This window comes from Vombatus ursinus, unplaced genomic scaffold (genome assembly GCF_900497805.2).
Source record: "Vombatus ursinus unplaced genomic scaffold, bare-nosed wombat genome assembly UNPS02014772.1, whole genome shotgun sequence".
In the NCBI taxonomy this organism is placed as follows: domain Eukaryota; kingdom Metazoa; phylum Chordata; class Mammalia; order Diprotodontia; family Vombatidae; genus Vombatus; species Vombatus ursinus.
This window is the reverse complement of record NW_020954550.1, coordinates 6347209-6461499: the sequence shown is the minus strand read 5'-3', so window position 1 is coordinate 6461499 and position 114291 is coordinate 6347209. Positions and strand designations below refer to the sequence as shown.

The following is a 114291-nucleotide window of genomic DNA, read 5'->3' as shown; positions in this document are numbered from 1 at the left end:
TGTGTGTGTGTGTGTGTGTGTGTGTGTGTGTGTGTGTGTGTGTGTGTATGAGATGGACCCCTTTGGCAGTCTGGTAAAGTCTATGGACCCCCTTATCAGAATATTTTTATGTAATTGAAGGAAATGCTAAATTTCATTCAGAGGTTAGTCAAAATAAAGATTTAATTTTTCCCATCCAAGTTTACAGACACCCTTGAAATGTATCTACAGAACCTATAGATCCCAGAATAAGAACGCTTGCTTTAAGCTCTTAATCTCTGATTTTATGACGCTAAACTATTGACTAGAACAGAGTTGAAATGAGATAGAATTTTTTGATCCTTTTGCATGCCACACATTTCTGATAATGACTCACACAAGCCACTCTTCATTCCCTACCGCACAAATTTCACTTTATACTGGAACTTTTACATCTATATTGATGTTAACTTTTCATGATGTTATAACAAAAATATCCAGTTACCATACTTTACGGTTGAGGAAACTGAGGCTGATAACAGTTAAGTGACTTGCCCAGGATCATGTAGTAAGTGTCTGAGACTAGATTTGAGCTAACATCTTCCTGACTCCAGGCCCAATCCTCTATCCACTGCACCACCTGACCTTAAATTGCTTTCTAAAGAGACCATTGCAGTAGAACTTGAATATTGGCACTAGATATTTTTAGACGGTGGTTTTCATCCTAACTACATGTTTAAATCACTCCAGGCAGGTGAGAATCGGTGTACCTAGGACAGTAGTAAAGCATACTCATGGTTTCATGATTGATTGGAATATCTCATTCTCCTAAGGCCAGGAATGAGTATGAAAAATGTGTGGTATGAATTTTTTGTACTGCACCTGTTATTTCATTAATATAGGGAATCCCCAGTGATGAAACCAATGCAGATGGTCTCCAGCATTGGAATTTATGGTTTTAGAGAGTTGCCTAGCACACTGAGAGATCAACCAAATCTCTTGTCTGGGATCACACAGTCAGTAAATGTTATAGTGTTTTAGATAAGTTGACCTGACTCTGGAGCAATCTCTATCCACTATACCACATTGTTGCTCAGCTGTGGAATATATCTCTAAATTAGGACCCAAGACCCTTTACAAAGAGGGAACCCTTCCAGTAAAGTTCTCCAGGCTTTAGAGAACTCCATCATTAGAACCAAAACCTCTTTGCCTCATACAACAATTCTATTTTGCTGCCAAAGAGCTACTTTCAATTTCAAGGTGTATATGTGTGGATGTGTGGGGAGGAAAACCCTTCCTGCTTACTGACATAGTAATGTATAAACCTCTCCTATTTGTCACAAACAGAGGAATGTTAGAGGCTCTTCCTGAGCTGGAAAATGAATTAAGAAATAAACTAAGAGCAGATGTTCTCTGGACTAAATGGCAAGAGTATCATTCATAGGATGAGTACTCATGTTTCAACTAGTCCACTGCCCGGAAATACAGTTCTCAGTTTCTAGGTTAAGTATTATTGGGAAAACTTCAGAGGAGCTTCCATTATGTGTTTTTGTCCCATGTAGAGTGGACCCCAGGTCTGCCTTGGTGTTGAGCTTCAGCATACTGTAAGTGTTTGGCCATTAGGAGAAAAAAAAAAGAAGTATGATTTGAATTATACCAACTTTGAACATGTTATATGGATTAATAAATTTTTGAACCATAGGAAGCAAAAGAACCTGCTCTGATTAAAAAAAAGATTTATAAGATGATATTCCATACAATATACCTCCAAAAAATTGTATATCCTTGACTTTAGTACTCTAAGAATCTAATAGTGGAATGAAGGAGGAGGGGATAGGAGGGAGAGGGAGGGAGGGAGCAAAGGAAGCCAAAGCAGCCACTGAAGGTCAGGTTCAGATGTTGGTACCTGTTTCAAGAATACTACTCACAGATCTGCTGCAGAACCATAAGGTGATTCTTCAGATCTCCAGAGGCACGAGACAAATCCAAGTCCAACTCTGCTCTCTGCCCTTTATTGTTCAGTCATTTCAGTAGTGTCTGACTCTTCATGACCCCATTTTGAGGTTTCCTTGGATTGGAGTGGTTTGCCATTTCCTTCTTCAACTCATTTTACAGATGAGGAAACTGAGGCAAACAAGGTTAAGTGACTTGTTCAAGGTCACACAGCTAGTAAGTGTCTGAGGTCACATTCAAACTCAGGTCTTCCTGACTCCAGGCCCAGCTCTCTATCCATTGTGCCACCTAACTTCCCACCCACAACTATGCAAGACCTACCGGGACTAGAGAAGAATGATGGAAGGGGATTTAAACTCATTGCCTTTGATCCCAACCTGCCTAAAGATGTGAAAAAGTTCCTGGAGCAAGGAGAAGCTTCCTTCTCTGTTGCCAAAAGATCTTGAAATCTAAGCATCCAGTTATTAAGGGGCCTCAAGTTATTTTTCTGTCCCACACCACCCAAAGTGATATGTGTGTATAGGCATGTATCATTTCAAAGATCATTTCAAAAAAAAAGAATACGCCAATACCCAAAGAGCCCACCAACATAGTCAAGTTTGGCAGCTTTATTGTGGGACCTCATCATGAAGCTGCCCTTTCTCATGAGAGCAAAGAGGGAGACTGGGACATAGAGATGGCCTCTGTCATTGGAAAGAAAGGCTTCACAGAAAGAGCAAGCATATTAAGGCTATAGCCACCATGGGTTTTGTGGTTGGTTTCACTGTGACACATGATAGGAGTGCCTAACTGTCAGATGAAGCACAGTGGAGATCGTTAGCTACTTGGAAAAACCTCTGAAGCCTTCTTCCTTTTGTGACCTGCCTTGGTGACCACTGATTATGTTGTATACCCACAAAAATTGAAGACCCACTGTGGAGTAAATGGGGAGGTGCTCCAGAACAATAGCACTAGCCAAATGGTGTTTAATACAGATGACCTAATAGCTTGGGTTTCCTAGTTTTTCATCCTGTATTCAGAGGATGTCTTCTTGACTGGGACTCCACTGGGGTATTAGGAAATCCCCTGTCCAATGTGAGATTAAAAGATAAGGAACCATCAGAAACAAAGTATGATACCACTATTCTTGTGACCTACAAGCTTTGTTTCACAATCATTACTAATCAACCCCACACCTTCTCTTTCTACTTCTTCCTTGGCACAAAGACACCAAGATGTTCAGGTTGTAAAGAGGAGGAAAGTCATCTGTTCACCAATAGGGAATCCTGGGTATACTGGCCACCAGCATCCTCTCAACCAGGAAAGGATTCCAGGCTTGTCCCCTTAGTGCTGAAATGCATAGCATTAGTACCTGCCTGTTTGTTTTTCATTTGGCATTAGGTAGGTAACACCCTTTATCATCAATAAATTCCCTTTAATGAAATTTTTTAAAAAATTAACTAGGCTAAACTCATCACCCAGTTTTCCATCCTAGAGTCTTTAGTAGCTACTGAATTCCAAGTAGTTCTTAACCTATAGGCTTTCCCAAATGATAAAGAAAACTATTTTAGCATCTATTCTCAATGCTCACTTTTTCAGAAGCACTAAGATCCTATAACATCATTTTGTTTCCTCAAAGTAGAAATTCAATGGGAATCCCTGAAATGAATGGCTTAGTCTTATCATGAGAAGGTTCTCCTTTATTCGGGAATATGAGTTAGGAAGTAGATCCTCAGTGCCTAGCATAGCACCTAGCTATTAGAGGGTTTTTAATAAATGCTAATTGATTGCTTTTTTACTTTTCCACCAGGGTCATCAGCAACTGTCCTGAAATAAAAGGCTCATCAGGAAAGAAATGAGGACCTGCTGAAAGACACAGGAGCTTGGGAGAGGAGGGGCTGGGGTGGAGGGGGGGAATACAGGAGAATTTTCTGGGAAAGTTGAAGAGAGTAAAAATGTGGAGAAACAAAGAATGCAGTGGATCAACTCTTGGCTAAGTGTGATGTGTGGTCACTTGTCCAGCTGTTCTGGTACAGAGACTTCCATGAAGAAAGAACAGAACATTCTCCAACTCTATCCTCCACTGTCAAATTGGGTAGGTATTTCTGACAGGCATGAAGGCTGGGCCAGAAGTCGATCATCGACTCACAACAGGATTCTCTCTTCCTGGCTCTGCCACAAAACTCTCCCTCTGGCAAGATTCAGAGCACCCACTCTTGCTTGGGCCAGGACATAGCAGAGAAATGAAGTCTTCATGTCATGGGAGTCTCACAAGTACTTGGGAAGGTTACTTGGCCCAGTTCCTTGGGGCTGAAACAGTCTCCATGATTTCCCCTACTCTATCTACACCAAATAAGCTGGTCCTTCCTATCCAGACTTCTGATCTATCCCAGGCCATTTGGGAATCCAACTTACCCTTCAGTCAAAACCCAGAACCCTCTTGTGACCACAGCTCAGTTGTAGAAAGGTGATGCCATATTTAAATAAATGATGGAAAATTGGGGCATTTTGCTTACTCTTGAATAATTTAGCCATGTTAGGAAGGTTAATTTCTATATCCTGCCAAATTAGCCTAGGTAATGGACATCCTCCATGAAAATTCTTCTTTGATAGCTTGTTGTAACCTAGAAGTGACCCTGGGTTCACAGAGGCTATGTCAGGGGAGGACAAGCTATGGAAGTCCTACCATTTTGGAAAGACATCAAGTAGGAGCCCAGCCATTAGTGGTATTTCTGTGGTCTAAGGACTGGCCAAAGTAACTTTGGAGAGGTTCATCACAGAAAGGTGTTTGTTGGCCACAGGAGGTCATAAAGGCCATCTTTGTTATGATCCACATCAATAGAACAAGTAACTCCCTTGAATGAAATCAAGGATCCATGAAATATTGAATGAATAGGCTTACCTGCATGAATTCCACCAGCATTATCAAAAAAAGCAACACTGACTGAACTACTTCAAGATGGAAATTTCCTTTCACCCTACCCAAAAGGGGGTACACTGGGTGAAATACTGTCAGCGTAGTTTCTTTCTTTTTGTTTGCTTTGCTCAGTTTTGTAATTGATTTTTTATTTATTTTAACAATCTCTTTCAAATTTTGAGCTCCAAATTCTCTCTTTCCCTCCTACCCCTCCTCTACCCACTGAGAAGGCAAGCAAAATGATATCAATTATACATGTGAAACCTTGTAAAATTTATTTCCATATTAGCCATATAACAAAAAAAACAAAAGTAATGGAAGTGGGAAAATTATACTTCAATTTGCACTCAGAGTTCACCAGTTTTCTCTCTGAAGGTGGATAACATTTTTTTTATTATTTCTCCTTTGAAATTGTCTTGGATCTTTGTATTAAATAAACTAGCCAAGTCATTCACAGTTGATCATCATTACAACATTGCTGTTACTGTGAGCAATGATCTTATAGCTCTTCTCACTTCACTTCATATCAGTTCATACAGATATTGCCATGCTTTTTCTGAAACCACCCTCCTTGTCATTTTTTATAACATAATAATGCTCCATCACAATCATATGCCATAACTTCTTCAGCCATTCCCCAGTTGATGAGCACTCTTTCAACTTCCAATTCTTTGCCAGCACACACCAAAAGAACTGCTATAAGTATTTTTGCATATATAGGTCCTTTTCCTTTTTCTTTGATCTCTTTGGGGTATGACTTAGTAGTGGTATTTCTGGGTCAGAGGGTATGCATAGTGTTATAGCTCTTTGAGTATAGTTCCAAATTGTTCTGCAGAATGATTGGCCCAGTTCACAACTCCACAAAGAGTTTATTTGTCTACCTATTTTCTTTCATCTCCTCCAGCATTTGTCATTTCAGAGTTGTTTTAATTTGCATTTCTCTAATCAATAATGATTTAGAGCATTTTTTTCATATGAATTTTTCTGAAAACTGTCTGTTCATATCCTTCGATCATTTGTCAGTTGGGAAATGGCTCTTATTTTTATAAATTTGACTCAGTTCCCTATATATTTAAGAAATGAGGCCTTTAGCAGAGAAACTTGTAAAAAGTGTTTAATATTACTTCATTGTCTATGGTAACCTTTCAGCAAAATGTAGTTACCCTGCTTTTCTTTTAATTAGATCTGTTTTTGCTTTGTCTAGGATCATGATTGCTACTTCTGCCTTTTTTACTTCAGATGAAGCGTAATAGATTCTACTCTAGCCCTTTATTTTAACTCTGTATGGGTCTTTCTGTTTCAAGTATGCCTCTTGTAAACAATGTATTGTTGGATTCCAATTTTTGATCTACTCTGCTATCGACTTCTGTTCTATGGGAGAGCTCAATCCATTCACATTCAGTTATGATTAGTAATTTATATTTCCTTCCATCCTGTTTTCTCCTGTTTATCCTTTTCTCTCTTTCTCTGTCTGTCTCTCTCTCTTTATCCAATCCCTCTTCAAAGGTCTGTTTTGCTTCTGACTGTTGCCTCCCTTAATCTAATCTTATCTTAATCATATTAATTATTTAATCTAATCTAATCTTAGTCTTTTATCACTCCCCCCCAATTTATCTTCTCCCCTTTCCCTCCTAGTTCCCTATTAGGTAAGACAGATTTTTATACCCAACAAAGTATATGTATGTGTGATTCTTAGATATAGATATATAGAATATATATAGATGTGGAATATGTGTATATGCATACATACACATATACATGCATACATATGTTATATACATACACAGATGTATGTACGTATAGTCTTCTCTCTTTGAACCAAGTCCAATGAAAGTGAGGTTTAGTCATTACCCACCACTGCCATATTTTCCCTTCTGCTATAAAAGTTCTTCTTTGTATATCATTTATGTGAGATTTTCCCCATTTTACCTCTCCCTTTCCCTTCTCCCAGTACATCCCTCTTTTTCATCCCTTCATTTTTTTTAGAGATCATCCCAACATAATTGACTTATTCCAGTGCCCTCTAACTATGTAGACTCCACCTAACTGACCTACCAATCATAAAACTCTTAGGAGTTATATGTATCATCTTCCCATATAAGAATGTAAACAGTTTATTAGGTCCCTTAAGATTACTCTTTCACGTTTACCTTTCTGTGCTTCTCTTGAGCCATCTGTTTGAATGTCAAATTTTCTATTTAGCTTTGGTCTTTTCATCAGAAATGCTTCTAAGTCCTTTATTCAATTCAAAATGCATTTTCCCCCCTGAAGGATTGTACCTGTTTTGCTGGGTAGGTAGGTAGGTTGTAATCTTAGCTTTTTTGCCTTCTGGAATTTTATATTCCAAGCCCTCCATTCCTTTAATGTGGAAGCTGCTAAATTTGGTGTGATGCTGACTGTGGCTTCATGATATTTGAATTTTCTCCTCCACCTGAAAATTCTGGAATTTGGCTATAATATTCCTGAGAGTTTTCATTTTTGAGATCTTTTTCAGGAGATGATCAGTGAATTTTTTCCAATTCTATTTTACTCTCTGAATCTAAGATATCAGGGCAGTTTCCTTTGATAATTTCTTGAAATATGATGTCCAGGATCTTTTTTGATCATGTCTTTCATATAGACCAATAATTCTTAAATTCTCTCTTATACAATCTATTTTCCAGATCAATTGTTTTTCTGATGAGATATTTCATATTTTCTTCTATTTTTTCATTCTTTTGATTGATATTATTTCTTGATGTCTCATGGAGTCATCAGCTCACGCTTGCTCAATTCTAATTTTTAAGAAATTATTTTCTTCAACGAATTTTGTACCTCTTTTTCCATTTGGCCAATTCTGCTTTTTAAGTTCTTCAGTGAATTTTTTGTGCCTCTTTTACCATAAGGCCAATTCTGTTTTTTAAAGTGTTATATTTTCTTCAGTATTTTTTTGTGCTTTTTAATCAAGCCATTAACTCTCTTTTCATAACTTTCTTGCATCATTATCATTTCTTTTCCTGTTTTTTTCTCTCCCTCTCTTATCTGTTTCTTTAATTCTTCCAGAAATTCTTATTGGGCTTGGGTCCAAATCCCTAATGCTTTGCTCGTAGTTATTTTCACATTACTGTTTTCTCCTTAGTTTATGTCCTGGTCTTCCCTGCCACTGCTGTAGTTTTTAATATTCAAGTTTTTTTTGTTGTTGTTGTTGTTATTCTTTGTTCAATTTTCTAGCCTATTTCTTGACTTTAAATGTTATTTTGAAGTTGGAGTCTGCTCACTTAGGGGTGGGGAGGCACTGTCCCAAGCTTCAGACTTTTTTGTGCTGCTGTTTCCAGAGCTAGTTCTGTGGGTCTACAAGTTTTCAGTGCTTCCGAGGTGGTGTGATCCTGGTAGAAGTGGGGTCACTGCTCTCCTTGTCTGCACTCTGGTCTTTACACTGATGACCTTCAACCACAAGAGCTAGTGCTCTTCTCTGCCCTGAAACTGTAATCACTGCTCCCTTGTCACCAACCACAAATACTCTTCTCTGTCCTGGAACTGAGACCCAGAACTATTTATGAGCAATGAAGTTGCTGATTGGTCCCAGCTGCCCACAGCACCAGCACTGGCCCACCAAGAGCTCCCGAAGCTGCTACTGCTGCCACCAATCACACAGAAGCTTCCAAGACCCATAGCTGGTGCAGCTGCCAAGCTCTGGGTCAACACCCATCCCAGGCTTACAGACCTCTTTTGCTGACCTCCTAAGTAGTCTTAGGCTGGAAAAATGTCTCGCTTTGATCTTTTGTTGGCTCTGCCACTCCAAAATTTGATTTGAGGCATTATTTTAAAATTGTTTAGAGGGGAATGTTAGGAGAGCTCAGCTGGCTAGCAGTCACCATCTTGGATCTGCCCCAATGTGGTTTTTTTGTTTTTTTTGTTTCGTTTTGTTTTGTTTTACAAGAGACACAGGCTAGCTAGCTGGGACACAGGAGTAGTGGAAGGGATTCCTTTGTCCTTTAAGGATTTCTAATATGTTCTATGTCAGCTTAGTTTCTATTGTTATTCTATTGTTTATGAAACAAACTGGAATAGCGTCCTCTCTGAAGGCCATTTGACAATCTTAAGGTGACCAATGTTCAGGTCCAACTGATATAATTTGGAAAAGAAACACATAATAGATTTGTAGTTTCATATGTAATCATCTTTTTAAAAATTCTACTATGTCGTGGAAATGCTTTCATAAATTATAAAATATGACAGACTATTATGTACAAGGCACTGTGCTAGCTGAAAGTGATGTCTTCCTACAATATTCAGTAAAGTCATAGATAGTCAAGGACCAATAAGGTGGCTGTGGGCAGCTCAAAAACTACAATTCTAGGAAACAAAGTAATTGACCTGGACTTTCTCCAAGGTCTCTTCTACTTCTAATCTATGTTTCTATGCAATGAGGCAATTGGGTTGGAATTTTTCTAAAGTCTCTTCCTGGTTCCAAGTCCAATGTTTCTAAGCTTCTCTTTAGACACCAAAAGCCCATTCTTTCAAATTATGCTTTCCGTGGTGGCAAACTATTTTTCTTTAAGGGGAGAGAGAATTTTTGAAAATAGCTGAAAAGCCATTCTGGGTCTAATCTGGTAAATAGTATGGGTAGTCAAGATAGGTGGGGAGTATTATTTAGAATTCAGAACTTCATTGTTGTTTATTCCACATCATGAAGGAATGAGCTCAATTTTCATACCAGCTCTGAAGGCTATTGGGGAATTCAGAGGATACAAGTACATTTTGAGCAGTGGCAGCCCCTGTGGAACAAGGGGGTATCCCCCTAAATAATGACTTTGAAGGAAATAATCAAAAACATGCTTAAAGATCAGTCTCCCAGTATCCTAATTTTTGCAAATCTCTAAATAGTAATGATTTGGAGCATTTTTTAAATATAGCTATAACTTGAGTTTCTTGAGAACTGTCTGTTCAAATTCTTAGACCATTTATCAACTGGGGAATGGCTCAATTTCTTATAAATTTGAATCAGTTCCAAATGTATCTTGGAAATAAGACCTTCATCAAAGAAATTTCCTGTAAAAATTTTTTCTCAGTTAATTATTTCCCTTTTTATCTTAATTTTTATTAGATTTGTTTGTACAAAATCTTTTTAATTTTAAGAAATCAAAATTATCATGTTAGTTTCTGTGATTATCTCTATTCCTTATTTGGTCATGAACTTTTCTCCTCTCCGTAGATCTAATAAGCAATCTTTTCCATTTTTCTCTCATTTGTTTATGATGTGGCCTTTCATATATTGATTATATACTCATTGGAGCTTTTCTTAGTATAAGATGTGAGGTGTTGGTCTAAATTTAATTTTTTTCCTGACAGTTTTTTTCGACTAGTGAGTCTTTATTCCAATACCTGGTCTTTCCGTTTATTGAATGCTAGAGTTACTAGATACATTTGTTTCTGTATGTTATGTACCTAATCTTTTCCACTGATGGTTCTGTTTTTTAACCAGTACCAAATTATTTTAATAATCACTGCTTTGTACTAAAGTTTGAGATCTGGCACTGCTTTTGTTGTTGTTGGATCATTTCAATTGTGTCCAACTCTTCATGACTCCATTTGGGGTTTTCTTGGCAAAGATACTGGAGTGGTTTGTCATTTCATACTCCAGTTCATTGTACAGATGAGGAAACTGAAACAAACAGGGTTAAGTGACTTGCCCAGGGTAACACAGATAGTGTCTGAGGCTGGATTTGAACTCAGGGTCTTCCTGACTCCAGGCCTGGCACCCTAACCACTGTACTACCTACCTGCCCTTTCTGGCACTTTGAGGCACCCAGTATTCCCATTTCTTTTTATTATTTTTCTTGCAGTTATTGACTTTTATTTTCCTCCACATGAATTTTATTATTTTCTCTAATTCTATCATTTAGTAGTTTGATATGTCATTGACCAAATAAATTGAGGTAGTATTGTCATTTTTATTATATTGGCTCATCCTTCCCATAAGCAACTAGTATTGTCTCAATTATTTAGGATTGTCTTTATTTGTGTAAATAGTTGTTTATAGTCGAATTTATATAGTTAATACATTTAGTTATAAATTACATTTAAAGGGCTACTAAAAAGCATTAAAATCAACTGAAGACCAAATAACTTAATCCTAAAGAACTGTGGGGTCAAAGAACAAATTAAAGAAATGCTAGATAATTTCATTAAAGGTAATGACAATAATGAAATAACATTCTAAGACTTTTGAGATGCAGCCAAAGAAGTCCTTGGGGGAAAATTTATATCTCTAAACACTTTTATGAATAAAAACTAGAAAGAACAGAACAACAAATTGAGAATGTAACTAAAAAGACTAGCAACAAAATTTTTAAATCCCAATTAAACACTAAAATAGAAATCCTGAAAAATGAAAGAAGAAATTAACAAAACTGAAAAAAAGCCATTGAATTAATAAATAAAACTAGTAGCTAAGGCTTTAAAAAACAATAAAATAGATGAACCATTAACTGATTTGATTAAAAAGAAGAAAGAGGAAAGTATCAAGAATTTAAAAAGAAGAATGTTTTCAGTATTCTCCAGGAAAATCCAAGCTCCTAGCCTCCACCCACTTCCACCACTGAAACAACTGAACAACAACAACGAGATGAACCATGGATTTTATCCCCACCCCCCAATAGGCCACCAGAACAATGCCCCATTGCTCTCTGGGATAACACTGGGCCCAGATGGCTCTGGAGGAGAAAGTGAGACTGGTGACTGCCCAGCCCTCCCTCCCTCAACTCAAAGTCTACTGCAAGTCATGTCATCATCCTCATTGAGAGCGAAGGACAAACCACAGCCAACCATCTGAGTGTACTAGACAGGAGCACATCCAACTACGTTTAGCAAACATTTGTTAAGCTCCTATTGTGTGTCATGCTAGGACTGTGTTTGGTACCCACTCCACTCCTTACGTTATAGGATCTAAAGCAGGAAAAGAAGCTTGAGTTACTCTAGCCCAGCTCCCTCACTTACTTCTCACGTTGGAAATACACAGAAACAAGCCTCTTGCCTACGTGCTTGGTAATGCAACTCAAATGCCCAAAGGTTACTGAGTAACTCAACGTGCAGCCAGACTCAAACCGCAGTAGTCCCTCTAGTGACCTGAGGAAAAGGTGAAGAACCTCCTGCCTCCCCACCCCCAAGGGAACTAGCTTCAAAAAAAAAAAAAACAAAAAAAAAAACAAGGCAGAGTTCTGGATGCCTACACTGTTTGGCCTGGAGAAAATGAGGACAAGGCTGGGAAACAGAAAGAAGACTCATCCGAGAGAAAGGAGGTGGGCCAGTACAGAGAACAGAAAATTCACTGCATTTGAACTTTGAAGGCCTGAGTGCTGATCTGGGCTCTGCCTCTCAAAGCTCTCCTGTGACCCTGGCCAAATCATTTCTCCTCCTCTAAAATGAGGAGGGCAGGCTAGCTGATCTCTACTGGCCCTTCTAGCTTTAAACCCCATGATCCTCCCCAAGTAACCCCAGAGCACATTTGGATTCTTTTATCGCCCAGAATGGGGAAAGGAATTTGGGGCTGAGGAGAAGAATGTTAATAAGGGATGAAGTGATACTGCTTGTGAAAATTTTTGAGATATTTGGAACTTTAGCCTAACTATTTTGAAAACAAATTTTATAGTAATGCCTGCCTGCCTGTCTGAATAACTTTTCATCAATTCATCTTTCTGCATATAACAAGCTTAGCAATTTGTATTCCATTGGGTGATTGTTAATGAAACCATTCAGGTACAATATCTAGAACCCTCCAACATCTAGCCTTTATAGAGATCTAAGGGTTTTGATTAGCTGAGAGTTAATCCTTTAAAGGGGTGGCTAGGTGGCTTGCTTTTAATCAGGAAGACTTGTCCTCATGAATTCAAATTTGGACTCAGACACTTCCTAGCTGTGTGACCCTGGGTGAGTCACTCAGCCCTGTTTGCCTTGGTTTCCTCATATGTCATATGAGCTGGAGAAGGAAATGGCAAACCACTCCAGTATCTTTGTCAAGAAAAACCCAAATGGGGTCATAAAGAGTCAGAAATGACTCAACAACAAAAATCCTTCAAAGTTCTTACTTCAGTGATTTTTGATGGAAATCTTTCTAAAATATCATATATACTTCCTTGACTTCTCAAACAGAATAAACTCTAATGCATCATTTAAACTTAGTGCTAATATGCCACCTTCTTTAAGAAGGTTTTTCCAAGAATTGGAAATTGAGAGGTTGCCCATCAATTGGGAAATGGCTGAGCAATTGTGGTATATGAATGTGATGGAATACTATTGTGCTGTAAGAAATGATGAACAGGCTGACTTCAGAAAAACCTGGAAAGACTTGTATGGTCTGATACTGAGTGAAGTGAGCAGAACCAAGAGAACATTGTACACAATAACAGCCAAGTTGTGTGATGACTAATACTAATAAACTTAACCCTTCCTGGCAATACAAGGATGTAAGACATCTCCAGAGGCCTTATGATGGAAAATGCTATCCACATCCCAAGAAAGAACTATGGAAGTAGAATTACTATTTTTTTTTTCTTCTGTTGAGTTTTGTTTCCTCTTTCTGATAGTTCCTCCTATTGGTTTTAATTTTTACTTACAACATCACTAATGTGAAAATATGTTTAATATGAATGTAAATGTATAGCCTATATCAGATTGTGTGCCGTTTTGGGGAGGGCAGTGGGGAGGAAGTGGGAGAAAAATTTTAAACTCAAAAGCATATGGAAGTGATTATTGATAAATCAAAATAAATTAATAAAAAAATCCTAAAAAATAAAAAAGAAGGTTTTTCCAGTTCTCCTTAATTTCCCTTCCTTATGAGACTACTCCCAATTTATCCTTTAGGTATCTGACTTGTATATAGTTATTTTCATGTTGCATCTCCCATTGGACTGTGAGCTCATCCAGATCAGGGACTGTTTTTTGCCTTTTTTTGTATGCCTAATGCTTAACATAGCGCTTGGCACATAGTAGGTTCTTTATTAATGCTTGTTAACTGACTGAGTGGCTTATTGTACTAAGCTGTATATAATACAGGGATCGTCTGAATGTCCTGGATGTATAGGGATTAGTCTACTCTTTGTTGTTGTTGCTGTTCAGTTGTGTATGACTCTTCATCAGAATCATAGATACAAGGCAAAGATACAAGAGTGGTTTGCCATTCCTTTTCCACCTCACTTTACAGATGAGGAAACTGAGGCAAACAGGGTTAAGTAACTTGTTCAGGGTCACACAGTTAGTAAGAGTCTGAGACCAGATTTGAAGATGAGTCTTCCTGACTCCAGGCCCAGCCACTCTACCCACTGTGCCAGCTAGCTGCCCTTGTCTACTCCTCTCCTACAATAAATGACCTCAAAGAACTGAGCTCTTGTGTTTGTTTTCTATGACTTTTCTGTCCCCTGTTGAGTTCCTCATTACCCCTCTCCCCTAGCAGATTGTCAGGGGTCACTTCTTGTCAGTATGCTGATTTTAGTTGCCGTGACCCTACAAGTCTTTTAATTTTCTGCTTCTAATCTGCAATGATCTCAGAATGAGGTAACAAAGTTTGTTACAGTTGTGTGTCAAACAAAAGTAAGCACACTTCTGAGTGAGGTCTTGGCGACTTCTTCTATGATAAAGGCCATGCCTTTCCACAGGGTTTTTGCATCAGTTTCATTCACGATGCTTAGCTGTGTTACAGTCAGATGAGGTCCCTGGGTAGCTGAATTTTGGACAGATGGGGTACCACTGAATTCATGGCTATAAAATAATTATATTTGAGATCAACCAGCGGGCAATGAGCAAGAAAGGCTAGGGATGAGTGTATGCTTGGGAGGACTAAGGCAAAAGGGAAGAAAAGGAAAAAAAAAAGAAGGGGAAGAATAAAAAAGGTCAGGGTTAGTTTTAGTCTAGCATTGAAGGTTATTCACACTTGGGAGGACCTACCTTCCCAGCTTTATTTCACTTATTTCTTTCCATGAACTCCATATTCCATCCAAATGGCACCACCAGATGTTCCCTGATCTCATTTTGCCCTCTTCAATCTTCATGCACTTATTTATACAGTCTGACCCTCATGGAATCCTCCTCTTTTAAAACAGTTCTCCTCCTTGAGACTCAGCCCAGTGTTCCTCCTCCACCTAACCTTTCCTGCAGCTCCACCTGACTGTCATCTCTCCTTCTTGAAATTTTCATAGAGAACTTTGTCTGGGCCTCTCCTTTGCTTTTATTAGCTTAATCTTATATCATACTTCCATATTTATTTTTACTCATGTGCTCTCACCTAATAGGTTTTAAACTCTGTGAAGTCAGCAACTGTACTGTTTTTCATTTGTGCATCCTCTGACAACAAGCAATATCTTGCACACAGGAAGCATATAATAAATGTTTGTTGATTGGATTGGATTGAATCTCTAATTTGGTGATTTGTGACAGCTGGCTTCTATGCAACAACAATTGATTGTCTGGTGTGAGTGAACTCTCATAGAAGAAAGCCTTGGAGGGCTGGGAGTCTCAATATTCTAGAAAGCACATGGGACTGTCTCTACCTAGGATCTGAAGATGACTTTCTCTTTAATGTCATTGAGGTGCTACGGACCATACTGAGCTTAATTTCCCCCAAATTTAAATGTTACCTTACTGGCATGGAGTTATAATCTGGGTCCCAAATAGCTAAGCCAAAATTTTGGAAAGGGCCCTGTTATCCTTAAATAAAAGTTTAACAGGTAGACATTTCCATTGTATGGGACACTGGACCAGCTAAAACTAGTGGTTACTATTTGCAAACAAGGATTTTAGGAGCCATAGAATTCTGCCGATATTCAATCAAGCTTACTGTGTTTGGAATTATTGAAACTTAGAACCCTTCCCCTTCCTTATTCCCAATCCTCACCCAATTGCACATACAAACAAGCATATACAAATACACAGATAGTCTTCCTGGAACTCAGATCCTCTCTTCAGGAAAAAAAATACATACATACACATATACATATATATGTATATACACACACACACACACACACACATACTTGACTGGTTGAGAATTAAGAGAACACACATTTTAGAAAGGATCATAGAAGTTCATAAGATCATAGGTTTAGAGGAAAGGGGAAGTTAGAAAGCATTTAGCTGAGCCACCTCATTTTACAGATGAGAAAACTGAAGGCCAGAGAGGTAGAATAACATTTCCTAGATCATACAGGTTTTAAGAGAACAGGAATTTGAACCCAGATCCTCTGACTTTAAAGATCTCAGTCTTTGTTGGACTCAGGTGGGCCTGGGATGGATCCATATCAAGGCAATTTCTCTACAGGAAATTCAGATATTGTAGCTTAATCTTCTTAAACCCATCCTAGGCTCACCTGAGTCAGCCCTTACCAGCTGTCGGTTTTTTTCTTCTTTCTCTATGTGTAAAAAGCACTCAATTCAAAACTATTATCTTTGAATTACTGAGCTATCCAACAAAGGATAGAGGAGTTCTTTCCAAAAATTTGCTTGAAGGCTTGAAGGTTTAGAATCTAATTTTATATAATTGGACCGACATTTGTTTGGGAGAAAACTTCTCTGGACCAAAAGTGCTCAATTCCCAAACCTGAAACTTAAAAGGATCGGACCTCCTGAAATACAACCCCAAATTAGTTAGATTCATGCTTCTGTGTCTTCTGTGAGAATGGGCTCTACAGGTGCTAATTATTAGGAACAATTCCCTGGGCCCTCTGGGAATAAGTCCTCCTGGGGACAGGGAGTGTGGTCCAACTTGTTATCCCAGAGAGTATACAGAATTTATGGGTTACTGAAGTGTTAGGCAGGAGGCAGGACACAGGAACAGAATCTTAGTAGTGGTCTAAAATCAAAGGAGTCAGCCCAAGAGTAGGTTAAGGAAAAGATACAGTAAAAGAAAATCATTGCTTGTTTCAATTTCTCTGACCAAAGCAGTATTCGTTCAATTATACTGGTGGTCTGCTGAGTAGACCCTTCCTTGATTTATGTGAGCATTTTCATAGGTTCAGATACTTGTCTAGATCATATTGTGAATAATTTTCCTCTTCTCTCCCCCTCCACTCCCACACCCGTCTTTGCCTTTAGCCTTCTGATCTTATAGAGGGATCAAGCCTTGGCATCCTGCATCCACCCGGGTGATATCTGGCAGGAATCCACATACCCAATGGAGTACAAAGTCCACGACAAATCGCCAAGGTAGTATAAAATCCAGGACAAATGAGGATGAAACCCCAACCTTCCTGAGCCCAGGACATGAGCCTAGGTCACGTAGCATGTAGGAAAGGGGCTTATTAGTGAGAGCTGTTCACCTCCCCATCTACTTTGCTTTTCCTCAGTGAGGGGCCAGGGCTGCTTAATACACATCATCATTCCACAGACAAATAAGGTCGACTTCTCATCTTTATGAAACTCCTGGGAAGAATGTCAAAAGATTGTTTCTATAATTATCAGCAACAAAGACAATGTCTGCAGAAGACAGCCACCCACTGAAGTCATAATAATTAAGAAAACCAAAAGAAACTTAGTTGAAGATCAGTTTCTTTAAAAAAAAATTTTTCCCTAGAGCTCCTTTACCAACTACTCCCCCAAGAGAATCACGTGCAGCTTGGGATTCAAATCATCCAATAGGGTTCCCCCCTACACCTCTCACCCCATAAAAACCTCAAGGAAGCTCATCCTTCTCCCTTAGGAATGGAAAGAAAAGTTTGCTGATTACTATCTGCTGTAGTAGGTGTTGGCTAGACATATGAAAAAGAAAAAAATACAAATATAACAAGCATTTATTGTGTACATACTGTATGCAGAGGATTATGCTAGGTATGGGGGAAAGGCAAGGGTTAGATAAGGCCCCTGCCCTCAGGGAGCTTAGGGTCTGTCTAGAAAGAGATTAAGCCACCAATGTACATTGAGAGTTTGATAAAACTTGCTACATGCATTAGGACCATTGGACGGTAAAGAAAAGATAAATGTAATTATTTCTTGATAAATGTGCTCAGCACAGTGCTTGGCACCTAGTAGGCACTTGATAAATGTTTATTGACCAATAAATATCGATTAATTAGATATAATAATACTTGACAAATGCATTAGGATCATTGGATCACAGTAGATTTAGAGCTAAAAGGGACTTTAGAGATCCTCTTGCCTAACCCTTTCATTTTACAAATGAAGACCTGAGGCCCAGAGGAGTTAGGTCTTATCCAAACTCTTCCCAGTAGCAAGAGGCAGAGCCAGAATTTGCACCCAGACCCTCTAACTCCGAACACCACACCATACTTCATTAGAGTGATTATTTTTTCATTATTGTGACTGTAGCGTTCATTTCCTCACATTTCCCCCTCCTAATTGCCTTCTTCTAGAATCATACACAATGAGATTTAACACTTTTATCTCTCTGTATCCGATGCTTTCACTTTCTGCCCATAATCCACACAACAGCTCTGTTTCTAAGCCCTTGTTTCCATGGAAGCGAGGGCAGCATCACTCATGCAGGATGCTCCTATGAGTAATTGGGCATGGCAGTAGTCAGCGAAGGCAGGCTAATTGTCCCCTCCAGCTGTCATTTCAGTAGCCATTCTGATGTCAGAAATGAAAAGGCAACACAGGGTGTAGTTGTAACTGAAATACTACTGGCTGGTACAGAGAAGGAAGTGATTTATCATGGTCCTGTAACATAAGGTGTGGAGGAGCCTAGGTCCCAGCAAAGCAGAGGGGTCCTGAGTGTCTGGGTTGAGACAGGCTTTAGAGGTGGCTTTAGAACAGCACCCTATAGTACTTCTCCCCCTCGGGTGCACATGGCTGCCCCAGCTCAGCACGTGAATAAAGTAGGCAATGAAGAACCTCCTTCCTCTGGGTGGTATGAGTCAAGGAAAGACAATGACACACCTTCATTCTTGTAAACAAAGTCGACATGGAACTCCACAATGGCAAGTGAAACTAGGCAAGGAATTGCTATTGTCACTGAGTGGTAGCATCTGCCTTTCAAAAACAGAAAATGGGAGGGGGACAAACAGCTTCACCATGGGCATAATACAAAAGGAACCTGTTCCCCACAACCAGATGGAGATACCATCTCAAAACAAGCCCCTGCATCAGGGATGATGCCATTGATTTTCTGCGTGACCTTGAACAAGTCTCTGGGCCTCAATTTCCTCATCTGGAAAATTAGGGGGTTTGGGCTTGACCTAATCACTTAATTTTTTTTTTTCTGAAGTTGACTGTCTGGATGGCCTCTATTAAATGGTGTTTATCTGCGTATTGTTGTCTCCTTACATCCTAAAGGGCAGAGACTACGTCTGTGTGTTATTCTTTCATGCCATGGACACGCACAATTAGGCACTTAATAAATGTTTTCCAATGCTGACAGTGACAATTAAACCTTGGTTGTCATTCAAGAAATTCTCCCACATAGTTTTTATGCATATGAAGAACTCAGACAGACTAATTCCTTCACTGGGACCTGCCAAGGTATTAAAATGGCTAGAGGAAAGTCACCTTCACCACGTGTTGGGTGAGTCTTCTTTGGAGGATTCACAAAAAGATGGTAGTGGACCAGGGTGACACAGCCTTGGAAGGTGCAGAGAGGTGCTGGTCTGCGTGAGTGGAAGAAGCAACCACAGTAATGAGATCATACATCCATCAGAGATAAGAAGAGAGAAAGAGACACGATTTCAACTTGTGAGATGCAAGCCTAGACCATGACCGCAATGTCCTGAAATAGCCCATGTAGGTCTTTTTAGACTCCTCCTTTGCAGCTCACAGAGGAAATCAAGCCAGCATCTGAAAGCACACACCCGGGCAGAATAGCCAATAGCACCGGTCCTGGCACTTTATACTTACCAGAGGCTTGCATAGACTGGCTCCTTTGATCTTCACACTAAGCCCCAGAGCCCACAGGAAGTGAGCAGGGCTAGTTCTCTGTTAACAGAGGAAGGAATGGAGATCCAGAAAGGTTGAGAGACTTATCTAAACTCATACAGAAAATTAGCTGTAGAAGGCAGGACATCAAACTCCATGGTTAGTGATCTTTCCATGTTACCACATTTCTTGTCTGAAAGCACAGCAATCTTGTACTTCTTTTTCAAAATCTTGCCCTGCAATTGGCTGTTATGAATATAACAATTTCTTCCAAGAAATACAACTCCCAGGGTCTTTTATGAATTAGGACCCTTTTCAAGGTGACCAGCATAAGCCTTACCTGAAGAACTGTTACGTAAGAATGCACCACCCTCTTTTTTTTTTTTTTTTTTTTTTTTGCAGATGATGAGAGACCTGAGCTCTACATTATATGTTGGACTTAGGTGGTGTGTGTACTAATTTTGTTGAGCTGTTTTTTGTTTCTTCTTTTCTTGTTCTTATAATATTATGGGGGAGGGGTAAGGGAGAACTATGCTGGGAAATGTAGCTAGGATAAAAATAAAAGAAACCAATAATTGTTTTAAAAAATTGGAAAGAGAGGGGATATATAGGTTGAAAAGATTTCTTGACTTCTATCATCTGAATGAACTGAAAAGACCCATTCTCTTCTTAACAGGCAGATGCTGCTTAAATATTAGAATTTCTGTTGTAGTTCCTGGATAATTTACTCTAGTGAGTAAAAATCAATCAATCAGCATTTATTAAGCATATCCTCTGTGCCAGATGTTATGCCAGTGTCAGGCACTGGAGTTATAAATACAAAAATGAGAGAAGTCATGCCTTCAAGAACTTTACTTTCAAATAGGGAGATCATGTATATACATAGATTATACATGTATATGCACATATTATGATGTATATATGTATATATACACATGCATATGTCTATGTGTATTAGTGGAGAACTGAGTTTTGTTCCAGGCAAAGGAGTTTTGAATGGAGCCCCAAAGCAGCATAATGTTATGCTCTTTCCACTAGCAATGACAGTATTATTTGTGCAATTATTGTTCCCAGAGCAAGAGCAAGAGGTAGAATAGGGTGAGAGGACATGAACAGTGACACCAACACAAAGTAACTCACGATGAATGGCTGGACGGGAGGAGAAACTGGATTTCTTAATACCTTTATGAAATCCTTGCCTCCTCTGGTAGCACAAAAATCTGGAAGAACAAAATGAGTAGATATTGGGGAGTGGTAGGAAGCAATTATACATTAAAGTTCTACTTACTGAGGAAGGTGTAACTTACCTTCTTGCTTATATATTTTATATATTATATATATTATATTTTATAAATTATTTATTTATTTTCTTGCTTATAAAAGAAACAACTTTGGATTGGAGACAGTGCTGGCCTTGGGATCAGAAACTCATGTGTTCAGATCTCACTTTTGACATGAGTGGTCATGTGACCATGAACAACCTTTTACTAACCCCAGATCACATGATATGAGAAATAGGTACTTATCTACATAAAGAAAGTCCTCTACACCAAAAAAATCACAGATCTGATTCTATATACGTATATTTTGACCAAAACTGTGATTTAATTAGTTTGAGAAGCTCCTTCAGAAGCTGTGTTTGGAATTATTTAAGCTTAGAACCCTTCCCCTTCCTTATTCCCAATCCTCACCCAATTGCACATACAAACAAGGAAGTGACTTGTCAGGGTCATACAGCCAATATATGTCAAGGTGGGACTCTTCATGACTCTGAGTCCAACTTGTATCCACTTTACTACAATGTCAGATACTTTGGACAGTTGCTGTGGATGGTTAATGAATTGAATGAGGAAGAAAGAGGCCTAAATACCATTTGAGAATTCATAGAACTATTTTAGCATCCCCAGACTTCTCATTGAAAGTAAAATCCCATCTTTTTAATATTACAAGTGCTCATACTAACTTTTCACTGCTCCTAGCCAACACTCTAAGTCCATAAGATGTGAGAAACAGGTGCCATGGAATCCAATAAAGCCATGAAATACCACAATCTCCAAAGGATCGAAGTGATGGGTGACCCAGGGAGGAATGGAGAGATATATGGTGGTCATAAATAGTATATGGCATATTTAAATGGTGGATTTCCTACATGAAGTGTAAAAGATATCATCAATGAAATGTCTGAGGGAAAAAAAATGGGATGATCATGTAACGAGATCCAGGAACAGCTGGTATTGGTACCCATGGAATGTCAAGTAGTTAAGAAGAAGGCCTGGTTGGGCTTTGACTTACACCATGGGAGAGAGGAACCACGTTGATGAGACCAGAGATCCATTGAAACATTAAATAAGAACTTTTTTTTTTCAAAATTAAGATAGTGACTTTTCCCACTTATTTTTAGAAACCAGAACTTCTTACAAAAGGGACTTAGAGTCATGAGTTTGAATATAGTCCAACTGAGATGTGTTACTAGAGTTATGTATGTATATTTGAATTAATTAAATTAGTATCACACAGAAGGCCATGTAAAGATGTATGGTGGATATGGGTATAAGCAAGGAATTAAGGAGTTGAAGTATTTTAAAAGTCATCGTCCTTTATATATCTGAGCAAAAATAAGATAGCCTAGTCACAGAGTAACTTCAGATAATAGTCCATGTGCCCTACTGACTGCTGATAGTAAAAGAAACCAAGAAAGACTCCCAGCCAAGTGGGCATCCCCCTTCTGCAAGATTAATGGAATGTGGGGCGGTTAGGTGATACAGTGGATAAGCTCCAGCCTTGGAGTCAGGAGGACCTGAATTCAAATCCTGCCTCAGACACATGAAACTTACTAGCTGTGTGACCCTGGGCAAGTCACTTAACCCCTATTGCCTCATCAAAAAGGCAAAAAAAAAAAAAAAAGATTAATGGAATGATACAGAGAAGAGAAGCACATAATGAGAAAGGATGACTGTTCTGTGAGCTATCCCATAAGAAGCAGTGCCCACATATATGAGACCATGGGGCCATTTTAGTATTTGAGTACATTTTAGTTATCTTTCATATGGAATTTGGAGGGAGATAGAATTACATTGTGGAAAGAATGCTAGACAAGCAGTCAAGAAGCCTGTGTTCTTTTCCTCATTTTGCCATTCAGTATCTCTGTGCCTTTAGAAAATTACATTTCCCAAGCTAGATTTCAGCTTCCTCATTCATATAAAGTTGGATGAGATTACTCTTTCAAAATCTTGGGCAGGTCATTCAACTTCTCTGGTCTCATCTGGGAGTAGGATGAAAGGTGCGCTGAGGTATATTCCACCTCTCAATCTATGATCTCTTTTCTTTTCTCTAGGGCAAAGGGGCAGATGTGAAACAGTTGAATCCATGGAATCTCTCCCTCTTTTCTCCCAGCCCAACAGGATGACTTTTTTCCTTAGGTCCGCTTTCTAAAAGAGAAAAGTTTTGTTACTCTGTGAGAGCCTCCCCTAACTGAGCCCAAAGTAGGCTGCATAGCTATTTCTGCTCCCCAAGCGGACCTTGGAGTATTGGGGGACCCATGAAGGCACCCTATCACCAGTGTTAGAAGCACAGCCGTACAGATTTGAGCACCAAGGCATGGGAAGAAAGGGAGAGTTCTAGGAGCTGGGCCCCTTTTCCAAACATTGTTCTGGATGTGGGAGAGAGAATTTAAACTCATACCACAGGTAGGAAGTATTCGAGTAGGAGGAAGACAGTCTGAAAGACAAAAGGAACCCATAGGAAATAATTCTTCTCTGAGAGATTAGCATGACCCATCCTTCAACTTCTATGCTCTTTCTCCTTGAGGACAGTAATTACCAACAGGATCAAATTCTTGCTTTACCATTTTGCCTCAGGAAAATTCTTACAATGGTCCACACATACTCTACCAAGTGTTACTTCACCATTAAGTAATTCTCACTTTTTACTCACAATGAAAGGCTTAGGTAGGGCAGTTTAATCATGGTTTATTCCACACCTAGGGAAAGTAGATACATATATGACAGAGGGAGCAGCAAATTACTTCCTTCAATGTTGCAGCATGCCTTGTCTGCTTGTCCTAACTTTCAGAGGATTTGGGAGGCACGAATCCCTGAATCACTTACATTGAACACCAAAATCTGTAAACACCAAGCCATGAATTGAAAGCTTGGCAGCTAGGTGGCGCCATAGTGCACAGAACACCAGGCCCGGAGTCAGTACGACTCATCTTCCTAAGTTCAAATCTGGCCTCAGACACTAGCTCTGTGACCCTGGACAAGTCACTTAATCCCGTTTGCCTCAGTATCCTCATCCGTAAAATGAGGCAGAGAAGAAAATGGCAAACCTCTCCGTTATCTTTGCCAAGAAAATCCCAAAGGAGTTACAGAGAGTCAGATACAACTGAAATGACTGAACAACAAAAAATCTTGAACAAGGCTCTCTGGGCTTCAGTTTCCTTGTCTACACCTGAGGGGTTAGACTTGATAATTGATGAGGTTAAGCTGGAGAGCTGTGATCGTATTGTGCTAGATAGCTGCATCAGCGTAGCACATCAGCACAGCTGACCTACATGCTAAGTTGCCAGCCTCAGTAGAAGTTGGTCGGTGACTTGCAAAAGCCTTTCCAAAAGCCAGCCCCTTATATTCCTGCCAGCCTCCACTTCTCCAGATGCTCACACACATGGCAAATACACTTCATCTTAATTGTGTGGTTCATCCTCCTCCTTCATCTCTGAAAGCATCCAAGCACTTGCCCCCTCCTTTCAGACAGAAAACATCATAATGACCCCCCCCCCCCAGCCATTGGACAGCCACAGAGATAGTTTGTGGTCAGTGAATGAATCTTGGCTAGTTCATGATTATTTGAATTCCCAGGTCTACAAGACACATTTCCTCTCTCTTTTGTTTATTGTATTGTTGCCGCTGGGTCTTTGTCTCATTTTGGTTTTTATTTGTTTATGTTTTTTTTTAAAGCAACAGGAAATGACTATTGTCTGTTTTCAGTTTAGCTCCTCAGCCTGCTTTTTGTGAGGCCCTGATATTAATGGCACTTGGAATGCATTGTTTGTCTCTGTGTTCACTTAAATGTCATCTGTGCTTCCATCCCAGCTGCTCAGGTAAGTAGAATTTTCCACTTCCTCTAAATGTCAGCCCATCTTTTTCTACTAATTCAACTTTTCTCATCTTTGATTTGGAGGCAGAGGCATGGAGATAAAAATGGATGAGCCTGCCCTCCTTTCTTCTGAATCCGTAGTGGGCAATGTTTCTGAAAATTCCAGATACTAACAAGAACTGTGACGAAAGGCAGTCCCTTTCTAAAGCGCCTTTCTAAAGGTTGTTGAATCCTTTACCTCTTCTACCCTCCAGATAGGAGGAAAGGAACAAGTACTTACGAAGTGCCTACTATGTACCAAGCGGGAGTGAGGAGGCTCAGTGGATAGAGCTCTGGGCTTGGAGTCAGGAAGACCTGAGTTCAAATCTGGCCTCAGACACTTACTAGCTATGTGACCCTATGCAAGTCACTTAACCCTGTTTGCCTCAGTTTCCTCATCTGTAAAATGAGCTGGAGAAGGAAATGGCAAACTACTCCAGTATCTCTGCCAAGAAAATCCCAAATGGGGTCATGAAGAGTCAGACATGACTAAAACAACTGAACAACATATGCCAAGCGCCATGCCAAGTACTTGACAAATATTACCTCATTTATTCTCACAACATCTCTGGGAAGTAGATGCTTTTGTAATCCCCATTTTAAGTTGAGGAAACTGAGGCAGATAGAAGTTAAGTGGTTTGCTTAGGGTCACAGAGCTAAAGCATTTAAGGCCAGATTTGTATTCAGTTCTTTCTGGCTTTAGACCCAGCCCTCGAGATATCCATTGTGGCTCCTAAGTATCATCAAGGGGACCAAATATACAGCATCAGAAAATTTCAGAACTAGGAGGAATCTCAGTGGCTATGTTGCCCATCCCATGCCTCAGAAATGTAGTCTCTATAGCATGCCCAACGCTGGAAGAATAGGAGCCTGCTATTTTCCAAGGTGATCCATTGGAGACACTAGTGGTTAACAAGTTTTTTTAGGTGAATGAGGGTAAGATCTGGTAGTGTGGAGAACACTTGGTATAGAAACTCCTTCCATCCACTGAGGATGATACTAGTTCATGACTTAGTAAATGAGTCCTATAGAGTTGCTTGAGGCGCTAAGTTAAGTGACTTGCTCAGGATCACACAGCTAGTAACTATCAGAGGCAGGAGTTTAATCAAGGTCTTTCTGACTCCAAGCCCAGCATTCTATCCACTACCTATACTGTCCCTGCTTTTTCTTTATATCTAGTTTTGATTTACTTCTCCCAAACTTCTACCCATTACTCCCAGTTCTGTCCTCTAGGGCTAAAGAGAAGGAGATCACTTCCCCTTCCACATGACAGCATTTTATATATTTGAAGGCAACCATCTGAGCCCCTTGACAACTTTTCTCTACTCTTCGTATAATATCCTGAAACAATCCTTCTTAAGTCATGAACTTGAGCCCTTTCATCGGTCCCCCAATATTTTCCAGCTTGTAGATGTCATCCTTAAAATGGGCACCCCGAGATGAACATAATATTCCAGGTGTGGTCAGAATGGGGCAGGATACAATGGGACTATCATCTCCTTATACAAAAGCCTTATGATGGCAATTTTTTAATATACACAATTATATTAGAAAAAGATGAATAATTGACTTGTCAACCAATCAGCAAATATTTATGGAACACTTACTCTTGGCCCAGGTTTGTAGTGTATGCTAACAAGGAAAAGACTGGGAAACATAGTCCTGGAGTTGGGGAATAGCAACACATTCTATATGATGGAGATGGCCCCTACTGGCCAATCTCACTTCCATTACACATATGTGTGGCACATAAAAAGTGATGTTTGTTAAAGGGACTTCCTCATGGATCATTATTCTTTCCTGAGAGATTACCAAGGAAATTCCAGAGGGCGTTGATAAAGAACAAAAAAGTAGTTTCCATGCAACTGAAAGGTCAATTTCATCTGCTATTTTGTCTTGTATTGTCTTTGTCTGCTCTTTGCCTGCTATCCAAAGTCCTGTAGAAATCTCTGGGAGTTAATTCAATATTTCTCCACTGTTTTTTTCTGCTCTGTCTTAATACCTTGGCTGACACTAGTCTACATTCATCTCAATTCAAAAGCATCCATTAAATGCCTACTAAGTGCCAGGGAAACCAGGAAGCTGAGGGGAAGAAAGAAAGGGTTCCAGCCGTGGAATCTTCCCACGCATGGGGAAGGCGAAGAGTTCCAGGCATGCCCATCTCAATGCACAGATTCAGAAGACTGACTCCCATAGAATCCAGAATGTTAGAACAAAGAAGGAGCCTCAGAGATCACCTACCTACAGCATCTCAGCATTTAAGAGTTGGAAGGGACCTGAGAGGCCATTTGATTGATGGCAAACCATTGATGCAGAAAGGGACCCATAAATGAAAGTGGGTAATGATTGTTTTGTACTCAGCTCCTTGGCCCATACTCACGGTGCTCTCTCATATTCATTGTCATGATTTCCTTGTTAGTGTCAGGGGAATCAAGTACAGCTTCCTTGCTTGGAAAGTTTCCTTAGGAATTCAATTCACTCAGGGATCCAAAGTTCAGAATTTGCTTTTTAATGTAATTTTTCCACCAGGGAAAAGAAGAAAGGGAAGGGAATAAATATTTATATAGTGCCTACTACGTACCAGGCACTGTGCTAAGTACTTCACAAATATCTCATTTGATCCTCCCAACAACCCTAGGAGGTAGGTGCAGTTAACATACCAATTTTATAGTTGAGGAAACTAAAACAAACAGAGGTTAAGTGACTTGCTCAAGGTCAGACAGGGGGTAAGTGTCTGAGGTCAAATTTGAACTCAGATCTTCCTGACTACAGGCCCATTCCTCTACCCACTGAGCCCCCTAGCTGCCAATTTATGAGTTATCAGTACTTGAAGCACCTTCAGGATTTTCTGAACTCTTTATTTTCTTACTAGTGATTGCATCATGAAGTATATAATAGAAATGTGCAAACATATGATTACCAAGGACTGAATACCCCAAGGGAAAGTGTGACAAATCAATGTAGGGCTGATCTCCTAAATGTGTGTCTACAGAGTCTGAGTATATAAGAACTGTGGGGTCTAATGGTCTCCATTGGGAAGTTGTAGGCAGAGCACAAGGGTTTAAAGCCTGTCTCTCAGAAGTGCTTATTACTACTGGTTCAAGTCACTTAAAGTCTCTGGACCTCAGTTTCCTCATTTGGAAAATGAGACTTTCTGAATTGAAGATATCTAAGGAATCTTTTATTACTAAACCTATAAAGGAATTTAGCAGTAGGGCAGACAAATGGTCCTCCAGCCAGAAGTTGCCTCCCTGATGAGATGGCCAAGAGGGTATTTGATCCAAGGATTCAGTAGTTACTTTATCTTGGAGTACTTCTAGCAGCTTTCTTCACCCACTAGTAATGCATTATAGATGTCTCTCATTAATTCAGCCAAGCTTGTCTTGAATCTGTTTAGATTTCCAGCTTATCACTCTTGGGATAATGAGCTTGAGAAGCGCTGTATAGGAAGATTAGATTAGTTGCCTGGAGAAAAATAAAATGAGGGGAAGAAAAATCCAGCAGCCATCATATCATTGCAGGCCAGTTCAGAAGAATCCCTGAGCCCACCAACTCTACCCAGACTTTCCCACCTTCCTTTGCATGGTTGTATACCAGGCAGCAATGGGTTTCAGTGGCCAGACAATGTCCACGGAAACAGCTTGGTGTAATGGGATAATGTGTTTAGCATCAGGAGAGACCTGGGTTTGAATCCAGCATGGGAAACTTCTGAACTAAGTGCCCATGGGGAAATTTCTTATTCTCTCAGGGATTTAGTTTATTCATACACAAAATGGGTCTAATAATATGAACATTACCTAACTCTCAACCTTACTGTAAGGAAAGTGCCTTTCAAAACACTGTATAAATATGAGTTATTACTGGAGGCAGCATTTTCCATCTTAATTAAAACTTCTCACTTGCTATAGGTCTGTTTCCTTTGGCCCTTAGGCCTTGAGGCAGGTGCTAATAGTCATAGCTGGTGCATCCCAGTCTTCTTTCTGGAGAATCAGCAGCTGTTGACACCATCATCACCAAGGAATATGTATCAGATACCTGGGGAGAGCCTTCTGTTGGGTGCCATACTGGGTAAATTACAGAGGTGTGTCTCCAGCCCTGGGGGAATTTATACAGGCAAAATAGGCAGTACTAGACAGAAGACAAATAAAAACATACAACACTTAATGGAGACAAAATGATTATTCGCAGACATAAGTAAATTAAGAAGAGAGAGTTAAATATTTACAGTGGCTACAAGTGGTGACCTGCCCCTGTGGTGCCCTAACCTCCTGATTGCCATCAGCTCCAGGGCTGGGTGGGGATTCCGGGGGTGTCTGTTTAGGAAGGGAGCCCCACTAAAAGGGCATCCAGGGCTCAGCAGATCTTCAGGCTGAGAGGAACCATATTAGGAAGCAGCCTATAAGCGAGTTCAGAAGAGGAGACTAAGTGATCAGTCAACAGGCACGAGTGGCTAGGAGTGGGAGGCAGAGTGGCGTCATGTCAAGAGCACAGGACATGGTGTAATGTCATCTCCTCGAGGGGAGAGATTGCTCTTTGTTTTGTATCTTTATTTCCCTAGAGCTTAGCTCAGTACTTCTAACTTCATAGAATAGGAATACATTCAGAAGGAAGGAAAGAAGGAAGGAGAAAGGAAGAAAGAAAGAAGGAAGAAGGAAAGAAGGAAGAAGGAAGGAAGGAAGGGACAAGGAAGGAAGGAAGGAGGAAGGAAGGAAGGAAGGAAGGAAGGAAGGAAGGAAGGAAGGAAAGAATAAAGGAAGGAAGAAAAGAGTTGATGGCATCAGAGTAATGACTGGAAGAAATGACATTGGTTGCCAGGGCTGGTCTTACACATAGGCAGAGAAGGTTAAGATGAAGGTTAGCGTTAAGATCACTTTGTGACATTATAAAGAGGCTCTGGGGGAAGACATCTCCCTCTTCTTGCCCCTCTCCCGTCACAATCTCATGGAACTTGTGAGTTGGAAGGGACCTCAGAGTCAATCTTCTCCAACCTATACATGAAAGGCATTCCCACTATAACCTGCCTGACAGTCATCCAATTTCTGCTTTAAGACCTCCAAGAAGGGCAAATCACCACCTCTCAAGATAGTCCATTACACTTTTGGATGATTTTAACTATTAGAAAGTTGCTGTTTTTTTCTGACATCAAACCCAAATTTGCCTCTTTGTCACTTCTCCCATTCCTCCTAGTTCTGCTCCCTGAAGACAAACAGGACAGTTCTAATCCCTTCTCATGACAGCCCTTCAAATACTTGAAGGAAACCATCATCCTCCCCCCACCCCCATCCCACTACTCAACTTCTCTTTTGTTGGCTAAACATGCCCAGTTCCTTCAACTATTCCTTATATGACATTGACTCAAGGCCATTCACGATCTTTGTTGCTCTCCTCTAGATTATAAATATATCTCTTAAACTAAAGCACCCAAAATTGAGCTGAATACTCCAGATGAGATCTAACTTGGGCAAAGTATCAATAACTTTTTTTGTGAAAATTAGGGCAACAATTGTCCTTATCCATTCTTTATCTGGATAATTCTTAGGTTTGCTTACTAAACACAAAAATCTTGGACGGTCTTTAACTTTATACAGTCTCCAATAAAGACATTTCCTTAAAAAAATGCAATTGTCTTTCTCCTATCTTGTGGTACTTTTTAAAAATTTCCATGGTCTTTCAGTTATCACTGACAGTGGTTCAATAGTCACATCTTCCAATTACCTCAGTACCCAAAGTTGAAGTTCAAAAGCCCACTGACTTTTGAATTCACCAAAAGTAGCCTACTGTCTCCTTACTTATCTTGTTTATGAATTCCCTGTTCCTCATTTTAGCTTTGTCATTCTCATTGGGAAGGGCATTCTCCTTGAAAGAAATAAAAGAAGCAAAAAGAAAAATTGAGTAACTCTGCCTCTCTCTGTTATCAGTTATCATTTTCCTATCCATCCCAAATACAAATCCTATCTGTTCTTCAATCCACATTTTCCTCTTCCAATAGAGCATAAAATACTTTTTTTGTTGTCCTTAGCTTCCCTTGTCAGCTTTAGCCCATTGTAAGCTTTAGCATTCCTGACATTATTTTTAAAGGACTGCATCAACCCATCCCCTGTTATCTGGCCTAACTTGTATTTTCTGTACATTTCTTTTTAAAATCTAAGTTAGTTCTTAAATTCCTTGTGCCTCCCTACCTCTCGCTTTAGACAAATCTCATTTTCCCTCCTACTTGGAATTGTTTCTATTTATGTCTTTAGAATTTCATTCTGAGAATTTCATTCATTTTAGCATCAGCCCTCTCTGCTGAACTGACTTCCCCTGTAGCATTTTAGTCTATGCAGGGGTGGGGAACCTGAAACCCTTTGACTAAATCTGAACTTCACAGAACAGATTTCTTACTAAAAGGATTTGTTCTGTAAAACTTGTGCTCAGTTCAAAGGTTGCACCCGAAGACCTAGAAGGCCACATGTGACCTTGAGGCTGCAGGTTCCCCACCCCTGCTAGCATCCCATCCATCTTTCCTCTTTACCCTTGGAAATCCACTTTTCCAAAATCGAGGGTACAAATCAAACTAAGTCCGAGATTCCCCTCCTCTATCGTGAAGAAGAAAGATAACTTTCCCCCAGGATTCCCATAATTTCCACCCTAGCAACCAGCTCCTCCCTATTAGTAAGGTCAGATTCAGAATAGAATGTCCTCTTCCAATTCCTCTACCTTTTGAAGGATAATATTATCACAAAGGCAAGTGGAGACACTCTGCTTTGGGAAGAAAGAAAATTCCAGCAGCCTTCTGAAAAACTGAAGTTCCTTACCACTACCATAGCACATCTTTATGCCAGGCCTCTGATCAGCTTCCTAAACTCCTCATTTGTTTTTCCTTTCAGGCCAAGTAGTCTGAATCACATACTCCAATGACAGAATCTGTAATACAGTCCTCTGGCAAAATCACTTCTGTTTTTCTCTCCACTGATCCTTACCCAGGTACTCTCTATCATACTTCTTCCTCTTGCTCCTGGGACTCTTCACATGAATATACCTTCTTAATATACAATGCCTCCTCATTCCTTCTCTTACCTTTCCTGGTTCTTTTTAGCCCCAAGGTGGGGAACCTGCAGCCTTGAGGCCACACGTAGCCCTCTAGGTTCTCAAGTGTGGCTCTTAGACTGATCCCAAAATTGTATCGTCACAATAAGGCAAACAGAGTTAACAATTTTGGATTCAGTCAAACAGCCACACTTGAGAACCTAGAGGGCTACGTGTGGCCTCAAGGCTGCTGGTTCCCCACCCCTGAGCCAGAGCCAGGGCCCAGTCATATGTTTCATCCTATATCAGAGATACATAAAGTCAAATTTGCCTCCTTGAATTATAACCTCCAGTTTTTCATGTCTATTGCCTGAATTGGGGGCATGTGTGGGTAGACATTTGAGGCCATGGATTTTTATACTGATACCTTTCTTGGATTTTCTTTCCTGTAAACTTGTGGGTGTCTCAGCTGTTATTCTTCTTCCTTTCTTTCTAGCTACTCTCTAACCCAAAGAATATACATAGGCAGTCTTTTCCCTCCTCCATCTTTTTAAATATAAATCTCTTTTGATTAGATTTCCAAGACTCCTAACAAATATATTCGTGCCAGTCTTTGTTAGGTGAACTCCATCTCTGGCCAAGGATTTGCCAACTTTGTATTTTAAGCCCTATCCCTGAAGTCCATATCCTAATCTCAGATGCCACCTTTTTAGCCAGCTGCTCACTTTCCAAATTAAATTTTCTCTTCCGCGTCTGTTGTCTTCAGTGGTTAACAGTGAGGAAAACACAGTCTGCGACCCTATGGCCCTCGATATCTTGCATAAGACTACATAATCATCGAAAACATTGTTTTGGTTCCTTCTAGCAGTATTTGTGCCCATATGAATCACCAGAAGTAGGTGGCTGTCATCCATTTTGATAAGTCTTGTGAAGTAATCTGTTATGTTCTGGATAAATGCCCTAAACTAGATACAAGTAGGTAGTGAGATACGTAGAATGTTGGTTTTGATGTCAGAAAGACCTCAGTTCAAATCCAGCCTCAAACACTAGCTGTGTAACTCTGGGCAAGTCACTTAACCTCTGCCTCAGTTTCCTCCACTGTAAAATGGGGGTCATAATAGCACCCACCTCTCTGGGTTGTTGTGAGGATAAAATGAGATATTATTTATAAAGGGCACATAGTAAGTGCTTAATGAAGACCTGTTCCTTTCTCAGGAGGACAGTAGACCTGTCTATTATTGTTTATCAGGTCAACAAGTAGCTGTTTCAGTCCCCCTGAGCAGGGAATCACTAATGACGCCGGCTCTTTTCTTCTTCCGCTGACCTTAACCTGATGATTAGGCTCCTGCTAGCATTTGAGACTTTACTGTGTCATTCTTGGGAGGACAGCAGCAGCTCCTGCCTCGGAGTGTCTGGCTCCTTCTCTTCAGAAAGAACACCAAATCTGAATTAAAGCTGTAATTATGTAACTGTCCTTTCCCTTAAACTCGGTGTAACACTCTTCCATCGTCCAACAGTCTGACAAGGGTCAAGCCTCCTCCCCTCCACCCGAAATCTGTTTTTTTCCCATTGAAGCCTTACTTGTATCTCTTTTTTTTGATGGGAGAAGAAGGGGAAGGAAATCAGTTTTTATTAAGCATCCCCTATGTACCAGGCACTGTACTAAGTGCTTTGTAAATATTATCTTATTTTATCCTCACAACGACCCTAGAATATAAGTGCTATTAGGAAAATGTCCTTCTCCCTGGCAATGACCCCCCTTTGTTGTTGTTGTTGTTGTTCAGTCATGTCCAACTGTCCATGACCCCATCTGGGGTTTTCTTGGCGAAGATAGTACAGTGGTTTGCCATTTCCTTCCCCAGCTCATTTTTACAGATGAGGAAACTGAGGCAAACAGGGTGAAGTGACTTGCTCAGGGTCACACAGATAGTAAGTGTCTGAGGCCAGACTTCCTGACTTCAGGCCCAGCACTCTGTCCACTATGCCACCTAGCTGCCCTAAAACTTCCTAAAATGCTCCCTCACTTTACTTTGTCATAATGGAATTCTACCAAATTGCAGGTGCTTTTGGGCTTAGCAATTGGATTCTCTTAGAAACTGCAAATACCCCCAAGAGGAGTAATAGACTAGATTAGTCATTCACATTGTAGTTTGGGCTATTTGGATTAGATGGCTTTACTCCTGACTAGGGATCTATTTGTCTTTTGGGAACAGGAGTCTTTAATGGGAGATGAGGGTGTAGGTACAAGAGGAAGAGAAAGGAGAATTAATTTTTGATCCTGGGCAGCATCAGAAGGGATTTGGGTAGAATCTCTTGAGAGGGGAGAAGAGGGTAAATGAAAAGGACCCAACAAGAAAGGGGAGAATAAAAGGGATGTGAGTGGGTGCCAGAGACAAATGTTGCCAGCTTCCTGACTTTGCCTAGGGCTTGTCCTGCTGGTAGCAACATTTTTTAAATGAAGATGGGCTAGAAGCAATGATGCAAGTACAGAAGCCAAAAAGGGTGAGGCTGCAATAATTCTTCTCATAAATCATTAATTGGACAGGAGATTTTGTTATAGAGAGAGAAATGGAGAAACAGATGTGAACATTACAAAACAAAATGAAGGGACCTGGGACTGTGGAGGATCAGATACAGGAGACAAAGGGTAATGATAAGATTTCTGAAGGGTGAGCTGAGGTGGCAGCACCTAGAGCTTACATTTGATCAAGAATTTGAACATGGGAAAGTATGGAGGCTAGGGATGTGGGGGAAATGTTATCAAGGGACAGGTCATTGGATCATTACACCATATATTTAAGGCTAAAAGGGACCCACCTGGTCTTCTAGTACAACAGATGAGGAAACTGGGACTTAGAAAGGTGATTTACCTAAAATAACAAAGTAACTCAAAGCAAAGAGTAGGACTAGATCACTTCTGAGATTCTATCCAGCTCTGAATGTCTATGGTTTTATGATTCTAAAGTGGTAAATGGGAAAGGGAGAAGATCTGAGCAATATTATGAAGGAGAAATTCACAAAGTGTAGTGAAAACTGCATATGAGGAATGAAGAAAAGAAGGAGAATCAGACATTACCAGAAGTTTCAATCCTGGGATGCTAAGGGATTAATCCCAGGAATGAGTGGGATCCCTGATATCTATGGGTGTCAAGGAGATGAGTGGGCAGAATTGGACATGGTTCTGAAGGCTATGTATTAATTACTAATATATTAATTTTCTTGAGGGATCGAAACTTTGCCTCAGAAACTCAAGGATGCCTATTCTTGTTCTTTCTGTCTTCCATTCTAGAATATTTCCATATATCTCCCCCATATGTACAATAGGCAGCTAGGTGGAACACTGGATAGAGTGCCCTACCTAGAGTCAGGAAGACTCATCTTCCTGAGTGCAAATCCAGCCTCAAACACTTACTATGTGTGTCACCTTGGGCAAGTCACTTAACCCTGTTTGCCTGTTTCCTCATCTGTAAAACGTGCTGGACAAGAAAATGGCAAACTACTCCAGTATCTTTGCCAGGAAGACCCCAATTGGTGTCATATAGAGTCAGACACAACTGAAAAAATGACCTTACAACATATGTAAAATGGCTCATAAAAGTCACTGGACTTTTGTTACATCCTTGCTCAGAATCTCAGAGCCAAATGATTCCCTGAAGGAATTGTGGTACTTATCTAATTTCTAATCTGTATGAATGTGGTAGTCTAAAAAAAAACAAAACAAAACAAAACAAAAACTGTTGTTTTTGTTGTTATTTTTTGGACTGGGGTAAGGAGGGTCTTTGAAATCCATTTTTTTTCCAGTTGGTTTTATCTTTTCTGGACAATCACCCTGTCCCTTGCCTATCATCTCTTCTTTTTTATGAAATCTTTTATACCTGTCACCTTTCATACTAAAAAACCCATGCCCCACGCTTTGATAGCCACTCCCTAGTGTCTCCCTGCTGGTGACATCAGGGACAGGAAACCTGTCAGACATACCTGAAAGAGATCCAGACTGTCTTCCCCTCCTTTCATTCAAAGGCCATAGTTTTAGCCTGTTTGAGGGCCATCCTGATTTGTGGTTATTCTAGAATATGGAGCATCCCTAACATGGCAGGGAATTCAGCTCTTAGACGTTCAGGCTCCCACTTCCAGAATGGAGAACACAAGTTCCTAGCCAGCTCCTTCGCTGCTTAGGAGGTGGGACTACAGAGCTGGAACAGGAAGTGTCTAGGCCAAGGAGCAACTTCTCAAGACTATCAGTTAAACTTCCTCCTGCTGCGATCCTAGTGACTTATCTGGTTGCATCTTTCCCTTGTTGCCCTCATGGACCCAATGCAGGGTCTTTCCTTAAAGCTCAATATCTCCTAGAGAACCTTATAAAATGCCAAATGGATAATTTTTATTACGTTAAATTAAAAAGTTTATGCACAAAGTCAATGCAACCAAGATTAGAAGGGAAGCAGAAAGCTGAGAAACAATTTTTTACAGCCAGTGTCTCTGATAAAGGCCTCATTTCTCAAATATATAAAGAACTGAGTCAAATTTACAAGAATACAAGTCATACCTCAATTGATAAATGGTCAAGGGATATGAACAGGCAGTTTTCAGAAGAAGAAATTAAAGCTGTCTATACTCATACAAAAAATGCTTTAAATCACTATTAATTAGAGAAATGCAAATTAAAACAACTCTGTGGGACCACCTCACACTCCCAAAGCTTGGGACAGTACATTCTCCACACTGGAAACAGACCCCTACCTTAACACAGGTCAAATAATTGGCTGGGAACATGAGCAAATAGCAGAAAAAGAGTCAGACCATAGAATCTTTCTGTGGTGACAAAGAAGATCAAAACATACCACCAGAAGAAGAAAACAAAGTCAAAGCTCCTACATCCAAAGACTCCAAGAAAAATATGAATCAGTCCCAGGCCATGGAAGCCCTCAAAAAGGATTTTGAAAAGCAAGTAAGAAAAGTAGAGGAAAAACTGGGAAGAGAAATGAGAGTGATGCAAGAAAATCATGAAAAACAAGCTTGCTAAAGGAGACCCAAAAAAAAATACTGAAGAAAATAACACCTTAAAAAAATAGACTAACTGAAATGGCAGAAGAGGTACAAAAAGCCAATGAGAAGAAGAATGCCTTAAAAAGCAGAATTACCAAATGGAAAAAGAAGTCCAAGAGGTCACTGAAGAAAATACTTCCTTCAGAATTAGAATGGAGCAAATGGAAGCTAATGACTTCATGAGAAATCAAGAAATTGTAAAACAAAAGCAAAAGAATGAAAAAATAGAGGACAATGTGAAATATCTCATTGGAAAAACAACTGACCTGGAAAATAGATCCAAGAGAGATAATTTTTAAATTATTGGGCCACCTGAAAGCCATGATCAAAAAAAGAGCCTAGACATCATCTTTTAAGAAATTATCAAGGAATACTGCCCTGATATTCTAGAACCATAGGGTAAAACAGAAATGGAAAGAATCCACTGATCACCTCCTCAAAGAGATTTCCAAAGGAAAATTCCTAGGAATATTATAACCAAATTCTAGAGTTCCCAGGTCAAGGAGAAAATATTGCAAGCAGGCAGAAAGAAACAATTTAAGTACTGTGGAAACACAATCAGGATAGCACAATATTTAGCAGCTTCTACATTAAGGGAATAGAGGGCTTGGAATATAATATTCCAGAGGTCAAAGGAGAAAGGATTACAACCAAGAATCACCTACCCAGCAAAACTGAGTATAATCCTTCAGGGGGAAAAACAGACATTCAGTGAAATAGAGGACTTTCAAGCATTCTTGATGAAAAGATCAGAGTTGAATAGAAAATAGACTTTCAAATACAAGACTCAAGAGAAGCATGAAAAGGTAAAAAGGAAATCATAAAGGACTTATTAAAGTTCAACTGTTTACATTCCTACACGGGACAATGATATTTGCAACTCATGAGACCTTTGTCAGTATTGGGGTAAAGGGAAAATATATATGTATATATATATATATATGTGTGTGTGTGTGTGTGTATGTATAGATACACATATAGATATCTATAGATACATAGATAGATAGATAGATAGATAGATAGATAGATAGATAGATAGATAGACAGATAGACAGATAGATGGCACAGGGTGAGTTGAAGATGAAGGAGTGATACCCAAAAAATAAAATTAAGGGGTGAGAGAGGATTAAACTGGGAGAAGGAAAAAGGGAGAGGTAGAATGGGATAAATTATCTCACATAAAACACATAAGAAAAAGCTTTTTACAGTGGAGGGGAAATGGGGGAAGGTGAGAGGGAATGAGTTAATCTTATTCTCAATGGATTTGGCTTAAGGAGGGAATAACATACACACTCAATTGGGTATGGAAATCCATCTTACTCTACAAGAAAATAGGGGTGAAGGGGATAATAGAGCAGGGAGGAAAATAGAGGGGAGAGCAGATTGGGGGAGGGGTAATCAGAAGCAAACACTTCTGAGGAAGGACAGGGTCAAAAGAGAGAATAGAATGAAAGGGGGTGGGATAAGATGAAGGGAAATATAGTTAGTGTTTCACAACATGACTACTATGGAAGTGTTTTGTATGACTACACATGTATAGCCTGTATCGCTTTGCTTGTCTTCTCAATGAGGGTGGGTGGAGAGGGAGGAAGGGAGAGAATTTAGAACACAAACTACTAAAAACGAATGTTAAAAATTGTTTTTACATGCAACTGGGAAATAAGATATCTGACAATGGGATATAGATATCTATCCTGCCCTACAGGAAAATAGAAGGGGAAGGGGATAAGAGAAAAGGAGGTGGGGGTGATAGAAGGGAAAGCAGATTAGGGGAAGGGGTATTCAGAATGCACACTGTCTTGGGGTGGGAGGACAGGATAGGGAGAAAATTTGGAGCTCAAAATCTTGCGGAGGTGAATGTTGAAAACTAAAAATTAATTAATTTTAAAAATAAATAAAAATATGAGTAAGTTAACAAAAAAGAAAGAAATCCTTTTAGTCTCAAAATTGTTTCAAACATCTAGGATGGCGATCTCTGTAGCAAGTTCCCACTGGTATCAAAAACAGCAACATTAACCTCTTCAGCTCTAGTCCTCACCATGTAACTACACACCTCCCTACTCAACTTAGGTTGTGGGAGTGACCTTTGGAACAGAATTCTCTAATAATGTCAGCAATTAAAATGGGCATCCTAATCCATCACACATTCTATTCAAGGACAGGGTTCAAAATCAAAGGAAAGTGGGGGGGTTGCCACCAACTGTGCCACCCACCCTAAGTACTGCAAAAAATGCATTAAAATGCAAGGTCCAATCAATTCCTTCATTCATCTCTTTGTGGATCAATCAGAGCAGCTCCTATGCAGTGACCTTTGGACCACTAAGGGCTCTGAGTTTTCACTAAGTATTTTCAATCAATTTAATAGAAATTGTGTAGGTGAAAACCAAATTGTTTGATTCCTAGAAAATCATTAGTAGCTCAGTAATTAAGCAATCACTCACATATTAACTTTTGCAGGTAGTTTGGTCACAGTTGATAGCACCAAGATTGTCTGGTAATTGTATAAATTATTTATATTCTTTCATTTAGTGGGTATCAAAAGAAATGTATCCTCAAGTAAGAAAGGCAGAGAGGAATACAGCTTATGGTGGGTGTGGGGCAGGGTAATACAGGAAAATTCTCCCTAGGAAAATTGGCTAATTTTTGAGATGAGGGGGTTGGACCAGATGACCTTGGCTGTTCCTTCTGGTTTTAGCTGGATTCCGAGAATATAAATTTTTTTAATCTCATTTTTATTGATATCATTTGATTTTATATCACATTTATTTTCAAATATAGTGCTTCCCCCAACCTAGCAACCCCCCACCCTACCAAAAGAGTGACTAAAAATCAAAGGGATAAGGAAAGTAGTTTGGCAAAACTGACCAACACAACAACTCTTCCTGACTGTATATGTTGTATTCTATAACCATAGTGCTCCATCTCTGCAAAGGAGAGATGACAGTACATTTTATCAACTCTTCAGAGGCCAAATTTGATCATTATTATTATACAACTTTTAATTTGGAGTTTCCATTCTTTCCATTTATATTGTTGTACTCATCACACCCCACACACACAGTTTTCCTATTTCTATTTATTTTATTCTGCATCAGTTCATATAATCTGATCACATAATCCTGCATCATTCTTTTTATGCTTCTTGAATTCTCTATATTTGTAATTTCTCATGCTACAATAATATTCCATTGTATTCATATGCCATTCTTTGCTTAGCCATTCTCCTGCTGATGGGCTTCCAATTCTTTGCTACCACAAGGCTCTCCACTTTGCAAACTCTTCAGAATGGACTCTTCATCAACTTCAGTCCCTACCCAGAGTTTTTTCTCCCCTTTAGGCTCCAGGCACCACCTAGCACATGCAATGGACATAGGATTCTATTCTCATTCAAAATGCATTCGAAGTGCTCTACAGTTAGGCCAGTCTATCACCTGCCATTTCTTCCAAGCTCACTATTGCTGCCATCTGTGTTCCCTCAGACATTCTCTTCCATGCTAAAGGCTGACTACCTACCCAATTTTGAGGGGTCTTCAACATTTGTTAGTAACAGCTAAGAAATCTTTCTGCACATCTCTCCATCCCTGCTCCTCTCCTCCACACTTCTTTTTCCCCTGCCTCTCCACTCCATTTTCAATGAATGTTGGAAATATGTTAAATATTGTTGAATTCAACAATATGTTGAATCAGTGCTTTGAAATGGCCAATGTGTATCAGACTGCCATCCAACCCATGGCCCAAGAACAGTCATTAAGATAGTCTCTATGAACATACAGTGTGTTTGTGCCTCATCCTTCAAAGAGAATTGGTGCCCATTCTGCATGTACAATAAGGCTCCAGTGCAGCCTTTCTCCTGGGCTCCAGAAGATCTGGATCCAACTGGGATCTAAAATGTTCCAGGTCAGTGGTTACCAACTTTTCTGAATACAATGGAAGCTTTTAAAGACAAAAACAGTTCTTGATCTCCTATCTGATATTTGGATCATAGATTTAGAGCAGGAAGGGCCTTAGATATCATTGAATTCAACCATCTCATTTTACAAGTGAGGAAATGAAGGCTAGGGAGACCTGGGTTCAAGCACTGGCTCTGACACTAGCTACGTGACCATGGCCAAGTCACTAAGCCTCTCAATGACTTGCCCAAGGTCACTTAAGCAATAAGTAGCAGAGCCGAGATTCCAGCCATGTTTCCTGACTTCCAATGCAATATTCTTTTCAAACTACCATGTTGCCTCTATTCTAGCAACTAAGAGAATGACCAGTGGTAATCATTACCCTCATCCTCATCAACTATTGACCAAGATCATCATTTTGCAAAGTACAACTATTAATATTACAACTGTAACAAAAACTGTGTAACAGTACCAGGTAGCCCAAATGTAGCACAGATAGAGCTAGAAATGCTCCATCCCAGACTGGATTTTTACCTCTGTGGGGAGAAGGAGAAACATAGTGGCTAGGTACTTACTTCCTCTCTTTTCTATCTTTAAGAGGGAGAGTTGACTAGAATTATAACTCTTATGGATTCTCTCTCCCAAACTAATTGTGTTCTAGGAGTGAGATGAAATCTCATTCCAGCCAGGAAGAGAACCTAGAACTCACCACTCTTAGCAGCCTCTAGGGTACAGGCATTAGAACTCTGACATCATGAGATGGTGGCTTTTCTCCGTGTGCTTGTGGCTATGGGGATCTCTTATTCATTATTAGAAGTCCAAACCTCACCTCTTCTGCAACAGCCCTGCCCTCCCCCGTCCACCTCCCTTGTTCTCTCTGCTTTTTTCTCCCAAACTCTCTCAGCCAATCAGGAGTTATGTCTCCTTACTAGTACGTAGGCTATAGGTCCTCAAGGAGAACATCAAACCTTCCTGGGAATGAGGCTGTACCATTGTACTACTGGTAGATTGATAAAATACATGATAATAGAAAACAACTATGAATTTAGGAATACTTTTAAATGTGTTAATGTTTTGTTAATCACAACATCTACATACATTTGAAAAATAATTACACATTTATGTGTGAAACATTTATTCCAACTGCAGAGAGTGTGTTTGCTCATTTACTTTGCTTAGCCATTGGCTTCATGCTTTGTTGGAGAAAAATTCATGGCCCCTTTATAGTAGATCTCTTTCTCTTGGGGTCCACAGTACTCAGGATGGGAACCATTGATCCAGATCACAGTGTCCTTCTCCTAGATTTTCTAAGTTTATTTTATTAGACTTTAAAAAAAATTACCCACTTCAGTAATAACCCTACTTTATTGTACAAGTATGTCACCAAAAAGTCATTCATTAAAAAAAATTAAGCAACAATAATTATAGTTCAATTTTATATAGCTCTGTAAGGTTACAAAACTCTAGTCATACTTTATCTCATTGAGTCCTTAAAACAGTCTTATGAGTTAAGTGCAATTATTATCCCATAATATAAATATAGGGATATATAAATTATTTATATTATATATATATGCATATATGAAAATAAATGCAATAAATTGAATGTGCTAGGTGGTGCCTGGAGCCTAAAGGGGAGAAAAAACTCTGAGTAGGGACTCAAGTTTATGAAGAGTCTATTCTAAAGAGTTTGCAAAGTGGAGAGCCTTGTGGTAGCAAATGTAAATATAAATAAATAAATAATATAAATAAAACTGAGACTCAAAGAGGATAAATACTTTGACCAAAGTCACACAGATAGTAAATGTCTGAGGCAGGATTTGAACCCAGGTCCTTCTGACTCCAATCTAGCACTCCACATTGCCACTCTGATATGATGTCCAAAAATGACACTAGCTGTCACATGTGACTTATGATGCCAGTATCATTCCATCGTTTTGTTTATTTAATTGATCTGGTCCTTTGATTTCACCATTGTACCATAGCATATTGAATCAGGGTCTTAGCCTTGGAATCAGTGGGACCTGGCTTCAGATCCTACCTCTCAATATCCCTGGAATTATTTTATAGTCACAGAAATATACAATATAAGAGACCCCAAATTCACAAAAGTGTTTTCATGAATTTCCCTGAATGATAGCTATCTAAGCATAAATTCCAATAAGAAAGATTATACGAGCAGGATGCAGTCAAACATTTCCAAAATGGGTCAGGCTAATAACTGCCCTCTCATCCCAAGGAAGAAGTTAGCTCTTTGCCACTAAAAATTACCGTCTTGGGGCCCTCCTGGTCCATGATGAATCCTTGAATGTCAGCTGACATGGGCTGCTAAGTGATAGAGTGAATATTGGAGTCAGGAAGACCTGAGTTCAAATCCAGCCTCAGATGCTTACTAATACCAGCCTTTCTACCCTACTAGCCTCTTTTCATAGGGTTGCTGTGAGGACCAAACTATATTTTTTGTAAAATGCTCACTATAATGCCTGACATATAGTAGGCATTTAATAAATGCTTGCTCCCTTCATTCTCCTGACTAGGTAGATTTCACCTGAAACAGAATAGGCAAGAAATTCCATAGATAAGAGTCCTCTCTATGCAAAAAGCTCTGCCTCCAACTTCCTGAAACTGATATGTGGGAGCTGTCGGTAGGAATGCTCCTAATGAGGCCTGCCACAGTGGCCTGCCATAGGCCCCAACCTATGTCTCTGACCCTATCTCCCACTATTCTTTGTTCTCTCAAGGCCCCATGATTATCCCTGTGCTTTTGCTAATATTCTCTGCCTTGACTAGAATGCCCTTTCTTCCCCTTTATCTGCTCCCATCCTTTAAGATCTAACTCAAGTCCACCTCCTCTGGGAGCTCTTTCTTGAGCCTCCCAGGTCCCTGTGATTGCTCTTCCTTCTGACCTCCTCAAGCACTTACTTCCTATACTAATCAGGTCCATAGCATGTGCTTCCCTATGCCACCTTCTAAATGAAGACTTTCCTAACCAACCCACCCAGCTAGGAGAGTCATCCCCTAAAATTAACTTTTATCTATTTTATCTGTGCTATATATGTAAATGTTGTTCTCCCTGCTTAGATTGTAGCCTATTTGAGGGAAGGCACTATCTAACCTTGAGGGAGAGGAAGAAGATAGAATGTGCTAGGGAGTAAAACCACTTCGACTACCATCTCCCCTCAGACCCTGGTGGAGAGAGCCCAGGACCCTGAGCTTGAGAGCACCTTGGGACTAGCACTGTCTCTCACACAACTGGCCCTGCTTCCAGCTCAGCCCTTGAAACCATCATTTAATGGAATAACTCCTATTGAGAATAGGCCTCCCATCTTTGCCACCACCAATATCAACCACCATCTGCTATCAAGGGGCAGATAAATCTAAGAATCACTTCACAGCAGTACCCTCTAGAACCAGCCTTGCTTCAGGCCTAGCCCCCACAGTCATCATCCAGGGGAGCAACCCGAGTAGAGATATGACCACGTACGGTACCAACTTCCCACCCACCCCCAGCAGCCACAAACACTAAAGACCTAGAAAAGTCCTTGGCATTGTCAAATGGTTCAATGCCAAAACCAGATGTGATTTTATCAGTTTAAATGACATTAAAGACATCAATACACTGCCATCTGTTTTGCCACCATACCCTAAAGACCACAGGGCCTTTCCATTTGATTTGCCGCTGAAACCTGCTGTCTCCCCTATTAGAATGTAAGCTCCTTGAGAGCAGAGACTGCCTTGGGGTTTTTTGTTTGTTTGTTTTTATTTCTAGAGCTTAGAATGGCATTTTTATTCATAGAAAGCACTTTAAAATGCTTTTTTCATTCATTTATTCATTTCACTTTCTCTTTGTATCCAAGAACCTAGCACAATGCCGAGAACATTTTGTTCAGTCATTTTTCAGTCATGTCCAACTCTTCATGACCCCATTTGGGGTTTTCTTAGCAAATATACTGAAATGGCTTGCCATTTCCTCCTCCAGTTCATTTCACAGATGAAGAAACTGAGGCAAACAGGGTTAAGTGACTTGGCCAGGTCACATAGCTAGGAAGTGTCTGAGACCCAATTTGAATTCAGGAAGATGAGTCTTCCTGATTTCAGGCTCAGCACTCTATCCACTGGGCCACCTAGCTACATCAGAATATACTAGGTACTTAATAAATGCTTGTGGGCTTTTTGATTATTCTTTATCTTTTTATGTACATTAATATCTCACCCACATAAATTATAAGCTCCCTGGATGGAAGGAATCCTTAATGTGTGTGGGAGGGCAGGGGAGTTAGTGTAACTCCATTTATTTATCTCAGTACCTCAGGGAAGCACTCACAATATAGCAGGTGCCCTATGAATATCTCTGATGATGGTCTTAAGTCTCAAGGAGAGTGAAGAAGGTAATAATCTCTGAAGTATTTCTAATCCAGGCAATTTAAAAGTTTTGTAGATCACGCATAGCCAATGCTTGGAGCAATAATACCACATATTTGTAATGTATTTTCACATGCATGATCTTATTTGATCTTACTATGATGTTCTCAGGTAGACAAGGCAGCCCGTGTACTCATCTTGTTGTCAAGGAAGCTAAGGCTCCAAAAGTTGGTATTTCTTGCCCCCAGTCAGTAGGAGCAAACCTAGAATTAAACCTCCAAATTGCTAATCCAGAGTCCTTTGCCCTATGTTGTTCTGCCACTTGGAAACACGGCTGTCAGTGGTCAAGCTTGGAGCTTTCCAGAGGAGCAAGTTTCCAGTCATGCTCACCACTGAACATCAAGCACCTGCTGCCAGAAGGGAGCATTGAATACAGCAATACCTGGGCAGGGTGGTTACTAAAGAGGAGAGGGTGATGTCCACACCTGAGAGAGGAGTTTGTGATCCCTTCTCTAGATGTGTGAGGCATGGCTTCTACTGGATGGACCTTGAGCTGCCGGGGAATAAGAGGACCCGCAACCATAAACCATAGTGACAAAGACCAAGCATCCTCCCTGAAGTGAGAGGGCAGAAATTCCAAATGCTTGCCTACATCTCACTGGTATGATCTTTATCGTATTGGAATCGATTCCCAGACAACTAGCTTTCTCATCTGCAACATTAACTCAGCTGAGCAGAATCCAACAATAGATCCACCAATAAGCATTTATTAAGTGCCTACTATATATCAGGCAATATGTGAGGCATAAGGGATACAAAAGCAAAAATGATACAGTTTATGTCCTCAAAGAGCTTACATCTTATCAAAGGCAGCTGCAGACCACAGGGCTGTTTTATAAGACTTGGCTTTGCTATATCATACAAGCTACAGTCCTTCTATGGTGACATAATATCACCATCCCCATAATTTTAAACTACCTTGAATTTCATGAGAAGCAATGTAGCCTAATGGATAGAGAGAGCCTCAAAATCAGGAATACCTAGCTATGTGACCCTGAACAAGTCATTTAACTCCAAAGTGCCCCAAGCTGCTCACTAAAACTACATCCATAGCAATACAGATCTCAATATGAATCTATAGAAATATAGTATATTTATATATATATATATATATCTAATATACAGAAATATATATATGTGTGTGGTTGTCTGTGTTATACAATATGCATATATAACACACATATGAATGCATGTTTGTGTGTATATCATATAAATATATAACCTTTATGAGTATGTTTGTGACACCTACATGTATAACACATAGACCCACACATGTGAACACGTGTTTGTGTGCGCGCACATATATCATATACATATTTTGTTGTCGTTCAATTGCATCTGATTCTTTGTGACCCTGTGGAACATAGCTAATGCTGTCTGTGGGGTTTTCTTGGCAAAGATACTAGAGTGATTTGTCATTTCTTTCTCCAGTGAATTAAGGCAAACAGAGATTAAGTGACTTGCCTGGGGTCACACAGTTAGTGAGCCTGAGGCCATATTTGAACTCAGGTCTTCCTGACTTCAAGCCAAGTGCTCTGTCCACTGAGCCACCTAGCTCCTTCCATCATATACACACATGAGCACAAATACACATCATACAAATACATGTATGTTTTATATATGGGTATGTATCACGTGTGTATACACATGTGAGTGTATTGTTGATTTTATATATGTATGCATGTGGGTGTGTATGTATATTGTTGATATGCATTGATGGAGGGAGCTTCCTCACCTGGTGCTTTGCTTGCCAAGGAAACCATAAGTACAGTCCCTATTTATTAATTCCCATAGCTGAATACAAACTGAGATTGGGAATAACTTTCAAGTGAAACTTTTAAGAGAAACAATATTAGAAAGTCATTGACATTCACATAATTTGGATAAAGGAAAAGTCAGTGAAGTTGTCAGGACGGGGTATAGAGCAGGGCCTTGCCCTGGAACCCTACATCAGACATGTAACCATTACTCATAGTGGTGTCCAGGCTGGGGCAGGTGGGGGGACGACTCATGTCACAGTGTCCGGCTGTCTACACCCAGAAAAGATTGTCATTGAGCTAATTGAGCTAGCGACACCTCAAGGTCACTGGTTTCACAGGCTTTTGGCAAATCCTGGAGAACAGCAATTGTTTCATTATTTGTATTTGTATTTCCAGCATGGTACACAGTAAAAAGTGTTTAATAAATGCTTATTGATTGATTGTTCTCCCACTATCATCAAAATTGGGTTTTTTTCACCCATTCCCATCACTCAAAGATCACCACTTCATCAACAATGAGATTTGTGCTCTTCCTGATCAAAGAAAGAATAAAATTCATTCACTCATTCACTCATTCAACAAACTTTAACTGGGTACCTACTATGTGCCAGGCACTAAGCAGGGATATAAAGATAAATTAGTTGTGGTCCCTCTCTTGTGGAGCTTTTCCTTCTTCCAAAAGGGGAGATAAAGTGCACACAAATTAACATAACATAAAGCTTGTGATAGGTGCAAAGTATGGGCAAGGAGCTCTGAGAATGTGGAAGAAGTAATGATTACTTGTGGCAGGGGTGGGGGAGGAAAGCGTCATAGAGGAGGTGCTATTGGAGCCGAACCTTGAAAGTCAGTAACCTTGCAATAAACAGAAATCAGGACAAAGGGCACTCCAGGCAGAGGCAACAACTTGAGCAAAGACACGGGAGTAGGAAAGGCTGAGATGTATTTAGGAGACAAGGCACCATCCAATTTGGCTGGAGTATTACATATGTGAAGAGCAATAGCAAAAGATGAGATTGGAAGCAACTATTAGCAATTTCTAGGTAATACATTTCCTGGAACAGAAACAAGTCTGCACTACCACCCTCCTCCCCCTGCCAACCACCCCCTCAGTTCTCCTACAGCTGGATCCTCTCTGCTGCTCAGCCACTGTTTGGGTGAGGCAGATGCTGGACACAGGTAGCATGGGCATCCAATTTGACATATTTTTTAAAATATTTTCTTGCTGTCTACTCTTAGGGAGTTGAGGGGATGCCACAGTCAGTCAGTCAATTAGCATTTATTAGGTACCCTCTATGTGCCAGCCACTGTACTAAGCACCAAGGATGCAAAGAGAAGCAAAAATAGCCTCTGCCCTTAAGGAGCTCACAGTCTAATGAGGGAGACAACATGCAAACCACTATGTATGAACAAGATGTTCTTCTGTATCCTGTGACACCCTTATTCACATCAATGTAAATGAGAAAGCATATGACTAACAAGGCAGAAGGCTGAGATAAAACTAGGCACAAGGTTATTGTCACAACAAAAAGAATTGCAGCAAACATTTATTTCATGCTTTAAGGTTTGTAAAGTGCTTTAATATCATCTCATTTGATCTTCACAACAACTCTGTCAAGTGCCATTATTATCTCCATTTTATAGATGAGGAAACTGAGTCACAGAGATAGCACATATATGAGGTAGGGAGGTAGGGGTCCAGGACAGATCAACACTATAAATCCACTATGCCCAGTCCTACCTATTCCTCCATGTAGAAGAGAGAGAGTAACCTTACAGGGATCTTTATCAGAAAGTTAGGAAACATTTTTAAGAACAAGTGAATCACTCGGGTTTCTCTGCCTACCTTGTCTACCTGGCTGCCATCCATTTGGGACTTCAACACACATACAAGGAGCTCTGGGACTCCTAGCAATTACACAGTCAGGATTTTGTTGTCTTATCCCCATCAATAGCCCCAGTCAAATTTGCACCAGCCAAGGACATATTTGTTTGACGTGAACTTAGGCTATTCCAAGTGTGTGAATACCACCCAGAGATCACAGTGGCCAAAACTTTTATCTAATTGTGTATCTCAGAGTTTGGGTTTTTTTTTCATTGCTGTTGTTTTGGGTTTTGGGGTTGGTTTTTTTTGGATGCTTAAGATGAGGTCTCCTCATCTCATCCAGGCTGAAAATGCAGGCTCAGGGTCCCAGTCCTACCCCGATTAACACCTTGAGCCCATTCACCTCTTCTTAGGATGCTAAAGAGATCCTCCAGCTTTAGCCTCCCCAGGAGTTGATATCACATATATGCACCATCATAGCCAATGAGAGTTTTAGCTTTTGATATTTGTTAAGTATGAATGCAAACACTCAGCTGTTCCACCTGAGCTGAACAGTTAGCATCTATAGACTTAACAATCAGGGTCATGAGGAATGGCAACATTTCCATCAAGGACTTTGGATCATGTCACACCAGCACCTCAAAATGCTGGGAAGGTCATAGGTTCATTGATGGAGAGCTAAGAGGGACTTCAGAGGTCATCTGATCCAATCTTCTCATTTTACAGATGGAAGAACTTAGGGCCAGTGAGGTCAAAGGGCTAAAGTCACACAAGATGAGGACTTCAGGAAGTACATAATGTCTAACCAACCTTTTCCCCCTATCACAGCTGTATGACCTAGTGGGAAGGACCCTGAATTAGAGTCTGGAAACCTGGGTAAGAATCCTTTTTCTACCACTAAGTAGTTGCTGGATGTTGGACAAGTTGCTTAATCTTTCTTGGCTTACATCTCCTCATCTGTAAGATGACAAGACTGGACCAGATGACCTCTGAGGTCTCTTTCAGTCTTAAGAATCTGAATGAAAAGTAAGGAAGGAAAGAAGAAAGGAAAGAAAAAAAGGAAGAAAGGAAAAAAAGGAAACAAGCATTTATTAAACACCTACTATGTGCTAAGCACTATTCTGAATGCTTTAAAAATTTTATCTCACTTGAACCTTGCAACAACTCTGGTGGATGGGTGCTATTGGTGTGCCCATTTTATAGTTGAGGAAAATGAAGCAGACAAAGGACCACATAGCTAGTAAGTTGCTGAGACCAAATTTGAACTAATTTGAGAGGTCCTGCACTCTATCCACTGTGCTATCTAGGTGCATCAACTTGAATGATATAAAACAGTTGACCTATCTGTCTTTCTCAACATCTATCACTGTAGGCTCAGATTCTTATAATCTAGCCAGTGTTCAGATTTTTACAATCTAGCCAATAGCTCACAGATGCTCAGATTCCTTAAGAGTCTGGCCAATATGGTGCATCTTTCATAAACCTTATTTTTGGCTGAAAAAAAAATCTATCACTGTCCAACCTTTCTCCTCAGATGTATAGAAAAGTTCTTCATTGCCCCTGCCTAGTTAAATATTGAAAAGTGAGCCCATAAGTTGAATTTTCTGGAAGCCTTTCTCATCAAGGTGGTTCAGAACAGTAACCTACATCTCACTGAATTTATTTTGAAGACTCCCATGGGCCAACTGGTAAAAGAAGCACCATGAGGACATGACTGGCCAGAAACCTAAGGCTCAGCTTCAGGTGAGCGGCTGTTCTGACCTCAGGAGCTAGATTCAAGCACATGAGAATAATTAACTTTTTTTAAAATTTTTTAAATTTTTTTTTAATTTTAGGCAATTGAGGTTAAGTGACTTGCCCAGGGTCACACAGCTAGTAAGTGTCAAGTGTTTTCGTCTGAGGCCAGATTTGAACTCAGGTCCTCCTGACTTCAGGGCTGGTGCTCTATCTACTGGGCCACCTAGCTGCCCCGAGAATAATTAACTTTTAACCAGCTGTAGAGAAAAAAATTACCTTGGGCAGGAAAAGAATTAGCTCTCCCAAATGATCTGCAGACCACTTTCCAGAAAGTTTTCCTTACTTTCTAAGAAGCCTGTGGCCCATATCTTCCCCAGAGTGCTCCCTCTGCTGTCACAACCTCCAGTCTCCCTCTAGGCTTTTTTATTGCCTTGTGGTAGCATCTCTGGGGTGGAGATTCTATCCCTCCAGCAGATTAAGGGTGGAACCCAAGATAAGATGAAGTAAAATGCCAAAAAGGATTGCCCGGAAAACAGACTTATAAGTAGGTGGATTGTTTCCTTTCTCTTTCACCCCACTCATCTTTACCACCCCTAACCAATCCCTTGCTCATCATCAACTCTCAGCGCTATAAAACTAAAGGAATAAAAATTTCTGCCAAACATAGAGTCCCTTGAAAGCTAGTCTAAAAGAAAATCAAGAGGGTGAGATGATTACATTATTTTAAAACTTTTATTTATTTTTATTTAGAATGTGCTAAATACCAAATAAAAACAGGTATTTCTATATATGTTATAGAACAGAAAAAGAGGATTGTACATGAAACTGGAGATCTATATAGCTTGTTTTTCTTTTTAAGTGTGTAATAAATTCAACCAGTACCTTTCAATGCTGTCCTGCTCATCTGAGCTTATTTTTGGCCTTCCTTCTGTACTCTTCTTGCATTTTTTAAAAGATACCTCAATGACCTTCTTTTTTTTTTCCCCTACCTACTCCTGTGCCATTCCATCACTCCCTAACCCCAATGGAAAAAGAAGAACAACGCCCTTGTGAAAAACATGCAGTCAAATAAATTCCCATATTGGCCATGACTGAAAATGTATTTTTTATTCTGTATCTTGACCCATCACTTCTTTATCAAGAGGTGGATAACAGGCTCCATCTTTAGTCCTCTGGAATCATAGTTGAATTGCATTGACCAAAGTTCTCAAGTATTTCAAAGTTGTTTTTTCTTTAAAATATTGTTCTTGTATAAATTGCTCTCTGATATTATTGCATCCTGCTCTCCAGCTTTCTTTCGAGTCCCTCACATTGTTCTCCAACCCCCAGAGTCAGGTATAGTATGATTTGCAAGGCAATTATATCTAAAGATTGAGGCCATCTATGCACTCCCATAGAACCATAAGCCTCCAATTAATAAAAATTCTTAGAATCTTGAGGCAAACTTTGGGGAATTGGCTTTTAAATAGTGCCAGGAGGTAAAGATTTGACAAATTTCTGAAAAGACCACTTTGATTCCATTTCTATCTCTAGGTAGACACCATGTTTCCTTCTCAAGCTCAAAATGCTGTAGAACAAATTTCTTCAATGGCTAGTCTCACCGGTCATTTGTCTTCCCAACACAGGGCTTGTTGTCTCCCCACTAAGGTTTGCCGCTATCGAAGATAGCCTCCTACCAAGTTGCTACATTTGGGTTGATCAGAGTTGGGGTATAGTCCTGGGTCAAAGACAACAGAACAAAATTATTAAGCAGAGGGAACAATGAAGTACCAGGGTCAGATCATCACAGCAGAACCAGAAATACAGAGATCAGGATTTAGAGCAGAAAGATCCATCCAATAGGAAGAAAGGGCAGAAACACAGAAGGCCTGAGTTAAGTTGCTAAGACAAGGTCAGAGTCAGGACAGGGGGTAGGTATCACAGTTGAAGCTAGAATAGGAGAAGGTCAGAGGGACTAAGCAGCAGCAGATAGGTGAGTGTCATGGGAGTCAGCATACTTAAGCATCTAGCTATAACTACCAACATTTTCTCTTTCCATCTAACCCTGGATTATAGGTTAACTAACCCCTGTGCACCTAGTTCATCTACCTCCTGCCAGGTTCCCAACAGCCATCCTAGTCTGTTAAGGAAGAATGGTGACTGGAATCAGAGGGATAATATATCATAATTAGGTTGATAGCCAGTGAATTATGCAGAGTAACCCTTAGAGGAGGGATTCTTCACCTTTTTTGTGGCATGGGCCCCTTTAGCAATCTGGTAAAACCTAAAGACCACTTCTCAAGATAACATTTTAAATGCATAAAATAAGGAAACTGAATATGTTGAAATATAGTTATAAAATATTTTTTAGAAGTTCACAGACCCCAAATTAAGAATCTGTACATTAGAATCTCTAGTAATTTCTCATCTTGTGTATAGAAGGCCACTACTATACCAGTGTCTTCTAGGCAAGTGTTGGTCATTAGGTCCAAAAATTAGCTCTGACCCATAAATGAGAGAGGTTCTGAAAGGAGGGGAAAGTAAGAGGATCAATAGATTGTCCCAGACATCTAGGGGGCGGGGTTGAGGAATAGAGGGTGTCACTGGGATCCCCATCCAATTAACAACTCAAAGTGAAGGAGCAAGCAATTCCAGAAGAGAGACCCTGGGCCAATCTAAACACTCAATCAAATCCAAACACAGGTGGCTTTCAAAAAGAGGTCCTGGAATGAATAGTTCCCAAACCTTCTCAAAAGCTCTTTTGAACCCTGGTAAGTCCCTGGCTCCCAATAAAACTTCAGACTCTGTGAGTTTGCCTAGTCTTAAGATTTGTGTCTGAAGCCAAGCTCTGGGTTCTCTAAGAGCCATCCAAAGCTCCTCACTCAACTTACTTGACTTCACTGACAGCAAGGACCCCATTCTCAGAGGTGTCTAAATCAACGAACCAGTTTGGACCAGTGTTTGAACATACTCTGATATATTTTCCCCCTTCTCCTGGCTCCCTGGGTGAAGAAATTCAAGGAGCAATAATTTGGTTTCACACATCACCAGCACTTCTAACTTTCATGCTTGTCAAAGGTTAATGAATTGCTAACGTAAAAGGCTCTTTTTTAGCCACAGGCCAGGTTTTTGCATTGACCGTATCCTCCATGGGAGGGTTGCTTCTCTCCACCCTCTCCTTCTGCCCCATAATTCCCCACACTTCCATGTGGCAGCCAAGAAGAAGAAAAAGAAAACAAATAGGATGATATATAATGGGCTTCTAATGCTTACATCCAGCAACAGACCAAGAAAATTGGTTTATGTTCCTCTTCTAAAATTTTCCCTCTCTACAGTATTTAGATTAAATAAGTCCACTCTCGATCATTATCCACAGGGAAAAACGTTTAAGTATACAGATCTTTCTTCATACACAGGACCCTAATGTGAAAGTTTAGATCAGTGGTTTGCAAATTCATTCCACAATGACTTGGGGGTGGGGAGGATGGTGATATCTGGCCCACAGAAAACCCTTTCTCCACCACCATCATTTTATTAGTTTTTATTTTTTCTAGTTCTTTCTCACTTCACACCCCACAACTGGTGTCAATTCTAAAGACTTTCAATTGAATGAACTTTGGATTCTTGAGAATTCTTGGAGAGTTTACTAGGCGTCACAGAATGAGTGCATGGCTGAGAACTATGATTTGCTTTCAAAAGCATTGTCCTAGAAAAGCATTTTTCTTGCACCCCTTAAAATTTTCAATTCATTTTTGAATTTGTATCAGATTCTTAGTTAAGTTTGATTACCAATCATTGGAAATAGACTTACATCTGAATTTTTGTTTGCCTGTCTGGTTACATTTTTTTTTAAAGTTTTGTTAGTGCCTTTTAAAAAGATTCCATTGATATAGGGAATTTGTGGAGAAGAAACTCTTTCTACCAATGTAGATAGAAAACTGCTTCACGAGTGACAGTCTTAGAGAGCTGTTTGGAGGCACTGAGAGAGTAAGACACTTGCTCAGCTTCGCATAACCCATATGAGTCAGAGTTAGGATCTGAACTCAGGTCTTCCTGACTCCAAGGCCAGCTCTCTCTATTCACTACATCATGCTGATTTTTAAAATTATATCATTGTCATTTCCTAATATACCCTTCCTTCCCAGAGAACTAACTCTTCTAAAAACAGAAAATATTTAAGTAAAAATGATGGGGTGATGGGACCTGGACCACTAAAAGGAAAAGATCATGTCTTTGAAAGCAACCCAGTCCCTGAATTTTCCCATACATTTTAGCAGCCTGGATCACTGGTGTTTCTGCCCAAGCAACTGGCCCTCCCCAGCCCACCTAGATCACTTAATGAGCTGACTTGACAATCCTTTCACAATACTCTTGGCCCACCCTAGACTACCTGCATATTCCAGAACACTCCTTAATGCCACCTAGATCACCTTATTAGTCCACTTAATAGTCTTTTCACTGTTGCACCTGGACCACCCCAGGCTACTTACTACTACTCAATCCCATTCAGATCTTTTCACAGTCCTTTTTTGTATATAAGTATCAATCTCACCCCCATTAAGTTGTAGATTTACTCAGAATCTATTCAGCTCTATTGGCCTTACAATAGACCTCCCTACTTTGACTGGAAGAAAGCTTGAGTGCCTGCATGCTTTCCAGGCAGACTCACTCTGTATCCTTACATTTTGGGGTTCCAGCACCCCCAAACCATAACAAAACCAACTAGGTTGGTAACTTCATTTGGTAGCACAGACAACATTCTACACCTATATCCCCCACTGAAAATAGAGCTGTGCTTTGTTTCAGTATTCTAGGGCAAAGGTTGGTCATTGTATTTAATCTAAGATTAGCTACCTTTTAATGTTATTTTCAGTCACTTTATTATAATCATTGTTTATGTTGTTCTCTTGGTTCTGCTTTCTTAGCCTTAGCTTTGCATCTATTCATGCAAATCTTTCAACATTTCTCCAACTTCATCATATTTGTTATTTATTATGATGCAATGATATTCCACCACATTCATATACACAATTTACTAGGTCATTCCATAATTAATAGGCAGCCAGTTTGCTGGGGGAGAAGGGGTATTTGTTTGTTTGTTTGCAGGAGTATCTCAAGTGGCTCTCTTTTATGAAATGCTCATTTTTTTCATTGATTATTAAATTCGATTTGCTAGGTATGACATTTTTGGTTAAACTCCTTTTGAAATATATCATTCAATTCTCTTCTGTGCTTTCTAGTGGGTACAGAATATTCTTGTGGTTATTCAAATTTCCTTCCTTTCTTATGTGAAATTTTTTCTCTTGGACACTTGCAGAATTCATTACTTATCATTGGAATTGTTCAATTTAACCACTATGTGTCTTAGAGCTTGAAGTATAGATTTGTTATTATGGTTTTTCTGGAGGCAAATTTTATATTTGTTTTTAATTTTATGTTTTCTGTATTCTGAAGTTCTGGAAATTTGTATTATTTCCTGCATTATGGTGTTTAGGCTTTTTAACTTCTCATGTTCTTTGGAAAACCAATCATCTTTAGGTTTTTCTTTGCATTCTGTTTTTGAAATTAATGTTTTTTGCTTGTATACAGATTATGTATATTTTTAATGGTATTGCCTTTTCTTCTCTCCTTCCATAATGTCCTTCACTTCAACATATTTGCATTCCAAATTTGTTCTCAATTTAGCTTCTTTGCAGAGATTTGTCACTAAAAATTCAAGTTTTTCTAATCTGTTCATTATTTCTGCAGCTCAAACTCCTAATTTTGTTCGTTTATGTTTTCATTTCTGTGGAACATTTTGTTACTATTGAGTGGTCCATTGGGATTCCACAGGGCTCTGTATTTCATCAGGCATTGGTTCAATTTCCTTTGTTTGTAATATTTATTTAGAGAATTTTATATTCTTTTTGAGGTTTTTATACTCATTTTCCTTTCTAATTTTAGTATCCTCTATATTGATTTATCTCCTCGTGCTCTAGACTTTTAATTGAATTTTCTTCCTCTTGAAATCTTTAATGGTGTCATTTCTTTTTTACTCCTTATGTTCTCCTATCACTCATGTTTGTGCGGATGTTACTGGGGCAGAACTACAGACCTTCCTCAGCCTCCTCCCACATTGAAGAATTTACGTTTAACCAGCCTTGATCCCTGCTCTAAATAGCTTCTAAGAGGATAAGAAAGAACACTGGATTTGGATTAATAAGACCTGGGTTCAAATATCCACTAACTGTGTGACCCTGGGCAAATCACTTAGCCTCCTTGGGCCTCATCTGGAAAATGAAGGAGTTGGGCTAAATGGCCTGTGTAGTTACTTTCTTGTCTATATCTATGATCTTATGATTTAGTGACTGGGCCCGACTAGACTTCAGTCCCTTTCTTCAGTCCCTTTCTTCAGGCCCAGTGCAGCCACTCAAACTGGTCCCTTGTTCCTCGTTTGATTCCTGACTCTCATTTTTTTCCTTCTCTGAGTTTAATCTACTTCTGCTGCTTCTTGAAGGCTGAGGAGGGTGAAGATAGGTGTTTTAAATAGAATCTTTGGAATTTGGGAGTTCCTTAACCTATGGGTCACCCCTCCAATCACTCCATTTGACCAGGCAGAGTCTAATGCTTGTTGCAACAGGGTTTGTCAGATTGTGGAAGCTGGTGGAAGAGGGATGGTAAGTGAGTGCCTTACAGACTAAAGTTCTTACTGTTAATTTCTAAGTGTGTTGGGTGGCATCTTGAGCTCGTTTTGAAATATTCCATTGCTTTCTGACTCCTTGAATTTCTCATTTATTTTCCTATGAATTCCCCTATAGTTGCTCTACCTTTAGGACCTAATTACTCTTTGTTTTTTGTGTTATTGTTGTTTTTAAAAGTTGGTGGGGATTTCTCCTCTTTCACACCTCTCTTCTCCTTGCCAGGAAAGTCCCTGTCCATGCACAACTGATCCCATTCTATTTTGCTTTCTCCAACAGGTTACACCTCTATCATCTCTACTCTTTCACTCACCTTCAACATTTCCCTGTCTACTGGCTGCTTCCCTCCTGTCTACAAATAGGACCATATTTCTGACATCTTTAAAAAGCCCTCACTTGATCCTTCTGTTTCTATTAATTATCACCTTATATCATCCCCCTTGTGGCTAACATCCTTGGTCAACTTGCAGTCAGTGTCCTTATTTCCTGTTCCTTCCTTAACTCTGCAGTCTGGCTTCCAACCTCATCATTCAACTGAAACTACTTTCTCATATGTTACCAATGACCACATAATGGCCAAATCTAGTGGTTTTTTTCTCTGTCTCCATCCTTTTTGACCTCTCTGAAACCCTTGACATTAATTGGTCTTCTGTCCTTGATATTATCTTGTCTTTAGGTTTCTATGCCAGAGGACTTTCCTGTTTCTCTTCTTACCTATCTGACCCCTCCTTCTGAGTCTTCTTTACTGGATGTTCATCTAGGTCAGAACTGTAATTGTGAGTGTCCCACAGGGCTCTCTGCTGGCCCTCTTCTCTTTCTCCTCTATAATATTTGACTTGATGATCTCATCAGCTCTCATGGATTCAATTATCACTTCTATGCAGATGACTCTCAGATCCGGTTATCCCGACCTAATTTTTCCCCTGACTTCTAGTCTTGCACTTCCAAAAGCCTATTGGACATGTAGAACTGGATATCCTGTAAACATCTTAAATTCAACATGTCTTTCCTTTCATAATCTCCTCCCCCCACCCCAATCTACCTCTCCTTTCTAATTTTCCTATTACTATTGAGGTCACCACCATCCTCCTAGTCACCCAGGTTCATAAACTAGGTATTATTATATTATTATCCCTTACTCCTCACTCTCACCCCTCCCCTCATGTCCAATTTGTTGCCAAATTTTGTCAATTCTACCTTTGTCACAAGTCTGGTATATACCTCTTTATATCTTCTGATACTGTTATCCTAGTGTGGGACCTCATCATGTCATGCCTCTATTATTGCAATAGAATTCTAAATGGTCTCCCTGCCTCAAGTCCTTCCCCACTACTATCTGTCCTCTACTCAGCTATCAGGGTGATCCTCCTAAAATGAAAGTCTGAGCATGTCGTTCCCTACTCTATAAACTCCAATGGCTCTCTATTATTTCCAGGATCAAATATGAAGGCCTCTGTTTGGCTTATAAAAGCCTTAATAACCTAGCCCCTTACAACCTGTACAGTTTTCTTATACCTTAGGATCAGTTAGGTGGTGCAGTGCCAGGCCTGGAGTTAGGAAGAACTGAGTTCAAATTTAGCCTTAGACAGTTACTTGCTATGTGATCCTGGGCAAGTCACTTAACCTTTGTTTGTCTCAGTTTCCTTAGATGTAAAATGGAGATAATAATAGCATTTACTCCTAGGGTTGCTGTAAGGATCAGATGAAATAATAACTGTAAAGTGCTTAGCACAGTACCTGACATGTAGTAAACATTATATAAATGTTAGCTATTATTATTTTTACTTACTCTCCTCCATATACTCTGTGGTCCAGTGACACTGGCCTCATTATTTTTTGTTACTTTTATTAAATTATTTATATCTTTTGGTTTTTACATTACCAGAATTTTTCCCAATGTCTCTATCCACTGTGTCACCTCACTGCCTCAAAAAACCCTTTGAAAACCTTAAAGCGCTATATAAATGTTAGTTATTATTATTATTACACCCAGATCTCCAGAGACAGAGCACATTATACCTGCTGTCCATCAGAAATGCCTATTTTCCCCAGGACAAAGGGCTAAAAGAGAGAGATCTTGTTGGATCAGAAGTAAAAAGAGGGTGGAATTTAAATTAAAAACCAGGTATGTGCCAAACTGGACAAAGCTAGACCCAGTAACTGCTATGTAGGTAATCAGTCTCCCCATCTACAGTTATTCCTCAAGCTGTATTACAATGGGTTTTGCAGTCATTTCCCCAATAGATAAATGATCAAAAGATATAAATAATTAACAGAAGAAAAATGCAAGTAGTCAACAGCCATACCAAAAGAATTACTTTCCACATCTCTAATAAGAAGAGAAATGTTATTCTGAGAGGCCTTTGCAACTACCCAAAGTATACCACCCACTCTGAGATAGCAGCCATCTTTGTCAAAGTTTGCTAAAAGTATTGAATTTGTGCTAAGGCCAAGAAGCCTAAAATACCAATCATGAGTTCAGAAAAGCTGTTCTTGAAGCCAATCATACTTATTCTGGAAAATCAGGGGGGAGAATGTCAGTCAATAAACATTTAAGTGCCTCCTATGTGCCAGGAACTATGCTAAGCACTTAGGATGCAAAGAGAGGCATGAGACAATTTCTGCCCTCAGAAGGAGCTCACAATCTAATGTGGGAAGGGGTACTGAGGACAAGGGTATGAAGCAGCGGAAAATGACTCAAGGAGGTTTGAGTTATTAAGTTGAACTCATCTTGCAAAATGATGAGTTTCTGGATATCATAAAATCCAAGAGATTAGCCAGGTGGGAAATGATCAGGTAAATTCCTTTGGTGCCTTCCTTAAATGTTGGAGGATCAAGGAGGAAGAGGGAAGAAATACAGTACCAGGAAAGGCTTTCCGCAGAAGGTGAGACCGGAGCTGAGTCTTGAAGGAAGCCCAGGAAGCTATGAGGAGGAGATAATAGGAAGGGCAAGGCATTCCAGGCATGACAGATAGACAGTGAAAAGAGCTAGTATGGTCCTTGATATAGTTGATGTCCTTCATTCTCAAAGAGGACCAAAATGACATCACTATGTTGGGGTCAAGGTACAATGTGTCCAACTGTGACTGATCAGAACAAATTGAGCTCGGAAGGCTCTATCACAGGTCCGGCACAAATAGTTCATATGAACACTGGAGCGGAGATCTCTCTAAATTTGCACATTTCACATTTCTTCTGAGCCACCGCAATCCTAGTTCACTCATGGAGTATAACATGTTCTTTGATGCAGACACGCCATGCCGGGTAGTCTTGTGTCAGTGTCTCCTGTGTCTCACAACTGGTTCCAAAGTTTTTCAGAGAGAAAAGAGCTAGAGTGTTGTGTTCAAGGAACATTCTGTCAGTCTATAAATAATGACTAAGTACCTACTAAGTGCCAGGCACTGTGCTAAGTTCCTGGGAATAAAAAGAAAGACAACCTGGTTCTCAAGGGGCTCACAGTCTAGGTTAGAAATAACCAGTAAAGGGAAGGCACTAGAATTAAGGGAGATCAGAAGATAGGGATCATCTCTCCAGTCTCTGAAGCTATTCCCTAAAATCCAGGACAAATGAAAATTAAAAAAAAAAACAAAACTCTGAGATTTGACCTCAAACCCTTCAAAGTGATGAATGCTTTTTTTAATCAACATTAATAGTGTTGAAGAGATTGTAGGAAAACTAGCATATTAATACTTACTGGTGGAGCTGTCAGTTGGTCTAATCATTCTAGATAATAGTTTGGAATTATGTGAGAAAAGTTATCAAACTCTTCATATCATTTGACCCAAAGATCCTGATATTTGATATATACTGTAAAGAGTAAAATGACAAAAAGAAACCTTACATTTGACATGTACATTTCATAATTTTTATAGCAGTGCTTTTGCTTTTCAGAACTTGAAAATAAAGTGGATACTTTGATAGCAGAATGATTCAACAAACTGTGATATATGTATGGCACAATATTATCATGCTATTAAAAAAGACAAATATGAAGAATTCAGAGAAATGTGAAAATATGTGAATTAATGCTAAGTGAAGTGAGAAAAGCAAGATGCAAACATAGACAATCATAAGAAAGGCAAAAGAAAATACCACTCTAAGGTATCAGAAACTAGATCATTGTAATTATCAATCTTAACTCCAGAGAACTGATGATGAAGCATATCTCTCTCCCCGCAGTAGACATGCAGAAGACCATATGGCAAATATGTTGGTTTGCTTTTGTTTTACTGTTTCTTTGTTATGAGGGAGAATTGGGGGAGGAGGAGGAGATGTAATTGTAACAAAGAGAAAAAAATGTTGGGTTTTTTTTTTCAAAGAACTGAAAAAAAAAAAAGAAAAAAATAGGGTTTGCCCTTTAAATTTTTCAATAAATGTGTGACGATTTGGATTATTGGAAGAGGGTACCAACCTGGAGCAAGGAGCAAAGTCATGGTACCCAAATCACAATATAAGAAGAACCTTTTTGATTACTTTTGAAGGAAACCAGGTAAAGGCTCTTTTGAAGGGTAGCCTGACCATTAATTTTTATTTTATTTTACTTTTGGCCACAAATAGCAATTCTCCCATTCACATCTCAACATGTATTACTAATAGCTTATGATTTTATTATTTGTTGTTTAGTGGTGAAGTGCTTTGACAACCATAGTATCATTTGATCCTTACAACAGCCCTATTGAGTAAGTTGTACCAATATTATTAGCAGGGTGTGTTGAAGCCAGCTTAAACCAGTTCACAAGAGCCAATTGTTAAATTTTCACTGTTAACATTTACTCCTCAGAAATTGGCAAATTCTACAAATCAAGACTTGAATTGTTTTGTTGATTGTTTCTAGACTTAAGAAAATTATGGAGAAAATTAGATTAAATTTAAAAATGTATCATGGGTACCTTTTGGTTTTTTTGAAATGGGGTTATTAAAAATTTGCCAGCACTGCCCTGATTGTTAGCCTTCATTTTGCAAATGAGGAAATGGAGGCTAGGCCAAAGGCCACATAGCTAATGAATTATGAAGCTAAGACTCAGAGGTCTTCTGAATCTAAGCCAAATACATTTTTCATTATATGATCTTGCCTATTAATGTCTGCTGAAAGATGAATAGATTTCCTTCTTTCCTGGTCAAGGGCAAGAAATCTGTTGGTTTGACTTGAACTGGATTTGATTATAGTTGAGTTTAGTTCCACAAGGTACAAATGGGTGTAGGGGATTCTATGTAAATACTTAACTATATTATACCCAAAGGCTATGGCAGCAGAATTCAAGCTTGGGAAGTTTGTATCAAGTTGAAAATGTTGGAAAGACTCTAATTAAGAGCCTAGTGATGGACTGAATATATGCCTGTTCTCTAAGACCTACTCTAGCTACGGTTAGATAGATAGATGATAGAGAAAGAGATAGAATAGTCAGATAGATAGACAGACAGACAGATAAATAGATCTTTGTTTAGATAGATAGGTAACAGCACAGTCATTAAGTACTTATTATGTCCTAAGTACTATTCTAAACACTGGGATACAAACACAAGTAGGCAAGAAATTCTCTGCCCTCAAGTAATTTACATTCTAAATATAAATGGATACTAGAAAGTGGGGGGGCCCCCCCACAGGCAGGAACAGCACCACAAAGCTGAATGTTGAGGAGATTGTCCCCTGCAATGACAGGGGCATGCAGGCCTGGTTCCCAACAAGATAAGGCAAAAGGCTCATCTTTCAAATCTGGGGAGAGCCAGAAGTGGAGTCCATGTTTCTAGAGAGGCTCACGGGCCAGACTAACTGTACAGTGATGAATTTTTTAGCTATGGCAACTTATAGATCATCTATCAAGTTACAGAGGGGTCATGACTTACGTTGACAGAAGTAGTGATGAAATTATAGATCCTTGAAGTATCAAGATATATATTATCCTCCATACACACATCATCATTATCATTCTCTAGTGTGTAAAAAATATTTAGACTCATAGCTGGAAGGGACCTTATTGGTCATATAACTTATCCTCCTCATTTTATATTTGAAAAAAAGTAAGACCTAGAGTGATAAAATGACCTGTCCAAGATCACATAGATTGGAAATAGCAGAACCAAGATTTAAAACCAGGTCCTCTAGCTACAAATCCAGCCTACATTCTGATGCACCAAGGAGTCATCCTAACAAGGAGGGTGATCTCAAGGTGGGGAACCTGAGGCCTTAAGGCCACATGTGGCCTTCTAAATCCTTAAGTGTGGCCTTTTGACTGAATCCAAATTTTACAGAACAATTTGGAGGTGAGGGGATTTCTATTCCCTTCCCTCCCCAAGAAGATATGGTGACTGATTACACATGACAGGAAGACCACATGTGTGTTTTAGATGAGGCTGAGACTGGATCTCAAGGCCTCAGTTGCCTCTTCTGGTTTTTGTTTGTTTATTTCTTGCACTTAGCAAAGGTGACAGAAGAGTGATCCTGACAAAGGATTGTCCTAAAGTGGAATGGGCTGTCTCTTGATATATTGAGCTCTTTGTCTCTAGAGGTCTTACCAAATGGAGGCTGGATCCATCACTTATGGGACTTTTAGAGTAGATTTCTGCTGAAGTAAGGACAGAACTAAATGACCTTGAAGATCTCATCCATTAGAATGTAAGTTCCTTGAAGGCAGAAATGATTTCACTTTTATCTTTGTATTCCCAATGTCTCATACAAAAGCTTGCATTTAGTAGATGCCAAATAAGTGTTTACTGAGGTGAAGGTGGGGATGTATGTGTGGCAATCCTATAGGAAGTCCCAAAATGTTGGGAGGAACCCTTATGGAAGAATTTTGGTAGGATATAGTCAAGAATCACACTGGATAAGAGGTAGAAAGTTTGTCATCCCCATTGTTGTGTGTGTGTCTTGGGGAGTGTGGGTACCCACATGGATTAGGGCACAGATTCAACTTAGAATCAGAGTATATAAAATACAGTCTTTTGCTATTAATCTCTCTAGGGAGCTACGTGGTGCAACGGATAGAACACTGGACTTGGAATCGAGAAAACTCATCTTCATGAGTTCAAATCCAGCCTCAGACACTAGCTTTGTGACCCTAAGCTTAATTCTGTGTGCCTCAGTTCCTCATCTGTAAAATGAAATGGAGAAGGAAATGGCAAACCACTCCCTCATCTTTGCCCAGAAAATTCTAAATGGGGTCACAAAAAGTTGGATGTGACTGAACAACAAATTAATCTCATTTGTCTTCTCCCTATGGAGAAGCACTAAGACAACCATTTGCTTATTTAAAACAAAACAAAACAAAACAAAACAAAACAATGAGCTGAATTACTCTTGCTGTTTCCTCTGTATTTATGCCTAAGGGCAGTTTTGCAAGGGGTAAAATGTTTTAAATAGGACAAATAAATTAAATAAAAACTTGCAAACAAACTTACAATTAAAACAATACCCCATATTTTTATTTTAAACCAGCCCATTCTCTACCCAGGAGATACACAGGTAAATGACAACCTTATTTTAACTGTCAGGCCAAATGCAAAAGTCTATGGATAGGAATGTTGGAAGCACCTCCCTGGTGCTCAAATAGTTTGGTTTTCTTCAGTAATGTCAAACACCTTTTACATTCGTTTTTCTCTCTAATGAAGAATGAGGGAGGGCATCATTACATATTATTGCTACTACATGTCAGGGGCAGCCCCTTGCAACACATGAGCCTCATTAAACATGGTGGGCCTCACTACACTGTGAACGTGAATTTCTCAGGATTTCTATTCACTCACCTGTTCTCAGGGAATGAAACAGAAAAACAGAAGAAGCTGCAAACTGTTCATTTGTAACTTTGAAAGGGAGACTATAGACAGTTCTAAAATATACCAGCTAGACCTCTTTGTGTATGTGGTGTATATATGTGTTTTAAACAAATTGTTACTGCCAATTTCACAGATTAGTAAGAAGACAATTTTCATTACTCTCATCCTTCAGGGAAAAAAAAAGATGCTGGCTAGATGACTGGTGGCAGTTATCACTGAACCCTAACTTCCAAAATATATTTCTAATGAGTCTTTTATATGTATCTGGGTGAAGGTGTAATAACACTTCACCTCCTAGTAAGGATATTAAGAGCACATTTTTAAAATTCCCAGAAGAGGTATTCTCATTCCTTCACAAAGCAATTTGGCTGTAGTAATCTTTCTTCCTGTTCAGCTTCGGAAGTCTATGAATGGTCAGCAGCGCAGTTAATACCTTCTTTTTATTCCCAGAAAGAAACTTTAGCACTCTATGAAACTGGTAAAGAATGTGAGAGTTTAGGGGTTGGGGGAAGACAGTTATTACTGTTGGCAAAACTAGAAGAAAAAAGTAATACATGATATTCAATGAATATGCCTTTTCTGGTGGCAAAACTCTGGAGTTAAACCTGTCGCAAGACTGCCAAGTTAATAAGCTTATTGGACTTTATAAGGGCCTTTGGAAAGAGAGAGAGAAGTCTCACTATGAAATAAAGGACACTTTCATTTCTGTGATTTGTTTTTTCTACCAGCTGTTTGTTTTCCGCTAATAGATCTGCATCACCACCACCATAAACACACACTTGGCACTGAGGTGCCTATCTCTGTCTGAGTGTCCTTCTTCTCTACTCTAACAAAATCAGCCAACTTGAAGTGGTAGAAGCAATTGTGCAAAAGAAAACGTGGTCACCCAACAGCAAAATGACCACTATGGAGAAGGGTTGGAATAGCTGTGGGCTATAAATCTTTGACAAGTGACCTGTGCTCAGCCATTAAACCTGGACAGAACCTTCCCCTCTAAGGTTAATACTCTGTCTGAATCTTGCAGAGGATTATTTGAATAATCTCTCCCCCAGTAGAATGCATGCTCCCTGGGGGAAGAGAACATGATTTTTTTTTTTTTTGCCTTTTCTTTGCATTCCCAGCAATTAACTTGGGGATATGAAGTGCCTGGCACAGAGTAAGTGCTTAATAAATGCATATTGATTAATTGGCAAAGCAGATTCCAGAGAAATCCTTCTCTGTAAGAAGAGAGAATAAAGACCAATCCAGCTCCAACTTGCCTATGGCTCCTGTTCCTCATATCCCATCTCTTCTGGGAAATGATGCTTCCTCCAGGTAGTCATCTCTGATTCTCCAAGTCAGAAATGGTCTTTCTTTCCTCCAATCTCACATGGCCTTTTGCATCTCCTTTATGGTTTTATATTCCCTCCTACACTATAATCACTGCAGAGCTATTATATATTTATTATATAATGTATATATCCATGGATATATCCTATCTTTCCTACTCAACTGTAAGTTTTTTGAGAACAGGGACCACGTCTTAATTGCCTTGCAATGGGAAGATGTATGGTAAGGATAAAGAGGCTGTTATATACTACCAGTAAAGCATCCTGCATAAATGGCATAAAGTATATTATTAAATATAGAGCCAGAAAGGAAGAGACAGTCATGTAGTGAGAGCGAGAGATAACAAATGGATATGCCGTTCTGACACCCTCATTAATGGTGAGACCCATGGAAAGTCTTCCAGCACTTTGGATGCACTGTCATGGAGGATTTATGGGAGGACAAGGATAAGAGGCTCATAGGATGGGAAATCAGTGATAGGAGAAGAAAAGGGGGAAAGAAACAAGCATCTATTAAGTACCTGCTATGTGCCAGGCATTGTGTTAAGCACTTTACCGATCCTCCTGACAGCCCTTAGTGGTAGTTGTTACTATGATTCCCATTTTACATTTGAGGAAATTTAGTCAGATTGAGGTTAAGTGAATTAGCCAGCAAGTGCTTGAAACAGGATTTGCACTCAGCACTTCCTGATTCCAGGCCCAGCACTCCATCCACTGTACCACCTAGCTGGCCACCACATTATTTGAGGGAATGTCCACATCCATGAGATTATAGATCCTTTCAAGAATCTGCTCCCATCACTTAGCACAATATTGAAGAAATGGAAAGAGTTCTAGATGTGAAATGAGAGGATCTGGGTTCAAATCCCTATAAGATTTTGAGAAAGTCACTTAATCTCTCTTGGCTGCTGTTTCTTCATCTGTAGAATTAAGGAGTTGCATTTAATATCTCTGTCTTCTCTTCCATTCCTAAAGCCATGATATATATTGTATATAGTAGATGCTTAACAAGTAGCCAATGAATAACTTTATTTCCAACCTCTCCCACATATGCCATGCTCATTCCTGACTCTAAGCTGTTGTTTATATATTTCCCATCTGGAATGCTTTTGTTTTTCTCCTATCTGTTGTTGTTGTTGCTTAGTGCTTTTTAGCTATGTTCGACTCTTCATGGCCCCATTTGGTGTCTTCTTGGCAGAGATACTACAGAGGTTTGCTATTTCTTTTTCAGATTATTTGCCAGATGAGGAAACTGAGGCAAACAGAGTTAAATGACTTGCCCAGGGTCACACAGTTAGGAAGTTTGTGAGGCTAATTTGAACTCAGGTGTTTCTGACTACAAGCTAGGCTCTCTACCCACTGCACTAAAACACATATTGAATCCTAGCAGCTCCTATAGGCCTTCTTGTAAGTGGTATGGTGGATGCAGCATTGGGCCTGGAGTCAAGGAGACTTGAGTTCAAATCTTATCTCCATCACTTACTAGCTGTATGATCCTGGCCAAGTTACTTAACCTCTGTAAACCTTGATTTCCTCATTTGTAAAATGGAGGATAATAACAGCACCTCCCTCACAGGGTTGTTATGTGGATCAATGAGTTAACAAATGTAAAGTGCTATATAAATGCTAGCTATTAGTAATAGTGATGATGATAATGATGATGATGATGATGATGATGATGATGATGCTCAGGGCCTGGACCACTTTCTTTTTCTGCCTCTTTGTTTCCTTCCCTGAGAATAGATGAGTGAAAAGTAATCCTGGGAAATGGACACTTCTGATGTAGCAAGGCCCCCATATTTAATAAGACCCATATGTTGCAAGGGGATGTACATGTAGCATAGAGATGTCATTATGTGGCTCATATGTGGCAAGATGGACATTTCTAGCTTCTTTTATCCCTACCTTTCTCCAATGAAGACTTCATTCCTGCCATGAGGAGAAGCAGGAGGTTGGGGCCAAGGTTCTGCTCTCCTCAGAAAGAAGAGGTACTGGGCTTCTCCCTTAAATATTGTTAATCTGGAGGACATAATCCTAACTTTTTTTTTTTGGTGAAGCAATTGGGGTTAAGTGACTTGCCTAGGGTCACACAGCTAGTGTCAAGTGTCTGAGGCCAAATTTGAACTCAGGTGCTCCTGACTCCAGGGTGGTGCTCTATTCACTTCACCACCTAGCTGCTCATATAATCCTAATTTCTAATGGATATTCATTACTGGGCAGAAGCAGGACCCCAAAGCTTGACTCTCTTCAAACCAAATGCCAATTCCACAATGAATACACACAACATTTATCATAAAGAAGTCCATTTATCCAATTCAATAGCAAAGCAGATATCAGAGAAAATATATGTATATAGGAGAATATGTACCAGATAATATAAGAGTGAATGAACTCTCCCATTGAATATGAGGTAATTCACCTCAACCAGAGAGAAGGTCCCAGATCTCACCCAAGGGGAAACTCCTTGAAGTCTCTAGTGTTGCAAGCTGGAAACAGGGACATGATGGAGACTGCAGGTTTTCTCATGTCTTCCCATAGTCTTTTCTTCAGCAACCTGAAGTGGGTTTGGCCTCCTCCATCTTCCCTGTCAAAGCTGAAAACCAGAAGTTTGAAGAAGACTGAACTGAAGAGAGCAAAGCTCCCTCTCACTCTCATCAACTTCAACTATCCCTCACACAGGGCAGGGCACTCCACCAATGAGGAAAGAGTCCCATATCAATGACATTTAAGAGTGGGGTTACATTAGCCTTGGTAGCTACCTCATGAAGTCTAAAGGATGGAAGTTTTGGAACAAAGTGACCATTGCCCAGTAAGAGGAAATTCCCAAAATAGCATGATTCTCAAAGGAGAAGTTGAACATAGTCAGAATTGCCTTGAAAACTAAAGGATTAGAGACCATCCTTGTCTGGCCAGGAGACCTGGACCCTGTGAGCTGATCAACTAGCATAGATTGGGTGTGAATGCCAAATAGCTGTGATGACTATTTTCATGGTCCCACAAAGCTGTCTTCATATCATGGGTGAATGGAATGACTATGATCTATTATTGCTATATGTTTTCTTTTTGTACTGGCAGATCTCTGAGCCTTTTGAGTCTTCAGTATCTTCTACGGTAGAGTATCTGTCCTACACCTGATTTGTTATTAGCCCACTAAGTAACTTTTCTAATATTATATTTTTCCAACTACAATTTTTAACATTCATTTTTTGAATTTTAAAGTCAAAATTCTCTTTCTTCCTCCCATCCCTTCCCAAAAATGGCAAGTAATTTGATATAGGTTATCCATATTTGTTGTGGTTCAGTTGTTCAGTCATGTCTGACTCTTTATGACCCCATGGACCACAGCACACCAGACCCTTTTATCCTCCACTATCTTTTGAAGTCTATCTGACCTCATGTTCACTGCTTCCATGACACTATCTGTCCATCTCTTCCTCTGCCATCCCCTTTTCCTTTTGCCTTCAATCTTTCCCAACATCAGGGTCTTTTCCAGTGAGTCCCATCTTCTCATTATGTGGTCAAAGTACTTAAGTTTCAATAACCACTGAATAGTCTGAATTAATTTATTTAAGTATTGACTGATTTCATCTCCTTGCTGCCCAAGGGACCCTCAAAAGTCTTCTCCAGCACCACAATTCAAAAGCATCAATTTTGTAGCACTCAGCTTGCCTTATATCCCAATTCTTAAAGCCCAAATACATTTGGGCTTTTGTTGGCAAGGTGATGTCTCTGCTTTTTAGCGTGCTGTTCATATTTACCACAGCTTTTCTTCCAAGAAGCAAGCATCTTTTAATTCCATGGCTGTAGTTAGCCTCTGCAGTGATCTTTGGGCCCAAGAGTATAAAATTTGCCCCTGCTTCTATTTCTTCTCCCTCTATTTACCAGGACGTGATGGGACCAGTTGCCAAGATCTAAGTTTCTTCGATGTTAAGCTTCAAGTCAGCTTTTCCACTCCCCTCTTTCACCCTTGTCAAGAGGCCTCTTAGCTCTTCCTCCCTTTCTGCCGTCAGAGTGGTATTGCCTGTGTATCTGAGATTGTTGACATTCTCTTAGCAACCTGAATTCTGCCTTTTGATTCATCCAGCCTGGCATTTCACATGACGTACTCTGCATATAAATTAAATAAATAAGGTGACAATATACAGCCTTGTTGTACTCCTTTTCCAATCTTAAGCCAATCACTTATTCCATGTTCAGTTCTAACTGACCCAAATGCAGGTTTCTTATGAGACAAATTGTTGTTCCTCTTTCATTCTAAAAGAGGACAAACTATACCATAAGGGTAATGTCTTGACTTGCATGTGAATTGGATTTAAGTAAGGCAGATCTATATAAAATCATCAGCCTCACTCCCTCCTCCAGAGTCATCAAAGTCCAGTGGCAAGACAAAAGTCAAGATGATTGGTGATGGTCTGGGATGCAGTGGATGATCTTGGTCTTTCCGAATTAAAATCTTTCCCAGGTCTCAGTTTATCGGAGGCAGCTACCACTACTCTCAGATAATATGGTAAAAACAGTTAATTCAAAATATTTTTCTAAAATATATTTCTAAAATATAAAGCCCAGTTCTTTTGCTCTTCTATATACAGTGTTCCAAGACCTGTGATCTTATAATGTTGCCACTGCTAGGTCTTGTGTAATTCTAATTGTGGTATCAACATATGTAAATTGTTTTTTTTTCTTGTTGTTTGCAATATTTTGTCCTTGATCTGGGGTTTCAAAATTAGACCTTAATATTCCTGTGAGTTTTCCTTGTAGGATTGCTTTCAGGTGGTAATTAGTAGATTTTTTTTCTATTTCTACTTTCCCTTCCTGTTCTAGTGCTTCAGGGCAGTTTTCTTTAATTATTTCTTATATTATTGTATCAAGATTCTTTTTTTGATCAGAACTTTCAGGTGGTCCAATTATTCTTATGTTTTCTCTTCTTGATCTATTCTCTAGTTCCATTGTTTTTCTTATGAGATGTTTCACATTCTCTTCTATTTTTTCTTTCTTTATATATATTTTTAAATTTCTTCATCTCTTATAACTTTGCTGGCTTCCCCTTGCTGAATTCTGATTCTTTTTTTGTTTTTTGTTTTGTTTGTTTGTTTGTTTGTTTGTTTGTTTGTTTGGTTTTTTGGTGAGGCAATCGAGGTTAAGTACTTGCCCAGGGTCACACAATTAGTAAGTATCAAGAGCCAATTCTGATTTTCAAGGAGTCATTTTCTTCCTTAAGATTCTGGATCTCCTTTTCTAATTGGTTGACTTTCTTTTCATAATCTTATTTTTCTTATATTATTCTTATTTTTCTTTTTAGTTTTTCCTCAATCTCTCTCATTTGATTTTTAAAGTCTTTTTTAAGTTCCTCGTTGAATTCTTTTTGGGCAGGTGACCATCTGACATTACTCTTTGGGGTAGAAGAGGATTTCTTTGCTTCAGTATCCTCTTCTAAAGATGAACCTTGATCTTCTCTATTCCCATAGTAGCTCTCTATGGTTGGATTCTTTCTCCTTTGCCTGTGCATTATTTTTTGGTAATAATTTAATTTTTATAATCACCTCTAGTCCTGGGGTATGGGGGATGATGCCTCTGGCCTCTGATCCTCTTCAGTTCTTCCTTCTGACCTTGAACTCAAACCAAGGCCTCCAGCCTCTTGTGAGTGCCCATGGCCAGGGGTGTTCTGCCCCACTGCTTCTATACTCACCTGGCCTGTGCTGGTTCCTTCTTGCCCCATTACTTCTCTGCAACACAGCTGGGTCTGGCATTCCTTGTCAGCAGAGGTTCCCTAGATCTTCCCAAGTCCATCCCCTTACTCCCCTCACTGTCCTGGGCATAAAAGTTCCTGTGGCTGGGGCTGAGGCAGCCTCCCAAACCAGCTAACCCCAGGGCTTGCTGCTTGTTGTTTAAGTGGTCCCTAGCCTGGTAGTGTTTACTTTTCCCAGGGAGGAATCTGTCCTGGAATTTTTCTTCAGATGTTCTCCAATTGTCACCCAAGGATGCCTATTCTGCCCCCACTCTTATTTGTTTTCATAGCTCTATGTTTGCCTAGAGGCATTATTTTATCTCTTGTGGAAGAAAATCTTGAAAGCTTGAAATTTTCTGACCTACTCTGCCATCGTCCCAGAATCTTCTCCTGGATAGCATTTTTCATCACGGGTCCTCTGGAATTATCTTATATCTTAGTATTGTTGAAAATAGCTAAGTCATTTACAGTTGGTCATATAGTGTTGCTGTTACTGTATATAATCTCCTCCTGGTTCTGCTCACTTCACTCTGCATCAGTTCATGTAAGTCGTTCAAAGTTTTCTGAAAACATCGTGCTTATCATTTCTCATAGCACATTAGTATTCTATCACAATCACATACTACAACTTGTTCATCCATTCACCAATTGCTGGGCATCCCATCAGTTTCCAATTCTTTGCCACCACAAAATGGGCTGCTATAAGTATTTTTGTACATGTAAGCTCTTTTGCTTTTTTTTTTTCATCTCTTTGGGATATAGATTGAGTAGTGGTATTACTGGGTCAAAGCTATGCATAGTTTTATAGCTCTTTGGGCATAGTTTCAAATTGTTTTTCAAAATAATGGGATCAGTTCACAACTCCACCAACAATGCATTAGTGTCCCAATTTTCCCATATCCCCTCCAGCTTTTTCCATTTTCTTTTTCTGTCATACTAGCCAATTTGATAAGTGTGAGGTGATACCTCAGAGTTGGTTTAATTTGCATTTCTCTAATTAATAGTGATCTAGAGAATTTTTATATAACTATAGATAGTTCTGATTTCTTCATCTGTAAACTGCCTATTCATATCCTTTTACCACTTATCAATTGAGGAATGATTAATATTCTTATGCATTTGACTCAGTTCTCTATATCCTTTTTTTTTGCATTTGGTTATTATTACTGTGTATTTCACTCTATCCTATTTTTCCCCTGTTCATCCATTTCTCTCTCGCCCTCTTTTATTATATTAATAACCCATTATTAATTAAGATCCAGGTTTTTTATTTTCTCATTCAAGGACCAGCCCCTGCAGATGAGTCAGCCAGTCTCTGAAGGATATGACTGATAGATGAGATTGCCCTAATCCTCAACTTCTATTTAGAATATAAACAAAATCTAATCTAGGTGAATTCCTGCCCCAAGGCAGTGAGCCTGTGCCCTTGGATCTCTCCATTGGAGTTTAGGGTAAACCAGCTCAGGAAGGAGAAAACCAGCCAGAATAATCTGGGTGGAGATGGATTCCCCTGTCCAAATTCTTGGAGGTGGCTGAGCCTCATGATCAAGCCAAGTTCTCAGCAGGAGGAGATAAAGACTTTTAGCCCACCTCCTTATTTAAAGGTCCACCAATCAGTGTTGATTTCCTCTGTTTGGGGCATCCCCTTTAAAAAAAAATATTTAAGGCATTCCGTATCTCCATTAAGTGCCTTTGGTTACTGGGAGAAACCTTTGATGATCAACTTGTTGATTATTAGCTAGCCCATTAAATAAATTGATTATTAATTACCGAGAAACTCTATCTTCAATGCTTTTCATTCATTATACCCTTTCTCCCTTCTCCCAGTTCATTCCTCTTTTTCACTCTTTAATTTATTTATTTTTTATATCTTCCCATCATAGTCAACTCACACCCATGACCTTTGTCTATGTATACTCCTTCTATCTGCCCTAATAATGAGAGAGTTCTTAGGAGTTACCAAGTATCATCTTCCCATGTAGGAATGTAAACAGTTTAACCTTATTGAATCCTTTTTGATTTCTCTTTCCTGTTTACCTTTTTATGCTTTTCTTGAATCTTGTATTTAAAAAGCAAATGTTCTGTTCAGCTCTGGTCCTTTCATCAGGAATTCTTGAAAGCCCTCTATTTCCTTGAATATCCATTTTCCCCCCAAAGGATTATACTCAGTTTTGCTGGGTAAGTGGTTCTTGGTTGCAATCCTAGCTCCTTTGCCTTCCTGAATATCATATTCCAAGACTTCTGATGCCTTAATATAGAAGCTATTGAATCCTTTGTTATCCTGCCTGTATCTCCACAATATTTGAATTACTTCTTTCTGGATGCTTGCAGTATTTTCTCCTTGATCTGGGAGCTATGGTACTTGGCTATTTAATTCCTGGGAGTTTCCATTTTGAGATCCTTTCAGGAGGTGATTGATGAAGTCTTTCAGTTTCTAGTTTACCTTCTGGTTCTAGAATATCAGGGCAGTTTTTCCTTAACAATTTTTTTTTTTTTTGCTTTTTTTGGTGAGGCAATTGGGGTTAAGTGACTTGCCCAAGGTCACACAGCTAGTAAGAGTCAAGTGTCTGAGACTGGGTTTGAACTCAGGTCCTCATGACTCCAGGGCCAGTGTCTATCAACTGTACCACCTAGCTGCCCCAGCAATTTCTTGCAATATGATATCTAGACTCTTTTTTTTATCATGGTTTTCAGGTAGCCCAATAATTCTTAAATTATCTCTCCTAGATCTATTTCCCAGGTCGGTTGTTTTTCCAATGAGATATTTCACATTTTCTTTTTCCTTCCTTAGTTTTATTGTTTCTTGATGTTTCATGGAATCATTAGCTTCCACTTGCCCAATTCTAATTTTTAAGGAAATATTTTCTTCAGTGAGCTTTTGTATCTCCTTTTCCATTTGGGCAGTTCTACTTTTTAAGAATTTTTTTTTCCCCATGACTAACATGGAAATATGTTTTACATGATTACACATGTATAACCTATATCAAATTTCTTACTGTCTTGGGGAGGGAGGAAGGAAGCGAGGGAGAGAGAATAATTTGGAACTCAGAATCTTGTGAAAAATGAATGTTGAAAACTACATTTATGTGTAATTGGAAAAAATAAAATACTATTTGTATTTTAATAAATTTAATAAATAAATAAAATGTTCTAGCCACAAAAAAGTTGTTTTCTTCAGTAATTTTTTGTACATCTTTTTTTTATTTTTGTGCTTCCTTTACCAAGCTGTTGACTCTTTTTTCATGATTCTCTTGCATCACTGTCATTTCTTTTCCCAATTTTTCCTCTATCTCTCTTATTTGAGTTTTAAAATCCTTTTTTAACTCTTCCAGGAATTCTTTTGGGGCTTGAGACTAATTCACATTTTCTTTTGAGACTTTACATGTGGGTATTTTGAACTTATAGTCCTCTTCTGAGTTTGTGTTTTGAGCTTCCTTGTCACCATAGTAACTTTCTATGGTCAGGTTCTTTTTTTGGTTGTTTGCTCATTTTTGGTGCTATTGTTAAACTTTTAACTTTATGTTAAAGTTGGGTTCTGCTCCTGAGGTAGAGGGAGCACTGTCCCAAGCTTCAGGTTTTTCCAACTACAATTCTCAGAGCTAATTTTGGAGACCTATAAGTTTTCAGTTCTTCTAAGGTGGTTTGATCTAAAGAGAGGTGTGCTTACTACTCCTCTGGCCTGTGCTCTGCTCTACAAGCCACCATAAGCACTCTTTTCTGCCCTAAAACTGTGGCTAGGGTATCTACTCTCCTGTGGCTACAAGGTGTAGTGTGCTACTGTTCCTCCTCACCCTGAGACTGCAACCTAAGCCTACCTTCCAGATCCCCATACGGACAATGCAAAAGAGTCCTGCACCCAGTGACAGCAAAGCGTCCCCAGTAATTTCCTCCTGACCAGTCGTCTGACCCCTTTACCATTAAGAGCTTTGGAAGTGCACTGGCTTTCCAGTCTGCTGCTGGCTTGAAAGGGTGCCTCCTGAACTGGAATGTACTCCTCTCTTATCCCAGTGAGACAGACCTTTCCTGTGGAAACTTTCCTAAGTTGTCTTTGGCTAGAAAATTGTTTCACCCCATCCTTTTGTTGGTTCTGCACCCCAAAATTTTTGAGACATTCTTTTAAAGTTGTTTGCAGAGAAATTTGGGAGAGATCAGATGAGTCTCTAGCTTTAATCCACTATCTTGGTTCCACCATCTTGGCTTTGCCTCTGAATATCTTTTCTAGAAGGGATACACTTTGGGGAGCTTTGTGTTAGAGATTTGCCCCCAGAGTTCTTTGCTGGTGCAAGGGTAGTTAGTCAGAAGCAAGGATAAACAAGTAACACGCCCCTTTTCTTTGGGACCAGGTCCCCTCATGTTGAACCCTATCCATCTGAGTCCAGAGTAGAAACTCCCTTGTAAGAGGGTCCCCTTGGACCACAGGTGACATGAGGGGCTCACTTAGTGTGTGGAGAGCACTCTTAAATGACTGATTTAACATTTCTCTTCGTTTTTCTGTCAAGCTCATAGTTCAGCCATAACAGGTGAGCATACTTGAAACAGAGCCCCAGTTGCAATCTGGAAGAAGTTCCCAAGAGATGAATGCTATCGGCCCATCAGCCTTTCACAATAGCAGCTCAGCTGTAGCAATTGTTGTTTCTAAGGCTTTTCTGAGAGAACAAAGATGACTTCAGCCAATCAGAGGGCTCGACATGGTTTTGCTTGCACTGTCTCCAAGCTTTAAATAGCTCAGTTAGATCATTTAGAATTGGTGCCAAATGAAAGCCTCTCTGTTTGACCTGCTCTTAGGAGGCCACTGCCTCATAAACCTTCAGAGGTTTAGCAAGAAAAGTACTCTGAATGGGTGAGAGAAGGGTTCCAACATGTAATAAATAAAATTTTGAAGATGCATAAAAATTAAGGATGGGTCAACCAGTTTGAATGAAATGAAAATTTAACCCTATTGATATGAATCCACAGGATAGTGCAACAACAGATTGGCAGACAAGAGTATTTTGCTGCCCAACACAATGAATTTAACCCTAACCACTCCAGTCCTCATTCCACACCTTAACTTTCCCATTCTTAACATGAGAAACAATCCTTTCTTGCTGTGTTTACTTTCCAGAGGTGGCCAGAGAATCAATTGACTTTTATGGAATCTGTGATATATTGGAAAGAGCCCTGACCCTTGGGGTGGAAGACCTGAGCTTGCCTCATTTCCTTACTTGCTGGGTGACCATGGGCAGGTCACTTCATGTCTCCACTGTCTTCATCTGCAAAGCAATGGGGCTGAATGTGATCACTTGGGTCCCTGATGTCTCTAGATCCAGTTTCCAGGTCAAAGTTCTATATAAGCATCTATCCCTTCCCTTCTTTTGATCCTACTCATTTCCTTGTCTATAAAATGAGGGGAGAGGGTAAGAGAGTTGGGCTTAATGATCTCTTACATTGTCTCTGGCTTATAAAACTCTAGGAACCAGTTTCTCAAGGTCTTCAGTGTGTATATTTCCACAGGATCTACTGTATGTATGAATAGAGGACTTTTGATAAGGATGTTACTCCCATTTTACAGAATAAAATGTTAGGTATAAGAAGATGAAATTGCTTCTTCAGAAAGAAAACAAAGCTAATGACAGCCAGTCAATTAGTGTCTAGTAAATCCCTACTATGTGCCAGGCACTGTACTAACTGATGGGGATTACAAAATAGGTCAAAACAAAACAAAACAGAAGATGGGAATGTTTAATCTACCTATTTGTGTGACCATACTGCCTTCCTGTATTGAGGAGCCTGCGTGATATAATAGAGACAAAGCTAGCCAGAAAAACCTGAGTTCAAGTCACCCCTCTGACATGTACTAGCTGTATGCCCTTTGGCAAGTTTCTTAATTTCTCAGTGATCTAGTCTAGGCAACTCTCTTAAGTCTAAGGTGAAGAAAAATGCCAACCTGCATTGGTAAAGGGAATTTCCTCATCCAGGAATTCATCCTACCAATGAAATCATAAGTCAAAGTGGAGCTGTGAACAGAGGGCTGGGCCTAGAGTCAAGAAGACCTGAGTTCAAATCCAACCTCAGTTACTAGCTTAGCTGTGTGATCCTGGGAAAGTCACTTAACCTCTCTTTGCCTCAGTTTCCTCAACCTGTCATGGTTGTTGACAGGCTAAAATGAGGTTTTACACATACACACATGCATACACACACACACATGTACTTATGTATATATATGTATATATATCTATGTATACATACATACACATATTTATATATACATATACATTTTTATATATTGCTTTATATATAGTGTGAGAGAGAAAGAGAAAGAAAGTGTGTGTGTGTGTGTGTGTGTGTGTTTTGTAAACCTTAAAGCACAACATAAATACTAGCTATCATTATTATCTCTATTACTTTCCTGTAATAGTGGTGAACAACTTAAACCATTAGTAGTAAGTCACTTGTTTTATGCTTACTGTACTTGCCATATGTTCTCATTTAATCACCATAAAACCCCTAGGAGGCCAGTGGTACGCATTTGATTATCCCCATTTTATTGCCAAGGGAGCTTACTCACACTCAGCAGAGTTATGGGATTTATCCAAGATCACACCAATGCCCATTAGTAAGTTGGGAGGCCCAACGCCAGCCAAAGTCTTCTGCTGCTCCATCTAGTGCTCTCCAACCTGTCACTCTGTTCCCCTATTTGACAAAGTCAAGTCATCCAACCATTTACAGCATGAGTTAAAAAAGCCTCCCGCTGATCTCAGCCCCAAATGACGCATGACCCTGTTGTCTTAGCTTCTAGCCAGGTTTCAGACATCAGCTCATCAGAGGCTAGGGTCATTAAGGCAGCAGGGTGTGCATGTAATGATAAAAAGAGGGCCTGACTTGCTTGGGAAAGAAATGCATTCGAATCCTGCTTCTGACACTTACCAACTAAACTCTCTGGGCCACAATTTTCTCATCTTCAAAATGAAGGCATTGGACTATATCAGTTCCAAGCTCCCATCCAGAACTAAATCTAATGAGCCTAGAATTTATTATACCCAGGTGGAAGAAACCATGTTTAAAAATGGACTTAAATTTCTCATATTTAACTATTTTCTCACCGTATGCTTGACTTAAAATAACTTTTATTTGGAGGCAATTATGTGTTCCACCTCCTTGAGGTTCTAAGTTTCCCACCAAAAAAAAGTGAATCTAGAGGATCTGTATCATAGAAACTATTGTGTACAGATAGATATCTTATTTATCTGACATCCTCAGGAAACAAACTTTCACATAAATGCATTTTCCAGGTAACTAGAATTTGACATCCTTAAAAGGCCAAATGTTTTGTAATTGAACAATTTTTCATCAAAATTTTCAGAACCACATTATCCATGCCTATACATTCTTAAACAGAATATGCTGAACAGAATTGGACTCTTTCATTTTTTTTTTGTAACTCTAGGTCCCCCTTCTGAACATATATCACTAACTGCTTATTATACAGGGCCTATTGACATTTAGGGGCAGCTAGGTGGTGCAGTGGATAGAGTCTGGAAGACCTTAGTTCAAATCTGGTCTCAGATACTTCCTAGCTGTGCGACCCTGGGCAAGTCATTTTTTGCCTCACTTTCCTCACCTGTAAGCTGGAGAAGGAGCTGGAGAAGGAAATGGAAAACCACTCCAGTGTCTTTAACAAGAAAATCCTAAAAGGGGTCACAAAGAGTCAGATGCAACTAAAAAGAATTGAACAACAAATTGACAGTTTGTACAGTTACTTACACAAATGACCTGACTGCTTTTTTTTTCTTTAGTTCTTGTGACTGGTTTTTGTGATTTTTCTATCTTCTGACATCTGTTACTTCTTTCTGTCCATATATCTGACACTGCCCCAGCCCTTCATGCAAAGGAGCATACACAGAGAAGCTATGATTTCTAATCTGCTGTAGGCTAGGAAATCAGATAGCTGGGCTTCTTAGAACTGTACATGAAGAGTCAATAAGCTCTTAGTGAGGGTCTGGGGAGCTCCACTCTCCATCTTCCTCTACCACCCCCACCTCAATATAGTGCACGAGCTTTAGCCTATTAGACTTGGTTTACTGACTTCTTGTTTCTCAACTGTGTGGTAGATAAATGAGCATGTCAAATCAGTGACCTACAGATTAATAACATGCTATCTTATTTAGAATTATGAATCATTTTTTGGTTCCCAGGTTGAATTAATGCTGCCTAGAAGATCCTCTTGGTTCTAGAAGGCTAGAAAGAACTTCTGGATATGGGTTGTCCTGAGACAGGGCTTTGATAGATAGGTCATCTCTCTTTTAGACAGCATGAGAGTGGTCCAGAATTAGGGTTAACATAACAGCAAAACTCAGCGGCTGTGGACATTTATTCCTTAACAAGGAGTAAGGAATTAGCTCACCTATCACTAGGCATTGACTCAATTTCCTATTGGACTGTTCTGATTCAGAATATATTGTAGAAAGAACACTGGCTATGATGTCAGAAGAACCAGATTCAAATTCTGCCTGCAGTTATGAACTTTGTGGCCTGGGGGAAGCTGCAACAATCCTGGGCCCATTTTTCCTCATCTGTCAAATCACAGGGTCAGACTAGATGTCCCCTGAAGTGCCTTCTACCTCCATATCTATGGACTATGAACAGTATTGGAAATTATATCTAATGTTTGTAATGTTGGCATAAATAAGAGATTGCAGGATCATAGATTCAGAGCTAGAGGTGACCGAGGAGACCCTCTGGTTTTACAGAAGAGGAAATTGAGGTCCAGGGAAGTTGAGTTACCTGACCAAGGTCACACGAACAAAGAATGCCTAAAAGTAAAGTTAAACCCAGGTCTTTTGATTCTAGAAACAGAACCCTTTCCTTTGTGGGCTTGGGTAAGAAGCCTAAATGATTAATAAAAATTCACTTCTTAGTGGCACTTTAAGGTTGACAAAGCAATTTGGGTACAACAGTCCTGTGAGGCATGTAGTGCTGGTGTTATTATACCCATTTTACAGATAGGAAGCTGTGGCTAAGAGCAGTTTAGTGACTTACCTCTGCTTATAGGACTAGAAAGTACCAGAGCCTGGATTCAGACTCAAGTCTTAGTTTCAAACCTAGTGCTCTTTCTACTCTATCTTGTTGTTCAGTTGTTTTTCAGTCACGTCCAACCCTTTGTGATCCCATTTGGGGTTTTCTTGGCAAAAGATGCTGGAGTGGTTTACCATTTCCTTTTCATTTTACAAATAAGGAACTGAGGCAAACAAGGTTAAGTGATTTGCCCAGGGTCACACAACTAGTAAATATCTAAGATCACATTTGAACACAGGTCTTCTTGACTCCAGGCCTGGTTCTCTATCCACTTAACCACCTAGCAGCCCTGCCACTGTCATATCTCACCTCCCAAACTCCCAACCCCAACCTCTCCACTCTGAGAATTGTCAGCTGGTTCCAACAGTTAGCTAGATTGGCTCTCCAGTCTGTGACTGAGACCAGTAATGGGGCTGAGGGGTAGGGGTCCCTCCATACAGGAGTGGCACAGGGAGCCCACAGTGTCATTCTTGGGTGGATTCAGGCTGTGCATCATTGCCATCTGAAAAGCTGTAACAGGAGAACCAAACTGACTATCCAGTACCTTTCCTGAACACTTAAGTCAATTTTCAGCATAAAGAAATGAATGGCTGGCATTTTCCATTGAGGGCCACAGATATAGCTAGGAATAATAAAGAGCTGCTCTTCATGGTCAGAACTGGGGATAAGAGCTGCTTATCCCCATCCCCACCCCCCCCAATGGCTGTCCCGTGTTCTTTTGCACACAAGGTAGCCTGTGTTACTTACTTACTTAGCCTCCAGAAAAGCAGCCATAGAAAGTACAATTTTATTAGTGTTTTTGAAAAAAAAAAAAAAATGTATATATGTATATATATGCATATATATATATGGTACTTATAGGATTTAAGACCAAATTAGTTTTGTTTTTAAATTGCCTTAAAGGCTGCTGTTAATTTTTATGAGTGAGTTTTAAATCCTTAAAAACAGGTTTGGTAAAAATCTGTGACAGGACAGGAATAGCAAGGTGGTTCCTGGACCCTCCTAAAGTAGACACTTATTTTCTTGGTGCATTTTCTCCAAAAAGCTGCTACCTTATCTTAGTAAATAATATTTAAGGTGTTGATAAATGTCATCTAACAACCTCTACAGCTATAACCTTCATGCAGAAACATTCCCAACTTTCAGTTGACTTTTTAATGTTGCTTAAATGGTCAGATACCCAAGCATTTGACTTAATGAATTTCATTGATTCCCGGTGAAAGGAGTCGCATGACCGGCCCCACCCCTTCCACTCCACTCTCCCCCAACCCCCATGCCAATCTATTCGTAGACTTTCAGCAGCAATATGGTCAAGAAGGCAGAACCAACAAACGTTTATTAAGCATTTACTGTGTGCAAGGCATTGTACTAGGCTTTGAAGGCAGATGCAAAGATCCAAAAAGACTATGTATGTTCCTGCTCTCACGGAGCTTAGAGACCGCTGAGGGAATACAACGAGTACGTGAACAAGTCTGACTCAGGCAAATGCATGACAGGTACAAAGAAAGAACTAGGTAAAATGTGAGGAAGGAAGGCTTCTTTCCAACTGATGAAAGGAAGGTAGGATAAAAACAGGTTTCTTGGAGCTGCTCCCCCAAGCCCTGCCTCTCCCCACTTTGTCATATGCATCTCTGGTATTGATCAGTGCCCAGATGTGGTCAAACCAGCTCTCAGAATTCTCTTGGGGTCTGAAAAGTTCATATATGACTGGGAGATTTCTGTATGAGAGTTCAGTGTTTTCTTGTCTTGAGTAACCTGAGGCATGGTACAATGGGCCTATGACTGGATTTGGAGTAAGAAAAGCTGAGTTAAAAATCCAATTTTTTCACTGACTAACTATGTGACCTTGGGCAAATTTACCTAACTTCTCTGGGTTTTAGTTTCCTCACATATAAAATGAGGGGATTGGATTAGATGACCCCTAAAGTCCATTAGAGGCTTATCTATACTACCTCAATCTGCCTCATTCAAGCTTAGTGCAAATGAGTTGGTAAGAAGGGTAGGGGGAAAGGATGAGTCTCATACCACCAGCAACAGGCTAGCTTAAAAATATTTTGGACTGAATTGATCAAGGAGATCCCCCAACTGTCACCCCTAAAAAAAGTTAAGTAACTCAGTACTATTTAAGTTTTGGAAAGCCTTGTATGTGTAAATATGGCCTTAATGTTAGGAGAATCAAACAGTAACTTTCTGTCTCTTTTCCCTCTGTGTGAAGACCAACAAAATATGAATAGTCTACCATGTGGTAATTGCCTGAATACTTCTAGAGGGCAAAATTAGCCATTCATGATTTCAGCATTCTTATTGCACTGTGGGAGCTCAAAAAATGGGTAAGGAGTTAGGGAACAGAAGAGAACTGAGTTCAGAAGGATCAGAGTAACATTTTTAAGCCACGGGTCTTTTCCATGTTTTAAAGGAGACTCAAGAGTTCTTAAACTTTTTTTGTGTGTCAGGGACATTTTTGGCAGTCAAGGGAAACCTGTGGAGCCCTCTCAGAATATTGTTTTGTTGTCTGCACTCAGAATTGAAGGAAATGCTAAATCCTAGTTATGAGTTTGTGAAAATAAAGATGGAAACTTTTTCTATCCAAATGCACAGACTCCCTTAAATTTATGGACTCTATGTACCCAGGGGGTTAAAAACCTCTGGACTTCCCCTGTGGTGTGTCAGGAGCCAGCCTGACCATGGTCCCCATTGCCTGACCTCTCCCCTTTCCCCTACCATCTTCACCCAGGAAGCCTAAAAACAGACCAGGTTAGGGGAAAAGTTTAGCTTGTGGCCAGGAAACAAAATATTTTAAGTGTACTAACCCTATGACAAGGGTGGTCGAGCGGTTTTATTCAATGTCTTCACTTACACATAAGGACTATGAGTTTATAGCTTTCTAATCACAACCTCATCCCAGAATAGTACAAGTATTTATTTTGGTTAGGAATTTCAAGTTCGAGGGTGTGTGTGTGTGTGTGTGTGTGTGTGTGTGTGTGTGTGTGTGTGTGTGTGTGTGTCTGTGTGTGTGTCTGTGTGTCTGTGTGTCTGTGTGTGTGAACATGGGGATATTTTTAAGTGTCTTTGAGAAATAAAGACTATGTATAGGAATTAAATGGCCATGCAAACTAAAGATCGTATAAGTATACAGACAATGATGATGATGATGATGATAATGATGATGATGATGATGACGATGATGATGATGATGATGATGATGATGATGATGTGGGCAGCTAGGTGGCTGGGTCCTGGAGTCAGGAAAACCTGAATTCAAATCCGCCTTCAGACACTTACTAGCTGTGTGATCCAAGGCAAGTCACTTAACCCCATTTGCTTCAGTTTCCCCATCTATAAAATGAACTGAAGAAGGGAATGGCAAACCACTCCAGTATCTTTGCCAAGAAAATGCTCAATGGGGTCACAAAGAGTTGAACATGATTGAAAAACAACTCAACAACAATAATAGCTAGCATTTATACAGCACCTATATTCTGGGCACTGTGCTAAGCACCTTACAAATATCATCTCATATGATCCTCATAACAACCCTGGGAGATAGGTGCTATTTCACAGGTTCCCATTTTACAGATGAAGAAACTGAGGCAAACAGAAGTTAAGTGATTTGCCCAAAGTCACATGGGGAGTAAGAAGCCAAGCTGAGATTTGAACCTTGAGTATCTGAGTCCAGGTTCCATACTCATTCCATGGTGCTAGAATGGCAAATCAAATAGTTTGGAACTCTAGACCAGTGAATAGCATTCCTCTAGTCAAAGTGTTCAGGAGGACCTGCACATGCAATTAAAGTCACTTAGGCCACTCTGTCCTGTACTCTGACACTCATGCACACTGTGATTTGAAGAAGATGATCTCTGGAGTCCTTTCCATTTCTAAACCTATGATCCTAAAAGCATTTCCAACTTTCTTTCCTTCTGTAGCATTAAATCTGATTAAAGTCATGTTCCAATGGATCTGGAAGGTTCTTGATGTGGGTGCTATCCCCAATAATGCAATCAGTCAGTCACTCAACGAACGTTTATTTAGTTCTTACTCTATGCCAGGTACAGTGATAAACATTGGGGATACAAAGGAAGGTAAAAACACAATGCCTGCCCTCATGGAGTTCACAGTCTGAAGGAGAGCAAGTCAGACCCAGCCATGGCTGCCCAGCCGGTGCAACTGTAGGCCTTGAGTTCCCATAATTTGTTACAGAATGTCAGGGCTATTAGGGGTTACTTAACCTAATGCCCTCATTTTAAAAGTGAAACATCTGAGGCTCAGAAAAGTGATATAACAGCTGGCACTTAGAGAGTCCTTTAGTCCATCAATCAGCCAATAAATAGTTATTAAGTGCTTACTGTATATCAGGAACTGTGTTAATCACTGAGGACATCAAGAGGGGCAGAAGACAGAGCTTACAATCTAATGGGGGAGATAACAAACAAACAAATGTTTAGCCGTGAACAGAATAAAGAGGACATAATTAAGAGAGGGAAGGCCCTGGAATTATGATAGGTTGGTAAAGGCTTCCTGGAGAAGATGGGATTATAGTTGGGACTTAAAAGAGGCTAGGGAGCTGGAAGGGGAGGTGAAGAGATAGAGCATTCCAGGCATGGGAGACAGCCAGAGAACATGGCCCAAGTGGAGAGACAGAGCATCTTGCTGGTGGAACAGCCAGGAGGCCAGTGTCACCAGATTGAAAACCTTGTGACGGGAAGTAAAGTATAAAAAGACTGGAAAAGTAGAAAGGGGCTAGGTAATGAGGGGCTTGGAAAACTAAACAAAGCATTTTGGATTTGATCCTGGAGGTGATAAGGAAAGGCTCGCAAAGAGGTAGAGTCACCTAAAACATAAACATGTGATGAACAGTATTGGGCATGCTTTCTGGTGCTTTCCTTGGGATCAAAGGATGATAGCTCTACAAATGGAAGGGACCTCACCTAGTCTAACTCTATCCTTTTACAGATAAGGAAACTGAGGTCCAGAGAGGTTAAGTGACTTGTCCAAAGTCACACAGGTAGTCATTGGCAGAGTGAGAATTTGGACCTAGGTACTCTGGCTCCAAATTCAGTGTTCTAATAGCCTGATTAGGAATTCAAAAAGCAAAAGATTCAAAACAGAGATTCACTTCTAGTCTAATGGAAAAATAAAAGAAGTTTCAGATCCATCTAACTTCATGGAAGAGGTTTTCTCTCCTCTCTGTCTCTGTGTGTGTGTGTCTCTCCCCTTCTTTCTCTTTTTTTCTTTCTCTGCCTCTGTCTCTGTCTCTGTGTCTGTCTGTCTGTCCCTCTGTCTTTCTCTCTTTCCCACCTCCCTTTTCTCTCTCTCTCTCTCTCTCTGTCTCTCTCTTTCTCTCTCTCTGCTCCTACTCCCTCTCTTTTTATTTTTCTAACTTAAAAAAATAGGTTGCATTCTACGCCAAATGGACAAATATTAATCACTTCACTTAACCATTTCAAGTCTTCTATAATAACAATTCCACTAAGTATGAGGCCACTCAAAGTCAGTTCAATAGCCCTTTGGCAGTGAGTAATCTTGCCACTCTGAGATTTCTTGCTCAAGAATCCACACTGGAATGGGTAAGTTTCCTATTGATTGAACATTTGTGATACAAAGCCAAAGGACTGCTGCTATTTAGTTGATCAGTCTTCTCATCCATCAAACTTAGAAGTATGTTCTCTCCTTTTTTTGGGCAGCTAGAACTCTGATGAACTGAAGTGCAGAATATATCCCTCCTATTGTCATCTTTTGGGGCAGCTAACCAGTGTCCTGGTGGTTAGAGCGCTAGGCTTAGAATCAGGAAGGCTCATCTTCACAAGTTCAAATCCAGCCTCAGACGCTTACTAAGCTGTATGATCCTGGGCAAGTCACTATTTGCCTCAATTTCCTTATCTGTAAAATGAGCTGGAAAAAGACATGGCAAACCACTCCAGTATCTTTGCCAAGAAAAGCCCAAAATGAGGTCACAAAGAATCAGATACAACTGAAAAATAACTGAATAACAGCAACAACAACAAAAAAAAGCCCTGTCATCTTTGGTTATTTCTGCAGGAATTGACAGTAAATGTACCTCTCTTTCTGACCTTCCAAAACGTTTATCAATATAAACAGAACAACAGCAATAGCCACAGTTGGGGGTAGAGGAAGACCAGTCCTAAGGGGGCACTTCTGGCTCTCACAGTTTTCACCTTACTTTCAGTCCCAGATTCTACGAGTTGTTGGAAGGAGGGTTTTGTAAATGCTTAAATGCACTTGGAGGGATCTTTTTTCTGGTTTTTCTGATACTCCTTGCCACAGGAGCCCTCGTGCTTCTGGTAGTGTTCCAGGAGCACCATAAAATTAGAGTTGGTCCTGCCTGAACCAATTCCAGATCATTTCAAAGGGACTCAAAGCAGGGAAACAAATATTGAACCTAGTTAAATGTTGCTTGAGATTATGCTTGGCACCATGTGTCCAGTCACTGATTTACTCTTAGGTTACATGAGTTATTTTGAGCTAAGATGGATGTGCCTGGACAGCCAGCCACTCAATGGCAGTGATTATGTGTATGCTCTGTGTCATTTCTGACACATTCAGCAGAATGAAGAGGGAAGATTGGTGTGTGTGTGTGTGTGTGTGTGTGTGTGTGTGTGTGTGTGTGTGTGGAAATGGAGGGTGCTATGTGGGGTAGAAATATTTGATTTTGTGATATTTACTGGAACCTGGATTATATACAGTTCACCTCCCCTTTCCTCCCCCTCTTTTCTTCTTCCCTTCATCTACCTGGAATTTATGGAATCATAAATTGGTAGATCTGGTTTCTCCAGGCAGTTAGGTGGTACAGTGATTAGAGTATTGGGCTTGCAGTCAGGAAGACTCATCTACCTGAGTTCAAATCTGGCCTCAAACACTTACTAGCTATGTGACCCTAAACAAGCCACTTAACCCTGTTTGCCTCAGTTTCCTCCTCTGTAAAATGAGCTGGAGAAGGAAATGACAAACCACTGTAGTATCTCTGCCAAGGAAACACAAAGAGTTGAACATGAGTGAACAACAAGAGCAGGGAGGGGTCATCTACCCCCCAACACTTTGTTTTACCATTGAAGAATCTGAGGCCCAGAGCAGAGCCTCAGAAATGATTTAACCAAGGTCAGATAATTAGTAAGTTTTGGACCTGAATACAGATCTTCTGGTTCTAAGTTCGAGAGTCAGAAGCAGTTAGGTGGCTGGACCTAAAGTCAGGAAGACCTGAGTTCAAATGTAGCCTCAGATATTAGCTGGGCAAGTCACTTAACCTCTCTCTGACTCAGTTACCTACTGTAAATGAGAATCATGATATCACCCACCTCCCAGGGTTTAGTGAAGATCAAATGAGATAATATTTGTGAAAGGGCTTAGCACCGTGCCTGGCATGCAGTAGGCACTTAATAAATGCTTATTCCCTTCTCTCTCCATAGAAATGAGAGACACAGCTGGTAGGCAGATGACATAGTTACAATTAGGGGCAATCTAGTTCTAATTTCCTTGTCTTACAGATGAGGAACTGGGGCCCAGAGAATTTTAAGAAACTTACCCAAGGTCAGAGAGTTAGCAAGTTATGGGAGGGATGAGATTTCAACCCAGGTCCCTCTGACTCCATTTCTAGTAGACTTTCTACTGTCATGCTTCCTGTTTATGTGAGAGGAATGAAGAGAGGCAGAAGAATACAAGGAGCTCTTAGAGTGCTAGATCTGGAGTCAGAAAGACCTGGGTTCGTATCTGACCTCACATATTTACTAAGTGTGTGACTGTGGGCAAATCACTTAATCCCTGTTTGCCTCAGTTTCCTCATCTATCAAATGAACTAGAGAAGGAAATGGCAAACCACTCTAGTATCTCTGCCAAGAAAATCCCAAATGGGGTCATGAAGAGTCAGACATGGCTGAAAAATGACTAAACAACAACAAAGTAAATAAAAGCTCTTCTGTTTGTTGTTTAAAACCCTTCCTCTCAACTCTGGACCCAATCTACCTTTCCAGCCTTAATATACACAATTCCCCTCCATGGCCACTATAATCTGGTCAAACTGGCCTTCTTGTTGGCTCTTCATAGCACTCCACCTACCATCTCCATGACTTGGCACTGGCTTTTTCCCAGTCCCAGAATGTGCTCCCTCCTCCCCACCTCGCAGAATCTCTCAGTCCCTTCAAGATTCAGCTCAGATCACACATTCTACAGGGGAGGCCTTTTCTAATCCCCCAGGTGCTCGTGCCCCAAAATATACAATCATCTTGTATTTATTTTGTGTATTCATGTCTCCTATGATAAAACGTCAACTCTTTGAGGTCAGAGACTACTATTTTTGTATCCTCTAGCACTGTTCCTGGCACATAGTAGGAACATATAAAATACTTGTTAAAAACTGATTGACCGTGCAACAGGAATTTAACAAACACAGGCCAATATCAAGTCCATATGGATCCCCACAGAGTGGTTTTGTTAGCCAATGCAAAAAATAGAAGTCACAGACCAAGTTTGTCATCTCTCTCACACCTGATATAAAATGTCACCCCTTTTCCAGAAATTAAGCTGAACAACAATAATACTATCTTTGGAAAGCACTCCTCTCCCAAAAAGTTGGACCAAAGACAGTGTCGCCCTTTGGTGTCTTTCCTAGATAACTCCTGAAGACTCTGGGCGCATTAAAGGAAGGGAACCTCCTTACTGCATAATTAGCATGTTTTGAGGGGCAATGCACTGCAGGAGAGCCCTTTGGCAAAGTTTTTTATCCTCTAAGGGGGAAGATACTCAATAAGAATTGACATACTCTAGAAAGTCAAAGTCTTGTGTGGTTAAAAGGTAAATAGCCCTTTAGCTTAGCCATGATACAAGTTGTCTGCTCTAACAAAGCATCACTAAAGTGTACCTATTAAGTCCCTATGTATGCACAATCCCAGGCAAGGTCTGGAACAAAGTGTTTTAACACACAGAGTTACAATAGACAAATGAGATTTAGGCCTACATATTATATAGATCAGATTTTGTTGCAGGGACAATCTCTGTAATCAGCATTTTGAATTTAATCAGCATTTAAAAAAATTATACTCAACCCCTATTGACAATCAATTTTTTTTACATGTGCAGAAAACAAAAGAAAAAAGATAAAATGAATGTACATGAAATCATAAAATTTTATTACTTATCTTTTTTAAGATAGGTAGATTGATCATAACAAGGCAGTAACAATATCATCCTACTTGTTTCTGTTTGCCCTTCTGAACTTTTCTGTGTATTGGTTGCTATCTAGCCATTTTCTGTTGATATTATTATTCTAATTATTTACATATTATCAACAGTGTATGTATTGTTATTTTGGTTCTGCTTTCTTCACTTGGTATCATTTCCCATAAGTTTCCTGATATTCCGTTTTACTCTTTATACTTGTCACAATAGATTCCAGAATGTTTTACTACCTCCTCCAAGAAGTCTTCCCTAATTTCCACAGTGGTTAACATTCCAGCCCTTCTCCCCTACTATGATAGTACCTGGTATATAGTTTGTATACAATTTGTATTATAAAATTGTAAAAAGTTGTACATATTGTAAGTATTATATCAATTGTTTTCTCCTGCTAGAATGTAAGGTTCTTGAGGGAAGAGACTTTCATTTTTTTTTCACTGAATTCCCTAGGCTCTAGTAGGTACTTAACAAATGCTCATTTAGCTGAATTCAATACTGAATTTATAGATCACCATTTGCTCAATAATTCCCAAATCATTGCACACAGGGCTTATTTCCAAGTGTTTTTGATTGTCATTTTGATTCATGTTGCTAGGTATATTTTTGCACAAGTGGATAGATTTCTTTTTTAATCACTAGGATGCTCAAGGTATAGTCCCAGTATGGGATAACTGAGGCAATTTATATTAACACTTTTCTAATTCTTATTATATAATTTCAAATCAATTTCCCAAAAAACTTTACCAGTTTGAAATTTTACTAGCAGTGTAATAGCATGCCCATTTTTCTATACCTAAATTACTTTCAGCAACATTTGAACCCAACTAATTTCAGTACAAGTAGATAATTTGGACACACCCAGCCCTTCTCCAACCCTCCCCCATCCTAACAGTCATTGCAATTGGGTTCATCCTGTAAAAGGCAGATAAATAAAGGGCTACCTCTACAAATACTGAATAAATACATGCTAAATAAGCTACAGGGGAGGAGAAGTTCCTTTTTCTTTAGAAATGTGGCCATGCACATACATAGTTCCCAAAGAACTTTATGGAAGGAAACATGGAGTTCAACCAAGAATTTCTAAGGGGTGTTTGCTGGTAAGTGTCAGGAAACAGCTTGGAGATGAGGGGTGGGGGTAACTTGCCATGTAAGCTAGTCATATATAAACATACTAGTGATTTAAGAAATAATAAAAGACTCCATATGCCTCAGGCATGAAGTATTATTCTCTCCAAAGTTAGCAATGAAAGGGATTTTACAGCCAGAGACACACCAACAGTTTGACACAAGCTCTCTACGCACAGCTCCAGTTATTTCCTCTGTCACTTTACCCATTCATAAAAGGAGTCTACATGACAGCCCACTCCTGGGGCAGGGAAAAGGTAGGTCTGAGAACACAGCAGCAAAAAAGAGTCATACAAATAAATTGAAGTAGAATTTGGATCGATGGGAATTGCAGTCAGAACTAGGGTGGGCAAATGGGGCTTTATCTCAGGGTGCTAAATTTAGAGAGCTCCAAATTTAGTTCACAAACAACATAAAAACAAGAGAACCTAAAACCTAGTTAGCAAGGACAATTAATTAAAATAGAAAACTATCAGAGGGTAGCTAAGGTGAATTTCCTCCCAGCACATACTTCTCCTTTTCTCCCTACACATACTTCTGTGAGCAAAACAACCTCCCCAGACGTAGCCTTATACTGCTATTAATCTCTATGCCTCCCAATTCCAATTGAAGAAGCACTTCATGCCATTTTCCCTGGGTGTGGTTTGTGGTACTTGCTCCAGGAAATAAACTTACTTGTGAGGCTCTGATTTCAGTCCATTTCGTCACTACCACAAAATCCATAACCAAGGATGAAAGGAATATCCGTATCCCAACCACAAGGGTGGGTCTATCCCAGTGTTCTCTTCTAGGCCTTCTTCTGTTTCTCTATAACCAATCTCTTAGTGATATCATCAGCTCCCATGGGTTCAAATATCATTTCTAGGCAAATGATTTCTGCCTCAATCCAGTCTTCATCTCTCTCCTGACCTAAAGGTCTTACATCACTAATGGCCTACTGGACATCTCCACTTAGATGCAAAATCAGCATATCCAAAATAAAACTGATTATTCTTCTCCTAAGACTGCCCCTTCTCTATTTTCATTGAGGTTTTTTATGCCTCAATACATGGTCAATTTTTGTAAAAGTGTAATCCATGGCTAATAAATTTAAACACTTTTTCTGTTCCCATTCAGTAATCACTAGAGTTCTATCATCTCTAATTTTTCTGAAGTATTATTCAGGTCCTTAACTTCTTTCTTGTTTATGTTTTATTAGATTTTTCTAAGTCTGAAAGAGGTACATTGAGTTTTCTCAATATTAAAAAAAACTATAATAGTGATACCATCTAAAACTGTCTATTTTTCTCTGCAATTTGATTTTTTTTCTTTCACTATTTACATGCTATGTTGTTTGGTGCACTTATAGTAAGTATTGCTATTGCTTCATTATCAGTGGTGCCTTTAAATGTAATGTAATTTCTCTGCTTATGTGTTTATCCTATTTTATATTCACTGTCATCTGTAATCATGATAACTACCCATTTGTTTTTGGTTCATCTGTCTGTCTTCTATAACTTTCTCTACAATCCCTTAGAATCCCCTTAGGATTCTAAGAAAATACTTGTTTCTTCTCCCTCTATTAGCATGTAAACAATTCATCACCAGAGTCTTCCAAATGATCAAATGTGTATGTTTTTCTGTGTTTCTCTTGATTCTTGCATTTCTGTTTCAAAGGGTCTACTCAGTTCTGGTCTTTTCATCAGGAATGCTTGGAAATCCTCCATTTCATTAAAGGTCCATTCTCCTCTTGAAGGTTTACACTTAGTTTTGTCTGATAGATTACTCTTGGTGTAAAACTTTATCTTTTATCTTCTAGAATCTTGTTTTCCAAACTCTCCTCTTTTAAGAGTTGCAGCTGGGGGTGGAGCCAAGATGGCAGAGAGAAAGCAGTGACTGTCTTGAGCTCTCTCCCAAAACCCCCCAAATATCTAAACAAATTCTAAAGCAGCAGAACCCACAAAAAGACACAGTAAAACAAATTTCCAGCCAAAGACAGCTTGGATGGTTGATTGGAAAGGTATATCACGCCAGGTGGGGAGAGGAACACAGGCTGCAGCGACCCTGGAGCAGGCCTCAGAGGACTGAATCACGGGCAGCTGTGGTGATTTCCAGACTTCTCAACCCCAAATGCCAAAGACAACTTAGAAGGTCAGTGGGAAAAGTCTATGACTTCGGTGAGAGAGGAGCTAGGTCTCAGCCGCAAGTCTCAAGCTCTGCCTGTGGCAGCGACTGTTTCCTGAGCTTCCGGCCCACAGATTGAGGGGGAATTGAATGGCTGGTTAGAGGGGAATTGCAGGGATCTCTTTGCCAGTGCTGAGGCAGGAATCTCTTGCTTTACCTGTGCTTGGATCTGGGTCACAGTTCTGAGGGGCGGTCCTGGGGCGAGGAGGAACACTGGCGTAGTGGAACCTGTTGTGGCTGTGGAGAGGAAACAACTCGCCCCTTATCATAGCACTTTGGAAGAACTGAAAATTTACAGGTCCCTAGAAGTATCTCTGAAAACAGCTGTACAAACCCCCGAAGCTTGGAACAATACACTCTTCACATTGGAAGCAGACTTTTACCTTAACAAAGAGTTTAAAACTCAAGTAATTGGCCGGGATCATGAGTAAGCAGCGAAAAAAGAGTCAGACTATATTATCTTACTTTGGTGACAAAGAAGATCAAAACATACAACCAGAAGAAGACAACAAAGCCAAAGCTCCCACATCTAAAGCCTCCAAGAAAAATATGAATCAGTCCCAGGCCTTGGAAGAGCTCAAAAGGGATTTTGAGAGCAGGTAAGAGAAGTAGAGGAAAAACTGAGAGTTTTGCAAGAAAATCATGAAAAACAAGTCAACAGCTTGCTAAAGGAGACCCAAAAAAATACTGAAGAAAATAACACCTTACAAAATAGCCTAACCCAAATGGCAAAAGAGGTCCAAAAAGCCAATGAGAAGAAGAATGCCCTAAAAAGCAAAATTGGCCAAATGGAAAAGGAAGTCCAAAAGATTACTGAAGAAAATACTTCCTTAAAAATTAGAATAGAGCAATTGGAAACTAGTGACTTTATCAGAAATCAAGACACTGTAAAACAAATCCAAAAGAATGAAAAATTAGAAAACAATGTGAAATATCTCATTGGAAAAACAACTGACCTGGAAAATAGATCCAGGAGAGAGAATTTAAGAATTATTGGACTACCTGAAAGCCATGATCAAAAAAAGAGCCTAGATATCATCTTTCAAGAAATTATCAAGGAAAACTGCCCTGATATTTTAGAACCAGAGGGCAAAATAGAAATTGAAAGAATCCACCAATCTCCTCCTGAAAGAGATCCCCAAAGGAAAACTCCTAGGAATATTGTAGCCAAATTCCAGAGTTCCCAGGTCAAGGAGAAAATATTACAAGCAGCCAGAAAGAAACAATTCAAGTATTGTGGAAACACAATCAGGATAACACAAGATTTAGCTGTTTCTACATTAAGGGTCCACAGGGCATGGAATATAATATTCTGGAGGGCAAAGGAGATAGGATTACAACCAAGAGTCACCTACCCAGCAAAACTGAGTATAATCCTGCAGGGGAAAAAATGGTCATTCAGTGAAATAGAGGACTTTCAAGCATTCTTGATGAAAAAACCAGAGTTGAATAGAAAATTTGATTTTCAAATACAAGACTTGAGTGGAACATGAAGAGGTAAACAGGAAAGAGAAAATCATAAGAGACTTATTATGGTTGAACTGTTTACATTCCTTCATGGAAAGATAATATTTGTAACTCATGAGACCTTTGTCAGTATTAGGGTAGTTGGAGGGGAAAAAAATTATATGTACATATAGATATAGATATAGATAGATAGATAGAGGTCACAGGGTGAGTTGAAAATGAAGGGGTCATATCTGGAGAATAAAATTAAGGGGCAAGAGAGGATTATACTAGGAGAAGGAGAAAGGGAGAGGTAGAATGGGGTAAATTATCCCACACACAAAAAAAAACAGAAAGGAAAAGGCTCTTACAGTCGAGGGGAAATGGGGGAAGGTGAGAGGGAATGAGTGAATCTTATTCTCATAGGCTTTGACTTAAGGAGGGAATAACATACACACTCAATTGGGTGTGGAAATCTGTCTTACCCTACAGCAAAATAGGGGGGCAAGGGGACAAGACAGTAGGGGAATGATAGAGAGGAGGGCAGATTGAGAAAGGGAGTAATCAGAAGCAAATACTTCTGAGGAGGGTCAGAGTCAAAAGAAAGGATAGAATAAATGGGTGGGTGGGATAGGATTAAGGGAAATAGAGTTAGTTTTTCACAGCATGTCTACTATGGAAGTGTTTTGCATAACTGCACATGTATAACCTATATTGAGTTGCTTGCCTTATCAATCAGGGTGCGTGGGGAGAGAGAAAGGGAGAAAATTTGGAACCCAAAGTTTTAAAAACACATGTTTAAAAAAAATGTTTTCACATACAACTAGGAAATAAGAAATACAGGAAAAGGGATACAGAAATCCATCCTGCCCTACAGGAAAATTGAAGGGGAAGGGGATAAGAGAAGGGAGGAGACATAGAAGGGAAGGCAGACTAGGGGAAGGGGTATTTAGAATGCATGCCATCTTGGGGTGGGGGAGGGGTGAGATGGGGTAAAAATTTGGAACTCAAAATCTTATGGAAGTAAATGTTGAAAATAAAAAAAAAAGAGTTGCAGCTATTAAGTCTCATGTGATCCTGACTGAATTCTTTTTGACTACTTGAAGCAATTTTTCTTTGAACTGAAAGCTGTAGATTTTGATTATGATGTTCATGGGAGTTTTCATTTTAGGTTTTTGGTTTGTTTTTTGTTTTTGTTTTCTTTTTTTTTTTCAGGAGATAACAGATGAATTCTTTCTATTTTTACTGTGTCCTCTGGTTCTAAGAGAGTTAGGAAGTTTTCATTAATGATTTCTTGCAATATGGGGGATTGTAATTATTTTAAGTAGTATGTTGATTCTTCAATTATCTCGCCATGACCTGTTTCCTTACTTTTTTTTCAACCATTTGGTTCAATCATTTGATTATGTTTTAATACTTCTTATTATCTCACTGTATCATTTCTCTCTGGTTCATTTTTATTTTAATGTATTCAGTTCTTGGGTAAGTTTTACCATTGGCTTTTCTGAGGCATTAATTCTCCTTGCCATTTTTTCTTCCATAACTATTCTATTTTATATCTTTTGCTTCATTTCTTCCAGGTACTCCTCTAGTCTTTATGACCAGGACTGTTTTCTTTTCCTCTGAGATCCTATTTGGATTTATTGTAGAGGTGTTCTTTTCTTCTTGCCTTCCTCTTTGGGCATCTCTCCATCCAAGGTATTTGATGTTGTCTTCTGTTTACTCATAACTCCAGCCTCAGTTTCTGGGTTTGGGGCTTCTGACTGGATCAGACTTCATTCCATCCTCCTGGATGGTATAGACAGACTTGGGCCTGAGTTCAGTGGCTAAGACTACACCCCAACTTTTGCAAGAATTATTTGGCCTTTTTTGTCTACTGTGGTTCAGGCCCACACTGCATGGATGTTGGTTTCTGCTGGGGAGTCTAGGCTCCTGGATCTGGGCACAGGTTGCCCGGATGTTGCTCCAGGTCTGTTTTCTGTTGTAGATAAATCTCATGGATTCCCCTACACTGGATGCTGCTAGTGCCTTTTCCAACTGAGGCTCCAGGTCCATCCTGAGGAAGAAGCTTTCCTGAGGACTTTTACTTGGCAAGGCTCTGAGTATACCCTGTGCACTAATGGGAGCCTGTTTCCTGTGTGGATTCCAGGGTTGTGTCTTCCTCATCCTGTACCTTTTATCGACCCTGGCTTATTTATGTACAGGGTGTTTGCAAGATTCTGGAAGTCTTTTGTGAACTCCTGAACTGAATGGAAGAATTTATAGTTCGTTCTCTTTATCTTGCTTCTTTTTTTTTTAATCATTTCTCCTTATCATACATTTCTAGAGCTTTACTGGGGTAAAGCTCTGGGGTTTGTGGAGGATCTATCCTCCACCAAGTCCTAACATGCCACCATTTTCCCACAATGCTAACTTTCTCCAGACTTCCTTATTTCTGTTTAAAGAATTACCATCCTTCCAGAAAGCTAAGTTTGCAACCTCAGAGTCATGGTTGACTCTTCTCTCACCCTCAACCTCAATATGCAATTAGTTGCCAAGTGTTGTCAGTTTAAACTCCACAAACATCTCTCTCATTTGTCACCTTTTCTTCAGTCACAAGGAAATGACCCTAGCTCAGGCTTATCACATCTCACCTGGACTATTGCAGTAGCTTCCTAATTGGTATCCCTGATTCTGGTGTCTCTCTTCTCCAGTCCATTTTCCACATAGCTTAAAAAATAATACTCCTCAGCTTAGGTCTGATCATATCACTCCTATTTTCAAAAAGGCCTCAGGGACTGTCTTGTGTCTCCAATAAAATACAAACTATTCAGCCTGATGTTTAATGCCCTTCCTAATTTGACTCTAACCTACCTTTCCAAACATTTCAAAATACTCCCCTTAGAGTATTCTATGTTGCAATCACACTCTCTACTCACTGAACTCAGCATTCCCTATTCCACTTCTGCCCTTTTTCTTAGGCTGCCTCCATGCCTAGAATGCAGTTACTCCTCACTTCTACTCCCTACAATCCTTAAATTCTTTCAAGGTTTAGCTCATATGCCATCTCCCTTGATAAGTCTTTGCTGATCATGACCCACCCTATTGTTAGGGTTCTGTCACTTCAAATTGCCTCTCTTCTACTTCTCTGTGTCTATGAAAAAATTCAAAAGGAAGAAAGCTTTAACCAACAAGCCTTTCTATCAAAATGGCCAGCAGTGAAAATAGGGGGACAGTTTTGGTTGGGGCATCTATGCAAAACTTTTCAAAGGGATGCCCCGCTCCAACCTACCAAAAATGTCAGGTCAGAAAAATGTTGTGGGAAATGGGGTTCCTGGATTTAGTACGATGTTTTGCACATAGTAAGCACTTAATAAATACTTCATTCATTCATTTAGCCCTTCATCCATTTATTCATATATACCCAAAGCTGTTTAATGATGGTTAGGTTACATGTTGAATTCGACTGATAGAGCTTGAAGGGACCTTAGACATCACTTAGCCAACCCCTTTATTTTATAGATGACTTTATATGACATGCCTAAGATCATATGACTAATGACAAGACCAAGACAAGCCCAGGTTTCCCGATTCCCAGTCCAGTGCTGATCCAGAGAGATAGTTAATAATAATAACTAACATTTATATAGGTCTTCCTATGTGCCAGGCAACTGCTCTAAGTGCTTTATAATTATCATCTCATTTGATGCTCATAACAACCCTGGGAGGTAGGTGCTATTATTATGCCCATTTTACAGATGAGGAAACTGAGGCAAACAAGAGATTAAGTGACTTGCCCAAGGTCACACAGCTATTAAGTGTCTGAGGCTGGATTTCAACTCAGGTCTTCCTGACTTCAGGCCTGGCACTCTATCTACTGTACCACCTAGCTGCCTGTGGTCAATGTCCCTATTTCCTGTACTTACTCCAATTGGGGATCAGTAGTAATGGTGATGATAACTCACTAATGTAGTCATATCACAAGAACTCAAAAGACATGAACTAAAAAAAGCAGCCTCCTGTTGGGGGAGAGGTTATAGAAAGGGGTGAGGGATTGGGATGGGGAGAAATCAGTGCTTTGGGGGCATTTAGTCTCCCATCCAGGGTATATGCTGCTCAAAGAGCTAAGTATTTTAGTTCAGAAACAATCAATGAGCTTCATCTAAGGCCAAGCAAAGCCTGCCTGATAAAGGCAGCTGGTCCCAGGCTATGACTTCATTAAACTCCATGGATGAATCAGCAGGACATTTGCTGGCATTCTTTCAAATGCTGTCATAGATCAGATTAGGAAGGCACTAGAATGACAGCTCTGAGAGGTGACCTGTGGATGGGTCTTAATTTTTGCTAAGCATTAAAGCCTTGTGGGTCTACTGGAAGCCTTCCTCTCCCGGAGCACGGCTGTTCAGCACTGCCAATACCAGAGCGACCCGAGAGAATGACAGGATTGTCGGCATCAGCCAGTCCTTCAGATGTGTGTCTCTCTTACCATGTTACCTCTTTTGTCCAAGTGCTCAGTGACCTCCAAATGACCTGGGAGCTTTACCAGGTCTGCTTTCCTTAACAGAACCTGTTGTCTCTTTTATAATATGAACGTCTTGAGGCCCGGGACTTTGGTTTTTGCCCAACACTTAACACAATGCCTGGCATATGATAAGTACTTTAAGAAATTCTTCTTGACTGACTGATTGACTGACTAGCTCTGATATTGAAGAAAATCTGACGGGTTTGGGGGTAGGGGGGCAGGGTGGAGAGTGAAGGCATTGGAGATGGAGAAAAGAGGTCCAGACCTGTGATTCTACTGGTATACAGAGAGGAAATACCACTATACAATGCAAATTATTTTTGTTCAGTAGCCCATATAGTTGCCTGGGGCACAAAGAAATTGAGTTACTTTTCAAGATTATGTAGCCAATATGTATCAGAGGCAGCCCTCCAGTCTGGTCTTCCTGATTCCAGGTCTCAGTCCTCTGTTCACTAGGAAAAGTTACCTCCCACTTAACATCTTAATGTCTATGTTTGAAACATAGTAGGTGCTTATTAATGCTTTTCATTCATTCATTCATACATTCATTCATTCATTTATTCAAAGGAATGAACCTTTAGTAGTGAAATGTCTATCTTAATGATAGGTTGATGAGGGAGATGTAGTTGGACAGAGGGGCTTTCCCAGTATCCCTCAAATCGCAGCCCTCAGAACCTTGTAAGTAGCTAACAAACAGTGGTGGAATGAATGAATGAATAAATGAATGTTGCTGTTCATGTGGCCTTTCTTGAAACTCCAGCTGCTAGTGTCCCCCCTCCAAATTACTTTTACTTTTTATGGTGTGTGTGTGTGTGTGTGTGTGTGTGTGTGTGTGTGTGGTTTCCTCCAGTTGAATGTAAGCCCTTTGAGGGCAGGAAATGTTTCCTTTCTGTCTCCATATCCCCAGTGCCAATCAGTCAGTGATTCTCAATCAGCACTCTACAATTGCTTCTTGGTAGATTGGTCCTGGTGTTAGAGAGCAATGGTGTCAAACTCAAATAGTAACTATTCCTGTAGACTGCATGTTGACTTAGAAAATCACAAATTAACATTATCAATGTCGTATTATATCTTTTATTTATATTGTTAAATAATTACATTTACTTTTGAATCTGGTTTCTGCCCCACTGGGGAATTTGTGAAGGGCAATGAGACTGTGTAGAGTCTCATGATCTAATTTTCTTCCAAGATACTGGCCTAGTTTAAGGGTTTTTATGTTTGGAGGCAGAGAGATGGGTGGAAGAGAAAGGTTTGAGGCTCATTTCAACTCCATCATTATGTAATTATGCTAGTTCTGTGCACATAGTTTTTCATAAGTGCCTCTAAAAAATACAAGCAGAAATCCTAACTCTCATGCCACTTCTCTGAATTAGAGCATCTGTCCACCATTGAATAAATCACAAAGTAATAAATAGAGAAGAAACCAAAAGTTCGATAAATCAAGGGCCCACCAAAGTCTACACACCATAGTTCAATGGAAATATCACAGATAATGAAGCCAGAACCTGGGTTCAAATCTTATCTCTGACATTTACTATCTCAGTGTCTCTGGGTAAGTCACTTACCTTTCCTGGATCTATTTTCTCACCTATAAAAGAAAAGAATGGGAAGGAGGAGAGAGACAGAGACAGAGAATGAGACAAAGAAAAACAGAGAGACAGACAGAGAGACAGAGACAGAGAGAGACAGAGAATTTATTATATGCCAGGCACTGGTTTAAGTGTTGGGGATACAAATACAAAAAAGCAAGACAGTCATGGCTTTGAATTCTAATGAAAGTGGAAAATAAATAAAAGGGTGTGAGAAAGCAGACAGGGTCCATGTGCTTACTACGCTGTAAGGAGACAACCAGGGAATGGTACAGGGAATGGTATTGAGATCTGGGCCCTGGCAAAAACAAAAGCTCACCTATTCTAGCTGGGGGACCCAAAAAAGAGTCCAAGTTTCAGAAGGAAAGAACATGAGGTTGGTGGCCAAAGAGCTGAGGTCCCTTCCAGCCCTGATTCTTTGACCTCATGATTCCAAAATATAGAGAAGCTATTGCCCAGAGGAGCTGTCTCAGGAATGCCACCTTGCCCTGAAATGAACATCCCCAAGCCCTCCTACCTCCTCCCCCCTTAAGTCCTTTGGCTTGTCTTATTAAAGACAGGCTCCACCGCTAGTATGTCTTCACCCACACTGGCAGGGCACACTCGGAAGAAGCTTGCATAGCTCACCACCACCCCTCTCTTCCTCTCTAGTAACCTTCAATTCTCCTGCTAGTTTTTTTTTCCTCCCTACCAAATAACACTCTTCAGCAGGTCCTCAGAGAGCAGTTTTCAGGTTTAGAAATTCTTCCAAGAACTCTAATTCAAGGATTTGGAAGGTGAAAGCAATAGTGGTCACCTCACTCACCCTCCCCAATCCCTCAAAGGCTGCCAAGCTTATAAAAAAAAGAGTCAAATCAAATATATTTATATTACTTGGTTCCTAGAATACACCCTTCCAGTCAAGTAGAAGGGAACCTAGGAAATCCTGGTAATTATATAGATGGTTGTATAGTCCTTCTTCTTTCCCTTATCCCTCCCTCTTGTCTACCTCTTCTGACTCACCTAAAGAACAAATAAAGAGAAAGCTGGTAGCACAAATTTTAAGTCAAACATTGCATAAGAATAATAATAATAATAGCACATTTATAGAATGCTTTAAGGTTTCTGAAATGTTTTATACATATCCTGCCTTATTTGATGCTCACAAAAAGTAGGTGCTGTTATTAATCCCATTTTACAAAGAGGCATCATCTCATTTGGAGAATGTCTGATTGTGGCATATGAGTGTTGTAAAATACTATTGTGCTATAAGAAATAATAGGCAGGATGGCTTTACAGAAACCTGGGAAGACTTACATGAACTGATCCAAAGTGAGAAGAATGAGGACAACATTGTACACAGTAACAGCGATATTGTAACGATGATCAACTGTGAAAGATTTAACTATTCTGATCAGGACAATGATGCAAGACAATTCCAAAGGACCCAGGATGAAAAATACTATCAACCACCAGAAAGACAACTGGTGAAGTCTGAGTACAGATTAAAGCATACTTTTTTCACTTTCTTTATGTTTCTTGCTTTTTATTGGGTTTTTTTTCCCAACATGGCTAATATTGAAATTTGTTTTGCAAGATTTTACATGTATAATTGATATCATATTGCTTGCCTTCTCAAAGAGTAGAGAGGGAGAGAGAGAATTTGGAACTCAATTTTTAAAAAAATAAATGCTAAATAAAAACGAATGTTAAAAAACAAACAAACAAAAAAGCATCATGGAATAGTTGAATAGAAAGCTGGCCTCAGAGTGAGGAAGCCCTGGTTTCAAGTCACATCTCAGGTACCCACTACCTTACTGGCTACAGGACTCTGAGTATGTCACTTAAGTGACCTAGGCAATTCTATGAGGTCATAAGTTGCAAAGAAGATGTTGACTTGTATTGGCAGAGGGAGTTCCCTATGTCAATGACATCATGGATCTGGTCTCTAATTCTTCAGATGAGGGGAGGGCTTCATGAAGGAGGGAGCACTTAAGGTGAATTTTGAAGGAAGTTAAGAATTCTGAGAAGTGGAGGTAAGCAAAAAGTACATTCCAAAAATGGGGAACAACCTATAACAAGGCACAGAGATAAAAGATGGCGGAACTGCAAGGACAGTTTGGCTGAACCAAAGAGTACCTACAGGAAGGTAATGTGCAATAAGCTTAGGAAGGTGGGCCGAAGCTAGGTTATGGATGACTTTAAATCAATCAGCAAGCATTTATTAAGTGTCTACTGTGTGCTTACTATGTGACAATCTATCACAGTAAGAACAAAGAACAGGGTTAAGGCTACATGATATAGTGAGGAAAAGTCCTGGACTTGGAATCAGTAAAACGTGAGTTCAAATCCAGCCTTAGACACTTAATAACTATGTGACCCTGGGCAAATCACTTAACCTCTGCTTGCCTTACTTTCCGCATTTTAACATGAGGATAAAAATAGCATTTCCCTCCTAGGGTTATTGTGAGAATGAAATGAGATAATTACATAGGCTATTATCGATAGAATGCCAGGTCTGAAATCAAGAAGACTGGTCTTCTTGAATTCAAATTTGGCCTCAGACACTTACTAGCTAAGTGACCCTGGCCAACTCACTTAACCCCATTTGCCTCAGTTTCTCATCTGTCAAACAAGCTGGAAAAGAAAATGACAAGTCATTCCAGTATCTCTGCCAAGAAAACTCCAAATGGGGTCATGAAGAGCCAGACATGACTGAACAACAATTGTTATTAAAAAGTATATGGAAAGATAGAATGAAAAAAGGTTATGATCAGATAAAGGAATTTGGGGGTTCAGGAACATAGAAGTGGACTACTTCTGAGTAATGGGAAAATCGATGGTATGATTCTCCCTGTATATAGCTGAGAGGAGAAGATGAAGTCATAGGAACTGGGTAGATTGAAGACCTGGGAAGTTAGAGTATTTGAGGGAGCATCAATGTGTATGCTGAAGTTCTCTATTATGAGAGTAGGAGTTGATGAGGAATGACAAAGTGAGCCAGGCATGGAACTCATTGAGGAAGAAAGGAGGATATCCTTAGTGTCAATAGATAACGGTCATTCCCACAGAGGAGTATGTTTAGTTGGTAATAGTGGGATTGGAGAGTCCTAAAACCTGGAGAATAGGGAAAGAATAGAAAGAGATCATTTAAGGGCTTTCTTATTTCTTTTATCAGATAGCTTGCCAGAGTTATAACTAGGGTGGGGCAATTGGACTTTAAACCAAGATGCCAAAATTTAGAGGGTTACTAATAGTATTTTTACTCCTTTAAGAAAAAAAATAACTTGTTTTAATATCAAGTTACCATAAATCTGAAAAGCATTTGTTTAGTATCTACTATGTACCAGGCACTGAGGATTTTTAAAAAAAGACAAAAGACAGCACCTGTACTTGAGCTCACAGTCTAATTGGGGAGACAATTACGTCAATAATTTTGTGCAAACAAGATATACTCAGGACAAATTGGAGACAACTGAGGGAAGGTACTAGCACGAAAGGGGTTCTGGAAAGGCTTCTTGAGAGAAGGTAGAATTTTAGCTGAGACTTGAAGAAAGCCAGAGGAACCAGGAGGCAGAGATGAGAAGGGAGAGAGTTGCTTATATGGGGGACAGGCAGAAAAAACGCTCAGAGTCAGGAGATGTGTGTCTTATCCTAGGAACAACAAGTCGGCTAGTGTCATGTAGATCTCAGCGTACTTGAAGGGAGTAAGGTGTAGGAAGACTAGAAAGATAGAAAAGGGTCAAGTTATGACAGGTTTTGAATGCCAAATGGAGAATTTTGTATTTGATCCTAGATTGGAGGGGGAGGGGGGGAGGTGGGGGAAAGTTGTGACATATTCAGACTTGTATGGATAATTAATAAAATACAAAGCTACCAAATGACATACTTCTGTATTCACCCACCCCTAGGATCCACACCTTAGGAAAGCACCTCTTTCAGTCAGTCTCCCCTCACTGCCTCCCCTTGAAGCTGCATCTCTAGTTGTAGGGTACCCTGGGTATCTACTCAGGGTGGGAGTAGGAAGTGACAGTATGCTGGAGTCCATGGGGCCTTGTGTCCTAAGGTCCAAATCCTCTCTCTGCTCTCCCCCTCCACTCATTTAAATTTATCTTTTTTTCCCTTAAGGTGATTTGCTGGTTCCAGCTCTCATCTGGATTATAAGTGGCTTCAGCAAAGGAGACAAGCCTGAGCTTAGCAAGTAGGTGAGTATAGTGTTGAACCTGAGGAAAATCTCACTCAGTTCAAATCTTGTTTCAGATAGTTACTGGCTGTGTCACCCTGAGTATGCCACTCAAACTCTGTGTGCCTTAATTTTCTCATCTGTAAAATGGGGTAATACTAGCACCTATCTCTGAGGGTTGTTGTGAGAATCAAACAAGATAATATATGTAAATCACTTTGCAAACCTTAAAGTGTTATACAAATGCCAGCTATTGTGGTTACTCAGCTTGTGATAGCCAGACAGACTCCACCGTAGTGGTGGAGTACACACAGAAGGTTATAAAATCCCAGAGGAAAGGATCTGAGACATTGTTTTAACTAGCTTGATATGAGCCAGTGCCGTGAAGCAGCCATGAACACTTAATAAATGCTCTTAATGATGGTGATGCAATCCTTTTGTCTCAGGCTCAGTCCAGGTCCCTGAAGAATATACATCCTCTGAAGCTTTCCCCCTTTGCTTAATTATATTGCACTAATGTTCTTTCCCAAGAACATTTCTCCTTCCCGATTGCCCTGCTGGGAGCTGAGCCTCTCTGAAGGCCTGAATTTGCATAAAGCGTCCAGCCCATTATAATTGCAATGATGGATCGCCAAAGTTTCCCCTGTTCAGATTGTTTCCTAATGTAACCCATTTCTCATCATAAAGAGTTGGCTGACAATGATGTCATTTCCATTGGCTGGATTCTGAGGCAGCCAGGCTCATAACTCTGAGTTAGGATGATTGTTCCTAGGGTGATGGGACTGTGTCCTTATCAGTTTAAGGCAGTCCCTGCTTTGCTCCTAGGGACAAAACAATTGGACTCTCCTGAAACTCTGAGCACGGAAAGCAGAAATGATGAGAATACAAATCTGGGCAGAAGCCTGGGGTAAGGGGTGGGGACAGGAAGGGGTTAGGGACAGGGGAGGAGGAGGAAAGGGGCAGTGAAGGGGAAGGGGGAGGGAGCAGGGAAGTAAACCCCTTTGCCTATAAAGCCCTGATGATCATCAGATCAAAATGGCCATCCTACTTGACAGATGAGAAGTCATACTGCTGATCAACGGAAAACTGGGATACAATATTCCCCAATCATTTAACCCAAGTTCAAGTAGTCAAGATTAATGGGGGAGGTTTGAAAATACAGGCTAATTCCAACTTTTTGCTCATGCCCAGCTGTCAAGCAACCCAGAAGCAAACCTCGCATTGACTCATTGTGACTGATATGTAATCGGAATATGCCTTTGCAGTGAAAAGAAAATGTTGAGATGATACAGAGTGTTCTTTTTGAAACCAACATTTGCAGGTCTTAATTCACAGAGGATGGGGGTCCATCTCTTTGAACACCTATTTTTCTTCAAGGCTCAGTTCAAATATCACCTCGTACTATAACCCTATCTTGATCAATAAAGAAATCAATGAGCAATTATTAAGCACCTACTATGTGCCAGGCGGTATGCTAAGCGCTGGACATACAAAAACAAAAGTGAAATAGCATATATAAGACATATGCAAAACTGACACAACATAATATTGGAGGGGAAAGCACTAGCATCTGGTTGTGCCCCCCCCACCCCCTTAATACTCAAAATTATTTTGTATTTAATTTATTTTGTATATTTATTTTGTCTTAACTTATTTGTGTACTCATTGGTATAATACTACCTCACCCTACATGTAAGTTGCTCTATAGCAGGAATTATTTCATTTTTGTTTTCATATCCCCAGCTTCTAACACAGTTCTTGGCTCGTAGTGTGGGCTTAATAAATGCTAATTGAATGAATGAATGCATACGTACATGAATGAATAAACTGTATACCATATATACCACTCACTGCAACTCATTCTTCTTATTTCCTTTTCTAGATCATCTGTCACACACAAAAAAATTACAATCTGGCCTAGGATGATTGCAGGGCACTCACTGTATGACCTGGTCTCACTTCCTAAGGCCTCTGAATGGACCTATAACCTTTGTAAGACTATAAATACTGCACTTTCTCAAGGGAAAGAATTCCCACTGATAACCAATGCTTAGAAGTTTTTGAATAAGGTATGGAAAAATTCCCAAAGTTCAATTTGCCTAAAGTATATCCCTGTCTGTTTATTGCCCCAGGCTTGAATTTAAATCTGTTTCCTTTACTTGGACAAAAAAAAAAACAAACCCTAGAACAAGAGAAAGCAAAGAACTCTAAAGCAGACAACTCAATCAGCTAAGCAACAAGCTTGGCAACATCAAACTGGTCAAAATGTGGTCTCGCAGTAGGATTTGACGGCTGTTATAACAGCTCAGAAATAAACCACTAACGTGGATCCCATTGTCAAACTGCTACTTGCACTGTCTAGCAATTTTGCTGAAAGAGTAAAATTCCAAGCAAAAGTTCCAGTCTGAGGTTTTTAATGTAATGTGAAAGTGACTGTGGGTTCTCAAAGACCATTCAGGTAGAGTACAAGCTCAAAGAAACATAGATTTTGAGCTGTAAGGAAGCGCAGAGGCCATCTCTTCCAACCCTCTCACTTTACCATGAGAAAAATGAAGCCTAGAGAAGTTAAGACTTTCCTAAAATCACATAGCTATAGAGTATCAGAGCTGGATTTGAACCCATATATTCCTTACTTCAAGGCCAGTGCACCTTCTGCTTCTCAGAGGTCCTTCCAAGCTGGAAAAGCTTTGAGTAGGGATCTATAGACAGACTATTTGTATGGTATCTGAGGACCAGCCTGGCTAAGTTTGGAAAGGTTCATCACAAGATCTGTCCACCAAGAGATTATTAATTTTTGTTGCAACAACTCATGAAGCTAAATGATGATGATAATGATGATGATGATGAAAATAACAACAATAATGTGGATAGAGTGCTAGGCCTTGAGTCAGAAAGTCCTGAATTCAAATACTTTGTCAGTCTGGTTTTTATATTATAATGGAGTCATTTTGTAGAACCAGTAGAGAAATATGTAGAAACATATTAATGAGTTCCCAGAAACTGCTATGGACACTTCAAAATGGAAGCAACTGGAGGTAATAAGACTGGTGGAGGATTTTGAGTTGGGAACAAGGTATTCCCAGATGGAGCAATTGTCCCAAATGTTCTAGTGTAGTCTTAGCCCTCAAAAGCCACTTTTTCGTGCTTTATTTTTTATTCTGAAAAATGGGCACATTTCTATCCTGTTGTATAGAACAGAGATTCTAAAGAGCATTGTAGATAAAAAAGAAACATATAAGTACTAAGGAATATTGGAATCATTAAGCCTCTCCATTAGGAGAGTTTTGTCGGTTGTGTGTTTTTGTTTTTGTTTTTTTTTAGAGAGGGACTGGGTACTTATCAAGTATTCAAACACTGTTGATTAAATGTAAATCACTGATTTTTATCCATCAAAATGAAACTCTGGGTGCTTTTATAGACAATAATAACAGCTGACACATAAAGCCGGCAAAGTGCTTTACGTGCATTATTTCATTTGATCTTCCCGCAGCCTTGCGAGGCTAATACTACAATCCCCATTTTAAAGCTAAGGCAACTGAGACTCAGAGAAGGGCAGCAACTTGTTCAAGGTCACATAGCTAATGAGTCATAGGTGTGGGATTTGGAAGTAGGTCTTCTTGACTCCAAAACTAGAATGACATCTACTAGGCCTCAATGTCTCTCGATAGCTTAAGACTAAACATATCAATACTTAGGACCATGGCACTGCTTAATTAGCAAAGGCCAAGTTGGCATTGTTGAGACATTGTACAACAAGCCAATCAGAAGGACTGGTGAAGGTAGTCATAATCATGAAGGTTCAAAAAGTCCCTCCCCCCTTCCTTACTGTATGTCATGCCTCCATGTTAGCGTGATCTATTGGAGTTAGGTGGGAGCTGTGAGTAGGTAGGCTCCAGGATTGCATTGCTACAAGGGGACTCTCTTATGTGTACATAGAGAACACTCACACCGGCTTCTCCAGAGCACACCAACAAGGTCTTTGCTCCATTGCTATCCAAGAGATTAATAATGCACTTTGCAATCGCCACACAGAGCACTTTCTGAGCTACAGTGGAGGTGAGTGAGCAATTTATTTCAATCAATAACTCAGTCTATCATTAAGTAATTACTTACTGAACAGCACTGTGTATTCAATACTAGTAATATCAATAATAGCTAGCTCTTACATAGTGTTTTAAGGTTTGCAAAGTGTTCTATATATGTTAATTCATAACAACCTTCGTAGGTAAGTGCCATTATTAACCACATTTTACAGACCAGGAAACTGAGGGTGGGAGACATATAACTTGTTCAGGATCACACAACTAGTAAGTGTCTGAGACAGGATTTGAGCTCAAGTCTCACTGATTCCAGGTTCCACACTCTATACACTGCACCCCCTAGCTGTCTACTTTTAGGTACTATAAGAGTACAAAAGAAATATAAGATATGGTTCCCACCCACAACAGGGTCTGCAGCCTACCTGGAGAGATGAAATGTATACACAGAAATAATTCCCTTTTTTTTCTTGCAGTGCCTTCTATCATCTCTACCTACAGAAATCCAAACCAACCTTCAAGACCCAGGCAAATACTAACTCTCCCATGAAGCCTTCCTAAATTTCTACAGTTGTAAATAATAATAAAAGCTAACATTTATAAAGTACTTTAAGGTTTGCAAAGCATTTTGTTTGTATTGTCTCATTCAACCTTCACAGCCACCCTAGGAGATTGGCACTATTACTGTGCCCATTTTACAGATAAAGAAACCAAGACTGAGAGAAGCTTAGTGACTTTCCCAGGGTCATACAGTTGGTAAGTTTCCCAAGGCAGGATTTGAATTCAGCTCTTTGCAATTTGATTCAATTCAATAAACATTTATTAAGTGCCTACAGTGTGCCAGGCACAATGCTAAGTGCTGAGAATACAAAAAGAGGCAAAAGACTCCTGCCCTCCAGGAGCTTACAATCTAACAAGGAATTCACAATCTAATATCTTTCTGGCTCCAAGTCCGGCCCTGTCTTCACTATGCCACCCACCATTCCAAGTGCCATTCCTCTTCAGGCTTTAGGTCTCGGTCCATACCCTTCTGGTGCACTTATCATGGTCTATTTTGTATAACAGTCATTTGTGTTTGTGTTGTCCCTGTGCTAGATTTCTAGCTCCATGAGGGAAGGGACCGTAACTCCCCCAAAACCAGACGCATGATTCTGCATAGAATAAGAACTCCATAAATGTTTACTGCATTGAATTGAATTGACAGGTAGCACCAGGAGAAGAGGCTCCCCAGGGCTGTGCTACTGCCGAAGGATCAGAGGATAATAGAATAATAGGCCTGGAGTTGAAAGGAAATTTAGAAATCATTTAGTTCAGCCCTATCATTTTATGGTCGAATTAACCGAGACCCATAAAGGCAAAGTGACTTACACAAGGTCAGGCACAAAGGTAATAAATCATAGAGACAGGATTCACACCCAAATCCCCTGACTCCAGAGCAAAGGCTCTTTCCAATGCACTACAAAATCAAGATTGAAAAATCTTGACAGGCTAGAAGAATGGGCCAAATCCAGCATGCTTACGCATTTTGAGCTCATTTGGGCATGTTGCGTTTCCTTCTCCTTTTATCTAGGTTGTATAAACTATTGCTTTGTGTCTGTATTTGATCCCTGTTTCTTTCTCCTAATCTTTGACCCCAGACCCCAAGTCTTTTCCTCTGGCGTACTCAGACACCCCCTTGTACAATCAGCCTTCCAGGGACACAGGTTTGGAATTTGGTCCCATACATCTAACCCACCCTTCCGCTGCTTCCTTTGGGAGAAGGAAAAGTTGAATGTAGGCCCCGTATGATTCTTACATGAGAATCTCTCCTCTGGCGTCTTTGGGCAAGACCGGTCCTCAGCAAGATGGGGGAGTCATCGAAGTTTGTCATCCCCTTCTCCAAGTATCCTTTCCGTCTTCTTCTGTGGCCTTTTGAGTCCTCCCCTCTCCACTGTGACGCAATTCCCCCCTCCACTCTCACAGGGGCTCCTAGTGATCCTGATGAGGTAGAAAAGAGTGCTTGAGGCAGATGGAGCAAGCAGGACAGGATGAGGGAGACAGAAGGAATTCTTTATGGTTTAAAGATTTAAGGACAGGGCAGGGGGGACCCAGGATGGACACAGGTTAAACATTAGAGACGAACACAGGATAAGGGAGCTTAGAAGATAAGGAGAAGTTTTGCAGTATTTCAAGATAAAGGGAAGAGACTTTAAGACGCCCTCAAGTCACAGGATTTCCAAAGTACTGGAGAAGCAACTCTTTATATTCTTTTTAACCCTTAGGGCACCGTTTGTATCCATATCAAGCCCCCTTCACTGCAGTGCCCTCTGCGGGTCTGCCCACTCCTGGGACTATCTCACTGTGGAGCTTTACCAGTGGCATCCCCTTGATCAAAACTCAATTGTCTAATATCCTATTCCCTAAGTTCCCTCTTCTCAGATAATCCCAATGACTAAACAGTTCCCATATTGTGACATGGGGCAGATTTATGGAAATATTTTTGTAACGCAAAGGAGGGAATCTAACAAGGGAAGCAGCCACTGGGGGAAACATTTGGAACCAGCCCATGCTGTAAAGTCTTCAAGTTACTCCACACGAGCATTGGTATAGTCAACCTTCTCATATGAGACCTGAAAAGAATGAAAATTGAATTAAAGTAGCAGAGAATCTTTTAACCAATTCATTTCAGGGACTCTGTTTTCCCAGAAGTCTCCTCTGCATACAAAAAAAAAAAAATGAGACCTAATCTCACCACATATACAAAGGAATAAGCTATCTGACAATCTATCACTTCAAAGACTCCAAACCTCAGATGTTTAAACACGATTTCCCTTCTATTTCATCTTCTTCTTTCATATCAGAAGAGACTGAATGAGTTCTAGAAGAGAGCCACTCACAGGTAACCACTAGATTAGAGAAATTATTGGCTTAACTGTCCTCTGGGATTAAGATAAATAATTAGTGAATGAGCAAATTGTCCTACAGAAGCAAAAGCAAAGCATTCAAACACCAAATCCCCTGTCTTAATAAAACCCCAAATCAAAAACAAATTCTCATTTGAGAAAGAGGAAAAATACTAGTCAGAGAAAGTAGAAAAGGAGTCAAGACAGTAATAGAAAATAATAATAGCTAGCTTTTATATAGTGCCTTAAGGTTTTTCACATTATTTGGTCCTTACAAGCATTCAGAAAGGAAAGTGCTATTATTATCATTTCCATTTCACAAATGAGGAAACTGAGACAGAGAGGTTAAGATTTGCCTAGGGTTCCACAGGGTAGAACTAGAACTCAGGTCTTCCTGACTTCAAGTGCAGGATGCTCTTAGGTCCAGATGTCAGTACTCGGAGGCAAAGCTCCATTTGTATCACGTTGGTTACATTTTTCCCCACTGCCCTTACCCTCACCCGCTGTTATGGTCTGGACCAGGGGTGAGGAACCTGTGACCTCAAGGCCACATCTGGCCCTCTAGGTCCTCAAGCGTGGCCCTTTGACTGAATCCAAACTTCACAGAACAAAAAATAAAAGGATTTGTTCTGTGAAGTTTGGGTTTAGTCAAAGGGCCACGCTTGAGGACCTAGAGGGCCAAGGCCAAAGTTTCTCCACCCGTGGTCTGGACATTCTGAAGCATAACAAATAAGGAATAACTAGAAACTTTAAAAGATTTTGGAAATTCAGTTCCAAGGTCGGAGATTTATACAAGGTTGATCTGGTAAGACATAGAAGAATTTAAATGGCCAATACTTTAAATTTTTGGATTTTGGGGTGGCAGAAAATATGGTGATGTTAATAATGAGATATCTGAAAATAATATAAGTTCATGCTGAAATATAAGTTTAAAAACTCTTTGAATAATCAGTTCAGATAGTCTAGACTCTAGAAGGTTAAGAATTTCACAAAAACCTTGAACAATTATTTTTTGCTAAGCAAAAGAGACATCTAGAGAGACATGAGAGGTCTAAGAAATTGGAAATATCATACTGATCTTTGAAAATGAAAGTAAGATTGATTCTGGCCAAGTACTATCAGGTAAATTTCTTCAATCCCTAATAAAACATTCAGTTCAATTATTCCGGTTGGGGTTGGAAGAACATCTCAATAAAACTTCCTGACCCTTGGGAAAAAGAAAAGCCAGCTTCCTTCCAGCTACTTTCAGAGCTCTCAAAGGACTAAATGTCAAGGAGAAGGGAATCCCCCTGGGGAGAGTGGTGCAGTCCTTGTTGCTGAACCCCAGCTCACTCAACTTGGGGTGTTCCTTCTTGTCAAATAGGCCAGATCTTCCAGATCTCTCTACCACAAAGACACCAGGTTGTTTACTCCAGACTCTCAAGGAATCTGGGTCTGGAGTCAGCACACTGAATTTAGGTTCAGCATGCTCTCTTTCTCTTCATTTCACCAAGTTCCATCAACATTAAAAAGACTTACTGGGGAATAAAGAAAGGAAGATGAAATAAAACAAAATAATGGAACAAAGTATAAGGTAACTCAGTTTCCAAAGAGATAAGGCTAATTTTCAGATAACGCTGTTTATCCCTGTCTAAATAATTCTCTTCTCACCCTGACTCATCTCTGAACCCAGTCTTTATACTTGGGTCTTCATCAGTTAGCATGGTTCCTATCACATAATGGGCACTTAATAAATACATGTTGACTGATTGATTGATGACTAAGGCCAGAATATAATTTTTTCCTGCCACCCTAATTGTGTGGCATGTTTAGGATAGACAAAGCAGAGACTGTATTTGTTATGTCTTCCTGACTCAAAGCTCAGCATTCTGGGCACAATGGTGCCACCTCCTCGCTTCCACGTGCCATGCTGAGGAGACTGTGTTGGATCCTCAAGGTTACAAGACATCACTAGAATTTATTGAGCAGGTAAATTACATGGTCAGACCTGTACATTAGGGATATTGTTTTGGTATCTGTGTGGAGGACGGATTGGAGAGGAGAGGGACTTGAGGAAGGGGGACTAATTAGGAGATTATTGTGATAGTGAGACAGACACACAGAGAGAGACAGAGAGGGGAGAGAGAGACAGAGAGACAGAGAGAGAGACAGAGAGACAGAGAAAGAGAGAGAGAGAGAGAGAGAGAGAGAGAGAGAGAGAGAGAGAGAGA

At 39.8% G+C, this 114291-nt stretch overlaps 1 long non-coding RNA gene and 1 pseudogene across 2 annotated transcripts; both read left to right on the top strand.

The window, feature by feature from the left end:
* The first annotated feature begins 2219 nt into the window (after positions 1 to 2219).
* On the top strand, positions 2220 to 2968 carry LOC114044073 (annotated as a pseudogene).
* A 21692-nt stretch (positions 2969 to 24660) lies between these two features.
* LOC114044101 lies at positions 24661 to 109783 on the top strand. 2 transcript variants are annotated; one of them, XR_003569177.1, is made up of 3 exons: positions 24661 to 24740; positions 105108 to 105184; positions 109676 to 109783. It is a non-coding gene; the product is annotated as an uncharacterized LOC114044101 (long non-coding RNA). The 2 variants fall into 2 exon arrangements; XR_003569178.1 differs by lacking the exon at positions 109676 to 109783 and adding an exon at positions 107045 to 107204.
* Positions 109784 to 114291: the final 4508 nt, after the last annotated feature.